The sequence below is a fragment of the Pleurodeles waltl genome, unplaced genomic scaffold (assembly GCF_031143425.1).
Source record: "Pleurodeles waltl isolate 20211129_DDA unplaced genomic scaffold, aPleWal1.hap1.20221129 scaffold_247, whole genome shotgun sequence".
Lineage (NCBI taxonomy): Eukaryota > Metazoa > Chordata > Amphibia > Caudata > Salamandridae > Pleurodeles > Pleurodeles waltl.
In genome coordinates, this window is record NW_027149953.1 from 120,719 (window position 1) to 223,528 (window position 102,810).

General features: G+C 43.8%; 36 non-coding genes across 36 annotated transcripts; all 36 read right to left on the reverse strand.

Moving 5' to 3' along the window:
- Positions 1–4,392: 4,392 nt before the first annotated feature.
- Positions 4,393–4,464, reverse strand: TRNAA-CGC (transfer RNA alanine (anticodon CGC)). The gene has a single exon. It is a non-coding gene; the product is annotated as a tRNA-Ala (tRNA).
- Positions 4,465–6,209: 1,745 nt separating this feature from the next.
- Positions 6,210–6,281, reverse strand: TRNAA-CGC (transfer RNA alanine (anticodon CGC)). The gene has a single exon. It is a non-coding gene; the product is annotated as a tRNA-Ala (tRNA).
- Positions 6,282–11,644: 5,363 nt separating this feature from the next.
- Positions 11,645–11,716, reverse strand: TRNAA-CGC (transfer RNA alanine (anticodon CGC)). Its single transcript has one exon. It is a non-coding gene; the product is annotated as a tRNA-Ala (tRNA).
- A 1,745-nt stretch (positions 11,717–13,461) lies between these two features.
- Positions 13,462–13,533, reverse strand: TRNAA-CGC (transfer RNA alanine (anticodon CGC)). The gene has a single exon. It is a non-coding gene; the product is annotated as a tRNA-Ala (tRNA).
- Positions 13,534–15,278: 1,745 nt separating this feature from the next.
- TRNAA-CGC (transfer RNA alanine (anticodon CGC)) lies at positions 15,279–15,350 on the reverse strand. Its single transcript has one exon. It is a non-coding gene; the product is annotated as a tRNA-Ala (tRNA).
- A 1,745-nt stretch (positions 15,351–17,095) lies between these two features.
- TRNAA-CGC (transfer RNA alanine (anticodon CGC)) lies at positions 17,096–17,167 on the reverse strand. The gene has a single exon. It is a non-coding gene; the product is annotated as a tRNA-Ala (tRNA).
- A 1,745-nt stretch (positions 17,168–18,912) lies between these two features.
- On the reverse strand, positions 18,913–18,984 carry TRNAA-CGC (transfer RNA alanine (anticodon CGC)). Its single transcript has one exon. It is a non-coding gene; the product is annotated as a tRNA-Ala (tRNA).
- A 3,554-nt stretch (positions 18,985–22,538) lies between these two features.
- On the reverse strand, positions 22,539–22,610 carry TRNAA-CGC (transfer RNA alanine (anticodon CGC)). Its single transcript has one exon. It is a non-coding gene; the product is annotated as a tRNA-Ala (tRNA).
- Positions 22,611–24,355: 1,745 nt separating this feature from the next.
- Positions 24,356–24,427, reverse strand: TRNAA-CGC (transfer RNA alanine (anticodon CGC)). The gene has a single exon. It is a non-coding gene; the product is annotated as a tRNA-Ala (tRNA).
- A 10,790-nt stretch (positions 24,428–35,217) lies between these two features.
- On the reverse strand, positions 35,218–35,289 carry TRNAA-CGC (transfer RNA alanine (anticodon CGC)). Its single transcript has one exon. It is a non-coding gene; the product is annotated as a tRNA-Ala (tRNA).
- A 3,554-nt stretch (positions 35,290–38,843) lies between these two features.
- Positions 38,844–38,915, reverse strand: TRNAA-CGC (transfer RNA alanine (anticodon CGC)). Its single transcript has one exon. It is a non-coding gene; the product is annotated as a tRNA-Ala (tRNA).
- A 1,745-nt stretch (positions 38,916–40,660) lies between these two features.
- Positions 40,661–40,732, reverse strand: TRNAA-CGC (transfer RNA alanine (anticodon CGC)). Its single transcript has one exon. It is a non-coding gene; the product is annotated as a tRNA-Ala (tRNA).
- Positions 40,733–44,286: 3,554 nt separating this feature from the next.
- Positions 44,287–44,358, reverse strand: TRNAA-CGC (transfer RNA alanine (anticodon CGC)). Its single transcript has one exon. It is a non-coding gene; the product is annotated as a tRNA-Ala (tRNA).
- A 1,745-nt stretch (positions 44,359–46,103) lies between these two features.
- Positions 46,104–46,175, reverse strand: TRNAA-CGC (transfer RNA alanine (anticodon CGC)). Its single transcript has one exon. It is a non-coding gene; the product is annotated as a tRNA-Ala (tRNA).
- Positions 46,176–47,920: 1,745 nt separating this feature from the next.
- Positions 47,921–47,992, reverse strand: TRNAA-CGC (transfer RNA alanine (anticodon CGC)). The gene has a single exon. It is a non-coding gene; the product is annotated as a tRNA-Ala (tRNA).
- Positions 47,993–49,737: 1,745 nt separating this feature from the next.
- Positions 49,738–49,809, reverse strand: TRNAA-CGC (transfer RNA alanine (anticodon CGC)). Its single transcript has one exon. It is a non-coding gene; the product is annotated as a tRNA-Ala (tRNA).
- A 1,745-nt stretch (positions 49,810–51,554) lies between these two features.
- TRNAA-CGC (transfer RNA alanine (anticodon CGC)) lies at positions 51,555–51,626 on the reverse strand. The gene has a single exon. It is a non-coding gene; the product is annotated as a tRNA-Ala (tRNA).
- A 1,745-nt stretch (positions 51,627–53,371) lies between these two features.
- On the reverse strand, positions 53,372–53,443 carry TRNAA-CGC (transfer RNA alanine (anticodon CGC)). Its single transcript has one exon. It is a non-coding gene; the product is annotated as a tRNA-Ala (tRNA).
- A 3,554-nt stretch (positions 53,444–56,997) lies between these two features.
- On the reverse strand, positions 56,998–57,069 carry TRNAA-CGC (transfer RNA alanine (anticodon CGC)). The gene has a single exon. It is a non-coding gene; the product is annotated as a tRNA-Ala (tRNA).
- A 1,745-nt stretch (positions 57,070–58,814) lies between these two features.
- TRNAA-CGC (transfer RNA alanine (anticodon CGC)) lies at positions 58,815–58,886 on the reverse strand. Its single transcript has one exon. It is a non-coding gene; the product is annotated as a tRNA-Ala (tRNA).
- A 1,745-nt stretch (positions 58,887–60,631) lies between these two features.
- TRNAA-CGC (transfer RNA alanine (anticodon CGC)) lies at positions 60,632–60,703 on the reverse strand. Its single transcript has one exon. It is a non-coding gene; the product is annotated as a tRNA-Ala (tRNA).
- A 1,745-nt stretch (positions 60,704–62,448) lies between these two features.
- Positions 62,449–62,520, reverse strand: TRNAA-CGC (transfer RNA alanine (anticodon CGC)). The gene has a single exon. It is a non-coding gene; the product is annotated as a tRNA-Ala (tRNA).
- A 1,745-nt stretch (positions 62,521–64,265) lies between these two features.
- TRNAA-CGC (transfer RNA alanine (anticodon CGC)) lies at positions 64,266–64,337 on the reverse strand. Its single transcript has one exon. It is a non-coding gene; the product is annotated as a tRNA-Ala (tRNA).
- Positions 64,338–67,891: 3,554 nt separating this feature from the next.
- On the reverse strand, positions 67,892–67,963 carry TRNAA-CGC (transfer RNA alanine (anticodon CGC)). The gene has a single exon. It is a non-coding gene; the product is annotated as a tRNA-Ala (tRNA).
- Positions 67,964–69,708: 1,745 nt separating this feature from the next.
- TRNAA-CGC (transfer RNA alanine (anticodon CGC)) lies at positions 69,709–69,780 on the reverse strand. The gene has a single exon. It is a non-coding gene; the product is annotated as a tRNA-Ala (tRNA).
- A 3,554-nt stretch (positions 69,781–73,334) lies between these two features.
- Positions 73,335–73,406, reverse strand: TRNAA-CGC (transfer RNA alanine (anticodon CGC)). The gene has a single exon. It is a non-coding gene; the product is annotated as a tRNA-Ala (tRNA).
- Positions 73,407–75,151: 1,745 nt separating this feature from the next.
- Positions 75,152–75,223, reverse strand: TRNAA-CGC (transfer RNA alanine (anticodon CGC)). The gene has a single exon. It is a non-coding gene; the product is annotated as a tRNA-Ala (tRNA).
- A 1,745-nt stretch (positions 75,224–76,968) lies between these two features.
- Positions 76,969–77,040, reverse strand: TRNAA-CGC (transfer RNA alanine (anticodon CGC)). Its single transcript has one exon. It is a non-coding gene; the product is annotated as a tRNA-Ala (tRNA).
- Positions 77,041–80,594: 3,554 nt separating this feature from the next.
- TRNAA-CGC (transfer RNA alanine (anticodon CGC)) lies at positions 80,595–80,666 on the reverse strand. The gene has a single exon. It is a non-coding gene; the product is annotated as a tRNA-Ala (tRNA).
- Positions 80,667–84,220: 3,554 nt separating this feature from the next.
- TRNAA-CGC (transfer RNA alanine (anticodon CGC)) lies at positions 84,221–84,292 on the reverse strand. The gene has a single exon. It is a non-coding gene; the product is annotated as a tRNA-Ala (tRNA).
- Positions 84,293–86,037: 1,745 nt separating this feature from the next.
- On the reverse strand, positions 86,038–86,107 carry TRNAA-CGC (transfer RNA alanine (anticodon CGC)). The gene has a single exon. It is a non-coding gene; the product is annotated as a tRNA-Ala (tRNA).
- Positions 86,108–87,846: 1,739 nt separating this feature from the next.
- On the reverse strand, positions 87,847–87,918 carry TRNAA-CGC (transfer RNA alanine (anticodon CGC)). The gene has a single exon. It is a non-coding gene; the product is annotated as a tRNA-Ala (tRNA).
- Positions 87,919–89,663: 1,745 nt separating this feature from the next.
- On the reverse strand, positions 89,664–89,735 carry TRNAA-CGC (transfer RNA alanine (anticodon CGC)). Its single transcript has one exon. It is a non-coding gene; the product is annotated as a tRNA-Ala (tRNA).
- Positions 89,736–96,906: 7,171 nt separating this feature from the next.
- On the reverse strand, positions 96,907–96,978 carry TRNAA-CGC (transfer RNA alanine (anticodon CGC)). Its single transcript has one exon. It is a non-coding gene; the product is annotated as a tRNA-Ala (tRNA).
- A 3,554-nt stretch (positions 96,979–100,532) lies between these two features.
- Positions 100,533–100,604, reverse strand: TRNAA-CGC (transfer RNA alanine (anticodon CGC)). Its single transcript has one exon. It is a non-coding gene; the product is annotated as a tRNA-Ala (tRNA).
- A 1,745-nt stretch (positions 100,605–102,349) lies between these two features.
- TRNAA-CGC (transfer RNA alanine (anticodon CGC)) lies at positions 102,350–102,421 on the reverse strand. The gene has a single exon. It is a non-coding gene; the product is annotated as a tRNA-Ala (tRNA).
- Between the last annotated feature and the right edge of the window lie 389 nt (positions 102,422–102,810).

Genomic DNA, 102,810 nt, shown 5'->3' on the forward strand with positions numbered 1-102,810 from the left:
AGCTTTCCATGCTGCATTCATCTTTCTTTCAATAATGGTTGCGGCGGGAGTGGGGTGGGAGTACTGCAGTCTAATCTTGAAAATCATGAATATGACCTGCAGCTTGCTCTACAAATTGCCACTTCCTATAGTGCATTCTCAGCTACATCTTATCACCATAAAGGGGGATTGCTTACCTACCTAAATGTGCTGTGCTGGCGTGAAGGAAAGCAGGGGACCTAGAATTAGAAATCCTACTGAAAGGAGTTTTCCTGAAAGGGCATGGGGCCGAAGAATCCACAGCCCTTTGGAGGCATTTCTGGCAAAAGGATGACAGCATGGGAACATGAAGGAAAGGACAGAAAGTTAGGAGAGTCATTACTCCGTACGGAGCATGAAGAACATGCATTTTTAATGCTTCTGTGAAAGGAACTGGAAAAGCAAAACCAGTAGATTAATGGACCATTCAGAAGTGATTAGGATGAAGAAAACATTCAGTTTTTCTTAAACCTTCTGGTAAGAGTCTCGGGTTTAGAGGAAGAATTCAAATAAATGACCAAGACAGCTGTGCCCGTTTTCTATACTAAGAATGCCAAGATAAATCACCACTTTGGTTTCTTATGGAATCAAGATTATTTTTTTCTATAAACACGGGAAATGAGATAGCCCCATTTCAAAAGGTTTTGCAAGGCGAAGAAAGTGGGGTTCTGGCACCAGCTGCATGACATCTCACTTCCTTACTCATGATGCCAGCCTAGCTATCTGTCAAAAGGCAAGATTAGCATGGCAAAAAGCTGGAGATGCCGGGGATTGAACCTGGGGCCTCATACATGCGAAGCATGCGCTCTACCACTGAGCTACATCCCGTAGGGGGTGGTTTTGCTCTACGCATGGAAACCTGGAATTCTATTGAATGTACATTCACCACATATGACACTGGAATGGGAAGCGTCAGGTGTGGAATTCCACATGACTTACAGCTGGATTTTCTAGCACCGTTTTTTATGGAATAAGGTTGACTCTAGAATGAATAATTCCCCACACACAACAGCTAGATGCAATCTGAAAAAGCCAGAGTATTCAAGGCAACTGGTTCAGGATACATCAAAGAAGGATATGGTTGAGTGCTGCTTCCACATCTTGTGAGATGACTTAAGGTAGCCCTGCTCTTTTTGCAGGACACACAGCTATGTTACATTAGCAAGTAAAGCGTTGAGATCTAGATGCATCTACGGCTAGGGGCGGCATGTTAATTCTGGCTTTTAGTCCATTTCATTCTCAGTTATGTGGGGGAAAAAATGGCACGATCTTTCTTAGAGAGGTGAATGGTATGCCCTGATTTCTTTTGCATCTCTAAATGTATGGGGTGTGGGTTTAATCACTGGGAAAGAGCAGTCTTCTGACCATTATAACTGCAGACGATTTTAATCCAGCGAGGCAACCGTACTGTATTGATATTCCAACATGAGAACAGCATTTTTGCTACCTTCCCTCTTCATGGTGTGTAGACGCATTTGTTAGCGGTTTCAAGCAGCCTTCTTAGCGCAGTAGGCAGCGCGTCAGTCTCATAATCTGAAGGTCCTGAGTTCCATCCTCAGAGAGGGCATTGCAGTGTTTCTTTTGTCAAGAGAAACATCTCAGATTTTCTCCAAATCTGTAAGCTATTACTCCACATCGCATCTTGCTCAGTTTTAAGGAGTTGGTGTCTTTCTAGATTCCCTCTTTCATATCCATGGCCACTCTCATTGTAGGTGAGTTTTAGCAGGATTTCTGTTTCTCCACTACAGTCCTCCGCTCTCCCAACTGAGCTATCGGAGGATTGGGCAGTACAGCTTTCCATGCTGCATTCATCTTTCTTTCAATAATGGTTGCGGCGGGAGTGGGGTGGGAGTACTGCAGTCTAATCTTGAAAATCATGAATATGACCTGCAGCTTGCTCTACAAATTGCCACTTCCTATAGTGCATTCTCAGCTACATCTTATCACCATAAAGGGGGATTGCTTACCTACCTAAATGTGCTGTGCTGGCGTGAAGGAAAGCAGGGGACCTAGAATTAGAAATCCTACAGAAAGGAGTTTTCCTGAAAGGGCATGGGGCCGAAGAATCCACAGCCCTTTGGAGGCATTTCTGGCAAAAGGATGACAGCATGGGAACATGAAGGAAAGGACAGAAAGTTAGGAGAGTCATTACTCCGTACGGAGCATGAAGAACATGCATTTTTAATGCTTCTGTGAAAGGAACTGGAAAAGCAAAACCAGTAGATTAATGGACCATTCAGAAGTGATTAGGATGAAGAAAACATTCAGTTTTTCTTAAACCTTCTGGTAAGAGTCTCGGGTTTAGAGGAAGAATTCAAATAAATGACCAAGACAGCTGTGCCCGTTTTCTATACTAAGAATGCCAAGATAAATCACCACTTTGGTTTCTTATGGAATCAAGATTATTTTTTTCTATAAACACGGGAAATGAGATAGCCCCATTTCAAAAGGTTTTGCAAGGCGAAGAAAGTGGGGTTCTGGCACCAGCTGCATGACATCTCACTTCCTTACTCATGATGCCAGCCTAGCTATCTGTCAAAAGGCAAGATTAGCATGGCAAAAAGCTGGAGATGCCGGGGATTGAACCTGGGGCCTCATACATGCGAAGCATGTGCTCTACCACTGAGCTACATCCCGTAGGGGGTGGTTTTGCTCTACGCATGGAAACCTGGAATTCTATTGAATGTACATTCACCACATATGACACTGGAATGGGAAGCGTCAGGTGTGGAATTCCACATGACTTACAGCTGGATTTTCTAGCACCGTTTTTTATGGAATAAGGTTGACTCTAGAATGAATAATTCCCCACACACAACAGCTAGATGCAATCTGAAAAAGCCAGAGTATTCAAGGCAACTGGTTCAGGATACATCAAAGAAGGATATGGTTGAGTGCTGCTTCCACATCTTGTGAGATGACTTAAGGTAGCCCTGCTCTTTTTGCAGGACACACAGCTATGTTACATTAGCAAGTAAAGCGTTGAGATCTAGATGCATCTACGGCTAGGGGCGGCATGTTAATTCTGGCTTTTAGTCCATTTCATTCTCAGTTATGTGGGAGAAAAAATGGCACGATCTTTCTTAGAGAGGTGAATGGTATGCCCTGATTTCTTTTGCATCTCTAAATGTATGGGGTGTGGGTTTAATCACTGGGAAAGAGCAGTCTTCTGACCATTATAACTGCAGACGATTTTAATCCAGCGAGGCAACCGTACTGAATTGATATTCCAACATGAGAACAGCATTTTTGCTACCTTCCCTCTTCATGGTGTGTAGACGCATTTGTTAGCGGTTTCAAGCAGCCTTCTTAGCGCAGTAGGCAGCGCGTCAGTCTCATAATCTGAAGGTCCTGAGTTCCATCCTCAGAGAGGGCATTGCAGTGTTTCTTTTGTCAAGAGAAACATCTCAGATTTTCTCCAAATCTGTAAGCTATTACTCCACATCGCATCTTGCTCAGTTTTAAGGAGTTGGTGTCTTTCTAGATTCCCTCTTTCATATCCATGGCCACTCTCATTGTAGGTGAGTTTTAGCAGGATTTCTGTTTCTCCACTACAGTCCTCCGCTCTCCCAACTGAGCTATCGGAGGATTGGGCAGTACAGCTTTCCATGCTGCATTCATCTTTCTTTCAATAATGGTTGCGGCGGGAGTGGGGTGGGAGTACTGCAGTCTAATCTTGAAAATCATGAATATGACCTGCAGCTTGCTCTACAAATTGCCACTTCCTATAGTGCATTCTCAGCTACATCTTATCACCATAAAGGGGGATTGCTTACCTACCTAAATGTGCTGTGCTGGCGTGAAGGAAAGCAGGGGACCTAGAATTAGAAATCCTACAGAAAGGAGTTTTCCTGAAAGGGCATGGGGCCGAAGAATCCACAGCCCTTTGGAGGCATTTCTGGCAAAAGGATGACAGCATGGGAACATGAAGGAAAGGACAGAAAGTTAGGAGAGTCATTACTCCGTACGGAGCATGAAGAACATGCATTTTTAATGCTTCTGTGAAAGGAACTGGAAAAGCAAAACCAGTAGATTAATGGACCATTCAGAAGTGATTAGGATGAAGAAAACATTCAGTTTTTCTTAAACCTTCTGGTAAGAGTCTCGGGTTTAGAGGAAGAATTCAAATAAATGACCAAGACAGCTGTGCCCGTTTTCTATACTAAGAATGCCAAGATAAATCACCACTTTGGTTTCTTATGGAATCAAGATTATTTTTTTCTATAAACACGGGAAATGAGATAGCCCCATTTCAAAAGGTTTTGCAAGGCGAAGAAAGTGGGGTTCTGGCACCAGCTGCATGACATCTCACTTCCTTACTCATGATGCCAGCCTAGCTATCTGTCAAAAGGCAAGATTAGCATGGCGAAAAGCTGGAGATGCCGGGGATTGAACCCAGGGCCTCATACATGCGAAGCATGCGCTCTACCACTGAGCTACATCCCCACATCCTGTAGGGGCTGGTTTTGCTCTACGCATGGAAACCTGGAATTCTATTGAATGTACATTCACCACATATGACACTGGAATGGGAAGCGTCAGGTGTGGAATTCCACATGACTTACAGCTGGATTTTCTAGCACCGTTTTTTATGGAATAAGGTTGACTCTAGAATGAATAATTCCCCACACACAACAGCTAGATGCAATCTGAAAAAGCCAGAGTATTCAAGGCAACTGGTTCAGGATACATCAAAGAAGGATATGGTTGAGTGCTGCTTCCACATCTTGTGAGATGACTTAAGGTAGCCCTGCTCTTTTTGCAGGACACACAGCTATGTTACATTAGCAAGTAAAGCGTTGAGATCTAGATGCATCTACGGCTAGGGGCGGCATGTTAATTCTGGCTTTTAGTCCATTTCATTCTCAGTTATGTGGGGGAAAAAATGGCACGATCTTTCTTAGAGAGGTGAATGGTATGCCCTGATTTCTTTTGCATCTCTAAATGTATGGGGTGTGGGTTTAATCACTGGGAAAGAGCAGTCTTCTGACCATTATAACTGCAGACGATTTTAATCCAGCGAGGCAACCGTACTGTATTGATATTCCAACATGAGAACAGCATTTTTGCTACCTTCCCTCTTCATGGTGTGTAGACGCATTTGTTAGCGGTTTCAAGCAGCCTTCTTAGCGCAGTAGGCAGCGCGTCAGTCTCATAATCTGAAGGTCCTGAGTTCCATCCTCAGAGAGGGCATTGCAGTGTTTCTTTTGTCAAGAGAAACATCTCAGATTTTCTCCAAATCTGTAAGCTATTACTCCACATCGCATCTTGCTCAGTTTTAAGGAGTTGGTGTCTTTCTAGATTCCCTCTTTCATATCCATGGCCACTCTCATTGTAGGTGAGTTTTAGCAGGATTTCTGTTTCTCCACTACAGTCCTCCGCTCTCCCAACTGAGCTATCGGAGGATTGGGCAGTACAGCTTTCCATGCTGCATTCATCTTTCTTTCAATAATGGTTGCGGCGGGAGTGGGGTGGGAGTACTGCAGTCTAATCTTGAAAATCATGAATATGACCTGCAGCTTGCTCTACAAATTGCCACTTCCTATAGTGCATTCTCAGCTACATCTTATCACCATAAAGGGGGATTGCTTACCTACCTAAATGTGCTGTGCTGGCGTGAAGGAAAGCAGGGGACCTAGAATTAGAAATCCTACAGAAAGGAGTTTTCCTGAAAGGGCATGGGGCCGAAGAATCCACAGCCCTTTGGAGGCATTTCTGGCAAAAGGATGACAGCATGGGAACATGAAGGAAAGGACAGAAAGTTAGGAGAGTCATTACTCCGTACGGAGCATGAAGAACATGCATTTTTAATGCTTCTGTGAAAGGAACTGGAAAAGCAAAACCAGTAGATTAATGGACCATTCAGAAGTGATTAGGATGAAGAAAACATTCAGTTTTTCTTAAACCTTCTGGTAAGAGTCTCGGGTTTAGAGGAAGAATTCAAATAAATGACCAAGACAGCTGTGCCCGTTTTCTATACTAAGAATGCCAAGATAAATCACCACTTTGGTTTCTTATGGAATCAAGATTATTTTTTTCTATAAACACGGGAAATGAGATAGCCCCATTTCAAAAGGTTTTGCAAGGCGAAGAAAGTGGGGTTCTGGCACCAGCTGCATGACATCTCACTTCCTTACTCATGATGCCAGCCTAGCTATCTGTCAAAAGGCAAGATTAGCATGGCGAAAAGCTGGAGATGCCGGGGATTGAACCCGGGGCCTCATACATGCGAAGCATGCGCTCTACCACTGAGCTACATCCCCACATCCTGTAGGGGCTGGTTTTGCTCTACGCATGGAAACCTGGAATTCTATTGAATGTACATTCACCACATATGACACTGGAATGGGAAGCGTCAGGTGTGGAATTCCACATGACTTACAGCTGGATTTTCTAGCACCGTTTTTTATGGAATAAGGTTGACTCTAGAATGAATAATTCCCCACACACAACAGCTAGATGCAATCTGAAAAAGCCAGAGTATTCAAGGCAACTGGTTCAGGATACATCAAAGAAGGATATGGTTGAGTGCTGCTTCCACATCTTGTGAGATGACTTAAGGTAGCCCTGCTCTTTTTGCAGGACACACAGCTATGTTACATTAGCAAGTAAAGCGTTGAGATCTAGATGCATCTACGGCTAGGGGCGGCATGTTAATTCTGGCTTTTAGTCCATTTCATTCTCAGTTATGTGGGGGAAAAAATGGCACGATCTTTCTTAGAGAGGTGAATGGTATGCCCTGATTTCTTTTGCATCTCTAAATGTATGGGGTGTGGGTTTAATCACTGGGAAAGAGCAGTCTTCTGACCATTATAACTGCAGACGATTTTAATCCAGCGAGGCAACCGTACTGTATTGATATTCCAACATGAGAACAGCATTTTTGCTACCTTCCCTCTTCATGGTGTGTAGACGCATTTGTTAGCGGTTTCAAGCAGCCTTCTTAGCGCAGTAGGCAGCGCGTCAGTCTCATAATCTGAAGGTCCTGAGTTCCATCCTCAGAGAGGGCATTGCAGTGTTTCTTTTGTCAAGAGAAACATCTCAGATTTTCTCCAAATCTGTAAGCTATTACTCCACATCGCATCTTGCTCAGTTTTAAGGAGTTGGTGTCTTTCTAGATTCCCTCTTTCATATCCATGGCCACTCTCATTGTAGGTGAGTTTTAGCAGGATTTCTGTTTCTCCACTACAGTCCTCCGCTCTCCCAACTGAGCTATCGGAGGATTGGGCAGTACAGCTTTCCATGCTGCATTCATCTTTCTTTCAATAATGGTTGCGGCGGGAGTGGGGTGGGAGTACTGCAGTCTAATCTTGAAAATCATGAATATGACCTGCAGCTTGCTCTACAAATTGCCACTTCCTATAGTGCATTCTCAGCTACATCTTATCACCATAAAGGGGGATTGCTTACCTACCTAAATGTGCTGTGCTGGCGTGAAGGAAAGCAGGGGACCTAGAATTAGAAATCCTACAGAAAGGAGTTTTCCTGAAAGGGCATGGGGCCGAAGAATCCACAGCCCTTTGGAGGCATTTCTGGCAAAAGGATGACAGCATGGGAACATGAAGGAAAGGACAGAAAGTTAGGAGAGTCATTACTCCGTACGGAGCATGAAGAACATGCATTTTTAATGCTTCTGTGAAAGGAACTGGAAAAGCAAAACCAGTAGATTAATGGACCATTCAGAAGTGATTAGGATGAAGAAAACATTCAGTTTTTCTTAAACCTTCTGGTAAGAGTCTCGGGTTTAGAGGAAGAATTCAAATAAATGACCAAGACAGCTGTGCCCGTTTTCTATACTAAGAATGCCAAGATAAATCACCACTTTGGTTTCTTATGGAATCAAGATTATTTTTTTCTATAAACACGGGAAATGAGATAGCCCCATTTCAAAAGGTTTTGCAAGGCGAAGAAAGTGGGGTTCTGGCACCAGCTGCATGACATCTCACTTCCTTACTCATGATGCCAGCCTAGCTATCTGTCAAAAGGCAAGATTAGCATGGCAAAAAGCTGGAGATGCCGGGGATTGAACCTGGGGCCTCATACATGCGAAGCATGCGCTCTACCACTGAGCTACATCCCGTAGGGGGTGGTTTTGCTCTACGCATGGAAACCTGGAATTCTATTGAATGTACATTCACCACATATGACACTGGAATGGGAAGCGTCAGGTGTGGAATTCCACATGACTTACAGCTGGATTTTCTAGCACCGTTTTTTATGGAATAAGGTTGACTCTAGAATGAATAATTCCCCACACACAACAGCTAGATGCAATCTGAAAAAGCCAGAGTATTCAAGGCAACTGGTTCAGGATACATCAAAGAAGGATATGGTTGAGTGCTGCTTCCACATCTTGTGAGATGACTTAAGGTAGCCCTGCTCTTTTTGCAGGACACACAGCTATGTTACATTAGCAAGTAAAGCGTTGAGATCTAGATGCATCTACGGCTAGGGGCGGCATGTTAATTCTGGCTTTTAGTCCATTTCATTCTCAGTTATGTGGGAGAAAAAATGGCACGATCTTTCTTAGAGAGGTGAATGGTATGCCCTGATTTCTTTTGCATCTCTAAATGTATGGGGTGTGGGTTTAATCACTGGGAAAGAGCAGTCTTCTGACCATTATAACTGCAGACGATTTTAATCCAGCGAGGCAACCGTACTGAATTGATATTCCAACATGAGAACAGCATTTTTGCTACCTTCCCTCTTCATGGTGTGTAGACGCATTTGTTAGCGGTTTCAAGCAGCCTTCTTAGCGCAGTAGGCAGCGCGTCAGTCTCATAATCTGAAGGTCCTGAGTTCCATCCTCAGAGAGGGCATTGCAGTGTTTCTTTTGTCAAGAGAAACATCTCAGATTTTCTCCAAATCTGTAAGCTATTACTCCACATCGCATCTTGCTCAGTTTTAAGGAGTTGGTGTCTTTCTAGATTCCCTCTTTCATATCCATGGCCACTCTCATTGTAGGTGAGTTTTAGCAGGATTTCTGTTTCTCCACTACAGTCCTCCGCTCTCCCAACTGAGCTATCGGAGGATTGGGCAGTACAGCTTTCCATGCTGCATTCATCTTTCTTTCAATAATGGTTGCGGCGGGAGTGGGGTGGGAGTACTGCAGTCTAATCTTGAAAATCATGAATATGACCTGCAGCTTGCTCTACAAATTGCCACTTCCTATAGTGCATTCTCAGCTACATCTTATCACCATAAAGGGGGATTGCTTACCTACCTAAATGTGCTGTGCTGGCGTGAAGGAAAGCAGGGGACCTAGAATTAGAAATCCTACAGAAAGGAGTTTTCCTGAAAGGGCATGGGGCCGAAGAATCCACAGCCCTTTGGAGGCATTTCTGGCAAAAGGATGACAGCATGGGAACATGAAGGAAAGGACAGAAAGTTAGGAGAGTCATTACTCCGTACGGAGCATGAAGAACATGCATTTTTAATGCTTCTGTGAAAGGAACTGGAAAAGCAAAACCAGTAGATTAATGGACCATTCAGAAGTGATTAGGATGAAGAAAACATTCAGTTTTTCTTAAACCTTCTGGTAAGAGTCTCGGGTTTAGAGGAAGAATTCAAATAAATGACCAAGACAGCTGTGCCCGTTTTCTATACTAAGAATGCCAAGATAAATCACCACTTTGGTTTCTTATGGAATCAAGATTATTTTTTTCTATAAACACGGGAAATGAGATAGCCCCATTTCAAAAGGTTTTGCAAGGCGAAGAAAGTGGGGTTCTGGCACCAGCTGCATGACATCTCACTTCCTTACTCATGATGCCAGCCTAGCTATCTGTCAAAAGGCAAGATTAGCATGGCAAAAAGCTGGAGATGCCGGGGATTGAACCTGGGGCCTCATACATGCGAAGCATGCGCTCTACCACTGAGCTACATCCCGTAGGGGGTGGTTTTGCTCTACGCATGGAAACCTGGAATTCTATTGAATGTACATTCACCACATATGACACTGGAATGGGAAGCGTCAGGTGTGGAATTCCACATGACTTACAGCTGGATTTTCTAGCACCGTTTTTTATGGAATAAGGTTGACTCTAGAATGAATAATTCCCCACACACAACAGCTAGATGCAATCTGAAAAAGCCAGAGTATTCAAGGCAACTGGTTCAGGATACATCAAAGAAGGATATGGTTGAGTGCTGCTTCCACATCTTGTGAGATGACTTAAGGTAGCCCTGCTCTTTTTGCAGGACACACAGCTATGTTACATTAGCAAGTAAAGCGTTGAGATCTAGATGCATCTACGGCTAGGGGCGGCATGTTAATTCTGGCTTTTAGTCCATTTCATTCTCAGTTATGTGGGAGAAAAAATGGCACGATCTTTCTTAGAGAGGTGAATGGTATGCCCTGATTTCTTTTGCATCTCTAAATGTATGGGGTGTGGGTTTAATCACTGGGAAAGAGCAGTCTTCTGACCATTATAACTGCAGACGATTTTAATCCAGCGAGGCAACCGTACTGAATTGATATTCCAACATGAGAACAGCATTTTTGCTACCTTCCCTCTTCATGGTGTGTAGACGCATTTGTTAGCGGTTTCAAGCAGCCTTCTTAGCGCAGTAGGCAGCGCGTCAGTCTCATAATCTGAAGGTCCTGAGTTCCATCCTCAGAGAGGGCATTGCAGTGTTTCTTTTGTCAAGAGAAACATCTCAGATTTTCTCCAAATCTGTAAGCTATTACTCCACATCGCATCTTGCTCAGTTTTAAGGAGTTGGTGTCTTTCTAGATTCCCTCTTTCATATCCATGGCCACTCTCATTGTAGGTGAGTTTTAGCAGGATTTCTGTTTCTCCACTACAGTCCTCCGCTCTCCCAACTGAGCTATCGGAGGATTGGGCAGTACAGCTTTCCATGCTGCATTCATCTTTCTTTCAATAATGGTTGCGGCGGGAGTGGGGTGGGAGTACTGCAGTCTAATCTTGAAAATCATGAATATGACCTGCAGCTTGCTCTACAAATTGCCACTTCCTATAGTGCATTCTCAGCTACATCTTATCACCATAAAGGGGGATTGCTTACCTACCTAAATGTGCTGTGCTGGCGTGAAGGAAAGCAGGGGACCTAGAATTAGAAATCCTACAGAAAGGAGTTTTCCTGAAAGGGCATGGGGCCGAAGAATCCACAGCCCTTTGGAGGCATTTCTGGCAAAAGGATGACAGCATGGGAACATGAAGGAAAGGACAGAAAGTTAGGAGAGTCATTACTCCGTACGGAGCATGAAGAACATGCATTTTTAATGCTTCTGTGAAAGGAACTGGAAAAGCAAAACCAGTAGATTAATGGACCATTCAGAAGTGATTAGGATGAAGAAAACATTCAGTTTTTCTTAAACCTTCTGGTAAGAGTCTCGGGTTTAGAGGAAGAATTCAAATAAATGACCAAGACAGCTGTGCCCGTTTTCTATACTAAGAATGCCAAGATAAATCACCACTTTGGTTTCTTATGGAATCAAGATTATTTTTTTCTATAAACACGGGAAATGAGATAGCCCCATTTCAAAAGGTTTTGCAAGGCGAAGAAAGTGGGGTTCTGGCACCAGCTGCATGACATCTCACTTCCTTACTCATGATGCCAGCCTAGCTATCTGTCAAAAGGCAAGATTAGCATGGCGAAAAGCTGGAGATGCCGGGGATTGAACCCGGGGCCTCATACATGCGAAGCATGCGCTCTACCACTGAGCTACATCCCCACATCCTGTAGGGGCTGGTTTTGCTCTACGCATGGAAACCTGGAATTCTATTGAATGTACATTCACCACATATGACACTGGAATGGGAAGCGTCAGGTGTGGAATTCCACATGACTTACAGCTGGATTTTCTAGCACCGTTTTTTATGGAATAAGGTTGACTCTAGAATGAATAATTCCCCACACACAACAGCTAGATGCAATCTGAAAAAGCCAGAGTATTCAAGGCAACTGGTTCAGGATACATCAAAGAAGGATATGGTTGAGTGCTGCTTCCACATCTTGTGAGATGACTTAAGGTAGCCCTGCTCTTTTTGCAGGACACACAGCTATGTTACATTAGCAAGTAAAGCGTTGAGATCTAGATGCATCTACGGCTAGGGGCGGCATGTTAATTCTGGCTTTTAGTCCATTTCATTCTCAGTTATGTGGGGGAAAAAATGGCACGATCTTTCTTAGAGAGGTGAATGGTATGCCCTGATTTCTTTTGCATCTCTAAATGTATGGGGTGTGGGTTTAATCACTGGGAAAGAGCAGTCTTCTGACCATTATAACTGCAGACGATTTTAATCCAGCGAGGCAACCGTACTGTATTGATATTCCAACATGAGAACAGCATTTTTGCTACCTTCCCTCTTCATGGTGTGTAGACGCATTTGTTAGCGGTTTCAAGCAGCCTTCTTAGCGCAGTAGGCAGCGCGTCAGTCTCATAATCTGAAGGTCCTGAGTTCCATCCTCAGAGAGGGCATTGCAGTGTTTCTTTTGTCAAGAGAAACATCTCAGATTTTCTCCAAATCTGTAAGCTATTACTCCACATCGCATCTTGCTCAGTTTTAAGGAGTTGGTGTCTTTCTAGATTCCCTCTTTCATATCCATGGCCACTCTCATTGTAGGTGAGTTTTAGCAGGATTTCTGTTTCTCCACTACAGTCCTCCGCTCTCCCAACTGAGCTATCGGAGGATTGGGCAGTACAGCTTTCCATGCTGCATTCATCTTTCTTTCAATAATGGTTGCAGCGGGAGTGGGGTGGGAGTACTGCAGTCTAATCTTGAAAATCATGAATATGACCTGCAGCTTGCTCTACAAATTGCCACTTCCTATAGTGCATTCTCAGCTACATCTTATCACCATAAAGGGGGATTGCTTACCTACCTAAATGTGCTGTGCTGGCGTGAAGGAAAGCAGGGGACCTAGAATTAGAAATCCTACAGAAAGGAGTTTTCCTGAAAGGGCATGGGGCCGAAGAATCCACAGCCCTTTGGAGGCATTTCTGGCAAAAGGATGACAGCATGGGAACATGAAGGAAAGGACAGAAAGTTAGGAGAGTCATTACTCCGTACGGAGCATGAAGAACATGCATTTTTAATGCTTCTGTGAAAGGAACTGGAAAAGCAAAACCAGTAGATTAATGGACCATTCAGAAGTGATTAGGATGAAGAAAACATTCAGTTTTTCTTAAACCTTCTGGTAAGAGTCTCGGGTTTAGAGGAAGAATTCAAATAAATGACCAAGACAGCTGTGCCCGTTTTCTATACTAAGAATGCCAAGATAAATCACCACTTTGGTTTCTTATGGAATCAAGATTATTTTTTTCTATAAACACGGGAAATGAGATAGCCCCATTTCAAAAGGTTTTGCAAGGCGAAGAAAGTGGGGTTCTGGCACCAGCTGCATGACATCTCACTTCCTTACTCATGATGCCAGCCTAGCTATCTGTCAAAAGGCAAGATTAGCATGGCGAAAAGCTGGAGATGCCGGGGATTGAACCCGGGGCCTCATACATGCGAAGCATGCGCTCTACCACTGAGCTACATCCCCACATCCTGTAGGGGCTGGTTTTGCTCTACGCATGGAAACCTGGAATTCTATTGAATGTACATTCACCACATATGACACTGGAATGGGAAGCGTCAGGTGTGGAATTCCACATGACTTACAGCTGGATTTTCTAGCACCGTTTTTTATGGAATAAGGTTGACTCTAGAATGAATAATTCCCCACACACAACAGCTAGATGCAATCTGAAAAAGCCAGAGTATTCAAGGCAACTGGTTCAGGATACATCAAAGAAGGATATGGTTGAGTGCTGCTTCCACATCTTGTGAGATGACTTAAGGTAGCCCTGCTCTTTTTGCAGGACACACAGCTATGTTACATTAGCAAGTAAAGCGTTGAGATCTAGATGCATCTACGGCTAGGGGCGGCATGTTAATTCTGGCTTTTAGTCCATTTCATTCTCAGTTATGTGGGGGAAAAAATGGCACGATCTTTCTTAGAGAGGTGAATGGTATGCCCTGATTTCTTTTGCATCTCTAAATGTATGGGGTGTGGGTTTAATCACTGGGAAAGAGCAGTCTTCTGACCATTATAACTGCAGACGATTTTAATCCAGCGAGGCAACCGTACTGTATTGATATTCCAACATGAGAACAGCATTTTTGCTACCTTCCCTCTTCATGGTGTGTAGACGCATTTGTTAGCGGTTTCAAGCAGCCTTCTTAGCGCAGTAGGCAGCGCGTCAGTCTCATAATCTGAAGGTCCTGAGTTCCATCCTCAGAGAGGGCATTGCAGTGTTTCTTTTGTCAAGAGAAACATCTCAGATTTTCTCCAAATCTGTAAGCTATTACTCCACATCGCATCTTGCTCAGTTTTAAGGAGTTGGTGTCTTTCTAGATTCCCTCTTTCATATCCATGGCCACTCTCATTGTAGGTGAGTTTTAGCAGGATTTCTGTTTCTCCACTACAGTCCTCCGCTCTCCCAACTGAGCTATCGGAGGATTGGGCAGTACAGCTTTCCATGCTGCATTCATCTTTCTTTCAATAATGGTTGCGGCGGGAGTGGGGTGGGAGTACTGCAGTCTAATCTTGAAAATCATGAATATGACCTGCAGCTTGCTCTACAAATTGCCACTTCCTATAGTGCATTCTCAGCTACATCTTATCACCATAAAGGGGGATTGCTTACCTACCTAAATGTGCTGTGCTGGCGTGAAGGAAAGCAGGGGACCTAGAATTAGAAATCCTACAGAAAGGAGTTTTCCTGAAAGGGCATGGGGCCGAAGAATCCACAGCCCTTTGGAGGCATTTCTGGCAAAAGGATGACAGCATGGGAACATGAAGGAAAGGACAGAAAGTTAGGAGAGTCATTACTCCGTACGGAGCATGAAGAACATGCATTTTTAATGCTTCTGTGAAAGGAACTGGAAAAGCAAAACCAGTAGATTAATGGACCATTCAGAAGTGATTAGGATGAAGAAAACATTCAGTTTTTCTTAAACCTTCTGGTAAGAGTCTCGGGTTTAGAGGAAGAATTCAAATAAATGACCAAGACAGCTGTGCCCGTTTTCTATACTAAGAATGCCAAGATAAATCACCACTTTGGTTTCTTATGGAATCAAGATTATTTTTTTCTATAAACACGGGAAATGAGATAGCCCCATTTCAAAAGGTTTTGCAAGGCGAAGAAAGTGGGGTTCTGGCACCAGCTGCATGACATCTCACTTCCTTACTCATGATGCCAGCCTAGCTATCTGTCAAAAGGCAAGATTAGCATGGCGAAAAGCTGGAGATGCCAGGGATTGAACCCGGGGCCTCATACATGCGAAGCATGCGCTCTACCACTGAGCTACATCCCCACATCCTGTAGGGGCTGGTTTTGCTCTACGCATGGAAACCTGGAATTCTATTGAATGTACATTCACCACATATGACACTGGAATGGGAAGCGTCAGGTGTGGAATTCCACATGACTTACAGCTGGATTTTCTAGCACCGTTTTTTATGGAATAAGGTTGACTCTAGAATGAATAATTCCCCACACACAACAGCTAGATGCAATCTGAAAAAGCCAGAGTATTCAAGGCAACTGGTTCAGGATACATCAAAGAAGGATATGGTTGAGTGCTGCTTCCACATCTTGTGAGATGACTTAAGGTAGCCCTGCTCTTTTTGCAGGACACACAGCTATGTTACATTAGCAAGTAAAGCGTTGAGATCTAGATGCATCTACGGCTAGGGGCGGCATGTTAATTCTGGCTTTTAGTCCATTTCATTCTCAGTTATGTGGGGGAAAAAATGGCACGATCTTTCTTAGAGAGGTGAATGGTATGCCCTGATTTCTTTTGCATCTCTAAATGTATGGGGTGTGGGTTTAATCACTGGGAAAGAGCAGTCTTCTGACCATTATAACTGCAGACGATTTTAATCCAGCGAGGCAACCGTACTGTATTGATATTCCAACATGAGAACAGCATTTTTGCTACCTTCCCTCTTCATGGTGTGTAGACGCATTTGTTAGCGGTTTCAAGCAGCCTTCTTAGCGCAGTAGGCAGCGCGTCAGTCTCATAATCTGAAGGTCCTGAGTTCCATCCTCAGAGAGGGCATTGCAGTGTTTCTTTTGTCAAGAGAAACATCTCAGATTTTCTCCAAATCTGTAAGCTATTACTCCACATCGCATCTTGCTCAGTTTTAAGGAGTTGGTGTCTTTCTAGATTCCCTCTTTCATATCCATGGCCACTCTCATTGTAGGTGAGTTTTAGCAGGATTTCTGTTTCTCCACTACAGTCCTCCGCTCTCCCAACTGAGCTATCGGAGGATTGGGCAGTACAGCTTTCCATGCTGCATTCATCTTTCTTTCAATAATGGTTGCGGCGGGAGTGGGGTGGGAGTACTGCAGTCTAATCTTGAAAATCATGAATATGACCTGCAGCTTGCTCTACAAATTGCCACTTCCTATAGTGCATTCTCAGCTACATCTTATCACCATAAAGGGGGATTGCTTACCTACCTAAATGTGCTGTGCTGGCGTGAAGGAAAGCAGGGGACCTAGAATTAGAAATCCTACAGAAAGGAGTTTTCCTGAAAGGGCATGGGGCCGAAGAATCCACAGCCCTTTGGAGGCATTTCTGGCAAAAGGATGACAGCATGGGAACATGAAGGAAAGGACAGAAAGTTAGGAGAGTCATTACTCCGTACGGAGCATGAAGAACATGCATTTTTAATGCTTCTGTGAAAGGAACTGGAAAAGCAAAACCAGTAGATTAATGGACCATTCAGAAGTGATTAGGATGAAGAAAACATTCAGTTTTTCTTAAACCTTCTGGTAAGAGTCTCGGGTTTAGAGGAAGAATTCAAATAAATGACCAAGACAGCTGTGCCCGTTTTCTATACTAAGAATGCCAAGATAAATCACCACTTTGGTTTCTTATGGAATCAAGATTATTTTTTTCTATAAACACGGGAAATGAGATAGCCCCATTTCAAAAGGTTTTGCAAGGCGAAGAAAGTGGGGTTCTGGCACCAGCTGCATGACATCTCACTTCCTTACTCATGATGCCAGCCTAGCTATCTGTCAAAAGGCAAGATTAGCATGGCGAAAAGCTGGAGATGCCGGGGATTGAACCCGGGGCCTCATACATGCGAAGCATGCGCTCTACCACTGAGCTACATCCCCACATCCTGTAGGGGCTGGTTTTGCTCTACGCATGGAAACCTGGAATTCTATTGAATGTACATTCACCACATATGACACTGGAATGGGAAGCGTCAGGTGTGGAATTCCACATGACTTACAGCTGGATTTTCTAGCACCGTTTTTTATGGAATAAGGTTGACTCTAGAATGAATAATTCCCCACACACAACAGCTAGATGCAATCTGAAAAAGCCAGAGTATTCAAGGCAACTGGTTCAGGATACATCAAAGAAGGATATGGTTGAGTGCTGCTTCCACATCTTGTGAGATGACTTAAGGTAGCCCTGCTCTTTTTGCAGGACACACAGCTATGTTACATTAGCAAGTAAAGCGTTGAGATCTAGATGCATCTACGGCTAGGGGCGGCATGTTAATTCTGGCTTTTAGTCCATTTCATTCTCAGTTATGTGGGGGAAAAAATGGCACGATCTTTCTTAGAGAGGTGAATGGTATGCCCTGATTTCTTTTGCATCTCTAAATGTATGGGGTGTGGGTTTAATCACTGGGAAAGAGCAGTCTTCTGACCATTATAACTGCAGACGATTTTAATCCAGCGAGGCAACCGTACTGTATTGATATTCCAACATGAGAACAGCATTTTTGCTACCTTCCCTCTTCATGGTGTGTAGACGCATTTGTTAGCGGTTTCAAGCAGCCTTCTTAGCGCAGTAGGCAGCGCGTCAGTCTCATAATCTGAAGGTCCTGAGTTCCATCCTCAGAGAGGGCATTGCAGTGTTTCTTTTGTCAAGAGAAACATCTCAGATTTTCTCCAAATCTGTAAGCTATTACTCCACATCGCATCTTGCTCAGTTTTAAGGAGTTGGTGTCTTTCTAGATTCCCTCTTTCATATCCATGGCCACTCTCATTGTAGGTGAGTTTTAGCAGGATTTCTGTTTCTCCACTACAGTCCTCCGCTCTCCCAACTGAGCTATCGGAGGATTGGGCAGTACAGCTTTCCATGCTGCATTCATCTTTCTTTCAATAATGGTTGCGGCGGGAGTGGGGTGGGAGTACTGCAGTCTAATCTTGAAAATCATGAATATGACCTGCAGCTTGCTCTACAAATTGCCACTTCCTATAGTGCATTCTCAGCTACATCTTATCACCATAAAGGGGGATTGCTTACCTACCTAAATGTGCTGTGCTGGCGTGAAGGAAAGCAGGGGACCTAGAATTAGAAATCCTACAGAAAGGAGTTTTCCTGAAAGGGCATGGGGCCGAAGAATCCACAGCCCTTTGGAGGCATTTCTGGCAAAAGGATGACAGCATGGGAACATGAAGGAAAGGACAGAAAGTTAGGAGAGTCATTACTCCGTACGGAGCATGAAGAACATGCATTTTTAATGCTTCTGTGAAAGGAACTGGAAAAGCAAAACCAGTAGATTAATGGACCATTCAGAAGTGATTAGGATGAAGAAAACATTCAGTTTTTCTTAAACCTTCTGGTAAGAGTCTCGGGTTTAGAGGAAGAATTCAAATAAATGACCAAGACAGCTGTGCCCGTTTTCTATACTAAGAATGCCAAGATAAATCACCACTTTGGTTTCTTATGGAATCAAGATTATTTTTTTCTATAAACACGGGAAATGAGATAGCCCCATTTCAAAAGGTTTTGCAAGGCGAAGAAAGTGGGGTTCTGGCACCAGCTGCATGACATCTCACTTCCTTACTCATGATGCCAGCCTAGCTATCTGTCAAAAGGCAAGATTAGCATGGCGAAAAGCTGGAGATGCCGGGGATTGAACCCGGGGCCTCATACATGCGAAGCATGCGCTCTACCACTGAGCTACATCCCCACATCCTGTAGGGGCTGGTTTTGCTCTACGCATGGAAACCTGGAATTCTATTGAATGTACATTCACCACATATGACACTGGAATGGGAAGCGTCAGGTGTGGAATTCCACATGACTTACAGCTGGATTTTCTAGCACCGTTTTTTATGGAATAAGGTTGACTCTAGAATGAATAATTCCCCACACACAACAGCTAGATGCAATCTGAAAAAGCCAGAGTATTCAAGGCAACTGGTTCAGGATACATCAAAGAAGGATATGGTTGAGTGCTGCTTCCACATCTTGTGAGATGACTTAAGGTAGCCCTGCTCTTTTTGCAGGACACACAGCTATGTTACATTAGCAAGTAAAGCGTTGAGATCTAGATGCATCTACGGCTAGGGGCGGCATGTTAATTCTGGCTTTTAGTCCATTTCATTCTCAGTTATGTGGGGGAAAAAATGGCACGATCTTTCTTAGAGAGGTGAATGGTATGCCCTGATTTCTTTTGCATCTCTAAATGTATGGGGTGTGGGTTTAATCACTGGGAAAGAGCAGTCTTCTGACCATTATAACTGCAGACGATTTTAATCCAGCGAGGCAACCGTACTGTATTGATATTCCAACATGAGAACAGCATTTTTGCTACCTTCCCTCTTCATGGTGTGTAGACGCATTTGTTAGCGGTTTCAAGCAGCCTTCTTAGCGCAGTAGGCAGCGCGTCAGTCTCATAATCTGAAGGTCCTGAGTTCCATCCTCAGAGAGGGCATTGCAGTGTTTCTTTTGTCAAGAGAAACATCTCAGATTTTCTCCAAATCTGTAAGCTATTACTCCACATCGCATCTTGCTCAGTTTTAAGGAGTTGGTGTCTTTCTAGATTCCCTCTTTCATATCCATGGCCACTCTCATTGTAGGTGAGTTTTAGCAGGATTTCTGTTTCTCCACTACAGTCCTCCGCTCTCCCAACTGAGCTATCGGAGGATTGGGCAGTACAGCTTTCCATGCTGCATTCATCTTTCTTTCAATAATGGTTGCGGCGGGAGTGGGGTGGGAGTACTGCAGTCTAATCTTGAAAATCATGAATATGACCTGCAGCTTGCTCTACAAATTGCCACTTCCTATAGTGCATTCTCAGCTACATCTTATCACCATAAAGGGGGATTGCTTACCTACCTAAATGTGCTGTGCTGGCGTGAAGGAAAGCAGGGGACCTAGAATTAGAAATCCTACAGAAAGGAGTTTTCCTGAAAGGGCATGGGGCCGAAGAATCCACAGCCCTTTGGAGGCATTTCTGGCAAAAGGATGACAGCATGGGAACATGAAGGAAAGGACAGAAAGTTAGGAGAGTCATTACTCCGTACGGAGCATGAAGAACATGCATTTTTAATGCTTCTGTGAAAGGAACTGGAAAAGCAAAACCAGTAGATTAATGGACCATTCAGAAGTGATTAGGATGAAGAAAACATTCAGTTTTTCTTAAACCTTCTGGTAAGAGTCTCGGGTTTAGAGGAAGAATTCAAATAAATGACCAAGACAGCTGTGCCCGTTTTCTATACTAAGAATGCCAAGATAAATCACCACTTTGGTTTCTTATGGAATCAAGATTATTTTTTTCTATAAACACGGGAAATGAGATAGCCCCATTTCAAAAGGTTTTGCAAGGCGAAGAAAGTGGGGTTCTGGCACCAGCTGCATGACATCTCACTTCCTTACTCATGATGCCAGCCTAGCTATCTGTCAAAAGGCAAGATTAGCATGGCAAAAAGCTGGAGATGCCGGGGATTGAACCTGGGGCCTCATACATGCGAAGCATGCGCTCTACCACTGAGCTACATCCCGTAGGGGGTGGTTTTGCTCTACGCATGGAAACCTGGAATTCTATTGAATGTACATTCACCACATATGACACTGGAATGGGAAGCGTCAGGTGTGGAATTCCACATGACTTACAGCTGGATTTTCTAGCACCGTTTTTTATGGAATAAGGTTGACTCTAGAATGAATAATTCCCCACACACAACAGCTAGATGCAATCTGAAAAAGCCAGAGTATTCAAGGCAACTGGTTCAGGATACATCAAAGAAGGATATGGTTGAGTGCTGCTTCCACATCTTGTGAGATGACTTAAGGTAGCCCTGCTCTTTTTGCAGGACACACAGCTATGTTACATTAGCAAGTAAAGCGTTGAGATCTAGATGCATCTACGGCTAGGGGCGGCATGTTAATTCTGGCTTTTAGTCCATTTCATTCTCAGTTATGTGGGAGAAAAAATGGCACGATCTTTCTTAGAGAGGTGAATGGTATGCCCTGATTTCTTTTGCATCTCTAAATGTATGGGGTGTGGGTTTAATCACTGGGAAAGAGCAGTCTTCTGACCATTATAACTGCAGACGATTTTAATCCAGCGAGGCAACCGTACTGAATTGATATTCCAACATGAGAACAGCATTTTTGCTACCTTCCCTCTTCATGGTGTGTAGACGCATTTGTTAGCGGTTTCAAGCAGCCTTCTTAGCGCAGTAGGCAGCGCGTCAGTCTCATAATCTGAAGGTCCTGAGTTCCATCCTCAGAGAGGGCATTGCAGTGTTTCTTTTGTCAAGAGAAACATCTCAGATTTTCTCCAAATCTGTAAGCTATTACTCCACATCGCATCTTGCTCAGTTTTAAGGAGTTGGTGTCTTTCTAGATTCCCTCTTTCATATCCATGGCCACTCTCATTGTAGGTGAGTTTTAGCAGGATTTCTGTTTCTCCACTACAGTCCTCCGCTCTCCCAACTGAGCTATCGGAGGATTGGGCAGTACAGCTTTCCATGCTGCATTCATCTTTCTTTCAATAATGGTTGCGGCGGGAGTGGGGTGGGAGTACTGCAGTCTAATCTTGAAAATCATGAATATGACCTGCAGCTTGCTCTACAAATTGCCACTTCCTATAGTGCATTCTCAGCTACATCTTATCACCATAAAGGGGGATTGCTTACCTACCTAAATGTGCTGTGCTGGTGTGAAGGAAAGCAGGGGACCTAGAATTAGAAATCCTACAGAAAGGAGTTTTCCTGAAAGGGCATGGGGCCGAAGAATCCACAGCCCTTTGGAGGCATTTCTGGCAAAAGGATGACAGCATGGGAACATGAAGGAAAGGACAGAAAGTTAGGAGAGTCATTACTCCGTACGGAGCATGAAGAACATGCATTTTTAATGCTTCTGTGAAAGGAACTGGAAAAGCAAAACCAGTAGATTAATGGACCATTCAGAAGTGATTAGGATGAAGAAAACATTCAGTTTTTCTTAAACCTTCTGGTAAGAGTCTCGGGTTTAGAGGAAGAATTCAAATAAATGACCAAGACAGCTGTGCCCGTTTTCTATACTAAGAATGCCAAGATAAATCACCACTTTGGTTTCTTATGGAATCAAGATTATTTTTTTCTATAAACACGGGAAATGAGATAGCCCCATTTCAAAAGGTTTTGCAAGGCGAAGAAAGTGGGGTTCTGGCACCAGCTGCATGACATCTCACTTCCTTACTCATGATGCCAGCCTAGCTATCTGTCAAAAGGCAAGATTAGCATGGCGAAAAGCTGGAGATGCCGGGGATTGAACCCGGGGCCTCATACATGCGAAGCATGCGCTCTACCACTGAGCTACATCCCCACATCCTGTAGGGGCTGGTTTTGCTCTACGCATGGAAACCTGGAATTCTATTGAATGTACATTCACCACATATGACACTGGAATGGGAAGCGTCAGGTGTGGAATTCCACATGACTTACAGCTGGATTTTCTAGCACCGTTTTTTATGGAATAAGGTTGACTCTAGAATGAATAATTCCCCACACACAACAGCTAGATGCAATCTGAAAAAGCCAGAGTATTCAAGGCAACTGGTTCAGGATACATCAAAGAAGGATATGGTTGAGTGCTGCTTCCACATCTTGTGAGATGACTTAAGGTAGCCCTGCTCTTTTTGCAGGACACACAGCTATGTTACATTAGCAAGTAAAGCGTTGAGATCTAGATGCATCTACGGCTAGGGGCGGCATGTTAATTCTGGCTTTTAGTCCATTTCATTCTCAGTTATGTGGGGGAAAAAATGGCACGATCTTTCTTAGAGAGGTGAATGGTATGCCCTGATTTCTTTTGCATCTCTAAATGTATGGGGTGTGGGTTTAATCACTGGGAAAGAGCAGTCTTCTGACCATTATAACTGCAGACGATTTTAATCCAGCGAGGCAACCGTACTGTATTGATATTCCAACATGAGAACAGCATTTTTGCTACCTTCCCTCTTCATGGTGTGTAGACGCATTTGTTAGCGGTTTCAAGCAGCCTTCTTAGCGCAGTAGGCAGCGCGTCAGTCTCATAATCTGAAGGTCCTGAGTTCCATCCTCAGAGAGGGCATTGCAGTGTTTCTTTTGTCAAGAGAAACATCTCAGATTTTCTCCAAATCTGTAAGCTATTACTCCACATCGCATCTTGCTCAGTTTTAAGGAGTTGGTGTCTTTCTAGATTCCCTCTTTCATATCCATGGCCACTCTCATTGTAGGTGAGTTTTAGCAGGATTTCTGTTTCTCCACTACAGTCCTCCGCTCTCCCAACTGAGCTATCGGAGGATTGGGCAGTACAGCTTTCCATGCTGCATTCATCTTTCTTTCAATAATGGTTGCGGCGGGAGTGGGGTGGGAGTACTGCAGTCTAATCTTGAAAATCATGAATATGACCTGCAGCTTGCTCTACAAATTGCCACTTCCTATAGTGCATTCTCAGCTACATCTTATCACCATAAAGGGGGATTGCTTACCTACCTAAATGTGCTGTGCTGGCGTGAAGGAAAGCAGGGGACCTAGAATTAGAAATCCTACAGAAAGGAGTTTTCCTGAAAGGGCATGGGGCCGAAGAATCCACAGCCCTTTGGAGGCATTTCTGGCAAAAGGATGACAGCATGGGAACATGAAGGAAAGGACAGAAAGTTAGGAGAGTCATTACTCCGTACGGAGCATGAAGAACATGCATTTTTAATGCTTCTGTGAAAGGAACTGGAAAAGCAAAACCAGTAGATTAATGGACCATTCAGAAGTGATTAGGATGAAGAAAACATTCAGTTTTTCTTAAACCTTCTGGTAAGAGTCTCGGGTTTAGAGGAAGAATTCAAATAAATGACCAAGACAGCTGTGCCCGTTTTCTATACTAAGAATGCCAAGATAAATCACCACTTTGGTTTCTTATGGAATCAAGATTATTTTTTTCTATAAACACGGGAAATGAGATAGCCCCATTTCAAAAGGTTTTGCAAGGCGAAGAAAGTGGGGTTCTGGCACCAGCTGCATGACATCTCACTTCCTTACTCATGATGCCAGCCTAGCTATCTGTCAAAAGGCAAGATTAGCATGGCGAAAAGCTGGAGATGCCGGGGATTGAACCCGGGGCCTCATACATGCGAAGCATGCGCTCTACCACTGAGCTACATCCCCACATCCTGTAGGGGCTGGTTTTGCTCTACGCATGGAAACCTGGAATTCTATTGAATGTACATTCACCACATATGACACTGGAATGGGAAGCGTCAGGTGTGGAATTCCACATGACTTACAGCTGGATTTTCTAGCACCGTTTTTTATGGAATAAGGTTGACTCTAGAATGAATAATTCCCCACACACAACAGCTAGATGCAATCTGAAAAAGCCAGAGTATTCAAGGCAACTGGTTCAGGATACATCAAAGAAGGATATGGTTGAGTGCTGCTTCCACATCTTGTGAGATGACTTAAGGTAGCCCTGCTCTTTTTGCAGGACACACAGCTATGTTACATTAGCAAGTAAAGCGTTGAGATCTAGATGCATCTACGGCTAGGGGCGGCATGTTAATTCTGGCTTTTAGTCCATTTCATTCTCAGTTATGTGGGGGAAAAAATGGCACGATCTTTCTTAGAGAGGTGAATGGTATGCCCTGATTTCTTTTGCATCTCTAAATGTATGGGGTGTGGGTTTAATCACTGGGAAAGAGCAGTCTTCTGACCATTATAACTGCAGACGATTTTAATCCAGCGAGGCAACCGTACTGTATTGATATTCCAACATGAGAACAGCATTTTTGCTACCTTCCCTCTTCATGGTGTGTAGACGCATTTGTTAGCGGTTTCAAGCAGCCTTCTTAGCGCAGTAGGCAGCGCGTCAGTCTCATAATCTGAAGGTCCTGAGTTCCATCCTCAGAGAGGGCATTGCAGTGTTTCTTTTGTCAAGAGAAACATCTCAGATTTTCTCCAAATCTGTAAGCTATTACTCCACATCGCATCTTGCTCAGTTTTAAGGAGTTGGTGTCTTTCTAGATTCCCTCTTTCATATCCATGGCCACTCTCATTGTAGGTGAGTTTTAGCAGGATTTCTGTTTCTCCACTACAGTCCTCCGCTCTCCCAACTGAGCTATCGGAGGATTGGGCAGTACAGCTTTCCATGCTGCATTCATCTTTCTTTCAATAATGGTTGCGGCGGGAGTGGGGTGGGAGTACTGCAGTCTAATCTTGAAAATCATGAATATGACCTGCAGCTTGCTCTACAAATTGCCACTTCCTATAGTGCATTCTCAGCTACATCTTATCACCATAAAGGGGGATTGCTTACCTACCTAAATGTGCTGTGCTGGCGTGAAGGAAAGCAGGGGACCTAGAATTAGAAATCCTACAGAAAGGAGTTTTCCTGAAAGGGCATGGGGCCGAAGAATCCACAGCCCTTTGGAGGCATTTCTGGCAAAAGGATGACAGCATGGGAACATGAAGGAAAGGACAGAAAGTTAGGAGAGTCATTACTCCGTACGGAGCATGAAGAACATGCATTTTTAATGCTTCTGTGAAAGGAACTGGAAAAGCAAAACCAGTAGATTAATGGACCATTCAGAAGTGATTAGGATGAAGAAAACATTCAGTTTTTCTTAAACCTTCTGGTAAGAGTCTCGGGTTTAGAGGAAGAATTCAAATAAATGACCAAGACAGCTGTGCCCGTTTTCTATACTAAGAATGCCAAGATAAATCACCACTTTGGTTTCTTATGGAATCAAGATTATTTTTTTCTATAAACACGGGAAATGAGATAGCCCCATTTCAAAAGGTTTTGCAAGGCGAAGAAAGTGGGGTTCTGGCACCAGCTGCATGACATCTCACTTCCTTACTCATGATGCCAGCCTAGCTATCTGTCAAAAGGCAAGATTAGCATGGCAAAAAGCTGGAGATGCCGGGGATTGAACCTGGGGCCTCATACATGCGAAGCATGCGCTCTACCACTGAGCTACATCCCGTAGGGGGTGGTTTTGCTCTACGCATGGAAACCTGGAATTCTATTGAATGTACATTCACCACATATGACACTGGAATGGGAAGCGTCAGGTGTGGAATTCCACATGACTTACAGCTGGATTTTCTAGCACCGTTTTTTATGGAATAAGGTTGACTCTAGAATGAATAATTCCCCACACACAACAGCTAGATGCAATCTGAAAAAGCCAGAGTATTCAAGGCAACTGGTTCAGGATACATCAAAGAAGGATATGGTTGAGTGCTGCTTCCACATCTTGTGAGATGACTTAAGGTAGCCCTGCTCTTTTTGCAGGACACACAGCTATGTTACATTAGCAAGTAAAGCGTTGAGATCTAGATGCATCTACGGCTAGGGGCGGCATGTTAATTCTGGCTTTTAGTCCATTTCATTCTCAGTTATGTGGGAGAAAAAATGGCACGATCTTTCTTAGAGAGGTGAATGGTATGCCCTGATTTCTTTTGCATCTCTAAATGTATGGGGTGTGGGTTTAATCACTGGGAAAGAGCAGTCTTCTGACCATTATAACTGCAGACGATTTTAATCCAGCGAGGCAACCGTACTGAATTGATATTCCAACATGAGAACAGCATTTTTGCTACCTTCCCTCTTCATGGTGTGTAGACGCATTTGTTAGCGGTTTCAAGCAGCCTTCTTAGCGCAGTAGGCAGCGCGTCAGTCTCATAATCTGAAGGTCCTGAGTTCCATCCTCAGAGAGGGCATTGCAGTGTTTCTTTTGTCAAGAGAAACATCTCAGATTTTCTCCAAATCTGTAAGCTATTACTCCACATCGCATCTTGCTCAGTTTTAAGGAGTTGGTGTCTTTCTAGATTCCCTCTTTCATATCCATGGCCACTCTCATTGTAGGTGAGTTTTAGCAGGATTTCTGTTTCTCCACTACAGTCCTCCGCTCTCCCAACTGAGCTATCGGAGGATTGGGCAGTACAGCTTTCCATGCTGCATTCATCTTTCTTTCAATAATGGTTGCGGCGGGAGTGGGGTGGGAGTACTGCAGTCTAATCTAGAAAATCATGAATATGACCTGCAGCTTGCTCTACAAATTGCCACTTCCTATAGTGCATTCTCAGCTACATCTTATCACCATAAAGGGGGATTGCTTACCTACCTAAATGTGCTGTGCTGGCGTGAAGGAAAGCAGGGGACCTAGAATTAGAAATCCTACAGAAAGGAGTTTTCCTGAAAGGGCATGGGGCCGAAGAATCCACAGCCCTTTGGAGGCATTTCTGGCAAAAGGATGACAGCATGGGAACATGAAGGAAAGGACAGAAAGTTAGGAGAGTCATTACTCCGTACGGAGCATGAAGAACATGCATTTTTAATGCTTCTGTGAAAGGAACTGGAAAAGCAAAACCAGTAGATTAATGGACCATTCAGAAGTGATTAGGATGAAGAAAACATTCAGTTTTTCTTAAACCTTCTGGTAAGAGTCTCGGGTTTAGAGGAAGAATTCAAATAAATGACCAAGACAGCTGTGCCCGTTTTCTATACTAAGAATGCCAAGATAAATCACCACTTTGGTTTCTTATGGAATCAAGATTATTTTTTTCTATAAACACGGGAAATGAGATAGCCCCATTTCAAAAGGTTTTGCAAGGCGAAGAAAGTGGGGTTCTGGCACCAGCTGCATGACATCTCACTTCCTTACTCATGATGCCAGCCTAGCTATCTGTCAAAAGGCAAGATTAGCATGGCAAAAAGCTGGAGATGCCGGGGATTGAACCTGGGGCCTCATACATGCGAAGCATGCGCTCTACCACTGAGCTACATCCCGTAGGGGGTGGTTTTGCTCTACGCATGGAAACCTGGAATTCTATTGAATGTACATTCACCACATATGACACTGGAATGGGAAGCGTCAGGTGTGGAATTCCACATGACTTACAGCTGGATTTTCTAGCACCGTTTTTTATGGAATAAGGTTGACTCTAGAATGAATAATTCCCCACACACAACAGCTAGATGCAATCTGAAAAAGCCAGAGTATTCAAGGCAACTGGTTCAGGATACATCAAAGAAGGATATGGTTGAGTGCTGCTTCCACATCTTGTGAGATGACTTAAGGTAGCCCTGCTCTTTTTGCAGGACACACAGCTATGTTACATTAGCAAGTAAAGCGTTGAGATCTAGATGCATCTACGGCTAGGGGCGGCATGTTAATTCTGGCTTTTAGTCCATTTCATTCTCAGTTATGTGGGAGAAAAAATGGCACGATCTTTCTTAGAGAGGTGAATGGTATGCCCTGATTTCTTTTGCATCTCTAAATGTATGGGGTGTGGGTTTAATCACTGGGAAAGAGCAGTCTTCTGACCATTATAACTGCAGACGATTTTAATCCAGCGAGGCAACCGTACTGAATTGATATTCCAACATGAGAACAGCATTTTTGCTACCTTCCCTCTTCATGGTGTGTAGACGCATTTGTTAGCGGTTTCAAGCAGCCTTCTTAGCGCAGTAGGCAGCGCGTCAGTCTCATAATCTGAAGGTCCTGAGTTCCATCCTCAGAGAGGGCATTGCAGTGTTTCTTTTGTCAAGAGAAACATCTCAGATTTTCTCCAAATCTGTAAGCTATTACTCCACATCGCATCTTGCTCAGTTTTAAGGAGTTGGTGTCTTTCTAGATTCCCTCTTTCATATCCATGGCCACTCTCATTGTAGGTGAGTTTTAGCAGGATTTCTGTTTCTCCACTACAGTCCTCCGCTCTCCCAACTGAGCTATCGGAGGATTGGGCAGTACAGCTTTCCATGCTGCATTCATCTTTCTTTCAATAATGGTTGCGGCGGGAGTGGGGTGGGAGTACTGCAGTCTAATCTTGAAAATCATGAATATGACCTGCAGCTTGCTCTACAAATTGCCACTTCCTATAGTGCATTCTCAGCTACATCTTATCACCATAAAGGGGGATTGCTTACCTACCTAAATGTGCTGTGCTGGCGTGAAGGAAAGCAGGGGACCTAGAATTAGAAATCCTACAGAAAGGAGTTTTCCTGAAAGGGCATGGGGCCGAAGAATCCACAGCCCTTTGGAGGCATTTCTGGCAAAAGGATGACAGCATGGGAACATGAAGGAAAGGACAGAAAGTTAGGAGAGTCATTACTCCGTACGGAGCATGAAGAACATGCATTTTTAATGCTTCTGTGAAAGGAACTGGAAAAGCAAAACCAGTAGATTAATGGACCATTCAGAAGTGATTAGGATGAAGAAAACATTCAGTTTTTCTTAAACCTTCTGGTAAGAGTCTCGGGTTTAGAGGAAGAATTCAAATAAATGACCAAGACAGCTGTGCCCGTTTTCTATACTAAGAATGCCAAGATAAATCACCACTTTGGTTTCTTATGGAATCAAGATTATTTTTTTCTATAAACACGGGAAATGAGATAGCCCCATTTCAAAAGGTTTTGCAAGGCGAAGAAAGTGGGGTTCTGGCACCAGCTGCATGACATCTCACTTCCTTACTCATGATGCCAGCCTAGCTATCTGTCAAAAGGCAAGATTAGCATGGCAAAAAGCTGGAGATGCCGGGGATTGAACCTGGGGCCTCATACATGCGAAGCATGCGCTCTACCACTGAGCTACATCCCGTAGGGGGTGGTTTTGCTCTACGCATGGAAACCTGGAATTCTATTGAATGTACATTCACCACATATGACACTGGAATGGGAAGCGTCAGGTGTGGAATTCCACATGACTTACAGCTGGATTTTCTAGCACCGTTTTTTATGGAATAAGGTTGACTCTAGAATGAATAATTCCCCACACACAACAGCTAGATGCAATCTGAAAAAGCCAGAGTATTCAAGGCAACTGGTTCAGGATACATCAAAGAAGGATATGGTTGAGTGCTGCTTCCACATCTTGTGAGATGACTTAAGGTAGCCCTGCTCTTTTTGCAGGACACACAGCTATGTTACATTAGCAAGTAAAGCGTTGAGATCTAGATGCATCTACGGCTAGGGGCGGCATGTTAATTCTGGCTTTTAGTCCATTTCATTCTCAGTTATGTGGGAGAAAAAATGGCACGATCTTTCTTAGAGAGGTGAATGGTATGCCCTGATTTCTTTTGCATCTCTAAATGTATGGGGTGTGGGTTTAATCACTGGGAAAGAGCAGTCTTCTGACCATTATAACTGCAGACGATTTTAATCCAGCGAGGCAACCGTACTGAATTGATATTCCAACATGAGAACAGCATTTTTGCTACCTTCCCTCTTCATGGTGTGTAGACGCATTTGTTAGCGGTTTCAAGCAGCCTTCTTAGCGCAGTAGGCAGCGCGTCAGTCTCATAATCTGAAGGTCCTGAGTTCCATCCTCAGAGAGGGCATTGCAGTGTTTCTTTTGTCAAGAGAAACATCTCAGATTTTCTCCAAATCTGTAAGCTATTACTCCACATCGCATCTTGCTCAGTTTTAAGGAGTTGGTGTCTTTCTAGATTCCCTCTTTCATATCCATGGCCACTCTCATTGTAGGTGAGTTTTAGCAGGATTTCTGTTTCTCCACTACAGTCCTCCGCTCTCCCAACTGAGCTATCGGAGGATTGGGCAGTACAGCTTTCCATGCTGCATTCATCTTTCTTTCAATAATGGTTGCGGCGGGAGTGGGGTGGGAGTACTGCAGTCTAATCTTGAAAATCATGAATATGACCTGCAGCTTGCTCTACAAATTGCCACTTCCTATAGTGCATTCTCAGCTACATCTTATCACCATAAAGGGGGATTGCTTACCTACCTAAATGTGCTGTGCTGGCGTGAAGGAAAGCAGGGGACCTAGAATTAGAAATCCTACAGAAAGGAGTTTTCCTGAAAGGGCATGGGGCCGAAGAATCCACAGCCCTTTGGAGGCATTTCTGGCAAAAGGATGACAGCATGGGAACATGAAGGAAAGGACAGAAAGTTAGGAGAGTCATTACTCCGTACGGAGCATGAAGAACATGCATTTTTAATGCTTCTGTGAAAGGAACTGGAAAAGCAAAACCAGTAGATTAATGGACCATTCAGAAGTGATTAGGATGAAGAAAACATTCAGTTTTTCTTAAACCTTCTGGTAAGAGTCTCGGGTTTAGAGGAAGAATTCAAATAAATGACCAAGACAGCTGTGCCCGTTTTCTATACTAAGAATGCCAAGATAAATCACCACTTTGGTTTCTTATGGAATCAAGATTATTTTTTTCTATAAACACGGGAAATGAGATAGCCCCATTTCAAAAGGTTTTGCAAGGCGAAGAAAGTGGGGTTCTGGCACCAGCTGCATGACATCTCACTTCCTTACTCATGATGCCAGCCTAGCTATCTGTCAAAAGGCAAGATTAGCATGGCAAAAAGCTGGAGATGCCGGGGATTGAACCTGGGGCCTCATACATGCGAAGCATGCGCTCTACCACTGAGCTACATCCCGTAGGGGGTGGTTTTGCTCTACGCATGGAAACCTGGAATTCTATTGAATGTACATTCACCACATATGACACTGGAATGGGAAGCGTCAGGTGTGGAATTCCACATGACTTACAGCTGGATTTTCTAGCACCGTTTTTTATGGAATAAGGTTGACTCTAGAATGAATAATTCCCCACACACAACAGCTAGATGCAATCTGAAAAAGCCAGAGTATTCAAGGCAACTGGTTCAGGATACATCAAAGAAGGATATGGTTGAGTGCTGCTTCCACATCTTGTGAGATGACTTAAGGTAGCCCTGCTCTTTTTGCAGGACACACAGCTATGTTACATTAGCAAGTAAAGCGTTGAGATCTAGATGCATCTACGGCTAGGGGCGGCATGTTAATTCTGGCTTTTAGTCCATTTCATTCTCAGTTATGTGGGAGAAAAAATGGCACGATCTTTCTTAGAGAGGTGAATGGTATGCCCTGATTTCTTTTGCATCTCTAAATGTATGGGGTGTGGGTTTAATCACTGGGAAAGAGCAGTCTTCTGACCATTATAACTGCAGACGATTTTAATCCAGCGAGGCAACCGTACTGAATTGATATTCCAACATGAGAACAGCATTTTTGCTACCTTCCCTCTTCATGGTGTGTAGACGCATTTGTTAGCGGTTTCAAGCAGCCTTCTTAGCGCAGTAGGCAGCGCGTCAGTCTCATAATCTGAAGGTCCTGAGTTCCATCCTCAGAGAGGGCATTGCAGTGTTTCTTTTGTCAAGAGAAACATCTCAGATTTTCTCCAAATCTGTAAGCTATTACTCCACATCGCATCTTGCTCAGTTTTAAGGAGTTGGTGTCTTTCTAGATTCCCTCTTTCATATCCATGGCCACTCTCATTGTAGGTGAGTTTTAGCAGGATTTCTGTTTCTCCACTACAGTCCTCCGCTCTCCCAACTGAGCTATCGGAGGATTGGGCAGTACAGCTTTCCATGCTGCATTCATCTTTCTTTCAATAATGGTTGCGGCGGGAGTGGGGTGGGAGTACTGCAGTCTAATCTTGAAAATCATGAATATGACCTGCAGCTTGCTCTACAAATTGCCACTTCCTATAGTGCATTCTCAGCTACATCTTATCACCATAAAGGGGGATTGCTTACCTACCTAAATGTGCTGTGCTGGCGTGAAGGAAAGCAGGGGACCTAGAATTAGAAATCCTACAGAAAGGAGTTTTCCTGAAAGGGCATGGGGCCGAAGAATCCACAGCCCTTTGGAGGCATTTCTGGCAAAAGGATGACAGCATGGGAACATGAAGGAAAGGACAGAAAGTTAGGAGAGTCATTACTCCGTACGGAGCATGAAGAACATGCATTTTTAATGCTTCTGTGAAAGGAACTGGAAAAGCAAAACCAGTAGATTAATGGACCATTCAGAAGTGATTAGGATGAAGAAAACATTCAGTTTTTCTTAAACCTTCTGGTAAGAGTCTCGGGTTTAGAGGAAGAATTCAAATAAATGACCAAGACAGCTGTGCCCGTTTTCTATACTAAGAATGCCAAGATAAATCACCACTTTGGTTTCTTATGGAATCAAGATTATTTTTTTCTATAAACACGGGAAATGAGATAGCCCCATTTCAAAAGGTTTTGCAAGGCGAAGAAAGTGGGGTTCTGGCACCAGCTGCATGACATCTCACTTCCTTACTCATGATGCCAGCCTAGCTATCTGTCAAAAGGCAAGATTAGCATGGCAAAAAGCTGGAGATGCCGGGGATTGAACCTGGGGCCTCATACATGCGAAGCATGCGCTCTACCACTGAGCTACATCCCGTAGGGGGTGGTTTTGCTCTACGCATGGAAACCTGGAATTCTATTGAATGTACATTCACCACATATGACACTGGAATGGGAAGCGTCAGGTGTGGAATTCCACATGACTTACAGCTGGATTTTCTAGCACCGTTTTTTATGGAATAAGGTTGACTCTAGAATGAATAATTCCCCACACACAACAGCTAGATGCAATCTGAAAAAGCCAGAGTATTCAAGGCAACTGGTTCAGGATACATCAAAGAAGGATATGGTTGAGTGCTGCTTCCACATCTTGTGAGATGACTTAAGGTAGCCCTGCTCTTTTTGCAGGACACACAGCTATGTTACATTAGCAAGTAAAGCGTTGAGATCTAGATGCATCTACGGCTAGGGGCGGCATGTTAATTCTGGCTTTTAGTCCATTTCATTCTCAGTTATGTGGGAGAAAAAATGGCACGATCTTTCTTAGAGAGGTGAATGGTATGCCCTGATTTCTTTTGCATCTCTAAATGTATGGGGTGTGGGTTTAATCACTGGGAAAGAGCAGTCTTCTGACCATTATAACTGCAGACGATTTTAATCCAGCGAGGCAACCGTACTGAATTGATATTCCAACATGAGAACAGCATTTTTGCTACCTTCCCTCTTCATGGTGTGTAGACGCATTTGTTAGCGGTTTCAAGCAGCCTTCTTAGCGCAGTAGGCAGCGCGTCAGTCTCATAATCTGAAGGTCCTGAGTTCCATCCTCAGAGAGGGCATTGCAGTGTTTCTTTTGTCAAGAGAAACATCTCAGATTTTCTCCAAATCTGTAAGCTATTACTCCACATCGCATCTTGCTCAGTTTTAAGGAGTTGGTGTCTTTCTAGATTCCCTCTTTCATATCCATGGCCACTCTCATTGTAGGTGAGTTTTAGCAGGATTTCTGTTTCTCCACTACAGTCCTCCGCTCTCCCAACTGAGCTATCGGAGGATTGGGCAGTACAGCTTTCCATGCTGCATTCATCTTTCTTTCAATAATGGTTGCGGCGGGAGTGGGGTGGGAGTACTGCAGTCTAATCTTGAAAATCATGAATATGACCTGCAGCTTGCTCTACAAATTGCCACTTCCTATAGTGCATTCTCAGCTACATCTTATCACCATAAAGGGGGATTGCTTACCTACCTAAATGTGCTGTGCTGGCGTGAAGGAAAGCAGGGGACCTAGAATTAGAAATCCTACTCAAAGGAGTTTTCCTGAAAGGGCATGGGGCCGAAGAATCCACAGCCCTTTGGAGGCATTTCTGGCAAAAGGATGACAGCATGGGAACATGAAGGAAAGGACAGAAAGTTAGGAGAGTCATTACTCCGTACGGAGCATGAAGAACATGCATTTTTAATGCTTCTGTGAAAGGAACTGGAAAAGCAAAACCAGTAGATTAATGGACCATTCAGAAGTGATTAGGATGAAGAAAACATTCAGTTTTTCTTAAACCTTCTGGTAAGAGTCTCGGGTTTAGAGGAAGAATTCAAATAAATGACCAAGACAGCTGTGCCCGTTTTCTATACTAAGAATGCCAAGATAAATCACCACTTTGGTTTCTTATGGAATCAAGATTATTTTTTTCTATAAACACGGGAAATGAGATAGCCCCATTTCAAAAGGTTTTGCAAGGCGAAGAAAGTGGGGTTCTGGCACCAGCTGCATGACATCTCACTTCCTTACTCATGATGCCAGCCTAGCTATCTGTCAAAAGGCAAGATTAGCATGGCGAAAAGCTGGAGATGCCGGGGATTGAACCCGGGGCCTCATACATGCGAAGCATGCGCTCTACCACTGAGCTACATCCCCACATCCTGTAGGGGGTGGTTTTGCTCTACGCATGGAAACCTGGAATTCTATTGAATGTACATTCACCACATATGACACTGGAATGGGAAGCGTCAGGTGTGGAATTCCACATGACTTACAGCTGGATTTTCTAGCACCGTTTTTTATGGAATAAGGTTGACTCTAGAATGAATAATTCCCCACACACAACAGCTAGATGCAATCTGAAAAAGCCAGAGTATTCAAGGCAACTGGTTCAGGATACATCAAAGAAGGATATGGTTGAGTGCTGCTTCCACATCTTGAGAGATGACTTAAGGTAGCCCTGCTCTTTTTGCAGGACACACAGCTATGTTACATTAGCAAGTAAAGCGTTGAGATCTAGATGCATCTACGGCTAGGGGCGGCATGTTAATTCTGGCTTTTAGTCCATTTCATTCTCAGTTATGTGGGGGAAAAAATGGCACGATCTTTCTTAGAGAGGTGAATGGTATGCCCTGATTTCTTTTGCATCTCTAAATGTATGGGGTGTGGGTTTAATCACTGGGAAAGAGCAGTCTTCTGACCATTATAACTGCAGACGATTTTAATCCAGCGAGGCAACCGTACTGTATTGATATTCCAACATGAGAACAGCATTTTTGCTACCTTCCCTCTTCATGGTGTGTAGACGCATTTGTTAGCGGTTTCAAGCAGCCTTCTTAGCGCAGTAGGCAGCGCGTCAGTCTCATAATCTGAAGGTCCTGAGTTCCATCCTCAGAGAGGGCATTGCAGTGTTTCTTTTGTCAAGAGAAACATCTCAGATTTTCTCCAAATCTGTAAGCTATTACTCCACATCGCATCTTGCTCAGTTTTAAGGAGTTGGTGTCTTTCTAGATTCCCTCTTTCATATCCATGGCCACTCTCATTGTAGGTGAGTTTTAGCAGGATTTCTGTTTCTCCACTACAGTCCTCCGCTCTCCCAACTGAGCTATCGGAGGATTGGGCAGTACAGCTTTCCATGCTGCATTCATCTTTCTTTCAATAATGGTTGCGGCGGGAGTGGGGTGGGAGTACTGCAGTCTAATCTTGAAAATCATGAATATGACCTGCAGCTTGCTCTACAAATTGCCACTTCCTATAGTGCATTCTCAGCTACATCTTATCACCATAAAGGGGGATTGCTTACCTACCTAAATGTGCTGTGCTGGCGTGAAGGAAAGCAGGGGACCTAGAATTAGAAATCCTACAGAAAGGAGTTTTCCTGAAAGGGCATGGGGCCGAAGAATCCACAGCCCTTTGGAGGCATTTCTGGCAAAAGGATGACAGCATGGGAACATGAAGGAAAGGACAGAAAGTTAGGAGAGTCATTACTCCGTACGGAGCATGAAGAACATGCATTTTTAATGCTTCTGTGAAAGGAACTGGAAAAGCAAAACCAGTAGATTAATGGACCATTCAGAAGTGATTAGGATGAAGAAAACATTCAGTTTTTCTTAAACCTTCTGGTAAGAGTCTCGGGTTTAGAGGAAGAATTCAAATAAATGACCAAGACAGCTGTGCCCGTTTTCTATACTAAGAATGCCAAGATAAATCACCACTTTGGTTTCTTATGGAATCAAGATTATTTTTTTCTATAAACACGGGAAATGAAATAGCCCCATTTCAAAAGGTTTTGCAAGGCGAAGAAAGTGGGGTTCTGGCACCAGCTGCATGACATCTCACTTCCTTACTCATGATGCCAGCCTAGCTATCTGTCAAAAGGCAAGATTAGCATGGCGAAAAGCTGGAGATGCCGGGGATTGAACCTGGGGCCTCATACATGCGAAGCATGCGCTCTACCACTGAGCTACATCCCGTAGGGGGTGGTTTTGCTCTACGCATGGAAACCTGGAATTCTATTGAATGTACATTCACCACATATGACACTGGAATGGGAAGCGTCAGGTGTGGAATTCCACATGACTTACAGCTGGATTTTCTAGCACCGTTTTTTATGGAATAAGGTTGACTCTAGAATGAATAATTCCCCACACACAACAGCTAGATGCAATCTGAAAAAGCCAGAGTATTCAAGGCAACTGGTTCAGGATACATCAAAGAAGGATATGGTTGAGTGCTGCTTCCACATCTTGTGAGATGACTTAAGGTAGCCCTGCTCTTTTTGCAGGACACACAGCTATGTTACATTAGCAAGTAAAGCGTTGAGATCTAGATGCATCTACGGCTAGGGGCGGCATGTTAATTCTGGCTTTTAGTCCATTTCATTCTCAGTTATGTGGGGGAAAAAATGGCACGATCTTTCTTAGAGAGGTGAATGGTATGCCCTGATTTCTTTTGCATCTCTAAATGTATGGGGTGTGGGTTTAATCACTGGGAAAGAGCAGTCTTCTGACCATTATAACTGCAGACGATTTTAATCCAGCGAGGCAACCGTACTGTATTGATATTCCAACATGAGAACAGCATTTTTGCTACCTTCCCTCTTCATGGTGTGTAGACGCATTTGTTAGCGGTTTCAAGCAGCCTTCTTAGCGCAGTAGGCAGCGCGTCAGTCTCATAATCTGAAGGTCCTGAGTTCCATCCTCAGAGAGGGCATTGCAGTGTTTCTTTTGTCAAGAGAAACATCTCAGATTTTCTCCAAATCTGTAAGCTATTACTCCACATCGCATCTTGCTCAGTTTTAAGGAGTTGGTGTCTTTCTAGATTCCCTCTTTCATATCCATGGCCACTCTCATTGTAGGTGAGTTTTAGCAGGATTTCTGTTTCTCCACTACAGTCCTCCGCTCTCCCAACTGAGCTATCGGAGGATTGGGCAGTACAGCTTTCCATGCTGCATTCATCTTTCTTTCAATAATGGTTGCGGCGGGAGTGGGGTGGGAGTACTGCAGTCTAATCTTGAAAATCATGAATATGACCTGCAGCTTGCTCTACAAATTGCCACTTCCTATAGTGCATTCTCAGCTACATCTTATCACCATAAAGGGGGATTGCTTACCTACCTAAATGTGCTGTGCTGGCGTGAAGGAAAGGAGGGGACCTAGAATTAGAAATCCTACAGAAAGGAGTTTTCCTGAAAGGGCATGGGGCCGAAGAATCCACAGCCCTTTGGAGGCATTTCTGGCAAAAGGATGACAGCATGGGAACATGAAGGAAAGGACAGAAAGTTAGGAGAGTCATTACTCCGTACGGAGCATGAAGAACATGCATTTTTAATGCTTCTGTGAAAGGAACTGGAAAAGCAAAACCAGTAGATTAATGGACCATTCAGAAGTGATTAGGATGAAGAAAACATTCAGTTTTTCTTAAACCTTCTGGTAAGAGTCTCGGGTTTAGAGGAAGAATTCAAATAAATGACCAAGACAGCTGTGCCCGTTTTCTATACTAAGAATGCCAAGATAAATCACCACTTTGGTTTCTTATGGAATCAAGATTATTTTTTTCTATAAACACGGGAAATGAGATAGCCCCATTTCAAAAGGTTTTGCAAGGCGAAGAAAGTGGGGTTCTGGCACCAGCTGCATGACATCTCACTTCCTTACTCATGATGCCAGCCTAGCTATCTGTCAAAAGGCAAGATTAGCATGGCGAAAAGCTGGAGATGCCAGGGATTGAACCCGGGGCCTCATACATGCGAAGCATGCGCTCTACCACTGAGCTACATCCCCACATCCTGTAGGGGGTGGTTTTGCTCTACGCATGGAAACCTGGAATTCTATTGAATGTACATTCACCACATATGACACTGGAATGGGAAGCGTCAGGTGTGGAATTCCACATGACTTACAGCTGGATTTTCTAGCACCGTTTTTTATGGAATAAGGTTGACTCTAGAATGAATAATTCCCCACACACAACAGCTAGATGCAATCTGAAAAAGCCAGAGTATTCAAGGCAACTGGTTCAGGATACATCAAAGAAGGATATGGTTGAGTGCTGCTTCCACATCTTGTGAGATGACTTAAGGTAGCCCTGCTCTTTTTGCAGGACACACAGCTATGTTACATTAGCAAGTAAAGCGTTGAGATCTAGATGCATCTACGGCTAGGGGCGGCATGTTAATTCTGGCTTTTAGTCCATTTCATTCTCAGTTATGTGGGGGAAAAAATGGCACGATCTTTCTTAGAGAGGTGAATGGTATGCCCTGATTTCTTTTGCATCTCTAAATGTATGGGGTGTGGGTTTAATCACTGGGAAAGAGCAGTCTTCTGACCATTATAACTGCAGACGATTTTAATCCAGCGAGGCAACCGTACTGTATTGATATTCCAACATGAGAACAGCATTTTTGCTACCTTCCCTCTTCATGGTGTGTAGACGCATTTGTTAGCGGTTTCAAGCAGCCTTCTTAGCGCAGTAGGCAGCGCGTCAGTCTCATAATCTGAAGGTCCTGAGTTCCATCCTCAGAGAGGGCATTGCAGTGTTTCTTTTGTCAAGAGAAACATCTCAGATTTTCTCCAAATCTGTAAGCTATTACTCCACATCGCATCTTGCTCAGTTTTAAGGAGTTGGTGTCTTTCTAGATTCCCTCTTTCATATCCATGGCCACTCTCATTGTAGGTGAGTTTTAGCAGGATTTCTGTTTCTCCACTACAGTCCTCCGCTCTCCCAACTGAGCTATCGGAGGATTGGGCAGTACAGCTTTCCATGCTGCATTCATCTTTCTTTCAATAATGGTTGCGGCGGGAGTGGGGTGGGAGTACTGCAGTCTAATCTTGAAAATCATGAATATGACCTGCAGCTTGCTCTACAAATTGCCACTTCCTATAGTGCATTCTCAGCTACATCTTATCACCATAAAGGGGGATTGCTTACCTACCTAAATGTGCTGTGCTGGCGTGAAGGAAAGCAGGGGACCTAGAATTAGAAATCCTACTCAAAGGAGTTTTCCTGAAAGGGCATGGGGCCGAAGAATCCACAGCCCTTTGGAGGCATTTCTGGCAAAAGGATGACAGCATGGGAACATGAAGGAAAGGACAGAAAGTTAGGAGAGTCATTACTCCGTACGGAGCATGAAGAACATGCATTTTTAATGCTTCTGTGAAAGGAACTGGAAAAGCAAAACCAGTAGATTAATGGACCATTCAGAAGTGATTAGGATGAAGAAAACATTCAGTTTTTCTTAAACCTTCTGGTAAGAGTCTCGGGTTTAGAGGAAGAATTCAAATAAATGACCAAGACAGCTGTGCCCGTTTTCTATACTAAGAATGCCAAGATAAATCACCACTTTGGTTTCTTATGGAATCAAGATTATTTTTTTCTATAAACACGGGAAATGAGATAGCCCCATTTCAAAAGGTTTTGCAAGGCGAAGAAAGTGGGGTTCTGGCACCAGCTGCATGACATCTCACTTCCTTACTCATGATGCCAGCCTAGCTATCTGTCAAAAGGCAAGATTAGCATGGCGAAAAGCTGGAGATGCCGGGGATTGAACCCGGGGCCTCATACATGCGAAGCATGCGCTCTACCACTGAGCTACATCCCCACATCCTGTAGGGGCTGGTTTTGCTCTACGCATGGAAACCTGGAATTCTATTGAATGTACATTCACCACATATGACACTGGAATGGGAAGCGTCAGGTGTGGAATTCCACATGACTTACAGCTGGATTTTCTAGCACCGTTTTTTATGGAATAAGGTTGACTCTAGAATGAATAATTCCCCACACACAACAGCTAGATGCAATCTGAAAAAGCCAGAGTATTCAAGGCAACTGGTTCAGGATACATCAAAGAAGGATATGGTTGAGTGCTGCTTCCACATCTTGTGAGATGACTTAAGGTAGCCCTGCTCTTTTTGCAGGACACACAGCTATGTTACATTAGCAAGTAAAGCGTTGAGATCTAGATGCATCTACGGCTAGGGGCGGCATGTTAATTCTGGCTTTTAGTCCATTTCATTCTCAGTTATGTGGGGGAAAAAATGGCACGATCTTTCTTAGAGAGGTGAATGGTATGCCCTGATTTCTTTTGCATCTCTAAATGTATGGGGTGTGGGTTTAATCACTGGGAAAGAGCAGTCTTCTGACCATTATAACTGCAGACGATTTTAATCCAGCGAGGCAACCGTACTGTATTGATATTCCAACATGAGAACAGCATTTTTGCTACCTTCCCTCTTCATGGTGTGTAGACGCATTTGTTAGCGGTTTCAAGCAGCCTTCTTAGCGCAGTAGGCAGCGCGTCAGTCTCATAATCTGAAGGTCCTGAGTTCCATCCTCAGAGAGGGCATTGCAGTGTTTCTTTTGTCAAGAGAAACATCTCAGATTTTCTCCAAATCTGTAAGCTATTACTCCACATCGCATCTTGCTCAGTTTTAAGGAGTTGGTGTCTTTCTAGATTCCCTCTTTCATATCCATGGCCACTCTCATTGTAGGTGAGTTTTAGCAGGATTTCTGTTTCTCCACTACAGTCCTCCGCTCTCCCAACTGAGCTATCGGAGGATTGGGCAGTACAGCTTTCCATGCTGCATTCATCTTTCTTTCAATAATGGTTGCGGCGGGAGTGGGGTGGGAGTACTGCAGTCTAATCTTGAAAATCATGAATATGACCTGCAGCTTGCTCTACAAATTGCCACTTCCTATAGTGCATTCTCAGCTACATCTTATCACCATAAAGGGGGATTGCTTACCTACCTAAATGTGCTGTGCTGGCGTGAAGGAAAGCAGGGGACCTAGAATTAGAAATCCTACAGAAAGGAGTTTTCCTGAAAGGGCATGGGGCCGAAGAATCCACAGCCCTTTGGAGGCATTTCTGGCAAAAGGATGACAGCATGGGAACATGAAGGAAAGGACAGAAAGTTAGGAGAGTCATTACTCCGTACGGAGCATGAAGAACATGCATTTTTAATGCTTCTGTGAAAGGAACTGGAAAAGCAAAACCAGTAGATTAATGGACCATTCAGAAGTGATTAGGATGAAGAAAACATTCAGTTTTTCTTAAACCTTCTGGTAAGAGTCTCGGGTTTAGAGGAAGAATTCAAATAAATGACCAAGACAGCTGTGCCCGTTTTCTATACTAAGAATGCCAAGATAAATCACCACTTTGGTTTCTTATGGAATCAAGATTATTTTTTTCTATAAACACGGGAAATGAAATAGCCCCATTTCAAAAGGTTTTGCAAGGCGAAGAAAGTGGGGTTCTGGCACCAGCTGCATGACATCTCACTTCCTTACTCATGATGCCAGCCTAGCTATCTGTCAAAAGGCAAGATTAGCATGGCGAAAAGCTGGAGATACCGGGGATTGAACCTGGGGCCTCATACATGCGAAGCATGCGCTCTACCACTGAGCTACATCCCGTAGGGGGTGGTTTTGCTCTACGCATGGAAACCTGGAATTCTATTGAATGTACATTCACCACATATGACACTGGAATGGGAAGCGTCAGGTGTGGAATTCCACATGACTTACAGCTGGATTTTCTAGCACCGTTTTTTATGGAATAAGGTTGACTCTAGAATGAATAATTCCCCACACACAACAGCTAGATGCAATCTGAAAAAGCCAGAGTATTCAAGGCAACTGGTTCAGGATACATCAAAGAAGGATATGGTTGAGTGCTGCTTCCACATCTTGTGAGATGACTTAAGGTAGCCCTGCTCTTTTTGCAGGACACACAGCTATGTTACATTAGCAAGTAAAGCGTTGAGATCTAGATGCATCTACGGCTAGGGGCGGCATGTTAATTCTGGCTTTTAGTCCATTTCATTCTCAGTTATGTGGGGGAAAAAATGGCACGATCTTTCTTAGAGAGGTGAATGGTATGCCCTGATTTCTTTTGCATCTCTAAATGTATGGGGTGTGGGTTTAATCACTGGGAAAGAGCAGTCTTCTGACCATTATAACTGCAGACGATTTTAATCCAGCGAGGCAACCGTACTGTATTGATATTCCAACATGAGAACAGCATTTTTGCTACCTTCCCTCTTCATGGTGTGTAGACGCATTTGTTAGCGGTTTCAAGCAGCCTTCTTAGCGCAGTAGGCAGCGCGTCAGTCTCATAATCTGAAGGTCCTGAGTTCCATCCTCAGAGAGGGCATTGCAGTGTTTCTTTTGTCAAGAGAAACATCTCAGATTTTCTCCAAATCTGTAAGCTATTACTCCACATCGCATCTTGCTCAGTTTTAAGGAGTTGGTGTCTTTCTAGATTCCCTCTTTCATATCCATGGCCACTCTCATTGTAGGTGAGTTTTAGCAGGATTTCTGTTTCTCCACTACAGTCCTCCGCTCTCCCAACTGAGCTATCGGAGGATTGGGCAGTACAGCTTTCCATGCTGCATTCATCTTTCTTTCAATAATGGTTGCGGCGGGAGTGGGGTGGGAGTACTGCAGTCTAATCTTGAAAATCATGAATATGACCTGCAGCTTGCTCTACAAATTGCCACTTCCTATAGTGCATTCTCAGCTACATCTTATCACCATAAAGGGGGATTGCTTACCTACCTAAATGTGCTGTGCTGGCGTGAAGGAAAGGAGGGGACCTAGAATTAGAAATCCTACAGAAAGGAGTTTTCCTGAAAGGGCATGGGGCCGAAGAATCCACAGCCCTTTGGAGGCATTTCTGGCAAAAGGATGACAGCATGGGAACATGAAGGAAAGGACAGAAAGTTAGGAGAGTCATTACTCCGTACGGAGCATGAAGAACATGCATTTTTAATGCTTCTGTGAAAGGAACTGGAAAAGCAAAACCAGTAGATTAATGGACCATTCAGAAGTGATTAGGATGAAGAAAACATTCAGTTTTTCTTAAACCTTCTGGTAAGAGTCTCGGGTTTAGAGGAAGAATTCAAATAAATGACCAAGACAGCTGTGCCCGTTTTCTATACTAAGAATGCCAAGATAAATCACCACTTTGGTTTCTTATGGAATCAAGATTATTTTTTTCTATAAACACGGGAAATGAGATAGCCCCATTTCAAAAGGTTTTGCAAGGCGAAGAAAGTGGGGTTCTGGCACCAGCTGCATGACATCTCACTTCCTTACTCATGATGCCAGCCTAGCTATCTGTCAAAAGGCAAGATTAGCATGGCGAAAAGCTGGAGATGCCGGGGATTGAACCCGGGGCCTCATACATGCGAAGCATGCGCTCTACCACTGAGCTACATCCCCACATCCTGTAGGGGGTGGTTTTGCTCTACGCATGGAAACCTGGAATTCTATTGAATGTACATTCACCACATATGACACTGGAATGGGAAGCGTCAGGTGTGGAATTCCACATGACTTACAGCTGGATTTTCTAGCACCGTTTTTTATGGAATAAGGTTGACTCTAGAATGAATAATTCCCCACACACAACAGCTAGATGCAATCTGAAAAAGCCAGAGTATTCAAGGCAACTGGTTCAGGATACATCAAAGAAGGATATGGTTGAGTGCTGCTTCCACATCTTGTGAGATGACTTAAGGTAGCCCTGCTCTTTTTGCAGGACACACAGCTATGTTACATTAGCAAGTAAAGCGTTGAGATCTAGATGCATCTACGGCTAGGGGCGGCATGTTAATTCTGGCTTTTAGTCCATTTCATTCTCAGTTATGTGGGGGAAAAAATGGCACGATCTTTCTTAGAGAGGTGAATGGTATGCCCTGATTTCTTTTGCATCTCTAAATGTATGGGGTGTGGGTTTAATCACTGGGAAAGAGCAGTCTTCTGACCATTATAACTGCAGACGATTTTAATCCAGCGAGGCAACCGTACTGTATTGATATTCCAACATGAGAACAGCATTTTTGCTACCTTCCCTCTTCATGGTGTGTAGACGCATTTGTTAGCGGTTTCAAGCAGCCTTCTTAGCGCAGTAGGCAGCGCGTCAGTCTCATAATCTGAAGGTCCTGAGTTCCATCCTCAGAGAGGGCATTGCAGTGTTTCTTTTGTCAAGAGAAACATCTCAGATTTTCTCCAAATCTGTAAGCTATTACTCCACATCGCATCTTGCTCAGTTTTAAGGAGTTGGTGTCTTTCTAGATTCCCTCTTTCATATCCATGGCCACTCTCATTGTAGGTGAGTTTTAGCAGGATTTCTGTTTCTCCACTACAGTCCTCCGCTCTCCCAACTGAGCTATCGGAGGATTGGGCAGTACAGCTTTCCATGCTGCATTCATCTTTCTTTCAATAATGGTTGCGGCGGGAGTGGGGTGGGAGTACTGCAGTCTAATCTTGAAAATCATGAATATGACCTGCAGCTTGCTCTACAAATTGCCACTTCCTATAGTGCATTCTCAGCTACATCTTATCACCATAAAGGGGGATTGCTTACCTACCTAAATGTGCTGTGCTGGCGTGAAGGAAAGCAGGGGACCTAGAATTAGAAATCCTACTCAAAGGAGTTTTCCTGAAAGGGCATGGGGCCGAAGAATCCACAGCCCTTTGGAGGCATTTCTGGCAAAAGGATGACAGCATGGGAACATGAAGGAAAGGACAGAAAGTTAGGAGAGTCATTACTCCGTACGGAGCATGAAGAACATGCATTTTTAATGCTTCTGTGAAAGGAACTGGAAAAGCAAAACCAGTAGATTAATGGACCATTCAGAAGTGATTAGGATGAAGAAAACATTCAGTTTTTCTTAAACCTTCTGGTAAGAGTCTTGGGTTTAGAGGAAGAATTCAAATAAATGACCAAGACAGCTGTGCCCGTTTTCTATACTAAGAATGCCAAGATAAATCACCACTTTGGTTTCTTATGGAATCAAGATTATTTTTTTCTATAAACACGGGAAATGAGATAGCCCCATTTCAAAAGGTTTTGCAAGGCGAAGAAAGTGGGGTTCTGGCACCAGCTGCATGACATCTCACTTCCTTACTCATGATGCCAGCCTAGCTATCTGTCAAAAGGCAAGATTAGCATGGCGAAAAGCTGGAGATGCCGGGGATTGAACCCGGGGCCTCATACATGCGAAGCATGCGCTCTACCACTGAGCTACATCCCCACATCCTGTAGGGGCTGGTTTTGCTCTACGCATGGAAACCTGGAATTCTATTGAATGTACATTCACCACATATGACACTGGAATGGGAAGCGTCAGGTGTGGAATTCCACATGACTTACAGCTGGATTTTCTAGCACCGTTTTTTATGGAATAAGGTTGACTCTAGAATGAATAATTCCCCACACACAACAGCTAGATGCAATCTGAAAAAGCCAGAGTATTCAAGGCAACTGGTTCAGGATACATCAAAGAAGGATATGGTTGAGTGCTGCTTCCACATCTTGTGAGATGACTTAAGGTAGCCCTGCTCTTTTTGCAGGACACACAGCTATGTTACATTAGCAAGTAAAGCGTTGAGATCTAGATGCATCTACGGCTAGGGGCGGCATGTTAATTCTGGCTTTTAGTCCATTTCATTCTCAGTTATGTGGGGGAAAAAATGGCATGATCTTTCTTAGAGAGGTGAATGGTATGCCCTGATTTCTTTTGCATCTCTAAATGTATGGGGTGTGGGTTTAATCACTGGGAAAGAGCAGTCTTCTGACCATTATAACTGCAGACGATTTTAATCCAGCGAGGCAACCGTACTGTATTGATATTCCAACATGAGAACAGCATTTTTGCTACCTTCCCTCTTCATGGTGTGTAGACGCATTTGTTAGCGGTTTCAAGCAGCCTTCTTAGCGCAGTAGGCAGCGCGTCAGTCTCATAATCTGAAGGTCCTGAGTTCCATCCTCGGAGAGGGCATTGCAGTGTTTCTTTTGTCAAGAGAAACATCTCAGATTTTCTCCAAATCTGTAAGCTATTACTCCACATCGCATCTTGCTCAGTTTTAAGGAGTTGGTGTCTTTCTAGATTCCCTCTTTCATATCCATGGCCACTCTCATTGTAGGTGAGTTTTAGCAGGATTTCTGTTTCTCCACTACAGTCCTCCGCTCTCCCAACTGAGCTATCGGAGGATTGGGCAGTACAGCTTTCCATGCTGCATTCATCTTTCTTTCAATAATGGTTGCGGCGGGAGTGGGGTGGGAGTACTGCAGTCTAATCTTGAAAATCATGAATATGACCTGCAGCTTGCTCTACAAATTGCCACTTCCTATAGTGCATTCTCAGCTACATCTTATCACCATAAAGGGGGATTGCTTACCTACCTAAATGTGCTGTGCTGGCGTGAAGGAAAGCAGGGGACCTAGAATTAGAAATCCTACAGAAAGGAGTTTTCCTGAAAGGGCATGGGGCCGAAGAATCCACAGCCCTTTGGAGGCATTTCTGGCAAAAGGATGACAGCATGGGAACATGAAGGAAAGGACAGAAAGTTAGGAGAGTCATTACTCCGTACGGAGCATGAAGAACATGCATTTTTAATGCTTCTGTGAAAGGAACTGGAAAAGCAAAACCAGTAGATTAATGGACCATTCAGAAGTGATTAGGATGAAGAAAACATTCAGTTTTTCTTAAACCTTCTGGTAAGAGTCTTGGGTTTAGAGGAAGAATTCAAATAAATGACCAAGACAGCTGTGCCCGTTTTCTATACTAAGAATGCCAAGATAAATCACCACTTTGGTTTCTTATGGAATCAAGATTATTTTTTTCTATAAACACGGGAAATGAGATAGCCCCATTTCAAAAGGTTTTGCAAGGCGAAGAAAGTGGGGTTCTGGCACCAGCTGCATGACATCTCACTTCCTTACTCATGATGCCAGCCTAGCTATCTGTCAAAAGGCAAGATTAGCATGGCGAAAAGCTGGAGATGCCGGGGATTGAACCCGGGGCCTCATACATGCGAAGCATGCGCTCTACCACTGAGCTACATCCCCACATCCTGTAGGGGCTGGTTTTGCTCTACGCATGGAAACCTGGAATTCTATTGAATGTACATTCACCACATATGACACTGGAATGGGAAGCGTCAGGTGTGGAATTCCACATGACTTACAGCTGGATTTTCTAGCACCGTTTTTTATGGAATAAGGTTGACTCTAGAATGAATAATTCCCCACACACAACAGCTAGATGCAATCTGAAAAAGCCAGAGTATTCAAGGCAACTGGTTCAGGATACATCAAAGAAGGATATGGTTGAGTGCTGCTTCCACATCTTGTGAGATGACTTAAGGTAGCCCTGCTCTTTTTGCAGGACACACAGCTATGTTACATTAGCAAGTAAAGCGTTGAGATCTAGATGCATCTACGGCTAGGGGCGGCATGTTAATTCTGGCTTTTAGTCCATTTCATTCTCAGTTATGTGGGGGAAAAAATGGCATGATCTTTCTTAGAGAGGTGAATGGTATGCCCTGATTTCTTTTGCATCTCTAAATGTATGGGGTGTGGGTTTAATCACTGGGAAAGAGCAGTCTTCTGACCATTATAACTGCAGACGATTTTAATCCAGCGAGGCAACCGTACTGTATTGATATTCCAACATGAGAACAGCATTTTTGCTACCTTCCCTCTTCATGGTGTGTAGACGCATTTGTTAGCGGTTTCAAGCAGCCTTCTTAGCGCAGTAGGCAGCGCGTCAGTCTCATAATCTGAAGGTCCTGAGTTCCATCCTCAGAGAGGGCATTGCAGTGTTTCTTTTGTCAAGAGAAACATCTCAGATTTTCTCCAAATCTGTAAGCTATTACTCCACATCGCATCTTGCTCAGTTTTAAGGAGTTGGTGTCTTTCTAGATTCCCTCTTTCATATCCATGGCCACTCTCATTGTAGGTGAGTTTTAGCAGGATTTCTGTTTCTCCACTACAGTCCTCCGCTCTCCCAACTGAGCTATCGGAGGATTGGGCAGTACAGCTTTCCATGCTGCATTCATCTTTCTTTCAATAATGGTTGCGGCGGGAGTGGGGTGGGAGTACTGCAGTCTAATCTTGAAAATCATGAATATGACCTGCAGCTTGCTCTACAAATTGCCACTTCCTATAGTGCATTCTCAGCTACATCTTATCACCATAAAGGGGGATTGCTTACCTACCTAAATGTGCTGTGCTGGCGTGAAGGAAAGCAGGGGACCTAGAATTAGAAATCCTACAGAAAGGAGTTTTCCTGAAAGGGCATGGGGCCGAAGAATCCACAGCCCTTTGGAGGCATTTCTGGCAAAAGGATGACAGCATGGGAACATGAAGGAAAGGACAGAAAGTTAGGAGAGTCATTACTCCGTACGGAGCATGAAGAACATGCATTTTTAATGCTTCTGTGAAAGGAACTGGAAAAGCAAAACCAGTAGATTAATGGACCATTCAGAAGTGATTAGGATGAAGAAAACATTCAGTTTTTCTTAAACCTTCTGGTAAGAGTCTCGGGTTTAGAGGAAGAATTCAAATAAATGACCAAGACAGCTGTGCCCGTTTTCTATACTAAGAATGCCAAGATAAATCACCACTTTGGTTTCTTATGGAATCAAGATTATTTTTTTCTATAAACACGGGAAATGAGATAGCCCCATTTCAAAAGGTTTTGCAAGGCGAAGAAAGTGGGGTTCTGGCACCAGCTGCATGACATCTCACTTCCTTACTCATGATGCCAGCCTAGCTATCTGTCAAAAGGCAAGATTAGCATGGCGAAAAGCTGGAGATGCCGGGGATTGAACCCGGGGCCTCATACATGCGAAGCATGCGCTCTACCACTGAGCTACATCCCCACATCCTGTAGGGGGTGGTTTTGCTCTACGCATGGAAACCTGGAATTCTATTGAATGTACATTCACCACATATGACACTGGAATGGGAAGCGTCAGGTGTGGAATTCCACATGACTTACAGCTGGATTTTCTAGCACCGTTTTTTATGGAATAAGGTTGACTCTAGAATGAATAATTCCCCACACACAACAGCTAGATGCAATCTGAAAAAGCCAGAGTATTCAAGGCAACTGGTTCAGGATACATCAAAGAAGGATATGGTTGAGTGCTGCTTCCACATCTTGTGAGATGACTTAAGGTAGCCCTGCTCTTTTTGCAGGACACACAGCTATGTTACATTAGCAAGTAAAGCGTTGAGATCTAGATGCATCTACGGCTAGGGGCGGCATGTTAATTCTGGCTTTTAGTCCATTTCATTCTCAGTTATGTGGGGGAAAAAATGGCACGATCTTTCTTAGAGAGGTGAATGGTATGCCCTGATTTCTTTTGCATCTCTAAATGTATGGGGTGTGGGTTTAATCACTGGGAAAGAGCAGTCTTCTGACCATTATAACTGCAGACGATTTTAATCCAGCGAGGCAACCGTACTGTATTGATATTCCAACATGAGAACAGCATTTTTGCTACCTTCCCTCTTCATGGTGTGTAGACGCATTTGTTAGCGGTTTCAAGCAGCCTTCTTAGCGCAGTAGGCAGCGCGTCAGTCTCATAATCTGAAGGTCCTGAGTTCCATCCTCAGAGAGGGCATTGCAGTGTTTCTTTTGTCAAGAGAAACATCTCAGATTTTCTCCAAATCTGTAAGCTATTACTCCACATCGCATCTTGCTCAGTTTTAAGGAGTTGGTGTCTTTCTAGATTCCCTCTTTCATATCCATGGCCACTCTCATTGTAGGTGAGTTTTAGCAGGATTTCTGTTTCTCCACTACAGTCCTCCGCTCTCCCAACTGAGCTATCGGAGGATTGGGCAGTACAGCTTTCCATGCTGCATTCATCTTTCTTTCAATAATGGTTGCGGCGGGAGTGGGGTGGGAGTACTGCAGTCTAATCTTGAAAATCATGAATATGACCTGCAGCTTGCTCTACAAATTGCCACTTCCTATAGTGCATTCTCAGCTACATCTTATCACCATAAAGGGGGATTGCTTACCTACCTAAATGTGCTGTGCTGGCGTGAAGGAAAGCAGGGGACCTAGAATTAGAAATCCTACTCAAAGGAGTTTTCCTGAAAGGGCATGGGGCCGAAGAATCCACAGCCCTTTGGAGGCATTTCTGGCAAAAGGATGACAGCATGGGAACATGAAGGAAAGGACAGAAAGTTAGGAGAGTCATTACTCCGTACGGAGCATGAAGAACATGCATTTTTAATGCTTCTGTGAAAGGAACTGGAAAAGCAAAACCAGTAGATTAATGGACCATTCAGAAGTGATTAGGATGAAGAAAACATTCAGTTTTTCTTAAACCTTCTGGTAAGAGTCTTGGGTTTAGAGGAAGAATTCAAATAAATGACCAAGACAGCTGTGCCCGTTTTCTATACTAAGAATGCCAAGATAAATCACCACTTTGGTTTCTTATGGAATCAAGATTATTTTTTTCTATAAACACGGGAAATGAGATAGCCCCATTTCAAAAGGTTTTGCAAGGCGAAGAAAGTGGGGTTCTGGCACCAGCTGCATGACATCTCACTTCCTTACTCATGATGCCAGCCTAGCTATCTGTCAAAAGGCAAGATTAGCATGGCGAAAAGCTGGAGATGCCGGGGATTGAACCCGGGGCCTCATACATGCGAAGCATGCGCTCTACCACTGAGCTACATCCCCACATCCTGTAGGGGCTGGTTTTGCTCTACGCATGGAAACCTGGAATTCTATTGAATGTACATTCACCACATATGACACTGGAATGGGAAGCGTCAGGTGTGGAATTCCACATGACTTACAGCTGGATTTTCTAGCACCGTTTTTTATGGAATAAGGTTGACTCTAGAATGAATAATTCCCCACACACAACAGCTAGATGCAATCTGAAAAAGCCAGAGTATTCAAGGCAACTGGTTCAGGATACATCAAAGAAGGATATGGTTGAGTGCTGCTTCCACATCTTGTGAGATGACTTAAGGTAGCCCTGCTCTTTTTGCAGGACACACAGCTATGTTACATTAGCAAGTAAAGCGTTGAGATCTAGATGCATCTACGGCTAGGGGCGGCATGTTAATTCTGGCTTTTAGTCCATTTCATTCTCAGTTATGTGGGGGAAAAAATGGCATGATCTTTCTTAGAGAGGTGAATGGTATGCCCTGATTTCTTTTGCATCTCTAAATGTATGGGGTGTGGGTTTAATCACTGGGAAAGAGCAGTCTTCTGACCATTATAACTGCAGACGATTTTAATCCAGCGAGGCAACCGTACTGTATTGATATTCCAACATGAGAACAGCATTTTTGCTACCTTCCCTCTTCATGGTGTGTAGACGCATTTGTTAGCGGTTTCAAGCAGCCTTCTTAGCGCAGTAGGCAGCGCGTCAGTCTCATAATCTGAAGGTCCTGAGTTCCATCCTCAGAGAGGGCATTGCAGTGTTTCTTTTGTCAAGAGAAACATCTCAGATTTTCTCCAAATCTGTAAGCTATTACTCCACATCGCATCTTGCTCAGTTTTAAGGAGTTGGTGTCTTTCTAGATTCCCTCTTTCATATCCATGGCCACTCTCATTGTAGGTGAGTTTTAGCAGGATTTCTGTTTCTCCACTACAGTCCTCCGCTCTCCCAACTGAGCTATCGGAGGATTGGGCAGTACAGCTTTCCATGCTGCATTCATCTTTCTTTCAATAATGGTTGCGGCGGGAGTGGGGTGGGAGTACTGCAGTCTAATCTTGAAAATCATGAATATGACCTGCAGCTTGCTCTACAAATTGCCACTTCCTATAGTGCATTCTCAGCTACATCTTATCACCATAAAGGGGGATTGCTTACCTACCTAAATGTGCTGTGCTGGCGTGAAGGAAAGCAGGGGACCTAGAATTAGAAATCCTACAGAAAGGAGTTTTCCTGAAAGGGCATGGGGCCGAAGAATCCACAGCCCTTTGGAGGCATTTCTGGCAAAAGGATGACAGCATGGGAACATGAAGGAAAGGACAGAAAGTTAGGAGAGTCATTACTCCGTACGGAGCATGAAGAACATGCATTTTTAATGCTTCTGTGAAAGGAACTGGAAAAGCAAAACCAGTAGATTAATGGACCATTCAGAAGTGATTAGGATGAAGAAAACATTCAGTTTTTCTTAAACCTTCTGGTAAGAGTCTTGGGTTTAGAGGAAGAATTCAAATAAATGACCAAGACAGCTGTGCCCGTTTTCTATACTAAGAATGCCAAGATAAATCACCACTTTGGTTTCTTATGGAATCAAGATTATTTTTTTCTATAAACACGGGAAATGAGATAGCCCCATTTCAAAAGGTTTTGCAAGGCGAAGAAAGTGGGGTTCTGGCACCAGCTGCATGACATCTCACTTCCTTACTCATGATGCCAGCCTAGCTATCTGTCAAAAGGCAAGATTAGCATGGCGAAAAGCTGGAGATGCCGGGGATTGAACCCGGGGCCTCATACATGCGAAGCATGCGCTCTACCACTGAGCTACATCCCCACATCCTGTAGGGGCTGGTTTTGCTCTACGCATGGAAACCTGGAATTCTATTGAATGTACATTCACCACATATGACACTGGAATGGGAAGCGTCAGGTGTGGAATTCCACATGACTTACAGCTGGATTTTCTAGCACCGTTTTTTATGGAATAAGGTTGACTCTAGAATGAATAATTCCCCACACACAACAGCTAGATGCAATCTGAAAAAGCCAGAGTATTCAAGGCAACTGGTTCAGGATACATCAAAGAAGGATATGGTTGAGTGCTGCTTCCACATCTTGTGAGATGACTTAAGGTAGCCCTGCTCTTTTTGCAGGACACACAGCTATGTTACATTAGCAAGTAAAGCGTTGAGATCTAGATGCATCTACGGCTAGGGGCGGCATGTTAATTCTGGCTTTTAGTCCATTTCATTCTCAGTTATGTGGGGGAAAAAATGGCATGATCTTTCTTAGAGAGGTGAATGGTATGCCCTGATTTCTTTTGCATCTCTAAATGTATGGGGTGTGGGTTTAATCACTGGGAAAGAGCAGTCTTCTGACCATTATAACTGCAGACGATTTTAATCCAGCGAGGCAACCGTACTGTATTGATATTCCAACATGAGAACAGCATTTTTGCTACCTTCCCTCTTCATGGTGTGTAGACGCATTTGTTAGCGGTTTCAAGCAGCCTTCTTAGCGCAGTAGGCAGCGCGTCAGTCTCATAATCTGAAGGTCCTGAGTTCCATCCTCAGAGAGGGCATTGCAGTGTTTCTTTTGTCAAGAGAAACATCTCAGATTTTCTCCAAATCTGTAAGCTATTACTCCACATCGCATCTTGCTCAGTTTTAAGGAGTTGGTGTCTTTCTAGATTCCCTCTTTCATATCCATGGCCACTCTCATTGTAGGTGAGTTTTAGCAGGATTTCTGTTTCTCCACTACAGTCCTCCGCTCTCCCAACTGAGCTATCGGAGGATTGGGCAGTACAGCTTTCCATGCTGCATTCATCTTTCTTTCAATAATGGTTGCGGCGGGAGTGGGGTGGGAGTACTGCAGTCTAATCTTGAAAATCATGAATATGACCTGCAGCTTGCTCTACAAATTGCCACTTCCTATAGTGCATTCTCAGCTACATCTTATCACCATAAAGGGGGATTGCTTACCTACCTAAATGTGCTGTGCTGGCGTGAAGGAAAGCAGGGGACCTAGAATTAGAAATCCTACAGAAAGGAGTTTTCCTGAAAGGGCATGGGGCCGAAGAATCCACAGCCCTTTGGAGGCATTTCTGGCAAAAGGATGACAGCATGGGAACATGAAGGAAAGGACAGAAAGTTAGGAGAGTCATTACTCCGTACGGAGCATGAAGAACATGCATTTTTAATGCTTCTGTGAAAGGAACTGGAAAAGCAAAACCAGTAGATTAATGGACCATTCAGAAGTGATTAGGATGAAGAAAACATTCAGTTTTTCTTAAACCTTCTGGTAAGAGTCTCGGGTTTAGAGGAAGAATTCAAATAAATGACCAAGACAGCTGTGCCCGTTTTCTATACTAAGAATGCCAAGATAAATCACCACTTTGGTTTCTTATGGAATCAAGATTATTTTTTTCTATAAACACGGGAAATGAGATAGCCCCATTTCAAAAGGTTTTGCAAGGCGAAGAAAGTGGGGTTCTGGCACCAGCTGCATGACATCTCACTTCCTTACTCATGATGCCAGCCTAGCTATCTGTCAAAAGGCAAGATTAGCATGGCAAAAAGCTGGAGATGCCGGGGATTGAACCTGGGGCCTCATACATGCGAAGCATGCGCTCTACCACTGAGCTACATCCCGTAGGGGGTGGTTTTGCTCTACGCATGGAAACCTGGAATTCTATTGAATGTACATTCACCACATATGACACTGGAATGGGAAGCGTCAGGTGTGGAATTCCACATGACTTACAGCTGGATTTTCTAGCACCGTTTTTTATGGAATAAGGTTGACTCTAGAATGAATAATTCCCCACACACAACAGCTAGATGCAATCTGAAAAAGCCAGAGTATTCAAGGCAACTGGTTCAGGATACATCAAAGAAGGATATGGTTGAGTGCTGCTTCCACATCTTGTGAGATGACATAAGGTAGCCCTGCTCTTTTTGCAGGACACACAGCTATGTTACATTAGCAAGTAAAGCGTTGAGATCTAGATGCATCTACGGCTAGGGGCGGCATGTTAATTCTGGGTTTTAGTCCATTTCATTCTCAGTTATGTGGGGGAAAAAATGGCACGATCTTTCTTAGAGAGGTGAATGGTATGCCCTGATTTCTTTTGCATCTCTAAATGTATGGGGTGTGGGTTTAATCACTGGGAAAGAGCAGTCTTCTGACCATTATAACTGCAGACGATTTTAATCCAGCGAGGCAACCGTACTGTATTGATATTCCAACATGAGAACAGCATTTTTGCTACCTTCCCTCTTCATGGTGTGTAGACGCATTTGTTAGCGGTTTCAAGCAGCCTTCTTAGCGCAGTAGGCAGCGCGTCAGTCTCATAATCTGAAGGTCCTGAGTTCCATCCTCAGAGAGGGCATTGCAGTGTTTCTTTTGTCAAGAGAAACATCTCAGATTTTCTCCAAATCTGTAAGCTATTACTCCACATCGCATCTTGCTCAGTTTTAAGGAGTTGGTGTCTTTCTAGATTCCCTCTTTCATATCCATGGCCACTCTCATTGTAGGTGAGTTTTAGCAGGATTTCTGTTTCTCCACTACAGTCCTCCGCTCTCCCAACTGAGCTATCGGAGGATTGGGCAGTACAGCTTTCCATGCTGCATTCATCTTTCTTTCAATAATGGTTGCGGCGGGAGTGGGGTGGGAGTACTGCAGTCTAATCTTGAAAATCATGAATATGACCTGCAGCTTGCTCTACAAATTGCCACTTCCTATAGTGCATTCTCAGCTACATCTTATCACCATAAAGGGGGATTGCTTACCTACCTAAATGTGCTGTGCTGGCGTGAAGGAAAGCAGGGGACCTAGAATTAGAAATCCTACTGAAAGGAGTTTTCCTGAAAGGGCATGGGGCCGAAGAATCCACAGCCCTTTGGATGCATTTCTGGCAAAAGGATGACAGCATGGGAACATGAAGGAAAGGACAGAAAGTTAGGAGAGTCATTACTCCGTACGGAGCATGAAGAACATGCATTTTTAATGCTTCTGTGAAAGGAACTGGAAAAGCAAAACCAGTAGATTAATGGACCATTCAGAAGTGATTAGGATGAAGAAAACATTCAGTTTTTCTTAAACCTTCTGGTAAGAGTCTCGGGTTTAGAGGAAGAATTCAAATAAATGACCAAGACAGCTGTGCCCGTTTTCTATACTAAGAATGCCAAGATAAATCACCACTTTGGTTTCTTATGGAATCAAGATTATTTTTTTCTATAAACACGGGAAATGAGATAGCCCCATTTCAAAAGGTTTTGCAAGGCGAAGAAAGTGGGGTTCTGGCACCAGCTGCATGACATCTCACTTCCTTACTCATGATGCCAGCCTAGCTATCTGTCAAAAGGCAAGATTAGCATGGCGAAAAGCTGGAGATGCCGGGGATTGAACCCGGGGCCTCATACATGCGAAGCATGCGCTCTACCACTGAGCTACATCCCCACATCCTGTAGGGGGTGGTTTTGCTCTACGCATGGAAACCTGGAATTCTATTGAATGTACATTCACCACATATGACACTGGAATGGGAAGCGTCAGGTGTGGAATTCCACATGACTTACAGCTGGATTTTCTAGCACCGTTTTTTATGGAATAAGGTTGACTCTAGAATGAATAATTCCCCACACACAACAGCTAGATGCAATCTGAAAAAGCCAGAGTATTCAAGGCAACTGGTTCAGGATACATCAAAGAAGGATATGGTTGAGTGCTGCTTCCACATCTTGTGAGATGACTTAAGGTAGCCCTGCTCTTTTTGCAGGACACACAGCTATGTTACATTAGCAAGTAAAGCGTTGAGATCTAGATGCATCTACGGCTAGGGGCGGCATGTTAATTCTGGCTTTTAGTCCATTTCATTCTCAGTTATGTGGGGGAAAAAATGGCACGATCTTTCTTAGAGAGGTGAATGGTATGCCCTGATTTCTTTTGCATCTCTAAATGTATGGGGTGTGGGTTTAATCACTGGGAAAGAGCAGTCTTCTGACCATTATAACTGCAGACGATTTTAATCCAGCGAGGCAACCGTACTGTATTGATATTCCAACATGAGAACAGCATTTTTGCTACCTTCCCTCTTCATGGTGTGTAGACGCATTTGTTAGCGGTTTCAAGCAGCCTTCTTAGCGCAGTAGGCAGCGCGTCAGTCTCATAATCTGAAGGTCCTGAGTTCCATCCTCAGAGAGGGCATTGCAGTGTTTCTTTTGTCAAGAGAAACATCTCAGATTTTCTCCAAATCTGTAAGCTATTACTCCACATCGCATCTTGCTCAGTTTTAAGGAGTTGGTGTCTTTCTAGATTCCCTCTTTCATATCCATGGCCACTCTCATTGTAGGTGAGTTTTAGCAGGATTTCTGTTTCTCCACTACAGTCCTCCGCTCTCCCAACTGAGCTATCGGAGGATTGGGCAGTACAGCTTTCCATGCTGCATTCATCTTTCTTTCAATAATGGTTGCGGCGGGAGTGGGGTGGGAGTACTGCAGTCTAATCTTGAAAATCATGAATATGACCTGCAGCTTGCTCTACAAATTGCCACTTCCTATAGTGCATTCTCAGCTACATCTTATCACCATAAAGGGGGATTGCTTACCTACCTAAATGTGCTGTGCTGGCGTGAAGGAAAGCAGGGGACCTAGAATTAGAAATCCTACTCAAAGGAGTTTTCCTGAAAGGGCATGGGGCCGAAGAATCCACAGCCCTTTGGAGGCATTTCTGGCAAAAGGATGACAGCATGGGAACATGAAGGAAAGGACAGAAAGTTAGGAGAGTCATTACTCCGTACGGAGCATGAAGAACATGCATTTTTAATGCTTCTGTGAAAGGAACTGGAAAAGCAAAACCAGTAGATTAATGGACCATTCAGAAGTGATTAGGATGAAGAAAACATTCAGTTTTTCTTAAACCTTCTGGTAAGAGTCTCGGGTTTAGAGGAAGAATTCAAATAAATGACCAAGACAGCTGTGCCCGTTTTCTATACTAAGAATGCCAAGATAAATCACCACTTTGGTTTCTTATGGAATCAAGATTATTTTTTTCTATAAACACGGGAAATGAGATAGCCCCATTTCAAAAGGTTTTGCAAGGCGAAGAAAGTGGGGTTCTGGCACCAGCTGCATGACATCTCACTTCCTTACTCATGATGCCAGCCTAGCTATCTGTCAAAAGGCAAGATTAGCATGGCGAAAAGCTGGAGATGCCGGGGATTGAACCCGGGGCCTCATACATGCGAAGCATGCGCTCTACCACTGAGCTACATCCCCACATCCTGTAGGGGGTGGTTTTGCTCTACGCATGGAAACCTGGAATTCTATTGAATGTACATTCACCACATATGACACTGGAATGGGAAGCGTCAGGTGTGGAATTCCACATGACTTACAGCTGGATTTTCTAGCACCGTTTTTTATGGAATAAGGTTGACTCTAGAATGAATAATTCCCCACACACAACAGCTAGATGCAATCTGAAAAAGCCAGAGTATTCAAGGCAACTGGTTCAGGATACATCAAAGAAGGATATGGTTGAGTGCTGCTTCCACATCTTGTGAGATGACTTAAGGTAGCCCTGCTCTTTTTGCAGGACACACAGCTATGTTACATTAGCAAGTAAAGCGTTGAGATCTAGATGCATCTACGGCTAGGGGCGGCATGTTAATTCTGGCTTTTAGTCCATTTCATTCTCAGTTATGTGGGGGAAAAAATGGCACGATCTTTCTTAGAGAGGTGAATGGTATGCCCTGATTTCTTTTGCATCTCTAAATGTATGGGGTGTGGGTTTAATCACTGGGAAAGAGCAGTCTTCTGACCATTATAACTGCAGACGATTTTAATCCAGCGAGGCAACCGTACTGTATTGATATTCCAACATGAGAACAGCATTTTTGCTACCTTCCCTCTTCATGGTGTGTAGACGCATTTGTTAGCGGTTTCAAGCAGCCTTCTTAGCGCAGTAGGCAGCGCGTCAGTCTCATAATCTGAAGGTCCTGAGTTCCATCCTCAGAGAGGGCATTGCAGTGTTTCTTTTGTCAAGAGAAACATCTCAGATTTTCTCCAAATCTGTAAGCTATTACTCCACATCGCATCTTGCTCAGTTTTAAGGAGTTGGTGTCTTTCTAGATTCCCTCTTTCATATCCATGGCCACTCTCATTGTAGGTGAGTTTTAGCAGGATTTCTGTTTCTCCACTACAGTCCTCCGCTCTCCCAACTGAGCTATCGGAGGATTGGGCAGTACAGCTTTCCATGCTGCATTCATCTTTCTTTCAATAATGGTTGCGGCGGGAGTGGGGTGGGAGTACTGCAGTCTAATCTTGAAAATCATGAATATGACCTGCAGCTTGCTCTACAAATTGCCACTTCCTATAGTGCATTCTCAGCTACATCTTATCACCATAAAGGGGGATTGCTTACCTACCTAAATGTGCTGTGCTGGCGTGAAGGAAAGCAGGGGACCTAGAATTAGAAATCCTACTCAAAGGAGTTTTCCTGAAAGGGCATGGGGCCGAAGAATCCACAGCCCTTTGGAGGCATTTCTGGCAAAAGGATGACAGCATGGGAACATGAAGGAAAGGACAGAAAGTTAGGAGAGTCATTACTCCGTACGGAGCATGAAGAACATGCATTTTTAATGCTTCTGTGAAAGGAACTGGAAAAGCAAAACCAGTAGATTAATGGACCATTCAGAAGTGATTAGGATGAAGAAAACATTCAGTTTTTCTTAAACCTTCTGGTAAGAGTCTCGGGTTTAGAGGAAGAATTCAAATAAATGACCAAGACAGCTGTGCCCGTTTTCTATACTAAGAATGCCAAGATAAATCACCACTTTGGTTTCTTATGGAATCAAGATTATTTTTTTCTATAAACACGGGAAATGAGATAGCCCCATTTCAAAAGGTTTTGCAAGGCGAAGAAAGTGGGGTTCTGGCACCAGCTGCATGACATCTCACTTCCTTACTCATGATGCCAGCCTAGCTATCTGTCAAAAGGCAAGATTAGCATGGCGAAAAGCTGGAGATGCCGGGGATTGAACCCGGGGCCTCATACATGCGAAGCATGCGCTCTACCACTGAGCTACATCCCCACATCCTGTAGGGGGTGGTTTTGCTCTACGCATGGAAACCTGGAATTCTATTGAATGTACATTCACCACATATGACACTGGAATGGGAAGCGTCAGGTGTGGAATTCCACATGACTTACAGCTGGATTTTCTAGCACCGTTTTTTATGGAATAAGGTTGACTCTAGAATGAATAATTCCCCACACACAACAGCTAGATGCAATCTGAAAAAGCCAGAGTATTCAAGGCAACTGGTTCAGGATACATCAAAGAAGGATATGGTTGAGTGCTGCTTCCACATCTTGTGAGATGACTTAAGGTAGCCCTGCTCTTTTTGCAGGACACACAGCTATGTTACATTAGCAAGTAAAGCGTTGAGATCTAGATGCATCTACGGCTAGGGGCGGCATGTTAATTCTGGCTTTTAGTCCATTTCATTCTCAGTTATGTGGGGGAAAAAATGGCACGATCTTTCTTAGAGAGGTGAATGGTATGCCCTGATTTCTTTTGCATCTCTAAATGTATGGGGTGTGGGTTTAATCACTGGGAAAGAGCAGTCTTCTGACCATTATAACTGCAGACGATTTTAATCCAGCGAGGCAACCGTACTGTATTGATATTCCAACATGAGAACAGCATTTTTGCTACCTTCCCTCTTCATGGTGTGTAGACGCATTTGTTAGCGGTTTCAAGCAGCCTTCTTAGCGCAGTAGGCAGCGCGTCAGTCTCATAATCTGAAGGTCCTGAGTTCCATCCTCAGAGAGGGCATTGCAGTGTTTCTTTTGTCAAGAGAAACATCTCAGATTTTCTCCAAATCTGTAAGCTATTACTCCACATCGCATCTTGCTCAGTTTTAAGGAGTTGGTGTCTTTCTAGATTCCCTCTTTCATATCCATGGCCACTCTCATTGTAGGTGAGTTTTAGCAGGATTTCTGTTTCTCCACTACAGTCCTCCGCTCTCCCAACTGAGCTATCGGAGGATTGGGCAGTACAGCTTTCCATGCTGCATTCATCTTTCTTTCAATAATGGTTGCGGCGGGAGTGGGGTGGGAGTACTGCAGTCTAATCTTGAAAATCATGAATATGACCTGCAGCTTGCTCTACAAATTGCCACTTCCTATAGTGCATTCTCAGCTACATCTTATCACCATAAAGGGGGATTGCTTACCTACCTAAATGTGCTGTGCTGGCGTGAAGGAAAGCAGGGGACCTAGAATTAGAAATCCTACAGAAAGGAGTTTTCCTGAAAGGGCATGGGGCCGAAGAATCCACAGCCCTTTGGAGGCATTTCTGGCAAAAGGATGACAGCATGGGAACATGAAGGAAAGGACAGAAAGTTAGGAGAGTCATTACTCCGTACGGAGCATGAAGAACATGCATTTTTAATGCTTCTGTGAAAGGAACTGGAAAAGCAAAACCAGTAGATTAATGGACCATTCAGAAGTGATTAGGATGAAGAAAACATTCAGTTTTTCTTAAACCTTCTGGTAAGAGTCTCGGGTTTAGAGGAAGAATTCAAATAAATGACCAAGACAGCTGTGCCCGTTTTCTATACTAAGAATGCCAAGATAAATCACCACTTTGGTTTCTTATGGAATCAAGATTATTTTTTTCTATAAACACGGGAAATGAGATAGCCCCATTTCAAAAGGTTTTGCAAGGCGAAGAAAGTGGGGTTCTGGCACCAGCTGCATGACATCTCACTTCCTTACTCATGATGCCAGCCTAGCTATCTGTCAAAAGGCAAGATTAGCATGGCGAAAAGCTGGAGATGCCGGGGATTGAACCCGGGGCCTCATACATGCGAAGCATGCGCTCTACCACTGAGCTACATCCCCACATCCTGTAGGGGGTGGTTTTGCTCTACGCATGGAAACCTGGAATTCTATTGAATGTACATTCACCACATATGACACTGGAATGGGAAGCGTCAGGTGTGGAATTCCACATGACTTACAGCTGGATTTTCTAGCACCGTTTTTTATGGAATAAGGTTGACTCTAGAATGAATAATTCCCCACACACAACAGCTAGATGCAATCTGAAAAAGCCAGAGTATTCAAGGCAACTGGTTCAGGATACATCAAAGAAGGATATGGTTGAGTGCTGCTTCCACATCTTGTGAGATGACTTAAGGTAGCCCTGCTCTTTTTGCAGGACACACAGCTATGTTACATTAGCAAGTAAAGCGTTGAGATCTAGATGCATCTACGGCTAGGGGCGGCATGTTAATTCTGGCTTTTAGTCCATTTCATTCTCAGTTATGTGGGGGAAAAAATGGCACGATCTTTCTTAGAGAGGTGAATGGTATGCCCTGATTTCTTTTGCATCTCTAAATGTATGGGGTGTGGGTTTAATCACTGGGAAAGAGCAGTCTTCTGACCATTATAACTGCAGACGATTTTAATCCAGCGAGGCAACCGTACTGTATTGATATTCCAACATGAGAACAGCATTTTTGCTACCTTCCCTCTTCATGGTGTGTAGACGCATTTGTTAGCGGTTTCAAGCAGCCTTCTTAGCGCAGTAGGCAGCGCGTCAGTCTCATAATCTGAAGGTCCTGAGTTCCATCCTCAGAGAGGGCATTGCAGTGTTTCTTTTGTCAAGAGAAACATCTCAGATTTTCTCCAAATCTGTAAGCTATTACTCCACATCGCATCTTGCTCAGTTTTAAGGAGTTGGTGTCTTTCTAGATTCCCTCTTTCATATCCATGGCCACTCTCATTGTAGGTGAGTTTTAGCAGGATTTCTGTTTCTCCACTACAGTCCTCCGCTCTCCCAACTGAGCTATCGGAGGATTGGGCAGTACAGCTTTCCATGCTGCATTCATCTTTCTTTCAATAATGGTTGCGGCGGGAGTGGGGTGGGAGTACTGCAGTCTAATCTTGAAAATCATGAATATGACCTGCAGCTTGCTCTACAAATTGCCACTTCCTATAGTGCATTCTCAGCTACATCTTATCACCATAAAGGGGGATTGCTTACCTACCTAAATGTGCTGTGCTGGCGTGAAGGAAAGCAGGGGACCTAGAATTAGAAATCCTACTCAAAGGAGTTTTCCTGAAAGGGCATGGGGCCGAAGAATCCACAGCCCTTTGGAGGCATTTCTGGCAAAAGGATGACAGCATGGGAACATGAAGGAAAGGACAGAAAGTTAGGAGAGTCATTACTCCGTACGGAGCATGAAGAACATGCATTTTTAATGCTTCTGTGAAAGGAACTGGAAAAGCAAAACCAGTAGATTAATGGACCATTCAGAAGTGATTAGGATGAAGAAAACATTCAGTTTTTCTTAAACCTTCTGGTAAGAGTCTCGGGTTTAGAGGAAGAATTCAAATAAATGACCAAGACAGCTGTGCCCGTTTTCTATACTAAGAATGCCAAGATAAATCACCACTTTGGTTTCTTATGGAATCAAGATTATTTTTTTCTATAAACACGGGAAATGAGATAGCCCCATTTCAAAAGGTTTTGCAAGGCGAAGAAAGTGGGGTTCTGGCACCAGCTGCATGACATCTCACTTCCTTACTCATGATGCCAGCCTAGCTATCTGTCAAAAGGCAAGATTAGCATGGCGAAAAGCTGGAGATGCCGGGGATTGAACCCGGGGCCTCATACATGCGAAGCATGCGCTCTACCACTGAGCTACATCCCCACATCCTGTAGGGGGTGGTTTTGCTCTACGCATGGAAACCTGGAATTCTATTGAATGTACATTCACCACATATGACACTGGAATGGGAAGCGTCAGGTGTGGAATTCCACATGACTTACAGCTGGATTTTCTAGCACCGTTTTTTATGGAATAAGGTTGACTCTAGAATGAATAATTCCCCACACACAACAGCTAGATGCAATCTGAAAAAGCCAGAGTATTCAAGGCAACTGGTTCAGGATACATCAAAGAAGGATATGGTTGAGTGCTGCTTCCACATCTTGTGAGATGACTTAAGGTAGCCCTGCTCTTTTTGCAGGACACACAGCTATGTTACATTAGCAAGTAAAGCGTTGAGATCTAGATGCATCTACGGCTAGGGGCGGCATGTTAATTCTGGCTTTTAGTCCATTTCATTCTCAGTTATGTGGGGGAAAAAATGGCACGATCTTTCTTAGAGAGGTGAATGGTATGCCCTGATTTCTTTTGCATCTCTAAATGTATGGGGTGTGGGTTTAATCACTGGGAAAGAGCAGTCTTCTGACCATTATAACTGCAGACGATTTTAATCCAGCGAGGCAACCGTACTGTATTGATATTCCAACATGAGAACAGCATTTTTGCTACCTTCCCTCTTCATGGTGTGTAGACGCATTTGTTAGCGGTTTCAAGCAGCCTTCTTAGCGCAGTAGGCAGCGCGTCAGTCTCATAATCTGAAGGTCCTGAGTTCCATCCTCAGAGAGGGCATTGCAGTGTTTCTTTTGTCAAGAGAAACATCTCAGATTTTCTCCAAATCTGTAAGCTATTACTCCACATCGCATCTTGCTCAGTTTTAAGGAGTTGGTGTCTTTCTAGATTCCCTCTTTCATATCCATGGCCACTCTCATTGTAGGTGAGTTTTAGCAGGATTTCTGTTTCTCCACTACAGTCCTCCGCTCTCCCAACTGAGCTATCGGAGGATTGGGCAGTACAGCTTTCCATGCTGCATTCATCTTTCTTTCAATAATGGTTGCGGCGGGAGTGGGGTGGGAGTACTGCAGTCTAATCTTGAAAATCATGAATATGACCTGCAGCTTGCTCTACAAATTGCCACTTCCTATAGTGCATTCTCAGCTACATCTTATCACCATAAAGGGGGATTGCTTACCTACCTAAATGTGCTGTGCTGGCGTGAAGGAAAGCAGGGGACCTAGAATTAGAAATCCTACTCAAAGGAGTTTTCCTGAAAGGGCATGGGGCCGAAGAATCCACAGCCCTTTGGAGGCATTTCTGGCAAAAGGATGACAGCATGGGAACATGAAGGAAAGGACAGAAAGTTAGGAGAGTCATTACTCCGTACGGAGCATGAAGAACATGCATTTTTAATGCTTCTGTGAAAGGAACTGGAAAAGCAAAACCAGTAGATTAATGGACCATTCAGAAGTGATTAGGATGAAGAAAACATTCAGTTTTTCTTAAACCTTCTGGTAAGAGTCTCGGGTTTAGAGGAAGAATTCAAATAAATGACCAAGACAGCTGTGCCCGTTTTCTATACTAAGAATGCCAAGATAAATCACCACTTTGGTTTCTTATGGAATCAAGATTATTTTTTTCTATAAACACGGGAAATGAGATAGCCCCATTTCAAAAGGTTTTGCAAGGCGAAGAAAGTGGGGTTCTGGCACCAGCTGCATGACATCTCACTTCCTTACTCATGATGCCAGCCTAGCTATCTGTCAAAAGGCAAGATTAGCATGGCAAAAAGCTGGAGATGCCGGGGATTGAACCTGGGGCCTCATACATGCGAAGCATGCGCTCTACCACTGAGCTACATCCCGTAGGGGGTGGTTTTGCTCTACGCATGGAAACCTGGAATTCTATTGAATGTACATTCACCACATATGACACTGGAATGGGAAGCGTCAGGTGTGGAATTCCACATGACTTACAGCTGGATTTTCTAGCACCGTTTTTTATGGAATAAGGTTGACTCTAGAATGAATAATTCCCCACACACAACAGCTAGATGCAATCTGAAAAAGCCAGAGTATTCAAGGCAACTGGTTCAGGATACATCAAAGAAGGATATGGTTGAGTGCTGCTTCCACATCTTGTGAGATGACATAAGGTAGCCCTGCTCTTTTTGCAGGACACACAGCTATGTTACATTAGCAAGTAAAGCGTTGAGATCTAGATGCATCTACGGCTAGGGGCGGCATGTTAATTCTGGGTTTTAGTCCATTTCATTCTCAGTTATGTGGGGGAAAAAATGGCACGATCTTTCTTAGAGAGGTGAATGGTATGCCCTGATTTCTTTTGCATCTCTAAATGTATGGGGTGTGGGTTTAATCACTGGGAAAGAGCAGTCTTCTGACCATTATAACTGCAGACGATTTTAATCCAGCGAGGCAACCGTACTGTATTGATATTCCAACATGAGAACAGCATTTTTGCTACCTTCCCTCTTCATGGTGTGTAGACGCATTTGTTAGCGGTTTCAAGCAGCCTTCTTAGCGCAGTAGGCAGCGCGTCAGTCTCATAATCTGAAGGTCCTGAGTTCCATCCTCAGAGAGGGCATTGCAGTGTTTCTTTTGTCAAGAGAAACATCTCAGATTTTCTCCAAATCTGTAAGCTATTACTCCACATCGCATCTTGCTCAGTTTTAAGGAGTTGGTGTCTTTCTAGATTCCCTCTTTCATATCCATGGCCACTCTCATTGTAGGTGAGTTTTAGCAGGATTTCTGTTTCTCCACTACAGTCCTCCGCTCTCCCAACTGAGCTATCGGAGGATTGGGCAGTACAGCTTTCCATGCTGCATTCATCTTTCTTTCAATAATGGTTGCGGCGGGAGTGGGGTGGGAGTACTGCAGTCTAATCTTGAAAATCATGAATATGACCTGCAGCTTGCTCTACAAATTGCCACTTCCTATAGTGCATTCTCAGCTACATCTTATCACCATAAAGGGGGATTGCTTACCTACCTAAATGTGCTGTGCTGGCGTGAAGGAAAGCAGGGGACCTAGAATTAGAAATCCTACTGAAAGGAGTTTTCCTGAAAGGGCATGGGGCCGAAGAATCCACAGCCCTTTGGATGCATTTCTGGCAAAAGGATGACAGCATGGGAACATGAAGGAAAGGACAGAAAGTTAGGAGAGTCATTACTCCGTACGGAGCATGAAGAACATGCATTTTTAATGCTTCTGTGAAAGGAACTGGAAAAGCAAAACCAGTAGATTAATGGACCATTCAGAAGTGATTAGGATGAAGAAAACATTCAGTTTTTCTTAAACCTTCTGGTAAGAGTCTCGGGTTTAGAGGAAGAATTCAAATAAATGACCAAGACAGCTGTGCCCGTTTTCTATACTAAGAATGCCAAGATAAATCACCACTTTGGTTTCTTATGGAATCAAGATTATTTTTTTCTATAAACACGGGAAATGAGATAGCCCCATTTCAAAAGGTTTTGCAAGGCGAAGAAAGTGGGGTTCTGGCACCAGCTGCATGACATCTCACTTCCTTACTCATGATGCCAGCCTAGCTATCTGTCAAAAGGCAAGATTAGCATGGCGAAAAGCTGGAGATGCCGGGGATTGAACCCGGGGCCTCATACATGCGAAGCATGCGCTCTACCACTGAGCTACATCCCCACATCCTGTAGGGGGTGGTTTTGCTCTACGCATGGAAACCTGGAATTCTATTGAATGTACATTCACCACATATGACACTGGAATGGGAAGCGTCAGGTGTGGAATTCCACATGACTTACAGCTGGATTTTCTAGCACCGTTTTTTATGGAATAAGGTTGACTCTAGAATGAATAATTCCCCACACACAACAGCTAGATGCAATCTGAAAAAGCCAGAGTATTCAAGGCAACTGGTTCAGGATACATCAAAGAAGGATATGGTTGAGTGCTGCTTCCACATCTTGTGAGATGACTTAAGGTAGCCCTGCTCTTTTTGCAGGACACACAGCTATGTTACATTAGCAAGTAAAGCGTTGAGATCTAGATGCATCTACGGCTAGGGGCGGCATGTTAATTCTGGCTTTTAGTCCATTTCATTCTCAGTTATGTGGGGGAAAAAATGGCACGATCTTTCTTAGAGAGGTGAATGGTATGCCCTGATTTCTTTTGCATCTCTAAATGTATGGGGTGTGGGTTTAATCACTGGGAAAGAGCAGTCTTCTGACCATTATAACTGCAGACGATTTTAATCCAGCGAGGCAACCGTACTGTATTGATATTCCAACATGAGAACAGCATTTTTGCTACCTTCCCTCTTCATGGTGTGTAGACGCATTTGTTAGCGGTTTCAAGCAGCCTTCTTAGCGCAGTAGGCAGCGCGTCAGTCTCATAATCTGAAGGTCCTGAGTTCCATCCTCAGAGAGGGCATTGCAGTGTTTCTTTTGTCAAGAGAAACATCTCAGATTTTCTCCAAATCTGTAAGCTATTACTCCACATCGCATCTTGCTCAGTTTTAAGGAGTTGGTGTCTTTCTAGATTCCCTCTTTCATATCCATGGCCACTCTCATTGTAGGTGAGTTTTAGCAGGATTTCTGTTTCTCCACTACAGTCCTCCGCTCTCCCAACTGAGCTATCGGAGGATTGGGCAGTACAGCTTTCCATGCTGCATTCATCTTTCTTTCAATAATGGTTGCGGCGGGAGTGGGGTGGGAGTACTGCAGTCTAATCTTGAAAATCATGAATATGACCTGCAGCTTGCTCTACAAATTGCCACTTCCTATAGTGCATTCTCAGCTACATCTTATCACCATAAAGGGGGATTGCTTACCTACCTAAATGTGCTGTGCTGGCGTGAAGGAAAGCAGGGGACCTAGAATTAGAAATCCTACTCAAAGGAGTTTTCCTGAAAGGGCATGGGGCCGAAGAATCCACAGCCCTTTGGAGGCATTTCTGGCAAAAGGATGACAGCATGGGAACATGAAGGAAAGGACAGAAAGTTAGGAGAGTCATTACTCCGTACGGAGCATGAAGAACATGCATTTTTAATGCTTCTGTGAAAGGAACTGGAAAAGCAAAACCAGTAGATTAATGGACCATTCAGAAGTGATTAGGATGAAGAAAACATTCAGTTTTTCTTAAACCTTCTGGTAAGAGTCTCGGGTTTAGAGGAAGAATTCAAATAAATGACCAAGACAGCTGTGCCCGTTTTCTATACTAAGAATGCCAAGATAAATCACCACTTTGGTTTCTTATGGAATCAAGATTATTTTTTTCTATAAACACGGGAAATGAGATAGCCCCATTTCAAAAGGTTTTGCAAGGCGAAGAAAGTGGGGTTCTGGCACCAGCTGCATGACATCTCACTTCCTTACTCATGATGCCAGCCTAGCTATCTGTCAAAAGGCAAGATTAGCATGGCGAAAAGCTGGAGATGCCGGGGATTGAACCCGGGGCCTCATACATGCGAAGCATGCGCTCTACCACTGAGCTACATCCCCACATCCTGTAGGGGGTGGTTTTGCTCTACGCATGGAAACCTGGAATTCTATTGAATGTACATTCACCACATATGACACTGGAATGGGAAGCGTCAGGTGTGGAATTCCACATGACTTACAGCTGGATTTTCTAGCACCGTTTTTTATGGAATAAGGTTGACTCTAGAATGAATAATTCCCCACACACAACAGCTAGATGCAATCTGAAAAAGCCAGAGTATTCAAGGCAACTGGTTCAGGATACATCAAAGAAGGATATGGTTGAGTGCTGCTTCCACATCTTGTGAGATGACTTAAGGTAGCCCTGCTCTTTTTGCAGGACACACAGCTATGTTACATTAGCAAGTAAAGCGTTGAGATCTAGATGCATCTACGGCTAGGGGCGGCATGTTAATTCTGGCTTTTAGTCCATTTCATTCTCAGTTATGTGGGGGAAAAAATGGCACGATCTTTCTTAGAGAGGTGAATGGTATGCCCTGATTTCTTTTGCATCTCTAAATGTATGGGGTGTGGGTTTAATCACTGGGAAAGAGCAGTCTTCTGACCATTATAACTGCAGACGATTTTAATCCAGCGAGGCAACCGTACTGTATTGATATTCCAACATGAGAACAGCATTTTTGCTACCTTCCCTCTTCATGGTGTGTAGACGCATTTGTTAGCGGTTTCAAGCAGCCTTCTTAGCGCAGTAGGCAGCGCGTCAGTCTCATAATCTGAAGGTCCTGAGTTCCATCCTCAGAGAGGGCATTGCAGTGTTTCTTTTGTCAAGAGAAACATCTCAGATTTTCTCCAAATCTGTAAGCTATTACTCCACATCGCATCTTGCTCAGTTTTAAGGAGTTGGTGTCTTTCTAGATTCCCTCTTTCATATCCATGGCCACTCTCATTGTAGGTGAGTTTTAGCAGGATTTCTGTTTCTCCACTACAGTCCTCCGCTCTCCCAACTGAGCTATCGGAGGATTGGGCAGTACAGCTTTCCATGCTGCATTCATCTTTCTTTCAATAATGGTTGCGGCGGGAGTGGGGTGGGAGTACTGCAGTCTAATCTTGAAAATCATGAATATGACCTGCAGCTTGCTCTACAAATTGCCACTTCCTATAGTGCATTCTCAGCTACATCTTATCACCATAAAGGGGGATTGCTTACCTACCTAAATGTGCTGTGCTGGCGTGAAGGAAAGCAGGGGACCTAGAATTAGAAATCCTACTCAAAGGAGTTTTCCTGAAAGGGCATGGGGCCGAAGAATCCACAGCCCTTTGGAGGCATTTCTGGCAAAAGGATGACAGCATGGGAACATGAAGGAAAGGACAGAAAGTTAGGAGAGTCATTACTCCGTACGGAGCATGAAGAACATGCATTTTTAATGCTTCTGTGAAAGGAACTGGAAAAGCAAAACCAGTAGATTAATGGACCATTCAGAAGTGATTAGGATGAAGAAAACATTCAGTTTTTCTTAAACCTTCTGGTAAGAGTCTCGGGTTTAGAGGAAGAATTCAAATAAATGACCAAGACAGCTGTGCCCGTTTTCTATACTAAGAATGCCAAGATAAATCACCACTTTGGTTTCTTATGGAATCAAGATTATTTTTTTCTATAAACACGGGAAATGAGATAGCCCCATTTCAAAAGGTTTTGCAAGGCGAAGAAAGTGGGGTTCTGGCACCAGCTGCATGACATCTCACTTCCTTACTCATGATGCCAGCCTAGCTATCTGTCAAAAGGCAAGATTAGCATGGCAAAAAGCTGGAGATGCCGGGGATTGAACCTGGGGCCTCATACATGCGAAGCATGCGCTCTACCACTGAGCTACATCCCGTAGGGGGTGGTTTTGCTCTACGCATGGAAACCTGGAATTCTATTGAATGTACATTCACCACATATGACACTGGAATGGGAAGCGTCAGGTGTGGAATTCCACATGACTTACAGCTGGATTTTCTAGCACCGTTTTTTATGGAATAAGGTTGACTCTAGAATGAATAATTCCCCACACACAACAGCTAGATGCAATCTGAAAAAGCCAGAGTATTCAAGGCAACTGGTTCAGGATACATCAAAGAAGGATATGGTTGAGTGCTGCTTCCACATCTTGTGAGATGACATAAGGTAGCCCTGCTCTTTTTGCAGGACACACAGCTATGTTACATTAGCAAGTAAAGCGTTGAGATCTAGATGCATCTACGGCTAGGGGCGGCATGTTAATTCTGGGTTTTAGTCCATTTCATTCTCAGTTATGTGGGGGAAAAAATGGCACGATCTTTCTTAGAGAGGTGAATGGTATGCCCTGATTTCTTTTGCATCTCTAAATGTATGGGGTGTGGGTTTAATCACTGGGAAAGAGCAGTCTTCTGACCATTATAACTGCAGACGATTTTAATCCAGCGAGGCAACCGTACTGTATTGATATTCCAACATGAGAACAGCATTTTTGCTACCTTCCCTCTTCATGGTGTGTAGACGCATTTGTTAGCGGTTTCAAGCAGCCTTCTTAGCGCAGTAGGCAGCGCGTCAGTCTCATAATCTGAAGGTCCTGAGTTCCATCCTCAGAGAGGGCATTGCAGTGTTTCTTTTGTCAAGAGAAACATCTCAGATTTTCTCCAAATCTGTAAGCTATTACTCCACATCGCATCTTGCTCAGTTTTAAGGAGTTGGTGTCTTTCTAGATTCCCTCTTTCATATCCATGGCCACTCTCATTGTAGGTGAGTTTTAGCAGGATTTCTGTTTCTCCACTACAGTCCTCCGCTCTCCCAACTGAGCTATCGGAGGATTGGGCAGTACAGCTTTCCATGCTGCATTCATCTTTCTTTCAATAATGGTTGCGGCGGGAGTGGGGTGGGAGTACTGCAGTCTAATCTTGAAAATCATGAATATGACCTGCAGCTTGCTCTACAAATTGCCACTTCCTATAGTGCATTCTCAGCTACATCTTATCACCATAAAGGGGGATTGCTTACCTACCTAAATGTGCTGTGCTGGCGTGAAGGAAAGCAGGGGACCTAGAATTAGAAATCCTACTGAAAGGAGTTTTCCTGAAAGGGCATGGGGCCGAAGAATCCACAGCCCTTTGGATGCATTTCTGGCAAAAGGATGACAGCATGGGAACATGAAGGAAAGGACAGAAAGTTAGGAGAGTCATTACTCCGTACGGAGCATGAAGAACATGCATTTTTAATGCTTCTGTGAAAGGAACTGGAAAAGCAAAACCAGTAGATTAATGGACCATTCAGAAGTGATTAGGATGAAGAAAACATTCAGTTTTTCTTAAACCTTCTGGTAAGAGTCTCGGGTTTAGAGGAAGAATTCAAATAAATGACCAAGACAGCTGTGCCCGTTTTCTATACTAAGAATGCCAAGATAAATCACCACTTTGGTTTCTTATGGAATCAAGATTATTTTTTTCTATAAACACGGGAAATGAGATAGCCCCATTTCAAAAGGTTTTGCAAGGCGAAGAAAGTGGGGTTCTGGCACCAGCTGCATGACATCTCACTTCCTTACTCATGATGCCAGCCTAGCTATCTGTCAAAAGGCAAGATTAGCATGGCGAAAAGCTGGAGATGCCGGGGATTGAACCCGGGGCCTCATACATGCGAAGCATGCGCTCTACCACTGAGCTACATCCCCACATCCTGTAGGGGGTGGTTTTGCTCTACGCATGGAAACCTGGAATTCTATTGAATGTACATTCACCACATATGACACTGGAATGGGAAGCGTCAGGTGTGGAATTCCACATGACTTACAGCTGGATTTTCTAGCACCGTTTTTTATGGAATAAGGTTGACTCTAGAATGAATAATTCCCCACACACAACAGCTAGATGCAATCTGAAAAAGCCAGAGTATTCAAGGCAACTGGTTCAGGATACATCAAAGAAGGATATGGTTGAGTGCTGCTTCCACATCTTGTGAGATGACTTAAGGTAGCCCTGCTCTTTTTCCAGGACACACAGCTATGTTACATTAGCAAGTAAAGCGTTGAGATCTAGATGCATCTACGGCTAGGGGCGGCATGTTAATTCTGGGTTTTAGTCCATTTCATTCTCAGTTATGTGGGGGAAAAAATGGCACGATCTTTCTTAGAGAGGTGAATGGTATGCCCTGATTTCTTTTGCATCTCTAAATGTATGGGGTGTGGGTTTAATCACTGGGAAAGAGCAGTCTTCTGACCATTATAACTGCAGACGATTTTAATCCAGCGAGGCAACCGTACTGTATTGATATTCCAACATGAGAACAGCATTTTTGCTACCTTCCCTCTTCATGGTGTGTAGACGCATTTGTTAGCGGTTTCAAGCAGCCTTCTTAGCGCAGTAGGCAGCGCGTCAGTCTCATAATCTGAAGGTCCTGAGTTCCATCCTCAGAGAGGGCATTGCAGTGTTTCTTTTGTCAAGAGAAACATCTCAGATTTTCTCCAAATCTGTAAGCTATTACTCCACATCGCATCTTGCTCAGTTTTAAGGAGTTGGTGTCTTTCTAGATTCCCTCTTTCATATCCATGGCCACTCTCATTGTAGGTGAGTTTTAGCAGGATTTCTGTTTCTCCACTACAGTCCTCCGCTCTCCCAACTGAGCTATCGGAGGATTGGGCAGTACAGCTTTCCATGCTGCATTCATCTTTCTTTCAATAATGGTTGCGGCGGGAGTGGGGTGGGAGTACTGCAGTCTAATCTTGAAAATCATGAATATGACCTGCAGCTTGCTCTACAAATTGCCACTTCCTAGAGTGCATTCTCAGCTACATCTTATCACCATAAAGGGGGATTGCTTACCTACCTAAATGTGCTGTGCTGGCGTGAAGGAAAGCAGGGGACCTAGAATTAGAAATCCTACAGAAAGGAGTTTTCCTGAAAGGGCATGGGGCCGAAGAATCCACAGCCCTTTGGAGGCATTTCTGGCAAAAGGATGACAGCATGGGAACATGAAGGAAAGGACAGAAAGTTAGGAGAGTCATTACTCCGTACGGAGCATGAAGAACATGCATTTTTAATGCTTCTGTGAAAGGAACTGGAAAAGCAAAACCAGTAGATTAATGGACCATTCAGAAGTGATTAGGATGAAGAAAACATTCAGTTTTTCTTAAACCTTCTGGTAAGAGTCTCGGGTTTAGAGGAAGAATTCAAATAAATGACCAAGACAGCTGTGCCCGTTTTCTATACTAAGAATGCCAAGATAAATCACCACTTTGGTTTCTTATGGAATCAAGATTATTTTTTTCTATAAACACGGGAAATGAGATAGCCCCATTTCAAAAGGTTTTGCAAGGCGAAGAAAGTGGGGTTCTGGCACCAGCTGCATGACATCTCACTTCCTTACTCATGATGCCAGCCTAGCTATCTGTCAAAAGGCAAGATTAGCATGGCGAAAAGCTGGAGATGCCGGGGATTGAACCCGGGGCCTCATACATGCGAAGCATGCGCTCTACCACTGAGCTACATCCCCACATCCTGTAGGGGGTGGTTTTGCTCTACGCATGGAAACCTGGAATTCTATTGAATGTACATTCACCACATATGACACTGGAATGGGAAGCGTCAGGTGTGGAATTCCACATGACTTACAGCTGGATTTTCTAGCACCGTTTTTTATGGAATAAGGTTGACTCTAGAATGAATAATTCCCCACACACAACAGCTAGATGCAATCTGAAAAAGCCAGAGTATTCAAGGCAACTGGTTCAGGATACATCAAAGAAGGATATGGTTGAGTGCTGCTTCCACATCTTGTGAGATGACTTAAGGTAGCCCTGCTCTTTTTCCAGGACACACAGCTATGTTACATTAGCAAGTAAAGCGTTGAGATCTAGATGCATCTACGGCTAGGGGCGGCATGTTAATTCTGGGTTTTAGTCCATTTCATTCTCAGTTATGTGGGGGAAAAAATGGCACGATCTTTCTTAGAGAGGTGAATGGTATGCCCTGATTTCTTTTGCATCTCTAAATGTATGGGGTGTGGGTTTAATCACTGGGAAAGAGCAGTCTTCTGACCATTATAACTGCAGACGATTTTAATCCAGCGAGGCAACCGTACTGTATTGATATTCCAACATGAGAACAGCATTTTTGCTACCTTCCCTCTTCATGGTGTGTAGACGCATTTGTTAGCGGTTTCAAGCAGCCTTCTTAGCGCAGTAGGCAGCGCGTCAGTCTCATAATCTGAAGGTCCTGAGTTCCATCCTCAGAGAGGGCATTGCAGTGTTTCTTTTGTCAAGAGAAACATCTCAGATTTTCTCCAAATCTGTAAGCTATTACTCCACATCGCATCTTGCTCAGTTTTAAGGAGTTGGTGTCTTTCTAGATTCCCTCTTTCATATCCATGGCCACTCTCATTGTAGGTGAGTTTTAGCAGGATTTCTGTTTCTCCACTACAGTCCTCCGCTCTCCCAACTGAGCTATCGGAGGATTGGGCAGTACAGCTTTCCATGCTGCATTCATCTTTCTTTCAATAATGGTTGCGGCGGGAGTGGGGTGGGAGTACTGCAGTCTAATCTTGAAAATCATGAATATGACCTGCAGCTTGCTCTACAAATTGCCACTTCCTATAGTGCATTCTCAGCTACATCTTATCACCATAAAGGGGGATTGCTTACCTACCTAAATGTGCTGTGCTGGCGTGAAGGAAAGCAGGGGACCTAGAATTAGAAATCCTACTCAAAGGAGTTTTCCTGAAAGGGCATGGGGCCGAAGAATCCACAGCCCTTTGGAGGCATTTCTGGCAAAAGGATGACAGCATGGGAACATGAAGGAAAGGACAGAAAGTTAGGAGAGTCATTACTCCGTACGGAGCATGAAGAACATGCATTTTTAATGCTTCTGTGAAAGGAACTGGAAAAGCAAAACCAGTAGATTAATGGACCATTCAGAAGTGATTAGGATGAAGAAAACATTCAGTTTTTCTTAAACCTTCTGGTAAGAGTCTCGGGTTTAGAGGAAGAATTCAAATAAATGACCAAGACAGCTGTGCCCGTTTTCTATACTAAGAATGCCAAGATAAATCACCACTTTGGTTTCTTATGGAATCAAGATTATTTTTTTCTATAAACACGGGAAATGAGATAGCCCCATTTCAAAAGGTTTTGCAAGGCGAAGAAAGTGGGGTTCTGGCACCAGCTGCATGACATCTCACTTCCTTACTCATGATGCCAGCCTAGCTATCTGTCAAAAGGCAAGATTAGCATGGCGAAAAGCTGGAGATGCCGGGGATTGAACCCGGGGCCTCATACATGCGAAGCATGCGCTCTACCACTGAGCTACATCCCCACATCCTGTAGGGGGTGGTTTTGCTCTACGCATGGAAACCTGGAATTCTATTGAATGTACATTCACCACATATGACACTGGAATGGGAAGCGTCAGGTGTGGAATTCCACATGACTTACAGCTGGATTTTCTAGCACCGTTTTTTATGGAATAAGGTTGACTCTAGAATGAATAATTCCCCACACACAACAGCTAGATGCAATCTGAAAAAGCCAGAGTATTCAAGGCAACTGGTTCAGGATACATCAAAGAAGGATATGGTTGAGTGCTGCTTCCACATCTTGTGAGATGACTTAAGGTAGCCCTGCTCTTTTTGCAGGACACACAGCTATGTTACATTAGCAAGTAAAGCGTTGAGATCTAGATGCATCTACGGCTAGGGGCGGCATGTTAATTCTGGCTTTTAGTCCATTTCATTCTCAGTTATGTGGGGGAAAAAATGGCACGATCTTTCTTAGAGAGGTGAATGGTATGCCCTGATTTCTTTTGCATCTCTAAATGTATGGGGTGTGGGTTTAATCACTGGGAAAGAGCAGTCTTCTGACCATTATAACTGCAGACGATTTTAATCCAGCGAGGCAACCGTACTGTATTGATATTCCAACATGAGAACAGCATTTTTGCTACCTTCCCTCTTCATGGTGTGTAGACGCATTTGTTAGCGGTTTCAAGCAGCCTTCTTAGCGCAGTAGGCAGCGCGTCAGTCTCATAATCTGAAGGTCCTGAGTTCCATCCTCAGAGAGGGCATTGCAGTGTTTCTTTTGTCAAGAGAAACATCTCAGATTTTCTCCAAATCTGTAAGCTATTACTCCACATCGCATCTTGCTCAGTTTTAAGGAGTTGGTGTCTTTCTAGATTCCCTCTTTCATATCCATGGCCACTCTCATTGTAGGTGAGTTTTAGCAGGATTTCTGTTTCTCCACTACAGTCCTCCGCTCTCCCAACTGAGCTATCGGAGGATTGGGCAGTACAGCTTTCCATGCTGCATTCATCTTTCTTTCAATAATGGTTGCGGCGGGAGTGGGGTGGGAGTACTGCAGTCTAATCTTGAAAATCATGAATATGACCTGCAGCTTGCTCTACAAATTGCCACTTCCTATAGTGCATTCTCAGCTACATCTTATCACCATAAAGGGGGATTGCTTACCTACCTAAATGTGCTGTGCTGGCGTGAAGGAAAGCAGGGGACCTAGAATTAGAAATCCTACTCAAAGGAGTTTTCCTGAAAGGGCATGGGGCCGAAGAATCCACAGCCCTTTGGAGGCATTTCTGGCAAAAGGATGACAGCATGGGAACATGAAGGAAAGGACAGAAAGTTAGGAGAGTCATTACTCCGTACGGAGCATGAAGAACATGCATTTTTAATGCTTCTGTGAAAGGAACTGGAAAAGCAAAACCAGTAGATTAATGGACCATTCAGAAGTGATTAGGATGAAGAAAACATTCAGTTTTTCTTAAACCTTCTGGTAAGAGTCTCGGGTTTAGAGGAAGAATTCAAATAAATGACCAAGACAGCTGTGCCCGTTTTCTATACTAAGAATGCCAAGATAAATCACCACTTTGGTTTCTTATGGAATCAAGATTATTTTTTTCTATAAACACGGGAAATGAGATAGCCCCATTTCAAAAGGTTTTGCAAGGCGAAGAAAGTGGGGTTCTGGCACCAGCTGCATGACATCTCACTTCCTTACTCATGATGCCAGCCTAGCTATCTGTCAAAAGGCAAGATTAGCATGGCAAAAAGCTGGAGATGCCGGGGATTGAACCTGGGGCCTCATACATGCGAAGCATGCGCTCTACCACTGAGCTACATCCCGTAGGGGGTGGTTTTGCTCTACGCATGGAAACCTGGAATTCTATTGAATGTACATTCACCACATATGACACTGGAATGGGAAGCGTCAGGTGTGGAATTCCACATGACTTACAGCTGGATTTTCTAGCACCGTTTTTTATGGAATAAGGTTGACTCTAGAATGAATAATTCCCCACACACAACAGCTAGATGCAATCTGAAAAAGCCAGAGTATTCAAGGCAACTGGTTCAGGATACATCAAAGAAGGATATGGTTGAGTGCTGCTTCCACATCTTGTGAGATGACATAAGGTAGCCCTGCTCTTTTTGCAGGACACACAGCTATGTTACATTAGCAAGTAAAGCGTTGAGATCTAGATGCATCTACGGCTAGGGGCGGCATGTTAATTCTGGGTTTTAGTCCATTTCATTCTCAGTTATGTGGGGGAAAAAATGGCACGATCTTTCTTAGAGAGGTGAATGGTATGCCCTGATTTCTTTTGCATCTCTAAATGTATGGGGTGTGGGTTTAATCACTGGGAAAGAGCAGTCTTCTGACCATTATAACTGCAGACGATTTTAATCCAGCGAGGCAACCGTACTGTATTGATATTCCAACATGAGAACAGCATTTTTGCTACCTTCCCTCTTCATGGTGTGTAGACGCATTTGTTAGCGGTTTCAAGCAGCCTTCTTAGCGCAGTAGGCAGCGCGTCAGTCTCATAATCTGAAGGTCCTGAGTTCCATCCTCAGAGAGGGCATTGCAGTGTTTCTTTTGTCAAGAGAAACATCTCAGATTTTCTCCAAATCTGTAAGCTATTACTCCACATCGCATCTTGCTCAGTTTTAAGGAGTTGGTGTCTTTCTAGATTCCCTCTTTCATATCCATGGCCACTCTCATTGTAGGTGAGTTTTAGCAGGATTTCTGTTTCTCCACTACAGTCCTCCGCTCTCCCAACTGAGCTATCGGAGGATTGGGCAGTACAGCTTTCCATGCTGCATTCATCTTTCTTTCAATAATGGTTGCGGCGGGAGTGGGGTGGGAGTACTGCAGTCTAATCTTGAAAATCATGAATATGACCTGCAGCTTGCTCTACAAATTGCCACTTCCTATAGTGCATTCTCAGCTACATCTTATCACCATAAAGGGGGATTGCTTACCTACCTAAATGTGCTGTGCTGGCGTGAAGGAAAGCAGGGGACCTAGAATTAGAAATCCTACTCAAAGGAGTTTTCCTGAAAGGGCATGGGGCCGAAGAATCCACAGCCCTTTGGAGGCATTTCTGGCAAAAGGATGACAGCATGGGAACATGAAGGAAAGGACAGAAAGTTAGGAGAGTCATTACTCCGTACGGAGCATGAAGAACATGCATTTTTAATGCTTCTGTGAAAGGAACTGGAAAAGCAAAACCAGTAGATTAATGGACCATTCAGAAGTGATTAGGATGAAGAAAACATTCAGTTTTTCTTAAACCTTCTGGTAAGAGTCTCGGGTTTAGAGGAAGAATTCAAATAAATGACCAAGACAGCTGTGCCCGTTTTCTATACTAAGAATGCCAAGATAAATCACCACTTTGGTTTCTTATGGAATCAAGATTATTTTTTTCTATAAACACGGGAAATGAGATAGCCCCATTTCAAAAGGTTTTGCAAGGCGAAGAAAGTGGGGTTCTGGCACCAGCTGCATGACATCTCACTTCCTTACTCATGATGCCAGCCTAGCTATCTGTCAAAAGGCAAGATTAGCATGGCGAAAAGCTGGAGATGCCGGGGATTGAACCCGGGGCCTCATACATGCGAAGCATGCGCTCTACCACTGAGCTACATCCCCACATCCTGTAGGGGGTGGTTTTGCTCTACGCATGGAAACCTGGAATTCTATTGAATGTACATTCACCACATATGACACTGGAATGGGAAGCGTCAGGTGTGGAATTCCACATGACTTACAGCTGGATTTTCTAGCACCGTTTTTTATGGAATAAGGTTGACTCTAGAATGAATAATTCCCCACACACAACAGCTAGATGCAATCTGAAAAAGCCAGAGTATTCAAGGCAACTGGTTCAGGATACATCAAAGAAGGATATGGTTGAGTGCTGCTTCCACATCTTGTGAGATGACTTAAGGTAGCCCTGCTCTTTTTGCAGGACACACAGCTATGTTACATTAGCAAGTAAAGCGTTGAGATCTAGATGCATCTACGGCTAGGGGCGGCATGTTAATTCTGGCTTTTAGTCCATTTCATTCTCAGTTATGTGGGGGAAAAAATGGCACGATCTTTCTTAGAGAGGTGAATGGTATGCCCTGATTTCTTTTGCATCTCTAAATGTATGGGGTGTGGGTTTAATCACTGGGAAAGAGCAGTCTTCTGACCATTATAACTGCAGACGATTTTAATCCAGCGAGGCAACCGTACTGTATTGATATTCCAACATGAGAACAGCATTTTTGCTACCTTCCCTCTTCATGGTGTGTAGACGCATTTGTTAGCGGTTTCAAGCAGCCTTCTTAGCGCAGTAGGCAGCGCGTCAGTCTCATAATCTGAAGGTCCTGAGTTCCATCCTCAGAGAGGGCATTGCAGTGTTTCTTTTGTCAAGAGAAACATCTCAGATTTTCTCCAAATCTGTAAGCTATTACTCCACATCGCATCTTGCTCAGTTTTAAGGAGTTGGTGTCTTTCTAGATTCCCTCTTTCATATCCATGGCCACTCTCATTGTAGGTGAGTTTTAGCAGGATTTCTGTTTCTCCACTACAGTCCTCCGCTCTCCCAACTGAGCTATCGGAGGATTGGGCAGTACAGCTTTCCATGCTGCATTCATCTTTCTTTCAATAATGGTTGCGGCGGGAGTGGGGTGGGAGTACTGCAGTCTAATCTTGAAAATCATGAATATGACCTGCAGCTTGCTCTACAAATTGCCACTTCCTATAGTGCATTCTCAGCTACATCTTATCACCATAAAGGGGGATTGCTTACCTACCTAAATGTGCTGTGCTGGCGTGAAGGAAAGCAGGGGACCTAGAATTAGAAATCCTACTCAAAGGAGTTTTCCTGAAAGGGCATGGGGCCGAAGAATCCACAGCCCTTTGGAGGCATTTCTGGCAAAAGGATGACAGCATGGGAACATGAAGGAAAGGACAGAAAGTTAGGAGAGTCATTACTCCGTACGGAGCATGAAGAACATGCATTTTTAATGCTTCTGTGAAAGGAACTGGAAAAGCAAAACCAGTAGATTAATGGACCATTCAGAAGTGATTAGGATGAAGAAAACATTCAGTTTTTCTTAAACCTTCTGGTAAGAGTCTCGGGTTTAGAGGAAGAATTCAAATAAATGACCAAGACAGCTGTGCCCGTTTTCTATACTAAGAATGCCAAGATAAATCACCACTTTGGTTTCTTATGGAATCAAGATTATTTTTTTCTATAAACACGGGAAATGAGATAGCCCCATTTCAAAAGGTTTTGCAAGGCGAAGAAAGTGGGGTTCTGGCACCAGCTGCATGACATCTCACTTCCTTACTCATGATGCCAGCCTAGCTATCTGTCAAAAGGCAAGATTAGCATGGCAAAAAGCTGGAGATGCCGGGGATTGAACCTGGGGCCTCATACATGCGAAGCATGCGCTCTACCACTGAGCTACATCCCGTAGGGGGTGGTTTTGCTCTACGCATGGAAACCTGGAATTCTATTGAATGTACATTCACCACATATGACACTGGAATGGGAAGCGTCAGGTGTGGAATTCCACATGACTTACAGCTGGATTTTCTAGCACCGTTTTTTATGGAATAAGGTTGACTCTAGAATGAATAATTCCCCACACACAACAGCTAGATGCAATCTGAAAAAGCCAGAGTATTCAAGGCAACTGGTTCAGGATACATCAAAGAAGGATATGGTTGAGTGCTGCTTCCACATCTTGTGAGATGACATAAGGTAGCCCTGCTCTTTTTGCAGGACACACAGCTATGTTACATTAGCAAGTAAAGCGTTGAGATCTAGATGCATCTACGGCTAGGGGCGGCATGTTAATTCTGGGTTTTAGTCCATTTCATTCTCAGTTATGTGGGGGAAAAAATGGCACGATCTTTCTTAGAGAGGTGAATGGTATGCCCTGATTTCTTTTGCATCTCTAAATGTATGGGGTGTGGGTTTAATCACTGGGAAAGAGCAGTCTTCTGACCATTATAACTGCAGACGATTTTAATCCAGCGAGGCAACCGTACTGTATTGATATTCCAACATGAGAACAGCATTTTTGCTACCTTCCCTCTTCATGGTGTGTAGACGCATTTGTTAGCGGTTTCAAGCAGCCTTCTTAGCGCAGTAGGCAGCGCGTCAGTCTCATAATCTGAAGGTCCTGAGTTCCATCCTCAGAGAGGGCATTGCAGTGTTTCTTTTGTCAAGAGAAACATCTCAGATTTTCTCCAAATCTGTAAGCTATTACTCCACATCGCATCTTGCTCAGTTTTAAGGAGTTGGTGTCTTTCTAGATTCCCTCTTTCATATCCATGGCCACTCTCATTGTAGGTGAGTTTTAGCAGGATTTCTGTTTCTCCACTACAGTCCTCCGCTCTCCCAACTGAGCTATCGGAGGATTGGGCAGTACAGCTTTCCATGCTGCATTCATCTTTCTTTCAATAATGGTTGCGGCGGGAGTGGGGTGGGAGTACTGCAGTCTAATCTTGAAAATCATGAATATGACCTGCAGCTTGCTCTACAAATTGCCACTTCCTATAGTGCATTCTCAGCTACATCTTATCACCATAAAGGGGGATTGCTTACCTACCTAAATGTGCTGTGCTGGCGTGAAGGAAAGCAGGGGACCTAGAATTAGAAATCCTACTGAAAGGAGTTTTCCTGAAAGGGCATGGGGCCGAAGAATCCACAGCCCTTTGGATGCATTTCTGGCAAAAGGATGACAGCATGGGAACATGAAGGAAAGGACAGAAAGTTAGGAGAGTCATTACTCCGTACGGAGCATGAAGAACATGCATTTTTAATGCTTCTGTGAAAGGAACTGGAAAAGCAAAACCAGTAGATTAATGGACCATTCAGAAGTGATTAGGATGAAGAAAACATTCAGTTTTTCTTAAACCTTCTGGTAAGAGTCTCGGGTTTAGAGGAAGAATTCAAATAAATGACCAAGACAGCTGTGCCCGTTTTCTATACTAAGAATGCCAAGATAAATCACCACTTTGGTTTCTTATGGAATCAAGATTATTTTTTTCTATAAACACGGGAAATGAGATAGCCCCATTTCAAAAGGTTTTGCAAGGCGAAGAAAGTGGGGTTCTGGCACCAGCTGCATGACATCTCACTTCCTTACTCATGATGCCAGCCTAGCTATCTGTCAAAAGGCAAGATTAGCATGGCGAAAAGCTGGAGATGCCGGGGATTGAACCCGGGGCCTCATACATGCGAAGCATGCGCTCTACCACTGAGCTACATCCCCACATCCTGTAGGGGGTGGTTTTGCTCTACGCATGGAAACCTGGAATTCTATTGAATGTACATTCACCACATATGACACTGGAATGGGAAGCGTCAGGTGTGGAATTCCACATGACTTACAGCTGGATTTTCTAGCACCGTTTTTTATGGAATAAGGTTGACTCTAGAATGAATAATTCCCCACACACAACAGCTAGATGCAATCTGAAAAAGCCAGAGTATTCAAGGCAACTGGTTCAGGATACATCAAAGAAGGATATGGTTGAGTGCTGCTTCCACATCTTGTGAGATGACTTAAGGTAGCCCTGCTCTTTTTGCAGGACACACAGCTATGTTACATTAGCAAGTAAAGCGTTGAGATCTAGATGCATCTACGGCTAGGGGCGGCATGTTAATTCTGGCTTTTAGTCCATTTCATTCTCAGTTATGTGGGGGAAAAAATGGCACGATCTTTCTTAGAGAGGTGAATGGTATGCCCTGATTTCTTTTGCATCTCTAAATGTATGGGGTGTGGGTTTAATCACTGGGAAAGAGCAGTCTTCTGACCATTATAACTGCAGACGATTTTAATCCAGCGAGGCAACCGTACTGTATTGATATTCCAACATGAGAACAGCATTTTTGCTACCTTCCCTCTTCATGGTGTGTAGACGCATTTGTTAGCGGTTTCAAGCAGCCTTCTTAGCGCAGTAGGCAGCGCGTCAGTCTCATAATCTGAAGGTCCTGAGTTCCATCCTCAGAGAGGGCATTGCAGTGTTTCTTTTGTCAAGAGAAACATCTCAGATTTTCTCCAAATCTGTAAGCTATTACTCCACATCGCATCTTGCTCAGTTTTAAGGAGTTGGTGTCTTTCTAGATTCCCTCTTTCATATCCATGGCCACTCTCATTGTAGGTGAGTTTTAGCAGGATTTCTGTTTCTCCACTACAGTCCTCCGCTCTCCCAACTGAGCTATCGGAGGATTGGGCAGTACAGCTTTCCATGCTGCATTCATCTTTCTTTCAATAATGGTTGCGGCGGGAGTGGGGTGGGAGTACTGCAGTCTAATCTTGAAAATCATGAATATGACCTGCAGCTTGCTCTACAAATTGCCACTTCCTATAGTGCATTCTCAGCTACATCTTATCACCATAAAGGGGGATTGCTTACCTACCTAAATGTGCTGTGCTGGCGTGAAGGAAAGCAGGGGACCTAGAATTAGAAATCCTACTCAAAGGAGTTTTCCTGAAAGGGCATGGGGCCGAAGAATCCACAGCCCTTTGGAGGCATTTCTGGCAAAAGGATGACAGCATGGGAACATGAAGGAAAGGACAGAAAGTTAGGAGAGTCATTACTCCGTACGGAGCATGAAGAACATGCATTTTTAATGCTTCTGTGAAAGGAACTGGAAAAGCAAAACCAGTAGATTAATGGACCATTCAGAAGTGATTAGGATGAAGAAAACATTCAGTTTTTCTTAAACCTTCTGGTAAGAGTCTCGGGTTTAGAGGAAGAATTCAAATAAATGACCAAGACAGCTGTGCCCGTTTTCTATACTAAGAATGCCAAGATAAATCACCACTTTGGTTTCTTATGGAATCAAGATTATTTTTTTCTATAAACACGGGAAATGAGATAGCCCCATTTCAAAAGGTTTTGCAAGGCGAAGAAAGTGGGGTTCTGGCACCAGCTGCATGACATCTCACTTCCTTACTCATGATGCCAGCCTAGCTATCTGTCAAAAGGCAAGATTAGCATGGCAAAAAGCTGGAGATGCCGGGGATTGAACCTGGGGCCTCATACATGCGAAGCATGCGCTCTACCACTGAGCTACATCCTGTAGGGGGTGGTTTTGCTCTACGCATGGAAACCTGGAATTCTATTGAATGTACATTCACCACATATGACACTGGAATGGGAAGCGTCAGGTGTGGAATTCCACATGACTTACAGCTGGATTTTCTAGCACCGTTTTTTATGGAATAAGGTTGACTCTAGAATGAATAATTCCCCACACACAACAGCTAGATGCAATCTGAAAAAGCCAGAGTATTCAAGGCAACTGGTTCAGGATACATCAAAGAAGGATATGGTTGAGTGCTGCTTCCACATCTTGTGAGATGACATAAGGTAGCCCTGCTCTTTTTGCAGGACACACAGCTATGTTACATTAGCAAGTAAAGCGTTGAGATCTAGATGCATCTACGGCTAGGGGCGGCATGTTAATTCTGGGTTTTAGTCCATTTCATTCTCAGTTATGTGGGGGAAAAAATGGCACGATCTTTCTTAGAGAGGTGAATGGTATGCCCTGATTTCTTTTGCATCTCTAAATGTATGGGGTGTGGGTTTAATCACTGGGAAAGAGCAGTCTTCTGACCATTATAACTGCAGACGATTTTAATCCAGCGAGGCAACCGTACTGTATTGATATTCCAACATGAGAACAGCATTTTTGCTACCTTCCCTCTTCATGGTGTGTAGACGCATTTGTTAGCGGTTTCAAGCAGCCTTCTTAGCGCAGTAGGCAGCGCGTCAGTCTCATAATCTGAAGGTCCTGAGTTCCATCCTCAGAGAGGGCATTGCAGTGTTTCTTTTGTCAAGAGAAACATCTCAGATTTTCTCCAAATCTGTAAGCTATTACTCCACATCGCATCTTGCTCAGTTTTAAGGAGTTGGTGTCTTTCTAGATTCCCTCTTTCATATCCATGGCCACTCTCATTGTAGGTGAGTTTTAGCAGGATTTCTGTTTCTCCACTACAGTCCTCCGCTCTCCCAACTGAGCTATCGGAGGATTGGGCAGTACAGCTTTCCATGCTGCATTCATCTTTCTTTCAATAATGGTTGCGGCGGGAGTGGGGTGGGAGTACTGCAGTCTAATCTTGAAAATCATGAATATGACCTGCAGCTTGCTCTACAAATTGCCACTTCCTATAGTGCATTCTCAGCTACATCTTATCACCATAAAGGGGGATTGCTTACCTACCTAAATGTGCTGTGCTGGCGTGAAGGAAAGCAGGGGACCTAGAATTAGAAATCCTACTGAAAGGAGTTTTCCTGAAAGGGCATGGGGCCGAAGAATCCACAGCCCTTTGGATGCATTTCTGGCAAAAGGATGACAGCATGGGAACATGAAGGAAAGGACAGAAAGTTAGGAGAGTCATTACTCCGTACGGAGCATGAAGAACATGCATTTTTAATGCTTCTGTGAAAGGAACTGGAAAAGCAAAACCAGTAGATTAATGGACCATTCAGAAGTGATTAGGATGAAGAAAACATTCAGTTTTTCTTAAACCTTCTGGTAAGAGTCTCGGGTTTAGAGGAAGAATTCAAATAAATGACCAAGACAGCTGTGCCCGTTTTCTATACTAAGAATGCCAAGATAAATCACCACTTTGGTTTCTTATGGAATCAAGATTATTTTTTTCTATAAACACGGGAAATGAGATAGCCCCATTTCAAAAGGTTTTGCAAGGCGAAGAAAGTGGGGTTCTGGCACCAGCTGCATGACATCTCACTTCCTTACTCATGATGCCAGCCTAGCTATCTGTCAAAAGGCAAGATTAGCATGGCGAAAAGCTGGAGATGCCGGGGATTGAACCCGGGGCCTCATACATGCGAAGCATGCGCTCTACCACTGAGCTACATCCCCACATCCTGTAGGGGGTGGTTTTGCTCTACGCATGGAAACCTGGAATTCTATTGAATGTACATTCACCACATATGACACTGGAATGGGAAGCGTCAGGTGTGGAATTCCACATGACTTACAGCTGGATTTTCTAGCACCGTTTTTTATGGAATAAGGTTGACTCTAGAATGAATAATTCCCCACACACAACAGCTAGATGCAATCTGAAAAAGCCAGAGTATTCAAGGCAACTGGTTCAGGATACATCAAAGAAGGATATGGTTGAGTGCTGCTTCCACATCTTGTGAGATGACTTAAGGTAGCCCTGCTCTTTTTCCAGGACACACAGCTATGTTACATTAGCAAGTAAAGCGTTGAGATCTAGATGCATCTACGGCTAGGGGCGGCATGTTAATTCTGGGTTTTAGTCCATTTCATTCTCAGTTATGTGGGGGAAAAAATGGCACGATCTTTCTTAGAGAGGTGAATGGTATGCCCTGATTTCTTTTGCATCTCTAAATGTATGGGGTGTGGGTTTAATCACTGGGAAAGAGCAGTCTTCTGACCATTATAACTGCAGACGATTTTAATCCAGCGAGGCAACCGTACTGTATTGATATTCCAACATGAGAACAGCATTTTTGCTACCTTCCCTCTTCATGGTGTGTAGACGCATTTGTTAGCGGTTTCAAGCAGCCTTCTTAGCGCAGTAGGCAGCGCGTCAGTCTCATAATCTGAAGGTCCTGAGTTCCATCCTCAGAGAGGGCATTGCAGTGTTTCTTTTGTCAAGAGAAACATCTCAGATTTTCTCCAAATCTGTAAGCTATTACTCCACATCGCATCTTGCTCAGTTTTAAGGAGTTGGTGTCTTTCTAGATTCCCTCTTTCATATCCATGGCCACTCTCATTGTAGGTGAGTTTTAGCAGGATTTCTGTTTCTCCACTACAGTCCTCCGCTCTCCCAACTGAGCTATCGGAGGATTGGGCAGTACAGCTTTCCATGCTGCATTCATCTTTCTTTCAATAATGGTTGCGGCGGGAGTGGGGTGGGAGTACTGCAGTCTAATCTTGAAAATCATGAATATGACCTGCAGCTTGCTCTACAAATTGCCACTTCCTAGAGTGCATTCTCAGCTACATCTTATCACCATAAAGGGGGATTGCTTACCTACCTAAATGTGCTGTGCTGGCGTGAAGGAAAGCAGGGGACCTAGAATTAGAAATCCTACAGAAAGGAGTTTTCCTGAAAGGGCATGGGGCCGAAGAATCCACAGCCCTTTGGAGGCATTTCTGGCAAAAGGATGACAGCATGGGAACATGAAGGAAAGGACAGAAAGTTAGGAGAGTCATTACTCCGTACGGAGCATGAAGAACATGCATTTTTAATGCTTCTGTGAAAGGAACTGGAAAAGCAAAACCAGTAGATTAATGGACCATTCAGAAGTGATTAGGATGAAGAAAACATTCAGTTTTTCTTAAACCTTCTGGTAAGAGTCTCGGGTTTAGAGGAAGAATTCAAATAAATGACCAAGACAGCTGTGCCCGTTTTCTATACTAAGAATGCCAAGATAAATCACCACTTTGGTTTCTTATGGAATCAAGATTATTTTTTTCTATAAACACGGGAAATGAGATAGCCCCATTTCAAAAGGTTTTGCAAGGCGAAGAAAGTGGGGTTCTGGCACCAGCTGCATGACATCTCACTTCCTTACTCATGATGCCAGCCTAGCTATCTGTCAAAAGGCAAGATTAGCATGGCGAAAAGCTGGAGATGCCGGGGATTGAACCCGGGGCCTCATACATGCGAAGCATGCGCTCTACCACTGAGCTACATCCCCACATCCTGTAGGGGGTGGTTTTGCTCTACGCATGGAAACCTGGAATTCTATTGAATGTACATTCACCACATATGACACTGGAATGGGAAGCGTCAGGTGTGGAATTCCACATGACTTACAGCTGGATTTTCTAGCACCGTTTTTTATGGAATAAGGTTGACTCTAGAATGAATAATTCCCCACACACAACAGCTAGATGCAATCTGAAAAAGCCAGAGTATTCAAGGCAACTGGTTCAGGATACATCAAAGAAGGATATGGTTGAGTGCTGCTTCCACATCTTGTGAGATGACTTAAGGTAGCCCTGCTCTTTTTCCAGGACACACAGCTATGTTACATTAGCAAGTAAAGCGTTGAGATCTAGATGCATCTACGGCTAGGGGCGGCATGTTAATTCTGGCTTTTAGTCCATTTCATTCTCAGTTATGTGGGGGAAAAAATGGCACGATCTTTCTTAGAGAGGTGAATGGTATGCCCTGATTTCTTTTGCATCTCTAAATGTATGGGGTGTGGGTTTAATCACTGGGAAAGAGCAGTCTTCTGACCATTATAACTGCAGACGATTTTAATCCAGCGAGGCAACCGTACTGTATTGATATTCCAACATGAGAACAGCATTTTTGCTACCTTCCCTCTTCATGGTGTGTAGACGCATTTGTTAGCGGTTTCAAGCAGCCTTCTTAGCGCAGTAGGCAGCGCGTCAGTCTCATAATCTGAAGGTCCTGAGTTCCATCCTCAGAGAGGGCATTGCAGTGTTTCTTTTGTCAAGAGAAACATCTCAGATTTTCTCCAAATCTGTAAGCTATTACTCCACATCGCATCTTGCTCAGTTTTAAGGAGTTGGTGTCTTTCTAGATTCCCTCTTTCATATCCATGGCCACTCTCATTGTAGGTGAGTTTTAGCAGGATTTCTGTTTCTCCACTACAGTCCTCCGCTCTCCCAACTGAGCTATCGGAGGATTGGGCAGTACAGCTTTCCATGCTGCATTCATCTTTCTTTCAATAATGGTTGCGGCGGGAGTGGGGTGGGAGTACTGCAGTCTAATCTTGAAAATCATGAATATGACCTGCAGCTTGCTCTACAAATTGCCACTTCCTAGAGTGCATTCTCAGCTACATCTTATCACCATAAAGGGGGATTGCTTACCTACCTAAATGTGCTGTGCTGGCGTGAAGGAAAGCAGGGGACCTAGAATTAGAAATCCTACAGAAAGGAGTTTTCCTGAAAGGGCATGGGGCCGAAGAATCCACAGCCCTTTGGAGGCATTTCTGGCAAAAGGATGACAGCATGGGAACATGAAGGAAAGGACAGAAAGTTAGGAGAGTCATTACTCCGTACGGAGCATGAAGAACATGCATTTTTAATGCTTCTGTGAAAGGAACTGGAAAAGCAAAACCAGTAGATTAATGGACCATTCAGAAGTGATTAGGATGAAGAAAACATTCAGTTTTTCTTAAACCTTCTGGTAAGAGTCTCGGGTTTAGAGGAAGAATTCAAATAAATGACCAAGACAGCTGTGCCCGTTTTCTATACTAAGAATGCCAAGATAAATCACCACTTTGGTTTCTTATGGAATCAAGATTATTTTTTTCTATAAACACGGGAAATGAGATAGCCCCATTTCAAAAGGTTTTGCAAGGCGAAGAAAGTGGGGTTCTGGCACCAGCTGCATGACATCTCACTTCCTTACTCATGATGCCAGCCTAGCTATCTGTCAAAAGGCAAGATTAGCATGGCGAAAAGCTGGAGATTGAACCCGGGGCCTCATACATGCGAAGCATGCGCTCTACCACTGAGCTACATCCCCACATCCTGTAGGGGGTGGTTTTGCTCTACGCATGGAAACCTGGAATTCTATTGAATGTACATTCACCACATATGACACTGGAATGGGAAGCGTCAGGTGTGGAATTCCACATGACTTACAGCTGGATTTTCTAGCACCGTTTTTTATGGAATAAGGTTGACTCTAGAATGAATAATTCCCCACACACAACAGCTAGATGCAATCTGAAAAAGCCAGAGTATTCAAGGCAACTGGTTCAGGATACATCAAAGAAGGATATGGTTGAGTGCTGCTTCCACATCTTGTGAGATGACTTAAGGTAGCCCTGCTCTTTTTGCAGGACACACAGCTATGTTACATTAGCAAGTAAAGCGTTGAGATCTAGATGCATCTACGGCTAGGGGCGGCATGTTAATTCTGGCTTTTAGTCCATTTCATTCTCAGTTATGTGGGGGAAAAAATGGCACGATCTTTCTTAGAGAGGTGAATGGTATGCCCTGATTTCTTTTGCATCTCTAAATGTATGGGGTGTGGGTTTAATCACTGGGAAAGAGCAGTCTTCTGACCATTATAACTGCAGACGATTTTAATCCAGCGAGGCAACCGTACTGTATTGATATTCCAACATGAGAACAGCATTTTTGCTACCTTCCCTCTTCATGGTGTGTAGACGCATTTGTTAGCGGTTTCAAGCAGCCTTCTTAGCGCAGTAGGCAGCGCGTCAGTCTCATAATCTGAAGGTCCTGAGTTCCATCCTCAGAGAGGGCATTGCAGTGTTTCTTTTGTCAAGAGAAACATCTCAGATTTTCTCCAAATCTGTAAGCTATTACTCCACATCGCATCTTGCTCAGTTTTAAGGAGTTGGTGTCTTTCTAGATTCCCTCTTTCATATCCATGGCCACTCTCATTGTAGGTGAGTTTTAGCAGGATTTCTGTTTCTCCACTACAGTCCTCCGCTCTCCCAACTGAGCTATCGGAGGATTGGGCAGTACAGCTTTCCATGCTGCATTCATCTTTCTTTCAATAATGGTTGCGGCGGGAGTGGGGTGGGAGTACTGCAGTCTAATCTTGAAAATCATGAATATGACCTGCAGCTTGCTCTACAAATTGCCACTTCCTATAGTGCATTCTCAGCTACATCTTATCACCATAAAGGGGGATTGCTTACCTACCTAAATGTGCTGTGCTGGCGTGAAGGAAAGCAGGGGACCTAGAATTAGAAATCCTACTCAAAGGAGTTTTCCTGAAAGGGCATGGGGCCGAAGAATCCACAGCCCTTTGGAGGCATTTCTGGCAAAAGGATGACAGCATGGGAACATGAAGGAAAGGACAGAAAGTTAGGAGAGTCATTACTCCGTACGGAGCATGAAGAACATGCATTTTTAATGCTTCTGTGAAAGGAACTGGAAAAGCAAAACCAGTAGATTAATGGACCATTCAGAAGTGATTAGGATGAAGAAAACATTCAGTTTTTCTTAAACCTTCTGGTAAGAGTCTCGGGTTTAGAGGAAGAATTCAAATAAATGACCAAGACAGCTGTGCCCGTTTTCTATACTAAGAATGCCAAGATAAATCACCACTTTGGTTTCTTATGGAATCAAGATTATTTTTTTCTATAAACACGGGAAATGAGATAGCCCCATTTCAAAAGGTTTTGCAAGGCGAAGAAAGTGGGGTTCTGGCACCAGCTGCATGACATCTCACTTCCTTACTCATGATGCCAGCCTAGCTATCTGTCAAAAGGCAAGATTAGCATGGCAAAAAGCTGGAGATGCCGGGGATTGAACCTGGGGCCTCATACATGCGAAGCATGCGCTCTACCACTGAGCTACATCCCGTAGGGGGTGGTTTTGCTCTACGCATGGAAACCTGGAATTCTATTGAATGTACATTCACCACATATGACACTGGAATGGGAAGCGTCAGGTGTGGAATTCCACATGACTTACAGCTGGATTTTCTAGCACCGTTTTTTATGGAATAAGGTTGACTCTAGAATGAATAATTCCCCACACACAACAGCTAGATGCAATCTGAAAAAGCCAGAGTATTCAAGGCAACTGGTTCAGGATACATCAAAGAAGGATATGGTTGAGTGCTGCTTCCACATCTTGTGAGATGACATAAGGTAGCCCTGCTCTTTTTGCAGGACACACAGCTATGTTACATTAGCAAGTAAAGCGTTGAGATCTAGATGCATCTACGGCTAGGGGCGGCATGTTAATTCTGGGTTTTAGTCCATTTCATTCTCAGTTATGTGGGGGAAAAAATGGCACGATCTTTCTTAGAGAGGTGAATGGTATGCCCTGATTTCTTTTGCATCTCTAAATGTATGGGGTGTGGGTTTAATCACTGGGAAAGAGCAGTCTTCTGACCATTATAACTGCAGACGATTTTAATCCAGCGAGGCAACCGTACTGTATTGATATTCCAACATGAGAACAGCATTTTTGCTACCTTCCCTCTTCATGGTGTGTAGACGCATTTGTTAGCGGTTTCAAGCAGCCTTCTTAGCGCAGTAGGCAGCGCGTCAGTCTCATAATCTGAAGGTCCTGAGTTCCATCCTCAGAGAGGGCATTGCAGTGTTTCTTTTGTCAAGAGAAACATCTCAGATTTTCTCCAAATCTGTAAGCTATTACTCCACATCGCATCTTGCTCAGTTTTAAGGAGTTGGTGTCTTTCTAGATTCCCTCTTTCATATCCATGGCCACTCTCATTGTAGGTGAGTTTTAGCAGGATTTCTGTTTCTCCACTACAGTCCTCCGCTCTCCCAACTGAGCTATCGGAGGATTGGGCAGTACAGCTTTCCATGCTGCATTCATCTTTCTTTCAATAATGGTTGCGGCGGGAGTGGGGTGGGAGTACTGCAGTCTAATCTTGAAAATCATGAATATGACCTGCAGCTTGCTCTACAAATTGCCACTTCCTATAGTGCATTCTCAGCTACATCTTATCACCATAAAGGGGGATTGCTTACCTACCTAAATGTGCTGTGCTGGCGTGAAGGAAAGCAGGGGACCTAGAATTAGAAATCCTACTGAAAGGAGTTTTCCTGAAAGGGCATGGGGCCGAAGAATCCACAGCCCTTTGGATGCATTTCTGGCAAAAGGATGACAGCATGGGAACATGAAGGAAAGGACAGAAAGTTAGGAGAGTCATTACTCCGTACGGAGCATGAAGAACATGCATTTTTAATGCTTCTGTGAAAGGAACTGGAAAAGCAAAACCAGTAGATTAATGGACCATTCAGAAGTGATTAGGATGAAGAAAACATTCAGTTTTTCTTAAACCTTCTGGTAAGAGTCTCGGGTTTAGAGGAAGAATTCAAATAAATGACCAAGACAGCTGTGCCCGTTTTCTATACTAAGAATGCCAAGATAAATCACCACTTTGGTTTCTTATGGAATCAAGATTATTTTTTTCTATAAACACGGGAAATGAGATAGCCCCATTTCAAAAGGTTTTGCAAGGCGAAGAAAGTGGGGTTCTGGCACCAGCTGCATGACATCTCACTTCCTTACTCATGATGCCAGCCTAGCTATCTGTCAAAAGGCAAGATTAGCATGGCAAAAAGCTGGAGATGCCGGGGATTGAACCTGGGGCCTCATACATGCGAAGCATGCGCTCTACCACTGAGCTACATCCCGTAGGGGGTGGTTTTGCTCTACGCATGGAAACCTGGAATTCTATTGAATGTACATTCACCACATATGACACTGGAATGGGAAGCGTCAGGTGTGGAATTCCACATGACTTACAGCTGGATTTTCTAGCACCGTTTTTTATGGAATAAGGTTGACTCTAGAATGAATAATTCCCCACACACAACAGCTAGATGCAATCTGAAAAAGCCAGAGTATTCAAGGCAACTGGTTCAGGATACATCAAAGAAGGATATGGTTGAGTGCTGCTTCCACATCTTGTGAGATGACATAAGGTAGCCCTGCTCTTTTTGCAGGACACACAGCTATGTTACATTAGCAAGTAAAGCGTTGAGATCTAGATGCATCTACGGCTAGGGGCGGCATGTTAATTCTGGGTTTTAGTCCATTTCATTCTCAGTTATGTGGGGGAAAAAATGGCACGATCTTTCTTAGAGAGGTGAATGGTATGCCCTGATTTCTTTTGCATCTCTAAATGTATGGGGTGTGGGTTTAATCACTGGGAAAGAGCAGTCTTCTGACCATTATAACTGCAGACGATTTTAATCCAGCGAGGCAACCGTACTGTATTGATATTCCAACATGAGAACAGCATTTTTGCTACCTTCCCTCTTCATGGTGTGTAGACGCATTTGTTAGCGGTTTCAAGCAGCCTTCTTAGCGCAGTAGGCAGCGCGTCAGTCTCATAATCTGAAGGTCCTGAGTTCCATCCTCAGAGAGGGCATTGCAGTGTTTCTTTTGTCAAGAGAAACATCTCAGATTTTCTCCAAATCTGTAAGCTATTACTCCACATCGCATCTTGCTCAGTTTTAAGGAGTTGGTGTCTTTCTAGATTCCCTCTTTCATATCCATGGCCACTCTCATTGTAGGTGAGTTTTAGCAGGATTTCTGTTTCTCCACTACAGTCCTCCGCTCTCCCAACTGAGCTATCGGAGGATTGGGCAGTACAGCTTTCCATGCTGCATTCATCTTTCTTTCAATAATGGTTGCGGCGGGAGTGGGGTGGGAGTACTGCAGTCTAATCTTGAAAATCATGAATATGACCTGCAGCTTGCTCTACAAATTGCCACTTCCTATAGTGCATTCTCAGCTACATCTTATCACCATAAAGGGGGATTGCTTACCTACCTAAATGTGCTGTGCTGGCGTGAAGGAAAGCAGGGGACCTAGAATTAGAAATCCTACTGAAAGGAGTTTTCCTGAAAGGGCATGGGGCCGAAGAATCCACAGCCCTTTGGATGCATTTCTGGCAAAAGGATGACAGCATGGGAACATGAAGGAAAGGACAGAAAGTTAGGAGAGTCATTACTCCGTACGGAGCATGAAGAACATGCATTTTTAATGCTTCTGTGAAAGGAACTGGAAAAGCAAAACCAGTAGATTAATGGACCATTCAGAAGTGATTAGGATGAAGAAAACATTCAGTTTTTCTTAAACCTTCTGGTAAGAGTCTCGGGTTTAGAGGAAGAATTCAAATAAATGACCAAGACAGCTGTGCCCGTTTTCTATACTAAGAATGCCAAGATAAATCACCACTTTGGTTTCTTATGGAATCAAGATTATTTTTTTCTATAAACACGGGAAATGAGATAGCCCCATTTCAAAAGGTTTTGCAAGGCGAAGAAAGTGGGGTTCTGGCACCAGCTGCATGACATCTCACTTCCTTACTCATGATGCCAGCCTAGCTATCTGTCAAAAGGCAAGATTAGCATGGCGAAAAGCTGGAGATGCCGGGGATTGAACCCGGGGCCTCATACATGCGAAGCATGCGCTCTACCACTGAGCTACATCCCCACATCCTGTAGGGGGTGGTTTTGCTCTACGCATGGAAACCTGGAATTCTATTGAATGTACATTCACCACATATGACACTGGAATGGGAAGCGTCAGGTGTGGAATTCCACATGACTTACAGCTGGATTTTCTAGCACCGTTTTTTATGGAATAAGGTTGACTCTAGAATGAATAATTCCCCACACACAACAGCTAGATGCAATCTGAAAAAGCCAGAGTATTCAAGGCAACTGGTTCAGGATACATCAAAGAAGGATATGGTTGAGTGCTGCTTCCACATCTTGTGAGATGACTTAAGGTAGCCCTGCTCTTTTTGCAGGACACACAGCTATGTTACATTAGCAAGTAAAGCGTTGAGATCTAGATGCATCTACGGCTAGGGGCGGCATGTTAATTCTGGCTTTTAGTCCATTTCATTCTCAGTTATGTGGGGGAAAAAATGGCACGATCTTTCTTAGAGAGGTGAATGGTATGCCCTGATTTCTTTTGCATCTCTAAATGTATGGGGTGTGGGTTTAATCACTGGGAAAGAGCAGTCTTCTGACCATTATAACTGCAGACGATTTTAATCCAGCGAGGCAACCGTACTGTATTGATATTCCAACATGAGAACAGCATTTTTGCTACCTTCCCTCTTCATGGTGTGTAGACGCATTTGTTAGCGGTTTCAAGCAGCCTTCTTAGCGCAGTAGGCAGCGCGTCAGTCTCATAATCTGAAGGTCCTGAGTTCCATCCTCAGAGAGGGCATTGCAGTGTTTCTTTTGTCAAGAGAAACATCTCAGATTTTCTCCAAATCTGTAAGCTATTACTCCACATCGCATCTTGCTCAGTTTTAAGGAGTTGGTGTCTTTCTAGATTCCCTCTTTCATATCCATGGCCACTCTCATTGTAGGTGAGTTTTAGCAGGATTTCTGTTTCTCCACTACAGTCCTCCGCTCTCCCAACTGAGCTATCGGAGGATTGGGCAGTACAGCTTTCCATGCTGCATTCATCTTTCTTTCAATAATGGTTGCGGCGGGAGTGGGGTGGGAGTACTGCAGTCTAATCTTGAAAATCATGAATATGACCTGCAGCTTGCTCTACAAATTGCCACTTCCTATAGTGCATTCTCAGCTACATCTTATCACCATAAAGGGGGATTGCTTACCTACCTAAATGTGCTGTGCTGGCGTGAAGGAAAGCAGGGGACCTAGAATTAGAAATCCTACTCAAAGGAGTTTTCCTGAAAGGGCATGGGGCCGAAGAATCCACAGCCCTTTGGAGGCATTTCTGGCAAAAGGATGACAGCATGGGAACATGAAGGAAAGGACAGAAAGTTAGGAGAGTCATTACTCCGTACGGAGCATGAAGAACATGCATTTTTAATGCTTCTGTGAAAGGAACTGGAAAAGCAAAACCAGTAGATTAATGGACCATTCAGAAGTGATTAGGATGAAGAAAACATTCAGTTTTTCTTAAACCTTCTGGTAAGAGTCTCGGGTTTAGAGGAAGAATTCAAATAAATGACCAAGACAGCTGTGCCCGTTTTCTATACTAAGAATGCCAAGATAAATCACCACTTTGGTTTCTTATGGAATCAAGATTATTTTTTTCTATAAACACGGGAAATGAGATAGCCCCATTTCAAAAGGTTTTGCAAGGCGAAGAAAGTGGGGTTCTGGCACCAGCTGCATGACATCTCACTTCCTTACTCATGATGCCAGCCTAGCTATCTGTCAAAAGGCAAGATTAGCATGGCAAAAAGCTGGAGATGCCGGGGATTGAACCTGGGGCCTCATACATGCGAAGCATGCGCTCTACCACTGAGCTACATCCCGTAGGGGGTGGTTTTGCTCTACGCATGGAAACCTGGAATTCTATTGAATGTACATTCACCACATATGACACTGGAATGGGAAGCGTCAGGTGTGGAATTCCACATGACTTACAGCTGGATTTTCTAGCACCGTTTTTTATGGAATAAGGTTGACTCTAGAATGAATAATTCCCCACACACAACAGCTAGATGCAATCTGAAAAAGCCAGAGTATTCAAGGCAACTGGTTCAGGATACATCAAAGAAGGATATGGTTGAGTGCTGCTTCCACATCTTGTGAGATGACATAAGGTAGCCCTGCTCTTTTTGCAGGACACACAGCTATGTTACATTAGCAAGTAAAGCGTTGAGATCTAGATGCATCTACGGCTAGGGGCGGCATGTTAATTCTGGGTTTTAGTCCATTTCATTCTCAGTTATGTGGGGGAAAAAATGGCACGATCTTTCTTAGAGAGGTGAATGGTATGCCCTGATTTCTTTTGCATCTCTAAATGTATGGGGTGTGGGTTTAATCACTGGGAAAGAGCAGTCTTCTGACCATTATAACTGCAGACGATTTTAATCCAGCGAGGCAACCGTACTGTATTGATATTCCAACATGAGAACAGCATTTTTGCTACCTTCCCTCTTCATGGTGTGTAGACGCATTTGTTAGCGGTTTCAAGCAGCCTTCTTAGCGCAGTAGGCAGCGCGTCAGTCTCATAATCTGAAGGTCCTGAGTTCCATCCTCAGAGAGGGCATTGCAGTGTTTCTTTTGTCAAGAGAAACATCTCAGATTTTCTCCAAATCTGTAAGCTATTACTCCACATCGCATCTTGCTCAGTTTTAAGGAGTTGGTGTCTTTCTAGATTCCCTCTTTCATATCCATGGCCACTCTCATTGTAGGTGAGTTTTAGCAGGATTTCTGTTTCTCCACTACAGTCCTCCGCTCTCCCAACTGAGCTATCGGAGGATTGGGCAGTACAGCTTTCCATGCTGCATTCATCTTTCTTTCAATAATGGTTGCGGCGGGAGTGGGGTGGGAGTACTGCAGTCTAATCTTGAAAATCATGAATATGACCTGCAGCTTGCTCTACAAATTGCCACTTCCTATAGTGCATTCTCAGCTACATCTTATCACCATAAAGGGGGATTGCTTACCTACCTAAATGTGCTGTGCTGGCGTGAAGGAAAGCAGGGGACCTAGAATTAGAAATCCTACTGAAAGGAGTTTTCCTGAAAGGGCATGGGGCCGAAGAATCCACAGCCCTTTGGATGCATTTCTGGCAAAAGGATGACAGCATGGGAACATGAAGGAAAGGACAGAAAGTTAGGAGAGTCATTACTCCGTACGGAGCATGAAGAACATGCATTTTTAATGCTTCTGTGAAAGGAACTGGAAAAGCAAAACCAGTAGATTAATGGACCATTCAGAAGTGATTAGGATGAAGAAAACATTCAGTTTTTCTTAAACCTTCTGGTAAGAGTCTCGGGTTTAGAGGAAGAATTCAAATAAATGACCAAGACAGCTGTGCCCGTTTTCTATACTAAGAATGCCAAGATAAATCACCACTTTGGTTTCTTATGGAATCAAGATTATTTTTTTCTATAAACACGGGAAATGAGATAGCCCCATTTCAAAAGGTTTTGCAAGGCGAAGAAAGTGGGGTTCTGGCACCAGCTGCATGACATCTCACTTCCTTACTCATGATGCCAGCCTAGCTATCTGTCAAAAGGCAAGATTAGCATGGCGAAAAGCTGGAGATGCCGGGGATTGAACCCGGGGCCTCATACATGCGAAGCATGCGCTCTACCACTGAGCTACATCCCCACATCCTGTAGGGGGTGGTTTTGCTCTACGCATGGAAACCTGGAATTCTATTGAATGTACATTCACCACATATGACACTGGAATGGGAAGCGTCAGGTGTGGAATTCCACATGACTTACAGCTGGATTTTCTAGCACCGTTTTTTATGGAATAAGGTTGACTCTAGAATGAATAATTCCCCACACACAACAGCTAGATGCAATCTGAAAAAGCCAGAGTATTCAAGGCAACTGGTTCAGGATACATCAAAGAAGGATATGGTTGAGTGCTGCTTCCACATCTTGTGAGATGACTTAAGGTAGCCCTGCTCTTTTTCCAGGACACACAGCTATGTTACATTAGCAAGTAAAGCGTTGAGATCTAGATGCATCTACGGCTAGGGGCGGCATGTTAATTCTGGGTTTTAGTCCATTTCATTCTCAGTTATGTGGGGGAAAAAATGGCACGATCTTTCTTAGAGAGGTGAATGGTATGCCCTGATTTCTTTTGCATCTCTAAATGTATGGGGTGTGGGTTTAATCACTGGGAAAGAGCAGTCTTCTGACCATTATAACTGCAGACGATTTTAATCCAGCGAGGCAACCGTACTGTATTGATATTCCAACATGAGAACAGCATTTTTGCTACCTTCCCTCTTCATGGTGTGTAGACGCATTTGTTAGCGGTTTCAAGCAGCCTTCTTAGCGCAGTAGGCAGCGCGTCAGTCTCATAATCTGAAGGTCCTGAGTTCCATCCTCAGAGAGGGCATTGCAGTGTTTCTTTTGTCAAGAGAAACATCTCAGATTTTCTCCAAATCTGTAAGCTATTACTCCACATCGCATCTTGCTCAGTTTTAAGGAGTTGGTGTCTTTCTAGATTCCCTCTTTCATATCCATGGCCACTCTCATTGTAGGTGAGTTTTAGCAGGATTTCTGTTTCTCCACTACAGTCCTCCGCTCTCCCAACTGAGCTATCGGAGGATTGGGCAGTACAGCTTTCCATGCTGCATTCATCTTTCTTTCAATAATGGTTGCGGCGGGAGTGGGGTGGGAGTACTGCAGTCTAATCTTGAAAATCATGAATATGACCTGCAGCTTGCTCTACAAATTGCCACTTCCTAGAGTGCATTCTCAGCTACATCTTATCACCATAAAGGGGGATTGCTTACCTACCTAAATGTGCTGTGCTGGCGTGAAGGAAAGCAGGGGACCTAGAATTAGAAATCCTACAGAAAGGAGTTTTCCTGAAAGGGCATGGGGCCGAAGAATCCACAGCCCTTTGGAGGCATTTCTGGCAAAAGGATGACAGCATGGGAACATGAAGGAAAGGACAGAAAGTTAGGAGAGTCATTACTCCGTACGGAGCATGAAGAACATGCATTTTTAATGCTTCTGTGAAAGGAACTGGAAAAGCAAAACCAGTAGATTAATGGACCATTCAGAAGTGATTAGGATGAAGAAAACATTCAGTTTTTCTTAAACCTTCTGGTAAGAGTCTCGGGTTTAGAGGAAGAATTCAAATAAATGACCAAGACAGCTGTGCCCGTTTTCTATACTAAGAATGCCAAGATAAATCACCACTTTGGTTTCTTATGGAATCAAGATTATTTTTTTCTATAAACACGGGAAATGAGATAGCCCCATTTCAAAAGGTTTTGCAAGGCGAAGAAAGTGGGGTTCTGGCACCAGCTGCATGACATCTCACTTCCTTACTCATGATGCCAGCCTAGCTATCTGTCAAAAGGCAAGATTAGCATGGCGAAAAGCTGGAGATGCCGGGGATTGAACCCGGGGCCTCATACATGCGAAGCATGCGCTCTACCACTGAGCTACATCCCCACATCCTGTAGGGGGTGGTTTTGCTCTACGCATGGAAACCTGGAATTCTATTGAATGTACATTCACCACATATGACACTGGAATGGGAAGCGTCAGGTGTGGAATTCCACATGACTTACAGCTGGATTTTCTAGCACCGTTTTTTATGGAATAAGGTTGACTCTAGAATGAATAATTCCCCACACACAACAGCTAGATGCAATCTGAAAAAGCCAGAGTATTCAAGGCAACTGGTTCAGGATACATCAAAGAAGGATATGGTTGAGTGCTGCTTCCACATCTTGTGAGATGACTTAAGGTAGCCCTGCTCTTTTTCCAGGACACACAGCTATGTTACATTAGCAAGTAAAGCGTTGAGATCTAGATGCATCTACGGCTAGGGGCGGCAT